The sequence below is a fragment of the Parus major genome, chromosome 3 (assembly GCF_001522545.3).
Source record: "Parus major isolate Abel chromosome 3, Parus_major1.1, whole genome shotgun sequence".
Taxonomy (NCBI): domain Eukaryota; kingdom Metazoa; phylum Chordata; class Aves; order Passeriformes; family Paridae; genus Parus; species Parus major.
Genome location: NC_031770.1, coordinates 22,659,283 through 22,803,461, shown reverse-complemented (window position 1 = coordinate 22,803,461; position 144,179 = coordinate 22,659,283). Strand labels below are relative to the sequence as shown.

At 38.8% G+C, this 144,179-nt stretch overlaps 4 protein-coding genes across 27 annotated transcripts in view; 2 read left to right on the top strand and 2 right to left on the bottom strand.

The window, feature by feature from the left end:
* The window catches only part of BICRAL (BRD4 interacting chromatin remodeling complex associated protein like), a 113,815-nt gene extending 64,278 nt beyond the window's left edge, over window positions 1-49,537 (bottom strand). For 3 of the 18 annotated variants that reach the window (XR_001520232.3, XR_004496774.1, XR_004496775.1), the window contains exons 1-12: window positions 39,850-40,057; window positions 25,683-25,731; window positions 23,252-23,300; window positions 23,101-23,169; window positions 17,235-18,938; window positions 15,356-15,455; window positions 13,997-14,091; window positions 12,155-12,216; window positions 11,898-12,043; window positions 11,653-11,747; window positions 10,349-10,451; window positions 9,094-9,551 (exon numbers count right to left, since the gene is read on the bottom strand). Coding sequence is in view for 7 of the 18 variants with exons in the window: in XM_015620783.3 (XP_015476269.1) it covers window positions 8,749-9,551; window positions 10,349-10,451; window positions 11,653-11,747; window positions 11,898-12,043; window positions 12,155-12,216; window positions 13,997-14,091; window positions 15,356-15,455; window positions 17,235-18,938; window positions 23,101-23,169; window positions 23,252-23,300; window positions 25,683-25,726 (3,270 nt within the window). In the remaining 11 variants the exon portion in view is untranslated. The other 15 variants (XR_004496771.1, XR_004496772.1, XR_004496773.1 and 12 more) reach the window with 15 other exon arrangements.
* Window positions 49,538-49,632: 95 nt separating this feature from the next.
* On the top strand, window positions 49,633-51,942 carry TBCC (tubulin folding cofactor C). The gene has a single exon (XM_015620332.3). It carries the CDS (start codon window positions 49,663-49,665, stop codon window positions 50,695-50,697), a length of 1,035 nt encoding a protein of 344 aa, XP_015475818.1. The 5' UTR covers window positions 49,633-49,662; the 3' UTR covers window positions 50,698-51,942.
* Window positions 51,943-56,452: 4,510 nt separating this feature from the next.
* PRPH2 (peripherin 2) lies at window positions 56,453-70,417 on the top strand. The gene is made up of 3 exons (XM_033513313.1): window positions 56,453-59,339; window positions 62,051-62,297; window positions 67,523-70,417. Exons 1-3 carry the CDS (start codon window positions 58,759-58,761, stop codon window positions 67,757-67,759), a joined length of 1,065 nt encoding a protein of 354 aa, XP_033369204.1. The 5' UTR covers window positions 56,453-58,758; the 3' UTR covers window positions 67,760-70,417.
* Window positions 70,418-78,488: 8,071 nt separating this feature from the next.
* UBR2 (ubiquitin protein ligase E3 component n-recognin 2) lies at window positions 78,489-134,785 on the bottom strand. 7 transcript variants are annotated; one of them, XM_015622042.3, is made up of 47 exons: window positions 134,621-134,778; window positions 129,192-129,451; window positions 126,720-126,798; window positions 125,188-125,301; window positions 122,140-122,267; window positions 121,780-121,918; window positions 120,040-120,102; window positions 118,676-118,796; window positions 115,991-116,098; window positions 114,407-114,495; window positions 113,641-113,739; window positions 111,029-111,192; window positions 110,840-110,939; window positions 110,197-110,325; window positions 109,253-109,436; window positions 108,154-108,215; window positions 107,270-107,380; window positions 104,939-105,004; window positions 103,366-103,488; window positions 102,969-103,032; window positions 102,551-102,675; window positions 101,222-101,274; window positions 100,858-100,960; window positions 100,265-100,313; window positions 99,683-99,837; window positions 97,692-97,794; window positions 96,885-96,994; window positions 96,578-96,658; window positions 95,621-95,802; window positions 94,766-94,965; window positions 93,804-93,897; window positions 92,134-92,295; window positions 91,702-91,799; window positions 91,393-91,465; window positions 90,452-90,600; window positions 90,310-90,365; window positions 89,786-89,882; window positions 87,671-87,738; window positions 86,983-87,118; window positions 86,290-86,380; window positions 85,390-85,520; window positions 84,646-84,754; window positions 84,346-84,402; window positions 82,775-82,852; window positions 82,328-82,498; window positions 81,541-81,642; window positions 78,489-80,756 (listed from the first exon to the last, which is right to left on the bottom strand). In XM_015622042.3, exons 1-47 carry the CDS (start codon window positions 134,696-134,698, stop codon window positions 80,615-80,617), a joined length of 5,256 nt encoding a protein of 1,751 aa, XP_015477528.1. In that variant the 5' UTR covers window positions 134,699-134,778; the 3' UTR covers window positions 78,489-80,614. The 7 variants fall into 7 exon arrangements, 5 of the variants coding, with proteins under 5 accessions (XP_015477528.1, XP_015477527.1, XP_015477529.1 ...); XM_015622041.3 differs by lacking the exon at window positions 113,641-113,739 and adding an exon at window positions 113,468-113,566 and having other exon boundaries at window positions 134,621-134,777; XM_015622043.3 differs by lacking the exons at window positions 113,641-113,739; window positions 120,040-120,102 and adding an exon at window positions 113,468-113,566 and having other exon boundaries at window positions 134,621-134,777.
* Window positions 134,786-144,179: the final 9,394 nt, after the last annotated feature.

Here is a 144,179-nt window from a genome sequence, read left to right as displayed (position 1 = left end):
AGTGCACAATCCTGAATACAACTTTTCGCAAGAACACGTACCCAAACTCCCTGGCCCTGTAAATGGCTGTTACCAATTACCAGGGCTAGCAACACTTTCACTACCACCTTTACAGGCAGCAATTCCCAGCTGGATTTACCCTTCTCCCTGCTGTGGCTGTTCCATGCCTAACCAGCTGCATGGCAGATTGCCCCCTGGCTGCATCCATTACACCACAGAGGCACTAAATAAGTAACTAGGCTTTTATCACAAAGACTGATTTCAAGGGAAAGAAAAAGCAGAGGCTCAAGTGTCTGAACAAGGACTAAGTTTGCCATCTGTGCTCAGAGAGCAGCTGCCAGCATTGCTTTCACTATGAGCTGAAAGAAGAGATCAAGACCGGAGGGGGGAGCTGGCAGCTACTGCAGCAGTGGGTAACAAACCAAGTAAAAGAGATTGTGGATGAGGATGGACACGATATTTTTAATAGTGAAAAGAGACAAGACATGTTAAAATTAAGAGCATTCACTGCATCCAGTGAACATTTTATGAATGACTGCATGGAGCTAGAGCTACTGAGTAGATTACCAAGCAGAGCATCAAGTAGCTGCTGCATTTGGTGAATATTCATTCATGAGACAGCTCTGCTAAAGATGATGCCTACTTTACTGACAGTTGTTTTTTCTCTGTAAAATACCAACTATTTGACTAGTAAAAATCTTTTAACACCTTTCTCACAGTATGTTTTCTTCCTAGGTCATAAAAAGCAAAAAATTAATGTATTTTTCAATACACACTATGACCTGTGAGATCCCATAATGTTCAATTGAAAACTGCAGCTAGTACTGCACACTTAAATAACCTTTCTCCACAACATTAACTGAATATTATTAGCACAGAGTTGTTAAGGATGGATGGGATGACTGGAGGTCACCTTGTTAAGGCCCCTGCTCAAGCAGGGTCACCAAGAGCCCATTTCCCACTACAATGTCCACACGATGAGACAGTAGTGTGGGATTTCCAGGGCACTGCTCGGTGTCTTAGTCAATCACTCCATCAGAAATACCTTAAATTGCCTCATTTCTTCCCTAGGCCTATAGTTCTTAGTAGGTGCTTTTGGTGAAGGCATGAGACCATTGTTTCAATGCCCTCAGAAACTGTTGTCTTTACCACTACAGACAGAGGAATAAATACAGTCTGCCTATAAAGATTAAAAGGACAATTACTGCAGCACAAAAAAAGTCCGTGTGAAAGAGCAACTGGCCCAATGCTGTGTAACGGAAATAATATTTGGGGGGAAAAAGTCTTCACATTGAGATTTGGTTACATCTGTATAATGTTAAAACTTCCTCTCATTACTCAGAGCCCATCAGAACCACCCCATTTGGCACAATCACTTAAGACCTTCTACAACTCACCAAGCCCTTTACAAAACTGCCAAACAGGCAAAGCCAATTCACAGATCGACACAAATTCACCTCCCCACTGAGGCTGTGAACCACCACATACATTAAACTAAAATTAAACTGATATGACTGTGGATAAATACATTCCTTGCATTTTTTTCCAGTAGGAAATTGACCCACATTTGGTTTGAATTAAACTCACTTATTGCACTGAAACAAATAACTAAACAGAAAGATATGAGTCCCTTTGAAGAGCGTGCAAATCAAATTTGGGTGATAATTAGCAGCAGATAATTGAAACCTACTGTTTATTTGCACAGAACATGATGTTACTGAGCTACCTCTGGAATGGACAAATAGAGCTGTATATTCTGCTTTACACCCTGCTTCTCGTTTTTAAACCCTTTACAGAACATTGTCAACTCACCAGTGTCAAAGCTCCTGCAACCTTGTTAAGTAAATGAGGGGAAGGAAGAAGCAAGTGAAAATTCTCTTTTTTCTGTTCTAAAACACAACAGACCTTTAACAATTTACATCTGCTCCTTCTCCTCTTCCTCTCCATACACACAACAAAACTGGATTTCAAGATAAATCTTGCTTTTGGATTGCAGCACAAAGAGGTCTGAATTTGAGTATAAAGTTTTAAGGCTCGTGGTCACACCACTTGTGGCATGGTTTACTCCAATCTTCAGTCTCAAATTCTTTCAATGCCTGGACCTTGGCACCAGAGCAATAAAACTACTACTAACACCTTCAAGTCTTAAAGAGCATGGCAGATAAAAATAACAAGTAAATAAATCCAGTTTTCCCTGCCATCAATAATCTCATCCTGGTATTTATTTCTACCAAACCAGCCAGGAAGAAAGTAAGTATTTTCTTCCAGTAAGGAAGAAAATAGCTTCACTCTGATTGGGGTAGATGCTAAACACATCTGCATGCAACAGCAGAGGAGGTGGGGGGGGGTCTCTTAGCTAGAGAGTTTACAAATTTAAGACATAAACATTATTTTCCTCCAAAGGTTATGCAAAATTTACAGAAAATAAGAGCACAGGTAAAATATGACCATCTTTTTTAGGAACCTGCTTCATAAAAATGTCTCTAAAACAAACCATGCAGCCTCTGACAGAATACTGCTGAAGAAACAGGTCTAAGTGACTTAAGGCTAAAAGTATCCAAGAACACTTTATTACTTAGTTAGGAAATTAAAATTTGATTGCCAAAGGATAAAACAAGACAAAATCAGAGTAGGCTGGTATCTCTCTTTTAGCTTTAACAAAATCAGGTGTGTTAATATTTCATTTTAAAAAAGCAGTCCTAAACTTCCTGGGAAGTGAGATTTAACTCTCGGACTGGTTGCCACAGGACTAAAACTGCCCTTCTGAAGAGATGAGAGTAACAATGTATTTTCATAAAGGGAATTCTAATTACTACAGATATGTTAATGTTTTATACTGTTTTCACTAAAAACTCAAAATTAATTAAATCACTGGGGGAAATTTAACCTCAAAGAAACCAGTATAGTAGAAAATAGATTCTATACCTGCCTGACCTCTTAGTAAAGACTTATGTTGTCAATGACACTCATTCAGTAGCATGAAACTACCTCACCCACTCCACAATACTTTGAAACTGACTCACAGTTTTTCCCAATGTTCTTGCTCAAATTAACATCAAACCTTGCATATTAGATACGTTCTTTCACAAAGAGCTTTCCAACTGTGTGCAAGCCCATCCTTGCAACTGTTAAAGACACACAAATCCTCATCTGAGTAAAATATTCACTAAATCCATTCTTCACCCAGGTGCAAAGGAAAAAAGAGCGGTATGTTTAGTATTACATTAATTATGTTATCTAATATATGAACAGGTACAATACTGTATAACTTCCTGCATCTACAATACATCCTATGTTGTTAAAATCAAGTTTAGGTCATTTAAATCTCAGATCCCAAAAAAAAATCCATCACACACACACTTACTTACCTTCCTGCTCATCTCTTCCAAACCCTGGAGCCTTGTCTCCTTCAGCCTCATGTGAATTTTCTTCTCTGGACACAAAATTTCCAAGTCCCTATTCCTGAGCACTCAGTATCAAGCCTTCCACAAACACAGCAGATAATCTATTTGCCCTTGAAAACAAGAGGCCTCCAAAATCCCTGATTAATTTTGCCATGAAAGCAATGTGGAATTGTTCAACCTCAATAATATTAACTCCATGCATTTTATGCTGTTGGCCATTTGTTAGCCCCAGATACACCCAAGCAATGCCATGCTGTGAGATGAGCTGTACTAGGTTCCCAGTGATGGTGACTCCAACTCCCTGGGCAGTCCATTCCAGTGATGAACAACCCCTTCAGTGAAGAAATTCCTATTATATCCAGCCTGAACCTCCCCTGGCACAGATCAAGTCTGTCTTTGTTCTGTCAGTAGCTGCCTGGGAGAAGAGGTCAACCCCCACCCTGCATATGTGTCTGTGTGTGTACATACATACATTTACACATATATATAATATATATCTAATATATATTAGATATAATATATATCTTTTATATAAATATATATATAAAATATAGAAAAGCCTTAAATTCTGATGCAGATAGTTTCTTCATCTATAGAATACTTCTTCCCCAAAAGGTTAAGACAAACTAGAAAAAAAATTAAATGAGGTTTATCCTCAGCACACAGCAGGGCAGTTTTAAAGGTTTTTCCTTTAACACCAAACACATTGGTTCAGCTGGACACTCTGTGTCCTTTGTGCATTTTCCTCCCTAGTACAGGAAGCTTACTTGGTGTTTGCCTATTGTAACTCATTATTACACACACTTTTTCCACGTCCAATATGATGACCAGTTGCAAGATTAGCAGCACTTACAAATGCTAACCCATAAATCACAAAAAAACTCAGTACACCCACCACTACTCATCTGAAATCTGTACATGCATTGCATTTGTGCACCAGAGCTGCTATGAGCAGATCTTCACCAGACCTTGCTTCTTTTCTGCAGTGACTTTCTTTAACCGAAGTGAGAGCTGACCGCCAGTCACAAAGACAATTTCTCCCATTTCTGGAAGCTGTCTGAAAAAAATTTTTGTGAAAACTCCAAGGAAAAGTGTCTATGATTTGAAAGGAAAAATTCAAAGGCTTATAAAAAAAAGCTTACTGAAGAAAAGTTCCTCTAGGTTTTAAAAATTGTTTACTTACCTTTCCTTGTGCCAATCTGATTCTGGCTTTTTTTTTCCTTCGTTCAGATCCTCAAAATCATGGTGTATTGAATTTCTTAAATCAGCAATGCATTAACACATATGCCCAAATCTTCATAAATTCTGCCCCATAAGTTGAAAAAACAAGCCTCAGTATAAAAATGTTATTGAAAAGCAATAAAAAAAATATGCCATATTCCTAGAACATAAAGATATTCTCAGGTGAAGATACCTGCACAGTAGACTTCACATAAACTGTTTAGCATTGCAAAAAGTTTGCCTGGTGCTTCTACAGGGATATGGCAAAAAGAAAAAAAAAAATTAACCCCAAGATGCTTAGCCATCCTAACCCAGAAAGAGATTAAAATAATACATAACTAATTTTATTCATTTTGTTACTGTCTGAATCCATGTGGGAAGCATCCAAAGACATGTTTATTTTGTCTCATTGACAAAATAACAAATACTAACCATGAAGATTTCTACCTTTCAACAGTGCAGGCCCTACTCCAAGATGAGAGGCAGTTCCCTTCACCAATGCTCCACTTCCACAGCCTCCAAAAATAAAGTAAGGAAGTTCCAGGTATAAGAGCTTTACTAGATCAGTCTCAGCATACTCTCCGAAAAATTCAATCACAGTAAGAAAAGGCTCATCACCCCTCTAATAAAAGTAGGAAAATTCACTGCACCACCTGCAATTGCAGCATCTTCACACAAAACACCCAAACACAGGTATCTATAACCAAATGCAGCTGACATGAGTCAAACCTGCAGAGTGGATGCAGTGGCAACTTGATTGACCTCTCATCTTCCATCTCCATGCGGCACCAGGAAGATGACTCCTTTACCTTGTAAAAATACACCAGAGAAGGAGAGCATGTCTCAAGAACCTCGCTGTGGCAAGACTCCTAATACCAACTATACCATTGTCTCTCTCATAATTTGGATATTAACGTTAGTGAATGCAGTCATAATGCCACACGAACCAAAGCCTAATAGTGCATGCTCAGAAAGATGCATAAGGAATACGGAAAATTGGCCTACTAAATATATTACAACAGACCTGCATGATGAGAGGAGTAAGAATATTTTGTAGTCATATTACTTAAAACTGATACCAATCATCTTTTGGAAATGTAAATATTCAACTTGGTTAAATCAAGACAATCACAGATAGACATTTTTTCCCAAATCTTTGGCTGTATTGCAATGGTTGTTTCAATTTGTAATCTCCAACTAAACATTTCCTATCCATGGATTAACAATATATTTACTGACTTGTGTCTTTTAACAGTATTTATCCAACATAACAAAATAAACTGCAATTTGTTATACTTTTTTTTTTACAAAACATTTTATAAATATTTTTACAAAATGTATACAAAGCAATTTCAAGTGAGACATACTTTACAAATGAAGGTATTTAAGCAAATAAAGTCCATACCACGCTGACAATAAGTGACACATCCTCTTTAAGTGAAGTCAGTCTGTAAGGCCTCCCTACTCTAACAGATAAATTATACCAAAATCTTAAAAATGAACATAGTTTTCTTAATTGCCAGTTTAAAATTTCTTTTAATATTAGGCAGTATTAAATAACATTGAAATCACAATGCTGATCCAGCAAAATAATGAAAACATGTTTAAAGTCATGCACATTCACAATACTTTGCTGGACTTGAGCCCATATGATTAATAAACTTTTTTTAAGCACCACAAAAATACAATTCTTTCCTTTACTGCTTCACCACGTACCAGAATTCCTTTAGAACTGAATTCAAAGGAGTGAACAACAGAACATTAACAATCTAAGATCAGTCTTATTAGGATTGTTCAAGGGCTTCCTCCCATCAGCAGTTCAGAGAAATGTGTCTGACCAAATCAACCACGATTACTTTTTGTAATTTGTCATTTTTACATGCCATTGTCCCCCCTTCCCAATGAGACCCAATAGAAGACACATAACCTGATACTTCAGTTATGTATTTGCTGTAGAGAGGCTGGAAAGCCCACACCCATTTAGAGATGGTAAAATAAGCAAGGGGACTGATAAATGTGCAACTTCACTTTTTTTTTTTCCTCAATGAAATAAAATTTAACGAGTTAACATACAGCTGTGTAACATATGTTCTCCTTCCTAAATAGTTCAGAATGGCTAAATTTCCAAAATGATAAAATAAAATATGCATCAGCATACACAGCCATAAGAATATTATTAAATCTAAAAAGGCAATAGGTGAAGACTATCTTGTCAGTTTTGCCAATAAGAAAACAACTAACTGCCTGAGAGCCTATTCTGTGGACACCCAACTAAAAATTTAAAACTGGCAATACTTATTAATATTTCTTACAACACTTGGGAATGTTGGGTTTTTACAAACATATACTTTAAAATTGGCACATTTTTTTTTAAATGGCAATTAGTAACATACAAAACCAGTACTTCCATTCACGTTGAAGGGGAAATGAATTTTAAGGAAGTTCATCATTCTCTCATTGCTTTCTAGATCTGGTTTCCTTTAGTGGTCAGACAGTGAACTGTAGCTCAATACTGAGTTGCGCTGTAATGTTCTACTATCTCAAGGATCTAATTCTGCTTCTGTCTGTGCTGTTCAGATGGACTGAACTACACACCAGCAAAACCTTTTGGTTTCTCTCCTGGCAATCTGACTGACAACCACAGCTTGTCACAATGAGCCTCTTATATCATGAAAATCATAATCAGAAAGTCTGGAAAATGGCTGGTAATGTTTCTGAGAAATGGTGGAGAAGTTCTGGGGGAGAACATGAGCATACCTTAGAAACCACAAAAGCTGTATCCTCCTGAGCAGACATATGTACTACACACACGTGACGAATGTCAGCGTGCTTATGTGCACAAAAGCACTCATGACCAAAGTAAACTAGAACAAAGCAGCATGGGCAGCAAAAAAAAAAAAAAGTCATAGATTAAAATAAATAAATAAAATAATAAGATTCTATCTTAACAACATGACAGCAAGCCAAAGACAAACCATGCAATGGTTTCACTTGGCTTTACAATATGAATTAATAATTACACATTTTTTGATATGTTTAAACAATGGGATTGCTGATCAACTTTGGTCTGTACATATCTCGCTAACTATGACTGCTATGGTGGATGATTTAACATTCTCTGACAGCAAAAAGCAAAAAAAAAAAAATCAAAAATAAACACTGGCCTTTAAATTTAATCAGAGTAAGGCTAACATCCTCTTAAAATATAAGCTACAAATACAGTTTTCAAATAAAAGTGCTTTTGACACTTGGTCTAAAAAAAAAAACAAACAACAAATAAAAAAACATTTATACCACTTCAGAAAGACTCAAGGCTGACTACATCCAATTATAAAATGCAAAATCTTTTCCTCAAGAGATAACATATATATGTATTATATATATAAATTAATGGCTCTATCATGGCCTCATCCTGTACACTTTGCTATTTACTGGCTTCCATTCTACCTTCCTTAGTCAAGCATTTATTACTTCATATCATGCCACTGTGACTAAGATCATATAATATCATCCCACAGACTAAAGTTACCCACTACAAATATATCAAGTACTAGCTTCTGCTCAGAAAGCAATAGAAAAGCACTTAAATTATGAAGCCTTGTAAACACACTGATGATTTCCTTCCAACTTAAGAATCCTAGAATACAGAGTCATTAACAAAGCAAATAATCATTTCTGAATAGAGGTACAGTGGGTTTTCCAGAAAAACTAAAAATTTGATGATTTGTGGAAGAAAAGGGTAGGGGAGAATTGTTGCTTCCATCACTCTTTAAAAACACTTTCTTAATAAATATATCCTTTCAAATGACTGTGATTGTCAGTATATTACCATATTATATAGGGCCTAAACAACCTGCAACCCTGTTATGTTGCAGTACTGCGCAATTATCAAAAGCACTATCATAATAATACTTGAAACAGTAAGGCCCTAACAGACTGCATTCTAACAAGGATTAACTTTACTTGGATATCTCACTGTAACCACAATGAGTATTGCTCTCAAACACAGAACAGAATCTAGTTTAGAAAGGTTAACCTTAAATGCATGTCAGGCTGTACTTGTGGTGTCATTCACATTTGCTTCTGCTAAGAGAAACATAACTTGTCCATGGTACTGTAACTATTAACACTCTAAGATACTATTTACAGCTGCTTCTAAAATAGAGTCAGTTTCTACAACACTTTCACTGTGGTCTGGAATAAATTTTTCCAGGCAGTTCTCTTGTGAAGCGATAGGTGAAAAATTAGGGAACTCTAATTCAACTGAGCCACTACTTGCCGCTTCATTCTGTGGCTGTCTCCCAGCTTTTTTAAGTTCCAAGATGTTTTTAAATGTAGTTTCTAAACTCTTACTGAGCAGTAAGTCTTGCTGGGGTTCACCAGAGCCTTTCCTGTTATCAGGATGCAAAACCTCATTCTTTGGAGAGCTCCTCAGAGTTTTGTCTTGAAGTGAATTGTTACACGTTACCTTTGAGAAAGGTTGAACTGTGTTCCTTGATATTTTATTGTGTGTTCCATGACTACCTCTAGACACAATTTTTGACAAGTCTTCAGAACTCGAAGAATTCTCAGTGGACTTGGCAAGATCTTTTCCACTCATCCTTTCTTCAGAAAGGGCCATGTATTGGCTCTCAGAAGAACAATTAGCTTTTTCAAACTTTAAAGCTTTAGTGAGGCTCTCAGATTTTTTAGTAGAAGCTTTTCCTTCTTGTGGTGTCAGAATGTTGTTAGGCACTAGAGGAAGTTTACTGTGGTTTGTGGACTCTGCTGAGCTGGATTTTGGTCGGTCTCTGGCTTGGGTTTTGGTAGTCTGACTTCGAGAAGGTAATGTTTTGCTAGACTGATGGTCACTTTTGCTGGACTGTGCTTCTTCAGCTGTTTTCTCAAATTGTTTGGCAGAACAACAAAAATCGGCCTGATAACCATCTGAAAATCAAGTAGCAACATTTTACTAAAATTAGCCACACATCCAAATAACTGACACTCCAACAGCGCTTCTCAGTACTGAAATTCAAATAACATCCACAGCTTACAGATCTGGGTCTTTAACTTATGCTTAAGTGTTCTGTTTTGTACAGTGCAGAAGATTAGCACTAAATTAATCAGCACACTGCTCACGTATATGCACTGTAAAACCAGATTAAGGGCACTTCCCAGCATTCTAAATATGTAAATATGGTCTCTGAAGATTAATACATTCTACAACACAACCTGTGACTACCTTTTAAAATATGCAGATCATGCAGGAGCTTTAAACACATCATAGCTGAAATCTTACACAAAAATGATGTGTTTCCAGGTGCTATGTTTAACAACATCCCAGTTAAAAATGCTGCCATTTAAATGGCCACAATACTCTAAGAGCAACACTTCATTAAGATGAACAAGAGTATTCATGCTTCAAATAGTGCTGGCTCTTTCTGACTGCAAGCAAACTCATAGATTCTTCCCTGCTAGAATGGAGACACTGCAGGAGTCATGACTGCTGTCACAAGAAATTCAAACATTTCCCTGCCAAACAGGCAGAACATTTTTTTTCCCCTCAAATAACTGCTTCAACCCTACAGTGTCTCTGGACTGTTGAATTCTGGAGTTATAAAAGTTATCTTGCAAATGCTTATTCAGTATTTCAATAACTAGAATCCACAGCAAACAGTGCCTTACTGTGGCCACAACTATTCTTAAACACTCCACACTTAATTTAAAAGTTAAGCATTACTTACCAGGATCCACAAGTGCAAGACGCTTATCCCGGGTAAGAGATGCTCTTTCCTCCTGGTTAAACATCCTATCAATCATAACCATTTCTGCAGAGGGATTTATCCGCTGGAGGAAAAGGAAAAAAATAACCAATCTCTTTAGTGACCCCATAGGTTGGTACCAAATCAAAACATTGATAGCTTAGCTAATCTTCAGAGAAAAAGAGTTTTATTATGAATTTGTGAAGAACACTCAAAATTCAACAGTCATTACTCTGATCCAACCACTACTGAAACTCCATCATGAAATATTACTCATATTGTACTTCAAATTTTATTTGGGAAAAGCTTTAAAACAGGGAATTGCTATTCCAGTTGCATGAATTGTACTTTTTCAGGACTGAGTATGCTTATTACTGTATACCGCTTTTTTTTTTTTACTTCATACAATATCCTTCTCTTTTAGGGAATCAACCAGCGAAAATCTTGACCTGGGACTACCCTATCATCTTCCCTGCACTTCTCTCCTATCCTTGTAACTAGCTGGTGCAGAGCTGCATTTTGCTGACAATGCCTCCAAGCCAGCTGGATCTGTTCATGACAGGAAACATTCACTGCACTAGGCCACAACACAGGCAACTAGTTTCAAACCTGAATGCTTTGTGAAATAAACCTTTCAAAATTACTAAATGGGATTTGCCACACAACATGCCAGATGCTAAAAGAACAAATCTCAACCTCCACCCTCTCTTTGCAACTGCAAATACTTGCAAATATTTCATGGCTAGGATTTTTTACAATGCAACTGCAAATTTTAAAACTATATTAATTCTAACACTTATATATATTATTGTCTCTAAATATCTATTATATGCAAATTCAAAACTTTTCCAGGCTTGAAAACTAGCATGTCTGAAGTCACAATGGCATTTCCTGATCCTTCTAAAATACATTCTTAAAGTTACTTTGCCAGTTTTATTTTACCTCATACTTGGGATTGTGAAAGCACTTAGATTTCTGATGAAGTTCGACCTAGCTTTTAAGGACAATGATTTCCTAAAACACAATATGATTTTATTATGTTTTCTAATAATATAAATTATATTATAATTATAATATGGCTGGGGGCCTCTGAATGGACAGCACTATTTCAGGTTCCATCAACCACAGAAATACACAGAAATCACCCTCCTGACTATCACAGCCTGTTCAGTGTAAGAGCAAAGCAGAAACTGAGAACAGAAGTTCATGTGCCTGTTCTGTAAGTATGTTTCTAGCAAACTTAATCCCATCCCATAAACAAAGTGTACCTGGGTTCTACACCTTACCATTGCATCCTCTATAAGCAAACATCTGTATTTGTTCAGCATAGCCTGCGTCCTCTTCAGAAGCTGTGTAGCTACGGATTCAAATTCACTGTCCACTAGAAAGAAAAAGTACACTTTCAAATGTTGTTCTTCAACAACCTGCACGAATTTTAAAATGTTCCTTTTCTTATTGCTGTAATTTACACTAAGAATTCTCTCAATACACTGATTACAAACTTACTGCCAAATTTTAAAAAGAAAATTACCTTTCCTTAAATCTTCCTCTGTTGGCAGTGATCCCTGGCACACATGGTATGAAAGGAGTCTCTGAACGGCATCATTTAATGATCTGAACCGACTTTTATCTGGTGTCACAGCATGTACCTGATCCTTCTGTAACTGCTGCAGAATACTACAAAAAAAATTAATGATACATATTTAACATACTGTACAGAGTTCTTACATTGACAAAAAGTATAAATTAAGGTTTCTGCAACAAAATTACAACGAAAAAATTACTTACAAAGCTCCTTTAGTTAACTGTTTAGCAGCAGGCCTTTTTTGTCCAACTAAATGACCATCAACCTAAGTTCAAAATAAATGACAAATTACAATATATCCCCTCATTTGCAAAGGCTAAGTTTCAGGATTTGTTTCTGTCAGTAAGATATATCACTAACTGTAACCACCACATAAGTATCAACACTTTCAACTATCTCCTATTTTCACAGGACACTGTATCCACAAAATAGGGAAGTGACATAAACCAAAGTTCTGAAAAACTGTTCATAGACAAACTCCACTGTTGCGCATTATATACATTTCACTAAGAAAGAGATGATCAAATTTAACAGGTGCAAAGAGGGAAAGGTACAGCTAAAAACTTTTACAAATAAATCTGCTCATACAAACTGTCTGCATTTTTCAGAAGATGTTATCTTGCCTGATATTGATGGATTAGAGTATCTGTGAAGAAATCAGGCTAAGAATGTGCACTTAAATTCTCAAAAGCCACAGTGGCTGGGGAGGGGTGATAAAAGTCATTCTAGGAATTCTATTTCAGGTAGAGATCTAACTTATTTTCTCCTCTGCTTTCACATTTAATGAAATCAAGATTTTTCCTGGCAACACTCTCCTGACACCTGAGGCTCTCTGAGAGGGTAAAGACTCATGGCAGGCACACTGGAATACTATTTGCCTCAAAAAGCCTCCAACTTCAGAACATAAAATACAGTCACCACCAAGCAGAATGAACACCTGACCAACTATTACACAATCAGGCTGACCTCCTAACTCAGCACTACTGTACCTTCTGCTCTACTTGTACATCAGTAAGATATGGGAAACATTCCTGTCCTACTGCATTCACAAATACATTTACAAGCAAAAATTCGAAGTCAGATCCTCTCCAGAAAAACTCATCCTGGACAGTGTTTTCCTATATACTTGCGTTATGTGGGAGAACTTTTGATGGTAAAAAAAAGAAGACTGAAGTAAAGAATAAAACAAAGACCAGATAGAACTTTCCTGCTACTTCTCACAAACCATTCTCTCCCAATCAGCTAGAAAACAGCTGAGTTTGTAAGAAATAATGAGTAGGCCAACTCAGTGAAGAATTGCTGTGTCATACAAAATTATCTTTAGGGAACAGTACAGTCAGGCTCCATTTCCTGAACTGAATCTGAAAGCAGCATTCAGTGTATCAATTCAGTGTATCAATTTGCAAAATAATCAACATTTATTATGTCAAGGTAGAATTTGACAAGTTTGATGGAGTTCATGTAATCTACAAAAAACCTACAATTATTCCTTACTTGTTTGCTCACTACCTCCTCCCACCCTAGCGGAGAGGAGAATTAGGAAAAAAGTAAACCTTGTGGGTTGAAAAGAACAGTTTAAAAAACAAAAGAAAAAACAAAATAAAATAATATAGTAATGATGGCTATAATAAAGTTGTAATGAAAAAGAGAAAAAGGGGGAATTAAACCAAGGAGAAACAAGGGATACAATTGCTCAGCACCCTCTGACCAATGCCCACCCCATTCCCAAGCAGTGATCAGCAGCTCACAGGCAATTCCTACATTTATATAAAGAATGTGATGTTCCATAGTATGGGATATTCCTCTGGCCAGTTTGGGCCAGCTGTCCAGGCTCTGCACAACCCCACTGGCACAGCATGGGGCACTGGAAAGGCCATGACTTGCAGAGCAAGCACTGCTCAATAGCTAAAATACTGGTGCATTATCAATATTATTCACATCCCAAATCCAAAACACAGCACTATACCACCTACTAAGAAGAAAATTAACTCCATCCCAGCCAAAACCAGGACAGACAGGGAAACATAAATAGAAGTATTCTCTACCTGTATACTCTGCTGAACTGATGGTCCTATCACTTTTTCTTGTGGCTGTGCTGTTGCTAGAGACTGTTGTACAATTTTTCCTCCAGAGTCTTGTCCTATAAAATGAAGTTTAAAAGATTTTTGTCATCCTAAACAAGAAAAGAATAATTTTGTGTACCTATCCTGATAATTTTACTTGAGTTTTTAGAAAAGATACATCTTATGCTTAAAAGCATTAGTGCAACTATCCTGTGGAGAAACTAGCTCATCAAATTTAAATAGGATTGATATTTAGTCCTGAAAACCACAAAAATCCTAAGATATAAATCCCACCTCACCACGGTACTGCAACATAAGAAGAAATTCAAGTATTGTAAGTTCAGTGTCCCAACAATTTACCTAAAATCATACAGTAAATTTTATCAAGCTTTTCAATACTAACCCTCCCTCATGTGTACTACCCAAATTTTTCTAGAGCTCCTGAAAGTACTTAAGATAGCAAGCATATTTTTTCCCCTAGATTTTTTTAGATAGGCAGACTTCTTCCAGCTGCCTTGCTTCATAATCCAAACAGCATTTTACCAGTCATGCTACGTTACCACCAAAACAAGAATTTATCAGGTTTTTTACTCCAAAGACACCCAGCATACTGTGCAGATTGTATTGAATTGCCTGGACAGCTTATACATAACAGTACACAAGGAACAAAAAAGCAAGGTAAAATATAGCACCTTATTCAAGAGGCTACTTATGTACAAAGAGAACAGGAAGGTTACTCCATTTTTCTGCTTGTCTTGAATGTACTGGTATTGTTCTTTCAGTAGCACAGTGCTGCTTGAAAAGCTGCTATTTTGCCATGAACAATGCATGAACTATTCTAACTGAAAGTGACATATTCAAGAACAAAGTGAGTGATGACCGCCTGCACATAACCTTGTAATACCTATTTCTCTTCCCTCTGTAACTGAAGCAGCTACCACATTCAAAATTCTAGACGTTTCATGGAATTTTAGCAGATGCCTGTATTTTGAAAATTACATATTTCTATTTTCCTAAGCTGAAAAAACAAAAAACAAAACAACAAAAAAAAATAGAAATGAAATAAGGTACAATGTTGGATTTTACAGGGGGAAGAAATAATTGCTAACTGTTAAGATTTAACTTTTCACTCTAGAAAATAATGTGTCATGGCTGGGAAAAGTCAAAGCATACATTCAATACCGAAAAAAATTAACTTGAATTCTTCTAAAAATAAAATTCCAACAACCTTTAGAACACTATGAGCATGAAGCATCAATGTAAGTCTGACACACTGAAGAAGAACAAATCTCTGTTGCTGGAGAAAATTAAGAAAATTATGTTAAAAAGACCTTAGTTGACCTGATAGTGTGTTGCTCAGAAGACTTGTTAGCTGAGGCTGTCTCAAATTGTCCTGTGTCTTCGATGCAGAAACTGGTGACGTCTGGTTCACAGCCTTTTTCTGTGCCACATACATAAAATAAAGAAACAAATTTTTAAAAAATCACAGTGAAATAATTAGTGGAAGCTTTAAGAAAAAACAAGGAAAAGGCACCTAAAATTTATCTCTATGTATTAATTAATTACTTTTTTAACTTCAAACTCAGTGGTGAAATTTCACATCTCAATCCCTCCAAGTTCAAGAATTTTATGAAGTAAATCAGAGAGGAACAGAAATTACACTAACAGCACAAATATATACCAGTTGCATTCTACAAGACCCCTGATTTCCCACTACAAGTGCCCTCAAAAAACGCAGCTTCTCAGAGTTCCGAAACTGCAAGATGAAGAAGTTGCTTTCCCAATAAAAATACCCACAGTGGAACAAACCCTGCATTGCTTAGCAACTAAATGATACATGGTTTAGTACAAAGTACAATGTTTAAAATGCAAGTACAAACAAACTAAAAAGATTCTGGCAAATAGTCGCATTTGTTCTCTGTAAGTTCCCATTTACAGCTCTGAAATTTCAGCACAAAAACAAAATGATTTTCTACAGCAATAAGAAATACTCTGCTTTTGTAACTGCTGAAACTCACTGACCCAGCACATAACCTGCAAACAGGAAGATGTAGACACATGAAGAGAAAGTCAGACAGGTCTCAAATTACCCATCTGCAAACAAAATGTTACAACCTGCACCAGAAGTCCTGGCAAAGACTACAAATGTGTTTCTACAACATGTTCATACTGATTTTATAAAAACACAGTATTTTCCAAGACATTATTTCACTGCAGATTTTGGGTTCACTTAATAAAAAAATCCATCAGGCTTTCAAAAAAAAGAGAAAAATCTAAGTAAAATAAGAAAAAAGTAAGATCTAATTAGTGAAAATGCATTCAGAGAGAATGACCAGTATTTTAAAATGGAAAAAAAAAAAGTTAAAAAAGGACAGAAATTGAATTGTTTGCTGCTAATTGTGTGAAAAGTCACATAGTTAAAATTGGCAGTTGACTCTGGAACTTTATGAATTTTTTTCTTTTAAACTTTTGACTGTAAGTTCACTTATGAAAACAGAAAAAATTGAGTTGAATATATACTACAAGTATATCTACCAGACAAAACAGACCACATCAAACCTTAAAAATGAATTCACTTTTTTTTTAACTACTAGCTTGACTTCTTAGAGGTTTGTTGGTTTTTTTTAAATGCTATGCTTTTACAAACTGCTTTTGAAAGTACTTATTTTTAAGGATTAAGAAACATTTCTTGTCCCTGCATCAAATTTGAAAGCTTCTAACTGCTGCAGATACACATAATAAAAGCACCAATATGATAAATAATCAAAGGAAGCCCAAGAAACCTTTTAATCTCTAATTTCAGTAAGTCAAACTTTAATGCACAGGTTTTAGTGAGGTCAAAAGACTTAAGTGCTAAGAACAAACCTGAGCCTTTACACCTAGCCTATGGTAAGGTTTGCAGGAGAGCTCGCAATTATATAAACTTACAATGCCCATTCTTTTAAAAAGGAGCAGAAATAGACTGATGCTAAGCACTTCTGAAAGTAATACTATAAATCACCAACAAAATCTTTGAAATTAATCAAAGTGACAGCTTTTCAGTCAGTGACAGATATAGAAAACACCAAGTGAAAGGATGACCCTGGGTTACAGTAATTTTCAGCAGTTCCACAGTATCTGTAATAATACAAACCAGCAAAATTAATATTCTGTGTATTGACCAGATTTTAGCACAGCTTAGAAGCCTTTCTTTGGCTACATTCTCAAGCAGCTTTCATACCTGACCAAAGGCAAACTGTTGTTGTGTTACTCCCACAGACGTGTGATTAAAGGTGCTGACAGACTTGGAGGAGGATGCTGGAAGACGATGCGATGCACTGACGGCAACTTGAGCTCTGTTCTGGACCAGCTGATCTCCTGTAAAGTTCCCTCCCGATGCGACAGACTGAACTGATGCTCCCAAGCTGGGGTGTACTGAACCAGAAGAACTCGCAGCAGCAAATCGATTAGAAGCTGACATATTTGAGACTGTGGACTGCCCAGGTGACATGGTGGTAAAACTTGATCTGCCTTGAGAAACATTAGCTTGGCTGGGTGACAAATGCAACACCGTTGGTGACGCCTGCTGCAGTGGCACCTGCCCACCAACAATTTGGGAAGTTCCATGATTTACTATAACTTGGTTTCCAGGGGCTGTGAATGTCTGGCCTGAAACAAGCTGAACAGCTGTGTTCTGATTATTCAGCATCTGTCCTGAATACGACTGGTTGGCTCTTAGCATGTTTGTAGAGTTCCTGTTGAGCATTACATGCTCAGCAGACACTTGGCCAGGAACCAGCTGGGAAGGCTGAGTCTGAAGAAGTTGTCCATTTATGGTCTGGACATGATGAACTGAATTAGAATTAACAGACAAACTAGTAGGTATGAGAAACTGGTTTTGAGGTGCATGAGGCTGTCCCATAGGGGAATGGATAACAATACTACCTCCAGCATTGCTAACTGTCTGAGGCGTAACTGATTTTCTTGTATTTTGTTGTTGGTTAACAATATTAACAGACATATGAGGACCAACTACTGAACTTTGAGGTGAGTTTGCAGAAGCAAATGGAATCCCTTGCTGTACATGATGTTGCTGTATTCCCAAGTTATTCACATTGTAAGCAGTCTGCTGACCCATCTGAATAGGCTTTGGTTGGATATTAATAGGAACTTTGTTAGAGTTTGGTGCCAAACCCCTTTGAATGATGATATTATGGACAGGCAACGAAGTCTGAAAATTTGTGCTGTTAAATGGAACAGTTACGGGTTGTGCTACTGGACTTGAATTTGAGTTACTGAACAGCGAGTTCCCATTTGGAGTTTGTCTATGAACCAAGAGGCCACTGCTCATGTTTGCAGGTGTTTGCTGACCATTGCCTTTCAGTATTATCTGAGATCCATCGAGGTTATTGATGGTCATCATGGAAGGTTGATTACTAAATGAACCAATCAATTGTATCTGCCCAGAACCACTAATCTGGCTGCTATTAGACAAATGCTGGCCGGGAACACTAATTCCAACGTGTTGCATAAAGCCATGTTGCACACCAACTGTATTGCTTGCAAAAGATGCTCCAACAGGTTGCTGTACCACTTGAGTAACTCCTATAGGTTGCAACGTCTGACCTGAGTAATTAGAAACATTAGAAGCCTGAGTAAAGGATGCTGATGAAGAAGGATGAAGCTGAGCTTGTGCAAACTGTTGGCTAGAACCTACACTGGCATCCAAATATGCCTCTTCCGCCAAAGTCTGTTCAGTAATATTGGCCTCCTGCAAGGACTTCTGAAGAATATCAAAAGGCTGATCCTCAGTAAGATCAGGTAAAGGAGAAGACACAAGTTCATCTTCAAGAAACTGAAGGCTACTGGACAGCTGCAGTCCATCACTAGGCCCCTCTCCAAGCTGACCACTTACACCTTTTACAGACGACTTAGGATCAGTGTTCTGAAATGCAAAACAAAAAATAAATCACTTTCAGAAATTCCAATATCTGCTTTGTTTCCTTGTCAGTTTTTTCATGAAAGCAAACTTCCGACACAGAATTATACTCTTCCCATAGCATGTGTGGGGTGATGCTGACTCCATACAGTAAGCCAGCACAAACATGTCATGGATATCCTGCTCACACCCTCAGACTGCTGGAGACACTTCTCTCCTTTCCCTTCTCCAATCTCTCAATACACAGCACTTAGCTCTGCAGTTGCACTGTTTCAAGAGGACATGAAACGCTCTCTAAGGGCCATTTTCCCTTCCTTGAGCTGAGCTCTCTACTGACAAAAGAATGAAAGTAATGAGGAGGGAAAACACCTCCACTCTAATTCAGTTTGGTGCAAGACTTCAGCAGCAACAGTAGAAGCAAAGAAAAGGCAGAAGGAAAGCTTTCCTTTCACTGACTTCTATCAAACAAGATCTGCCTCCAAAAATCGTACCAGCATTTCTATAATCATTTAGTGTAAACTAGTGACCACTTGATAATGTTAAGGCATTATGCTAATTCCTTGTTTAAAAAAAATACAGAACCAATTCTAAAGAGTTGAGGAGTAAGAAAAAAAAGTGTTATAGACTGTGGTTTATGCTCATAAAAAGATTACTGAGAGCTATAAACACTTGAACTACCAGAAATATTATGTGGCACCTTTAATGAAAAAAATCCTTAAATCTACATCCATAAACACCGTGATAAGGAAAATCAAAACCTATTTACTCTGGCCTACTGTCAAGATTTTCCTAAAACAAAGTTCTGTCCAGAAACAACACAAGCAGTAGGTTTCTGCAGACAGAATGAGAAATTTAAATGCATACTAATAATACTTGCAATAGTTTTAAGTCAGGCAAAGTACACCTTTCTAAATTGCATGCTCACAATTATTCAGAAGCAACAACCAGGTTTTTTTTTTAGGTCAGGATAAATGGAAACTGTGGGTGTGCACTTATCAGTCACATTCATACTCTGAGCCTTCACTCCTTGAAGGTCATAGACGCTTCTTTTCACCTCAAGTAAACAGTGTGAAGATGCTGCAAGCCATAATTATCACATGCACTGATGTCTCCACCCTAACTTCAGTTTCCCAAGCATATTTATTCAGAATTTTACCCCAATCTGTTTCTGAAAAACTCTGTGTACTTTCTGAAACTTCAGTCATATTTTAAAATATTAGAAGATTTTTCTTAAGAGTAGATAAAATATTTTCAAATTACAACTATTAAACTACAGCAAGCTTTTAACATTTATGTTATTAATAGAGGAATCAAACCACCACTTAAATATCTTAGTGTCTGAATCTTAGGGACAACTAAAGCTACAAATCAGGTTCTCAGTTGTACCTAGCAACCATTGGGCAGAGTAAAAAGGAATCACTAATTAGGCCGTAATTAGGACTCTTAACTGTCAGGTTCTGAGGAGAATTCCCTATTGCATCTCTAAGTTGTCTCCAAGGAAATGACCAAACTGAAATCTTCTACAACTGTGTAATTTAAACAGTTCCACTAACGCTATTCTAGTTAATACAAACAATACAACTATTACTACTACCAATAATAACACTAATAAGTAGTATTACATGCAATCAAGACCAATAGCTTAAAACTCTCCCACTGAAATAGAGAATCGCAAGCTTCATTCCCTGCTCCCAGAACTACTCTAACATTAAGAAAACAATTTTATATGCAAAAACTTGAACTTTCCAAGTTAGCATCTGAATCACTAGTATCTAGATTCAGAAGAGCCATGCAGAATACCATTCTAATTTCAAGAAGAAATCAAAGCCTCTGCAGCTTCATGAACCTGCTGACCAACAAGAAGAGTCTTAATCTCACAGGCTCCATATATATTCTACCCTCTTATGCTGCCCTATTATACTGTAACAGGAGAATGAAAGCAGCCACCCACTACAAGCCAGGTGACATGGATAGGGAAGCCTTTCATGACAACTGCCACAAGAAACCAACCTGTAATCAGCTACAGACTCAATCAACTCAAGAAAGGCTGGGATGAGGCAAGGAAGGCAGTGTAAGAGAGTGGGAAGAGTGAAGAGTGCTTTCTTTTCCTTAAGTCAGCAGGAACTTCATCTTGTGTTAGGTATTGGCTGAGCATGCTTACCAACTGAAACACTGAACCCTGAACACTGAATTTGTCAACTCTGCCCCTAAAAGGCATGAAACAGGCAGCAAGACAGTTAATCCTAATTCATGGTAGCAATTCTGAAAATATATAAGGACAGAACTTTCAGTATCTGCAAAAACTTGAATGACAAAAGCTTCAGAAGCATGTAACTTTTCAGGTATCTCATTTTTTATAAGCAGGGACTGTGAAACCATCTGTTCATGGTAACACTTTGTTCCTTCCCAATGAACTGTAACAATCTGTATTTGTAATCATATCATTCTTCACTTATGTCAGCACAGGGGTCTCACAGGAGGGAGGAGGGAAGGGAAGATGACATTGGTTTTCTTTATGAAGATATAAAGGATAAGGACACGGCATGCTGAGAATTAAATTGTAGTATGTCATCCTAGGAACATATACTAGGAATCCATGCTCCTCTGATCACCTGCCTTCTAGATTACCTACCTCCAATCTCATACACCAGAAAGCTCTTGGCTTTCATCAAATATTTTTATTTCTTCCAACTGCTACTCCCTAGGCAACAAATCCACCTTGTCCAGAATCTCCCACTGCCCCTCAAAATTACTCAAAAAAAGTCACTTTCTGAAAATACATCAGAAACACCTGACTCCTACCTACCAAGGCATACTCGTCAGAAGGATGTCTACAAAGAACAACTAGAAAGCCTAGGCTATGACATATGTATGTCATATGTCATCCTTTTTCCCCCAAACCTGGTTTTTCTTAGGAGAAGTCCTCAAACCCCACCCCTGCCAGTGCTGCATACAGGAAGCTGCTGTCTACTAACAGCTAGCCTGGTACCAAGTTGAAATCACTGTTCCCCACCAGCTGAAAACTGGGTATCCCATTACTCTTGGCAACCTACTCCTTCACCATTATCTCAACCAGATTGTCTGTTTCTTCTACAATATTTAATAATAATCCTGAAAGGGGAAGGACAGGACAAACACTTCCTATTACACTACTGTGCCTACAGTAAAGTCACTTGTTCTCCACACACAGATTAATACTTTTCAGAATTTGTTCACGTCAATTATTTAAGGTCCCTACACAACTATAAGTGTATCCATGTACCTCTTATGAATATGGGACAAACAGACAAGAGTCAAGGTAACAGTACAATAGAAAGAGGAATTACCAAGAAAATCCTATCTTATGTATTCAAATAACTTAATTGTGGGATTAAAAATTCAGTTGTTTTACAAAACACACCAATGAAACCAAAGAAACGTGGGTCCGAAGGGGTATCTTAAGCCATCCAGTCCAATATTCTACTCAAAGCATGACTACCACCCACACTAGAGCAGATCAGCCTTGAGTTTATCACCAAGGACTGGTGATAAATCAATCTACAACCTCATTGTGTAAAACAGTCCAGGGCTGCAATACACTCCTGGCAAGAAGGAACACTGAAGACTTCTTGCAACACCCAATGAATTTAAAGCGACTTCCCTAATACTGAAGTTACACGAAGGACACATCCCAAATGATCTCCTGAGTGCAAAGAAAAAAATACAAAAAGAGAAAAAAATCCCACTCAATTTTAAAAATCTCCCAGCTCAGAGCCTACATAAAGTAAGAAACAAAAAGGCATTCTAACATACACAAGAAACTATATGAAAATATATGAATTACTAACTTTCAAGGTCTATCTTTGAACACAACTACTCCTACAATCACTAAAGCCGTGAGTGCAGTTTACTGGTGACAGCTTTTACACCAGAGAGCATTTTCACTGCTCAGCAAGCTGCTTTACATATTTACAAAACACTTCCCAATAGTGCAGTATTTTTCAATTAATTCCCCACTGAAATACTCAAAATACTAGCAGCACAAGATAGGTTCTATGTTACTATTCAGAGTTTTCACATGAAAAAGCTGAAGTCCACATCTATTTCATTTGATTTTATAAAAGCCAAGTAAAGCCATACAGAAACATGCAATCTCAATACTAATGAAATTTATCTCCTGACAACTTACGTTGGAGTTGGCGAAAATTGAATTTGAGTTGGCTACAGAATATTCTGCATTAGTCAAGTCTTCATTGCTCTGGTAAAAGACAAAAATCATGTTCAGAACTAATACACTCAATTAAGCTTATCTATGTCTAAAATACAACAATGCCACTTACAGATTTACTACTAGGTCCATGTAGAAAATAATTCAGCGCTTGTGGGTCCCTGAAAGGTGGAAAAAAAATAAAGAAGTTAACACTTTTTGGAAGTCCTTTTTACCAATGAGGCTAATTTAACTAAGCCACATACTGTATTCATATAAATCAGGTTTCTAGTAAAACTACATCTTTCACTGAATCCAATGCAAAGCTGAAAGTTTGTACCATCTGGGGATCTGTGTTTCTGTATCAGCACAATTTCCAGATGCTGATCATATCTGCTGCCATTGTAACAAGGCACTTCAAGCAAATAAACTACCTTGATCACAAAATTTTAGTTGCACTCTACTGTGTTTCCCTTTATGAGGGTGATACTCATACTCTCTTCAAAAACATGTTATTTTATGACAGCACACAATACAAAACGTAAGGAATACACTACCACCAGATAATGTGAGAACTGAAACAGGTATCACCTCTTCTACAGCTAAACTGCAATGCCCAGTTTAGCTAGCATCTAATAATAGGGTATTTACAAACCTGATTCTTTGACAGGTTTTCTGTCACCTTTAACATAAGCTAATAAAAATTTATGACTGCCAGAGTAACAGTCCCCTCATGAACAAAAAGTGGAACCTTTTCCAAGTGAAACCAACCATAGAAATAACTGACTAAATATTATGAATTTCAGTGTATTTAATTAACTTAGCATTAGCACTAAATAAAACTCATATTAAAAATGCAGCAGTCTGACAGAGTGTCAGAAATTCAAACAAATACATTAACTTAGATGTACATATAGACGAAGAAAAAAGAATAAAAGGCTGTGTTACAGGGGATTATTCTAATGCAAAAATTATACAGCATTTTCCTTAGCATAAAGAGTAAACTGACATGGATTTCTTTGATTTTTAAAACATGTTTATTAACAACTAATAATAAAACATTTTTTAGAAACAGGAGACTATAATGTAAAAAAGCAGTAATTAAAAATGTCTCCTTCTTCCTTGATGGTCTTAGAAAATAAAGAGGCATAAAGTCATAGATCTTTCAGGGTCACAACTACTCTTCTAAAAAGATAAGCACACCTCCTCTTTTCTTTTAAAAAAACAAACTGTGTTCATGAGCTTACAAAAGACATGTTAGAAAGTACTTCATTTTCTGGACCACCTGTGGTCTTGTAGCAGGATCCTCATGCTTCATGCTCATAACAGAACACTTAATTATCCCACAATCATCTTTATGTTCCAAGAAGGAACTGTTTTCATATGGCCACAATCAGTAACCTTGCACAACATATACTTCATAGAATATAACTGAACCTTTACTGGCACTTCTTTTGCTACAGCATCCAGAGCAACCCTCAAACTACAGCAGTCAGTGGGGGTGCTGTTTTGGTCTTTCTGAAGTTAAAGCTCTTACTGATTTCACTAGAAGTTTTCAGGTGTGTGAGAAAGGTAAAAAGCCTATTTATTTCATATACTTAAGACACTAAAAAACTCTTGTATGAAATAGGAATGATCTTTTAGCAGCTGCTATGAGACTGATATTAGTCTATTTTTTAGAAGAGTTTGAACAAAGTACCGGGCATGAAAGCTCAGTTCTCTTCTTGTGTTTTACATGCATTTATAGCATATTATCTGTTCTTGAATACTAACACAAATGGTAGCCAAAGGAAGGCAACTTGTCATATACACAATCCACACAGAACTTCCTCGTGCTTCAGCTATCCTAATTATTTTTGCCATATAGAATTATAAAACTCCATATAAATCTGTTATGAAAATAAGGAGGGGGGGTGCAAAAAAAAAAAAAAAAAAAAAAAAAGCCCCAACAACCCACATGATCATTCCAAATACCCAATTTTATTAAAATCAAGTATTTTTGACCAAAATGCTGGTAAATTCTCATTTACTGTGACTATACAACAGTACAGAGAGCTATTCTTTTTTCCTAAGACTTAGATTCAAATGTGTATTATTAGCAGAAATTAAATCTTTAAGTATTTATGATGAAGAAAAAAGTTTTACTTGTCACTTAAAATACAAGTACAGTATTAATAAATTATCCAGTTCCAGTACTCAAAAAAATTGAGAATTTTGGGGTTTTGATTTTAAAAAAGCTACTTGCAGTGAAGTCTGTGGTAACATCCCTAGTAACATGCATCAACACTGATCTGGTATTATCACTACCTAAGAAGAGAATCCATTCTCCATGAACACACATTCCTTAGCCTCTCCTGAGGAAAATGTCAGTGGACTGTCAACTAGCACCCATCAGGACTGAAGGCTTTGCAATCCACACATCTCCACGTGGAAGACATGAAGCATGTCTGCTCATTTCACTGCAAGTCACCTCATCTTTAGAGATAAGACAATCACCTTCTAGATGATGATTTGCAAAATTATTATTCCCAACTTTTCTGAAATAATTCTTATGGAAAACTTACCCAATAAGATCAAGGAGACAGGATTCATCATCATCATCATCCATGACAACTAGAATAAAGAAGAAAAGGATGCATATTTGATATGTATCTCCAAATCAAATTCAGTCACATGTAAAGATTTACAAATTGCAAGATGCAATGGTTTACCATCCAGAAGGTTTTTAGAATTTTAAATCAGAGAAAGACAAATGACTAACCAAATTGATTTAAAAGAACTTTTATGACAAAGTAGTAAAAATATCAACGCTTAATGCAATCTAAGACTCAGGTTAAAATGCTTCTATAGGAATTTATTCCCAGCTAATTCCAGTGGGGGAATAACCAAACACTACAGAGCCAACAAAGACTGTTACAAACAGTGGCAGTAACATCGAGCAGCCAAAATGGTAAATAAACTTAGGTCAGTATCATGAGGATGCTGCTACAGTCTAGAATCAAAACTGTAGTCAAGACATGACTAAGCATTAAAATAAACACTGTTTTCAAATAAGCCTTTTTTTAGCAATAACTAAATTACAACGCGGCCACTTCCAGTTTCTCCTCAGCAATATTCAGGAGTGTACTTAAACGTGTGTTTAACAGTACAGAGTTCTGACAGTCCTTTTAACAATGGGTAAGGAGGAAATTTATGTGCACTGCCCAACCGGAGGGCAAGTATCCAATACAGCATTTTTAGCCCCACAGTGTCACAAGTAACTCCTCACACACTACCTACTCCATCAAGGACTGCTACACTAAAAACTCTCACACTCACTTTTCCCCTCCAACTGCTGTTCCTTCAAAGCTTTTGTTTGCACATTCTGGGGTCTCCTATTCACCTCAGAATATCATCCCTGCTTGTCCTTGTCAGTAACTGTCAGGACCATCCCATCTAATCAACCAGTTCAATTATCAACTGATGTTGATAATTGATTCCTAGCTTCCTTTAAATTACCTAATTTCATCTTTACAATATTTTCTACTCACACCAAGTTGATCATTGCATTCCATGCTTGTTTTTTCTCAACTTCCCTTAAAAATTGTGCCATCATACTTATTCAAATGTTTTAACACAGTTATGGCTGCTCTCTCTCTTATTGCTTGCCAAATAGAAATTTACTCTCCCTGACCAGAGATCCACATGAATCATTCCTCATCCTGATCCCCATAATGATTAAAACAGTGAAGGGTCTGAAGCACCTACTATACAAGAGACTGAGAGCATCAGGACTGTTCTGCCTGAGGAACAGAAAACCATCTATCTTTTGTATAAATACCTGGTGGGAGAGTGTTAAGAATATTAAGCCAAACATTTCCTGGTACCCAGAGAATGAACAAGAGGCAAGGGGCACAATCAAAACACAATAAACCAAAAATTCTGTGTAGACAAAAGAAAACACTTTCCTTTTTTAAAACTCTGAGGGTAGCCAAATACTGGCACAAGTGTTTCAGCAAAGTTATGTAGTCTCCATTCTTGGAGATACACAGGACACAGCTGGACCACAGCCTTGACCTGCCTGCTCTGACTCTGAGCAACCTGCTCTGATTGAGTCTGCTCTGAGCAGGATAGGGGATAACATGATTTCCAGATATTCATTCCCACCTTGGCTGTCCTGTGATTCTGTAACCTCTTTCCTGAATTTTTTCTATACTCCATTGGTTCTGAAAATAACTTTTACTGTAGACTAGCAGAGGGTACCGTGTCCTCTATACTGCAGAGCCTCATTCGGATTTTTTCTGTCTCTGTGCTTTAGTTTACAGTGAGGGTGAAGCAGAAATGGAGCACATGTCAGTGTGAGGACCATTCAGTATCACCTCACAGGAAAGACAGAAAAACAAAGCACAGCTACAGAGAATTACCTCTAGCTGATACTGAAAAAAATCAGCATTCATGAGGTGATTATGCCTCTTAAGAAAAGCAATTTCTCCCACGCTTCAGTGTTCCAGCTGCCTACTCTTGCATAGAGCCACTAGCTTGAGCACTGATACTGCAATTCAACGCTAAGCAAATGGCATGACGTAGTATGATGTCATGAAATTTAAATGTAAATGCATATTACTAAGAACAAATTAATAAGCAATTAACATTCTGCTTTAACTGTACTGATAGTACTACTTACAGAAAGCTATTATTTCCTCTAACTGCTGAAAGCATACCCATGTCTCAAGAACAAGGTCCCAAAGGTTCCTAGCTAACCAAATGCAAAAATTTATACAAAGTCGAAACCGTCTTTGCTTTCACACTGTAAACCTGCTTTTGAATATCCCAACCCAGGTGTCTATGACAATACTGACAGCATTACTTAAACACCATAAAATGTCTTTGCTCTACATAAACAAATATTCTCCATGATTTTATGATAGCAAGGGCTCACTATTAGCTAAAGTGACACCACAATTTTCTTCAATTAAAACTCCTGGAGGTATTAAAACAACTGGCACAAATTAAGATAAATTTGTTTAGTTCACTGAATTCTTCAAAACTTGTATAGAATGATCAGAGGGAAAATAAAATCCATGAGAATACTGGTGTGAGAAAATCCTAATGGTAATACATAGTCTTCACTATCATATCCATTACTGAACATACAGTTGGCTTTACTAGCTAAATGTGATACAAGAAAAATCTACCCAACATACGGTAAACGCCTACAGGTTTACCACAGATAATGAAGTTCTATTGTTCCACATGATGCCATATGGTATGGGACATCCCTTTGGTCAGTTGGGGTCTGATCTGCTGGCTGCTTCCCCTCCCAGCTTCTTTCACACCTCCAGCCTCCTCACCAGTGGTGCCCCGAGAAGCTGAAAAGTCCTTGACTTGGTGCAAACACTGCTCAGCAACAACTAAAACATCAGCCTGTTAACATTATTCTCATTCTAAATCCAAAACACAGCTATTAGAAAGAAAATTAACTCTACCCAAGTCAAAACCAGGACAATATTCACCCTTCAGTCTATACCAACCTCATCATGCCCAGGTCCCACACTTTCCAACACATCCCACATAATCACAACCACCTTTCCTGTCTTTTGACATATACGCAGACATAAAGGCCCATAATCTATAGACCATCCCTCTAAGATGTCCACTAAGTTCTACTTCTAAAACATCAGTGTTTTGAGTTGTAGGAGTTAACTCTCATCCTACTGACAAAACACAGCACTGCTCCAGCCACTAGGAAGAAAATCAACTCTATCCCAGCCAAAACCAGAACACTTCAGGTTTAAATCTTTTTAACTAATGCCTATTTTCAACAAGGATTACCAAAAGATTAGTGACCTGTTAATTTCAGGAGAGCAACAGAGGCAGCAGCAAACAATCAGAGTACTTGCACACCCAAAAGCAAATTGACCCAAAAGCAGTCAGTCTACTTTGAAAAGAGGAATTTGAGCAACATGTGACCTTGACACAGATGATCACCTTAAAGTGTGTTAACAAAAGCAAGCCTGTCCTGAGGAATTTTCCTAAAGCCTTTTCTACAGCAGAAGTGATAGAAAAGTTTGTCACTTTTCTTGCCAACTATCCTCTCTTGTTTTCTATCTCCTGTTTTCTAACATACAGTGGGTCAAAGCAATGAGTGATGAATGAAATGGCTATAAACCATATTAAGCCATGAGAGTTTGAAAATAAAACCTGCCACAATGAGTGGAGTTAAAGAGTTATGAAGTCAAGACCAGTGGCCTTCAAAACAGGGTGTGTGTAAGAAAATCCAGTGGGGCATGCAAGAAGAAAACATTAAAACTTCACTAGTATATGAAATTTTAATATACACACATATACCTGTGTATGCAAATTAATATACATATATTGGGGGCACACACTCAAAAATCTTACCAATAGGGGTGTGCAATCAAAAATATTTGGAGACCATTGGCCACGACCTTTAAACATTGACTCACTTCTATATTTTGGATCTTTGGAGACTTCAGTCAGTGGAAGCTCTAAGTGAGGCCTGGCTGGGCCATTGTGACCCATCAATGCATCCAGGGCCCTGCCAAGAGCCCACACTAGAGACAGCTGGGAAAATACACTTTGGGAATAGTCACATAACTTGCTGGAGTACTGTAACAATATAACCTAGCAAATATCTAATTATCAATACTAGTCTACAGTGTCTTAAAAAAAAAAAAAAACTCAAAAAATCTGCTTGTAAGTAGGCCAAATTCAGCCCAAATACATCCAAATAATTTACAAAGGGCAATCCTCACTAATTAGTCACAACCCAGCACAGATATTCCCTGTAGTTTATTAGCAAAGCCCCTACCATTCTGTTTCATATCTCTGCTACCACACTGGTAAATACAGCACATACTTCAACTTGTATCACATGTACTTACGCAAGAAGCCCTGCCTATCCCTTCTGGGAAATAATCAGAGTGCCCTTTATCACATGCTCCCAAACAGATTATAAGAGAAGTTGAAAGTAATAAAACTGACAAGGAAATCCCAGCCATGCAAGCCAATCCTCTGGGAGACTCTTATTACTTGGCCTTTAAGCCTCTGCCTTCATTTCAACACTCTGACCTACTACAGAGCAAAGAGCAATAGAAGATGAATAGAGCAGCCCTGCCCTCCCCTCTTGTCCACTTTCCCCGCATCAGCTCAAGGCTTTGAAGAGACATCTGGAACAAAAAACTTATCGGATAAAACACATTGATCTGTTTCAACTTAGAATGAGCTTCTTCATTGGCTCTGGTATGCCAAAGGGCCACAGCAGTGCTAGAGCCGGCACAAGAGAGGGAATGAGGTAGATGGGTAGCTAAACACAGGGGATGGCAGCAGTGCTTCAGTCAGCTTAAACCACGTGTGGGGCTGCAGCACACATGTGAACCCAACCACCACCCTCACATTAGCACAGCGCAGGCAGCAGTCCCATGGAGTGATTATTCCCTTCCTCATGAGCTCCCAGCTGAAATCTGTTGGGCTTTTACACATAGACACAGCTCTTAAAAGAAACACAAAGGGACACGAAGGAGTCCAACACAGTACAAGTAAAATCCTGTGGTCACGTGAAGGTGCTGCCTTTCTTCAGCCTGGGCAACAGAAGGCAAACCCAGGTGCTACCTGCAGCCTGCTAAAAAGAGTACTAAAATGAGCCAGGCAGGTCTCTTCTTATCAGCATACAGCAAGACACAAAGCAAGAGCCAAAACATGTAACACATATAACCCTCAGCTGGATGCAAGAAAAAAAAATCACAAACAGGACTGCTCAAGCAAGAAGGTGGAATCATCCACTTTGGAAATTTTCAGAACTCAAAGGGCCCTGACCAACCTGTTCATACTGTCAAGCTTGTTCTGCTTACAGCAGGGAGCCAGACCAGGTAACCCAGTGGTCCTTACTAGCCTAAATTTTTAACCAACATGCTACACATTCCACAGTATCATGCAACACATGTAGGGCCTACAACCTGTAGTGTCATTAAAACCAGATTTGCCCAGAAGCAATCCAACTATTCACACATGCTTCATATACTATCCATATTCTAAAAGATGTAAACACAGGGTTTTAAATTTACTCAAGTTACATTCAAAAGAATATAGCAAAAGAATTATTTTCCTTTCTCAAAGTCACTTATTTCATACATCTTTAATAGATAGTTTCAGATACAAAGCAATAAAACACTATTTTCACTTTCTCTAGAAAGCACAAGCTAATGGATACCTTAGAAGAGCAACGTTTAGAACAGTGATTTCCAAAGAGTGTGATATAATCAACATCAAAACTTGGTAAGTCACACATAAATAAATTTATCTGCAAAACTGTTGGAAGAATCTAGACTTAAAAGTTTTGTGCAAATATATGGGATCAATCCCTGACTGGCAGAATAAATCCTGAGAGTGAACACTGACCTTTGGAAATCAATGCTTTAGAGGAAGGTAACGACTGCTGTAGCTTAACCTTTATAATGGGAGATAATCAAACTTGCACACAGTAACATACACAGCACCTGAAGCAATTACTGTTGGAGTTATGACATACACCCACTAATTCTCACTTCAGTACGACTTTGTACACATCCTGTCAGCAGGAATTCTGACAAGATCTCTCTCATGCTTTATAATGAACCTGTCCTATCAAATCTTCTAAATTGTTCTGTTGCTCTATCATTCTCCATTCAGAATTTTAATCTATGATCCCAACGGTAAGAGTAACTTCACTATGGAATATCTGAAGAAACACATTGCTACTGGAACAACAATCACTACAACAACAAAACCAGAATGAATCAGTTACTGTAACAGTCACTGCAAAGAATGGTAGTGCTGTGAAGTGAGTTTGCTACGCCAAATTGGTGGCATTTTCATATCTCACAACCTTTCTGAGCACAGATGTAAGATAACTCTATTAACCCAATCCATCCCTTGCTAAATTATATAAAAGGATTGCAGCTGCATTAAGTGACTCCATACTGACTGCAGAGGTCAAATGCCCAGAACTGAAGCCCTTCCCTCACACAAATTTGCACGAATTTCTCTCGTTAATTTCCACAGAACTAATATTTTGCTCAGTGTGCTTCTGAGCTGGGGGAAGAAAGCCAAGCTGTTTCAACATCCATTGGGTAATGTATAATCTCAGCAGTGTGCATTTCAGGTTGCCTGCCTTACCCTGTCAGCTCTTTCTCAGGTTCCTATCCAACAGGCAGCCTTGGATTCAGTGAAGGAAACTCCTACACAGGAACAACCAGACCTCACTTGCATTCTCTGCAACACAGAATTTTAAGAAAGGAGTATAAACTCAAATACCATACAGTTTATTCTTAAATTTCAAGTCAATACTACTTTTGAGCAATCTAGTGCCTTGCAAAGTGAATTTCAGATTCTTGTAAGTAACCAAGACTGTATCATATAATTAACTTAAGAGCTGCTCACCATGTCAAGCCTCCTGTTTTCAAGAAATTAATTTTTACATGGATGGAATACAAAAATTGGTATTATGAGGTATTTCTATTTCCCCCTCTCATTACTGAAAAAAAAATTATATTCTGCATCATAACGGCACAGTACACACGGGAAAAGAGGTAAATATTGAAAAATTCATTGCAAACTAAAACCTCACTCCAAAGTCACAATTATCCAAAAATTGTCATTCCAGGACAACAGAGTAAGGAAACAAAATTAATTTTAAAATGCACTTTGTAAAACACAAGGACTTAAGTACTCACTTATAAACTAACTATGCTGTACTTGTTGTCTACAATATGAAATTACTTCTTATGAATATTTTCTTTTCCAGAGCAATAAAAAAAGCAACTACTACGCTGTTGCAAAATCTACCAGGAACTGTGCTCTAAAAAAGAGTTATAGTAAGAATTCTGGGATTCTAATCTTGTAATGCAGTGCATTATACAAGCATTAACTTTCTAAACATACAAAAATAAGTTTTCATTCCAAGAATCTAAATCTGTAGAACTGAATTTAATCAATATTTCAAAGACATCTGTATGCGACAGAGAATGAGAAAAAAAATGGTTATTTTCAAAAGAATTATAAAAAAACCTTTCTAGGAAAAACTACTCTAAAAAATAGAAACTATTCAGGAATCAAAAAACCAGCAACAAGAAAAAAGTGCATCCTCTCAGGAACTGCTAGGCACAACATTATGCCTCTTCATAGTTTTTAAGATCTGGCAGATGAACACCAACAAGGACAGGCAGGATCCTTACACAATTGTGAAATATCAGCTCCACACACAGAAGGGCAAATAAAAACCACACACTAAAACAGACAACCTACAATAGGCTGCTTATCCAACTCCTACATTTCCCTTTAATATGCCATTAAAAAAATACCGATTTGAGTTTGCCAAATGTGGTAACTTATCAAGTTTCCAAAAACTACAGTGTTTAATATGTTAAGAAAAAAAAGGGAAAAGTGCAGTTCAACTAGCAGTACGTATGGTAGTGAAGACTAATCCAGCTACAGTCAAGTATACGTGTAAACCCCCAGTGAGGCTTTCTACAATCTGATTTCCCTCAAACACACACATTCAGCACAGAATTTCTAATTTATTCAGTACCATCTTTTTCCTACTGCATCCAGAGCTGCTCTTGGCAATCTTGGCAAACCAAAAACTTGACAAAATTTTTATCGGGAAACAGACTTTTATACCACACAAAGAAAACACAGAGTAACCTCAGCCTGAAGGTCAGGATGCTTTCCCTATCCCATGGGATTTCCCAAGCTAAAGGCTGGGCTCAGACCTTTTCCCCCAGCAGTGACTATCCTCATCACTATGCTTCGGCCTATTTTGGGTTCTGCCTTCCAAGTTTCTCCACCACATAAAGAATTCCTCAGGAATTTCAATATTCATAGAGCTTCTGAAAGGTCTCATGTTCAACCCAAGAGAGGCAAAGGAGGCATGATCTCAACAGCTGTGTAGGAAGGAAACATTCACCTGCCCAAAAGATAATAGATGCTGTTAAGCATTTCTACAAACTACTGTACATTATAGTGCAGACTGTTAGCATGCATTATTTGTGCAAAACAATAATTCAAGGGGTGTTGAGTCAGTCCCTCAGATGTTTTGACCTCATTTCTACTCAAGAATATTCAAGTGTCATACTTCTCATTCCATGCATACAGTTTTCAAAGATTCTGAAAAAATATCCTGTGGTCCCAGAATGTAACTTCTTTATGAACGGATCATTTCTCAGTTGATTTATAAAAAAAAAAATGCCCAATTAATACCAACAAACCAGTGCCCTTTTCATTGTTACTCTAGTCCATACTAGTTGAATACCAAACCTTGCCACAAGCATGGTTCATATGAGTTAGCATCTGCTAACAACAGCCAATAATTAGCTGAACAGCTACTTACACTCCTTTCAGTTATTATGTTTGGGAAATCTACAGAAAATTGAATAGGATGAATTGACAGATGTGTAATTACTTCAGCAGTGCAGCCCATATCAACACCCCAAATCCAAGCTGAAAATCCTTCATGCTGTCCTTCTTGAAGCCAATGCCTTGCTGAATGCCAATGGAGATTCTGCCACTTATTTCAGTGGGGCCAAGATAATTTCTGATAATTTCACCTCAATAAATTCAAGCTCCAACACTAAATCTTGAAATTCCATGCTTGGATCAAGTCCACAGTAAAACTACTGCAAATTCCACCTGAGACGAGGCATAAGATCAGACTTTACAAAAATAATTAAACAATGTCTTGCAATTAAGTCAAATCCTTCTCTCCAGACCTTCCCCTCTCTTCACTTCACCACCCACTCTCAATAACTTCAATGAGAGAAAGGTTGTTAGGGGTGTTAAGAATGTTATGTTCTTGCAATGATTTTGCCCGCTTTCTATTTCCTTTGGTAAGGAAAGTTAAGTCCCTTAACTCTAGAACATTTTGAAACTAGCGCAAGAAAAGGAATAAAAAATACTTGATAATCTCTCTGTGGTAGTTAATGATGGCAATTTTTATTACGTCTAAAACCTCTACAATTCTCAAATAAAGCAAAAGCAGCACCAACTGAGTAATTGGGTTTTTTTCCAACAACGAAAGCAGGAGCAAATTAACATTTGAAAATAAAGATACACATTCATTTAAGTATGTGATGACTGGAAAAAAAGCTCAGTTCAGGTTGGTTCTTATACGTTTATGTTGGTGTAACAAAGGCCTTCCCAAAATTGCTCACTCTGACTGTCAAACTGAAACAGTGGGCAGGTTACAATGAATGTTAGAACAGTTTATTATTGTCACTGCTCTTCCTCTGCAATAAAAAAGAAAAACACACCCATTTTTGTAGGTAATCCCCATGTCTATGCTGGACTGGGTATATGACAATAAAAAACCTTTCAAGTACAGATGCAGCTTATTCCAGCAGAACCACTGTAAGGAATTCTGCCAGCTCTCTGAACAGTGACTACATTATCAAAGAGGCTCTTATGACTGCTCTGTAGCTAGTACTTAGACAGGAATGACACACTTTCACGCTTGCTGCTACATCCTACCCTAAAAAGCACCAGTCATTAGATTTACCACAAGCCTAATGCAGCATGAAGAGGCACGATCATTGACCATTAGAGCCTCACTGTAAAACCAACTGCAGTTACGCAGATACAACTTCTCTGGAAACCATGTGCAAATACTCCAGCAAAACTGGAGAGACAGCAGGCAGCACACCCAGGCATAATACATGACTGCAAAGCTCTTCAGCTCTAGACTATGGGCTCACCTCTGCTGGCAAACTTCATGGGTACTGAAAGGGACCTTGGGGGAAATTGGAAATGCATCTTATAGTAGCACAACTTTGGGGGTTTCCTCTCAGTATAATTAAACTAAATATATAAACTGTATTGGAAAAAGACATGTAAAGGAGCTGGAGCAGGAAGTCTACACATCCATAAAGTGATGTAAATACCTAGCTACAGTACAACCATCTCTGTAGCACTGACCTCAACTGAGTACACACATTTAGCTAGAGCATTTCATCTCAAGGACACAGCTATCACATACAAAGCAAGCCCTCAAAATATGAACAAAACAAACACACACCTAAACACCCCAGTACCACACCAGTCAGTAAACCAAGGTGGAAGTAAAACCAGGCTACTGTATCAACATGGTGAGCTTTGCATTCCTCCAGCAATGTAAACAAGCGATACCCAATGCAAAGTGCTACTCACAACAACAGCAACAAACTTTTGAGCTCAGACAGACAAAAGCACATTTAAAAACCACAGGTCTGGAATATTTAAGTAGTAGCCAACAAAGATCTCAACCCAAGATGATAATATATTGTGCTTTAATGCAAGCAGGCCGGTAGCATTAAAGGTGCAGATTATATGTAGTCATTTGGCAAGTACTAGGCCCTGAGAGAACATAAAGCGGTCATTTTTATCCCATTTCTTCATTATCTTCACAAATTAATGGAAAAAAAACACACACAGCCTTCCAGACATTACAGCATAATAAAAAAATTTTATTGTATTAAAATACACTACTATTAAAAGAAAAGTATTCACTACCTTGATCCCAAGATTCTTGTCAACAAAAATAATCACTTCAAGAAGCAGTGGCTTTAATGAAGTAAGATTTCTGAAATATGTGAACAAATACTATATTCCACGTTCAAAATATTTGTAAACAATTAAAGTTTCATAAGTAGTGTTTTCTTCAAAGCTAAAATGTTAACAAGTCCACAGGAAAGTCTTAAAGACAGCTTATATCCAGACAACTTTTTGTATATTCTAAGCAATTAGCATATTTCACAGAAATGTTGTTTAAAACCCTTCAATAGGCAAAAAATTTAAACAGCCTTAAGATTATTCCTGAATTTTAAAAAAATCTCCCACTTCCATCAGGAGTGAGCAATGGGAATAGGGAAGCCCTCCTCTGATGTGTCAAAAAACAAACCCAAGCATTCCACACTCTTTAGCGGGCACAGCACAAGTTGGACTGGCAGCACATTTTGCTCTTCCCAGGTACAGGTGATGTTGGTATTAAAATCAAGCCTCATGAGCTTCAAGCAGATCATACGGAAATGTAAAAAAAAAAAAAAATAAAATTTGCAGTGCTCGTCCTAAAAACAGCACCAAAACAAAACTTTAAAAATATATTAAGGTGGAGCTGCCAAATTAAGTAATTTGGAAAAGCCAGCTTGCTCTAAAGACATAAAGGAGCAATAAAAACTTGAAAATATGCTAGTCCCTCCCCCCACCAAAAAATTATGAAGACAGGAACAGAAACAAAATGAGCAATCTACCCACGAAAAATTACCTATGCTTTTATTTTGGCAAGCACTTTTAAAGGTACTGAAGCTTCTTCAATGAAGGATACTTTGCCCTATGCACTACGCCGGATCATTTTTTAAAGGCGTATTTCTTTTTTAATGTCATGCTTTATTTTTTGGTCATCGTTCAGACGTTCTTTCAAATCCCTTTTTAATTCCTATACTCTGAATGACAAGAAACACGTATTTCAGAGGTAGGAAAACAAGCCTATAAAGGACGTTGACGGAATTGAAGCTGCGCGCACGGGCCCGTGTGAGCCAAGCTTGTTTAACCGCTCCTCAAGTCGGTGACCCAGGACTAGGAAAGAAGTGTGGGGTACGGGAGGGAAGCAAGGCTTTTAAGATTTCGGGGAGAGGCTCCCAAAGCCCAAGGCAGGAACACTTCCCAGACAAGAAGATATTGAAATAAGGCCCGGGCTGGGCGCGACGGCACCGCCCCACACGGCGCGGCGACAGCAGAAAGGACCTTAAAATGGCGCCCGTGGGGGAGGAGAGCGGGTGAAACTGCGCAACAAACGCTGGCAGGGAGCCAGGCAGCGCCATCTTCTCGCTCCCCCGCGCAGCCGGGGCTGCCTGCCCACCGAGCCCGGGCACGGCCGGGGCCGCCGCCGGAGCCGCTCTCCTCTCTCCCCTGCAGTCCTTCGGCCACCCCGCGCTGCCGAGTCCGGGCAAGGAGAGGAGCGGCGAGCAGGGAATGGCGAAAGGCACAGGCCCCCACATCTCATGCCTCCCCCCACAGTGATTAGGAACAGCTCTAAGTAAATATAAACGTGCCCTCTATACGTCGTTCGATTTTGCCCAGGTTTTAACATCTCTATACCTGTTTTCTGCCATCATCTGTAACTGAATTTTGCAATTAATACCAAAAAGCAAATTATAATTTACATACTGAATACTGCCCATAACTCAATAAATGTGACCATTTCAAAAAAAACCCTTCACAACCGACTACTGTTTTAAGCCGCAAGTAAAAAATCTATTTACAAAATACTGCTTCTTTTACGCAAAATAATCCCAGCAGCACAAAGGATCGGATTCACATCCACTCTACAGCGAAGCCAAAGGGGTCACTCCAGAAAGAGACGCTTTTATTGTGTTTTAAAAGGCGTTACAATTAAGTATTTTCTCTCCCCAAATGAAAAAGAAAAAAACCAAATAAATAAAATAGAAGGCACATCGAAAAACTTGATCCCGAAAAAGCGAAAAAAAAGCGCATTAGCCCAAACCTACCGCCCGAGCACTTCGCGCACCCACAAAAAGCGGCACCGTTTCCATTCCTCGGTTAAAAGCAGGAGGCACGGAGCGATTCGGAGGAAATTGCAAATAAAAAACCAAACAAATCAAATCAAATCTAGTGGCGACACCGAAAACGAGGAAATGAGTGAAAAATAAATCCCCAGAAGGTACAAATCTGAGATACAAGCTCAAAGAAAAGACAAGATTAGGGTGGTGGCGAGTGGACTGGGGAAAGGAAAAAATCAAGCCATGAGCGAAAAAGGAAAAAAGAAAAGAAAAATCCTTCCCAGCTGCACAGCCAGGAGAGAGACGAAGTGTCTCCATTTTCCCGACGAGGAGGAAGAAAAGACTGTTTCACAGACCACAGAGCTTTAGAGAAAAGCAAAGAAACGAGGGGGGAAAAAAAAGAGGGAGGAGATTTGAAAAGATTATTTTTCTTTCTCCCTCACACACTCTCTCTATCCCCCTCTCTCCCTCTCACTCTCTCACACACACATACACACACACACACACTCTCTCTCCCTCCTCTCCTCTTTCCATCCCTCTCTTGATGGCCATCAAGGGGGCGGAATAAAAAAAAAAAAAAAAAAAAGACAACAACAACAACTAATTTTAAACCGGCTCAATCAATGAGTCATTAAAAGAGATTTTTCTTCCCTCCTCTCCTGAATTTGCATGGCATCAGCAAGAAAAAAAAAAAAAAAAAAAACCCACCCCAAACCTCTCCCCTCTCTGCAGCTATCAGCCTGGACCTGAAACCTTATCTCTCCCTTCAACCCCCCCCCGCGCCTTTATTTTAAGAAACAACTTTTTTTTTAAGTGCCCTCAGCAGCCACCACCACCACCCTCGCGGAAAAAAAAAATAAATTAATATATATAGTTCATTTCCATGTGAATCCACATCTGCCCAAACAACAGCCACCCACAAAATATCCCTCTTCTTCCTCCTCGTCTCCCCTCTCGCTCGCTCTCTCTCTAGATATATATTTATATACATAGCCCCAGAGCCAATAGCTCTCTGGGCTGAAACCTAATATCCTGGTTTTGGCAACTCCTGGTTGTTAATTTGCTCCTCTTTCTTTTCTGTCTGTCTGGAGATAGATTTCCCCCCTCTCTTTTCCCTCCCCGAAGGAAGGGAGGAAGGAGGTTGTGTGTTTTTTTTTTCCTTGAAATTTTTATCACAAAATTATAATACACTCAAAGGGAAACTCACCGTCATGAAAAAGCAGTGCCTTGTCAACGGGGTTTCTTCGCCATCACATCAGGGGCTGGCAGTGTAGGAGAGAGAGAGGGAGAGCGAGAGAGCGAGGGAGGGAGGGGGGAGAGCGAGCGGGAGAGGGAGCGAGCGAGAGAGGGGGAAAGAGAAAGCGAGCGGGAGGAGAGCGCGGCTCCGCTCGGCTCCGCTCCGCGCCCGCACCGCCACCGGCACCGCACCGCCGGGCCCGGCACGGCGCGGCCGCGCAGCTCCGCCGGGACACAACGCCGCAGACCGGCGCCCGGGCACACGCACCGCCGCCCTGGCATGATGAGTCCTCAACCCCAGCGCGATCCTCGCTCCGCGTTTAAAGCCAGGCCCTTTAAAAACTTTGGCTCCTTTTTTCGGGGGGTTGTGTTTTTCAGAAAGTCGTAGGTCTGGAGACCTAGACTGAGCTGCTGGCTTTAGGTTAAAAGTTGGGATTTGTTTGGGGTTACAGGAAAGTAAAAAAAAAGTTTTTATCCTATTAAAATTAATGTGATGTCAACAATTTGGTTGATTTCCTTCATATTAAAACTGTAAACCACTATAAGCTTTGTGGGTGGGAGGGGGTCCCCAGAAAAATAAATGCAAGGTCACCTTGAAAAATATAAGATTTGATCCCCTGACAAGCTACAATATTTTAAGTATTTTTAGCTATGTTCTTACAGCCTTGCTAGAAACAAATTACATGAATTTCAACTACTTAAAGTTTCAGGTAATCTAAAAATGTTAATTTGAAGTCAAAGGTTATAGCACTAAGAGTTCATTGATGCTATTCTACAGTTTACTTCAGCTAAAAGCACTAATAACTTTATTCAAAGCTTTTTTGTTATAGAAAACTAATCCAACTTACTCCATTCATTGAAAACAATTTAATTCTAAAAAATTAATTATTTTTGCAGATAATTCAGAGAAGCCTGGTTTGTAAAAAAAACACACATTTTGATTGAAAACAGATTTTTCTGTTACATGTCTCTGCATGCAGAGATATGTATCGTAATGCTTTTAAAACAATAAAAAAACTCTAAGATCCTTTTTCTGCTAGTAATGGTAATTCCCAAGAACTTTGCTATTTTATTCCTAAGTAACTTTGTTAAAACTCCTTAGAGACAAGGATTTGAAGACTTTATTTAGCAGCACATCCTTCTTTATTCGCTTCACACAGCTTAATAAAACTCTTAAAATGTTATAGGTTTTTTGAGCAATTATATCAAAATGGTTATGGGCAGTGTACTAAGTGGACCTTCTCAAAGAAGTTGGCCAGACTGCTAATCTTAAAAAAATCTCAGCATAGCAGTATTGTTTTTCAGTTAGAATCTTGTTTTATATATATACATATATACATATATATATATGTCATCAACCAATTCCAAACTTTTGCAAAGGCCAAGACTCACCTACAAACTTTGTTTACATGCATACCCACATTAGAAAACTGAGCTGAAGTTTCAAATCACACTGTAACTGGAAAGGTTAGGCCCAAACAAACAAACCTTAGCCCAGGTCCAACATATCCTTTGTGCAGCCCAGACTGAACCTGCACTTGGCCATACCTTGGCCATCAGCCAGAATATTAACTGCAGTTTTCATGAATACAGCAAGGACCCCAAGAGCCACAGTATGGACAGAAACACCACATGCCAAAGAGCTCTCAAAGAGCTGTAAACCCAATATTCCTGACACCAGCATGAGAAAAGATGAAAGGCCACAACTTCAAGGTTCCTAACTTCAGTAAATGCTTCAAGGCCAAATTCTGCCCTGAATTCAAACCTATTCAGCTTCACTGGCTTTAGAGAATATTGCCCAAGTGAGAATTTGTATGGAGGAACACCACCAGCATTCTGATTTTGTTAACAGGAAGGAACTTTGCTTCAGAGGTTACAAGGCCGAACATCTCATCAGTATGTTATTATTACTCTCCCAGTCCTACAAAAACCACAAATAGGAAGTAGGCAATATGATACAGAAAAGGAACTGGAGAAAGGAAGACAAATTATTTTTTAATGGATTCTGTTATCATAAGAAACACAAGGAATCCCACATAAATTTTCCATGATGGTATCACAGCTTTCCCTGAAGGATGTTTCGAGGCAGCATTGACGATAGCGTTACTAAGCAGGTACAGTACAGAGAAGGCGAGCTAACACCATCTATACAATGAAGCACCTTGCAGTTACTAGGTTTCTCCATATCTACACACTTTTGCTACATTTGTTCACAGGTAGAAAAGGTTACCAAAAAAAAGTTAAGGATTGGATGTAACTTTACAGGTCCTATTGAAGTATGCACTTAATGGTACCTTCAATACTAAGAGGTCTGAATGAAGTCATCAGCTGTAATGTTATCACTTTCAGGTATACTACAGAATTTCCCAGACCATGTTTGTAAAGAACTCCTGCTTTTTCCTGGCAGGTACTCAAGCTGTTTTAAGAGCATCATGTGGTGTTTCAGAACTGGGTGTCACTGCCCCAAGAGGTTGCCCCTCTTCTCACTACCTTGCTGCATTAATACAAAAGACCCTTGTATGTCAATATTCTTCTACATCAAGGTCACCTGCTTAGAGCTGTCATCTTCAACCAGAGTCCTATTTTCCAAATTATGTACAATGCACAATCACTTGCAGTCTTTCTTCAGGTTTCACAATCACATTAATACATTTTCCTGTACTAGCTTTATAAGGAGCAAGAGGAAATAAGCACAAGAAGGAGGGCAAGACCAAAGGAATGAGAGAAATCTTTAGAAGACAGACGTTGGTGTAAAAACAGCTACTGGGAACGTCATGTGCACCCATCACACAACAAACTACTTGGCTGTATTTTGACACCAGCTGTCAAACTGTGACCAAGCTGTTTAACAAATACCACTCTCATAGGTGTGCAAAGACACCAAGTGACATTTGGAGTGATCTGATACAGCACCCTGAAATGACAGACAGTAAAGAATTGAAAAAAACTATGCTTCGATATTGAGAGGGAGAAAATAAGGGGATACAAAACACCCTTATTCATTCTGATTCCAGGTTTCTCCCACATCAAATCACTGTTGATATTCAGCCCATTTTTCCAGGTCTGCATCACATATATTCCAATTCTTGTGCAATCATAAATTAGTACCCCAAAAGAAGATAAAGAAGCAGTAGATTTGTAATGAAGAATTCAAGGACTAAGCTAATGCATTAAAGGAATTCCACAGCCATCCCAATATTGTTGCATGAATAGATGGTTTGTAATAGCAATTTTCTGCATCCTTTCAAAAGATATATTGGATAGAAAAGAATGCCATTTACTCCACTGCAGCCTTGCTTCCTCAGACTGAATCCATCAGCTCTATTGATGGCACTTCTTCCTTCCATGCTGTATTCTCTCTCCACTCATTAATGTATTTATTATGTCAACTCATCGCCAGTCACACCTTTTATACATCTACATACTGTTTTATTATTTAAATAAGAATAAATAACTAAGCTTGAAGGCACAGAAACAAATAGGTCATCATTAAAGGGCACAAGCAATAGAGGTAGAGGTCACTCAAAGTAGGGCACCCAAGAACAGTGGCATGAAGGCAGACAAGGACTTTAACTTGGAATATAAATGTAACATACCACATGAAAAATTCAGTTAAATATCCATATTAACCACCAAATTCTGAATAATTACCACCACTGTTTTGATGACTCACCAGTAAAAACTACCTAAACATTACAATGTTCAGCTTGATACCGTGCCTTCCTTACACAAAACAGTACTTACAAAACCTGGGTCATAATTGCATGATGTAATTTGTTGAGCTGCATGACTCCAGTATCAATCATCATACCAAAGACAGGACTACCTAACCAAAGGCATCTTAAGGGGTGACTGGTAAGGATGTAGGTAGTAAGGGGAGGTAATGAAGAGTGAACCTCAGAACAAGAGATTTACACCAATACCAGAAAACAGGTTTCTATGACTGGCAATTGTGTGAAGGCCAACAGGGCTGGTCTGTGATGAATCTAAAGAGTGGATTTTGGAGAACTGTGCTTCCCTGAGATGGGGATCTGACATACAGCAGACAATTAAGTAAAGCCAAAGAAAACATGGTGACTGGAGGTCCCATTGAAACAAATGGCAATTCAAAATTATTACTGGAACAGATCAAGAAGAACTTTATCATTCTCTAGGTTATTTAAATATATTCTCATATTCTTCGGCTTAGAGTACCTTAAAAAGGAGAATTAAGTTTGGAAGATTAATAGCTCTCACTTCCAAGTTAGAATAACCTTAAGATATTCAGACACTGAAATGTATCAGAAAAAAAAAAACTCACCTCTGGTGGCAGAACTTTACTAGAGAAGTAATGCAGAAGTCATCTCGCACATCTAACACTGCAAAAATTTATAGAAGATTTTGGACTAAAAATGATGGCAGAAATTGGGACAACCTTCTATCATATTCATAGTTAATTTGGCTAGCACAGATGAATGGGAAAATAATCAGGTAGGGATACAGAAATTCAGACAAGTATATTAATAAAAGGGTTTGGGTTGTTTTTTTTAATATAGTAATAATTCAACACAGCAGCCAGGCAATGAAACTAACAAAATAGCCATTCCTAATACAACTGAGGTGTTAAAAGGTGAGGATGATGTTAAAAAAAAAAATAAAAAATTAAATAATAAAAATTAAAATAATAGGAGCAATTTCAGCAAAAAAAGGAGGCCTAAAACATGAAATTAGGTGATAGAAGGATACAGAAACACAGTTGAATAGTAAATTATACCAAAAACATTTCTGTTCTTGAAAGAAACACAGACATGCTAAGCTGTACTTGTATTAAGGACAAGACAAAATGGAGGAACAGAAGGGACATTATGAATGAAGCACCACCTAAGTCAGAACTTTTGAGACAGAACAGTTTTACTTGGACATTTCTGAGTCCCTATTACAAAACCAACTGGGTAGGACTTGGATATGAATGAAGATTGCTGTAAAAGGAGTCTTCATACTATCACTATCACTAAAGTGTAACAATATGAATTGAATTTATTCTCAGATTTAGACTGAAGAACAAATTCTAATAATAGGAGGAGGAAACACTCATTCAAAATGATAGCTGACAGATTTTTTCATAAGATGAATAAATGGTAAAAGAGTAACAAGTATAGTTTTATCCACTAGGGAATATACTACAGCAGAGCTAATAGGAAAACTTGGATGTGACTTGGACTTAATTCTATTTAAATAACTCAGAAAGATAAATGGAATATGTTTGCAAGTAAGATTCACAATTCTAAAATAGAAAACTTTGATATGCTATTGAACCTAGGCGGTCAGTTCGTTGAACTGGCTAGTCACAATAACGGTCAACTAATAAGCATAGTTTTCTGAAATGCATTAAAAAAATTGTAGAAGTATCTGAAGTGTAAAACAAGGCAATGAAAAAAATCTCTCAGAAACTCCATAACTAATAGAATAATTGCCTCAAAGGAAGAGTCCATAAAGCAGTATCATAGCAGCTAGACCTGGACCAAACCTAAGTGATTTGCTGCTCTTGGTAGTCTTACATTTAGCATATTTGGGCCCTGCTCTGTTAACCTGGAAGTACCTCTTGTCATAAAATTCTATGCTTTGAAGTCTGACCCTGGTTTTGAAGGATAACTAATTTCCGTAGAAATTAATCTGTTTCTCTACCTTTGGCATTGGAAATAGCAGGTTCTCAGAAGGGATCAGCTCAGACTAGTTTCAAAACAAGTGCACCTTGACTGGTTAGAATATAATTAGTATCTTAAGCATTCCCAAGGATTACATTCAAAGCTTTTGCATTACTCACAGCAATTAAGTTACACCAAGTAAGTTTCATAGTTTCAGCTTTGACACTTTAATTAGCGATTTAAAGGCACATGTATTTTACACTGACCTGGCTTTCCATGTGGCCAGATATATATAAAGCACAACATTTTAGTGCAAACAAAAGCTTTTCAAAAAAAGATCAGTATACCAAACAATGTTCAAAGAATTTCTTTTTTCCAAATGAACCAAGATACAGTAATTCAACATTCACTTTTAATGAAGCTCCACTGCACCATGAAAAATGTGCAGCCTACAGTATCTTAAATGAATCATAATATGGCTTACATCTTTAATGCCTGATCACAGTACCAGAGGAGTTCAAAGAGCCCTTACTAAAACCATCAGTAGACTACGCTGGTTGCACAAGCCACTGAAGTACCTACTTTGTAGCCAGAAGTAATTACGTAGCTCTGCTGATCTCTGGTGCAGAAACTCAGTCTAACAGACAGAGATCCCATCTATCAGATAAGAGCTCCATGCATGACACCGAGGCTGCTGCTTTTCTTGAAAACATACACAGCATTTTGTGTGTATGCCAGTGTAATATTCATGCATTACACCCTTTGGAATAAAAATTGTCAGTGTTGGGAATACATACTGATGATAAGGAATAACTCTACTTCCTTCTTTCATTTGAGAGGCTGAGCATCTACATCTTGAGATCCCACCACATCTATGAGGTTCCTGACTTTTACAAGCACAGGAACCTCAGGTGTAAGAATCCATTATTATGAGGCTGAACAGTTGCCTCTGTGGATTCCCCTTTCATTCCCCACTCCTCTTAAAATAATGATGTAACGAGACAGGATCTTGAACCTTCAGCTGAACTACACAATATATCTCACTTAAAAGCCTATGAGGTAATGCTCTTGAGCTATAGCAAATCAGTATGAAATATTTCAGGTAGATAGCATTCATGACTGATAACCACAGGACACAGATTTAAATCTGGAAGCATGCACAGAGCTTATGTTTTGAAGTTTCACAGCACTAGATCAAAGTAAACAAGTGCAACCTGCAACTTCACATCAAACAAACGACACTGTACAGTCCAAACAATGGCAGAAGGTCTTACTGAAATTACTGCTATCTACTTTCAAACCAGAGGGGAAGGAAAGCACATCCAAGAGGGAAAAAAATACGGAAAAACATGTAACACGGAGGATTATGTATCTTGGTTTTTCTCATACCCTCAAAAAGCCAACCTACTTGTCACAGCTTAGCCAAATGACTCCAAGCTTGAGCTAGAAGGCTTACACTTTATTCAGGTGGTTACTGTTTGGCACATTAAACAGCCTCAAAACATAGAAGTTGCTGCCAGCAAAGTCAGGAAGAAAATTGTCAGTCTTTGTATGACCACAAAAAAAAAAGTGCATATGCACATGCCAATATCAATTATACAAAAACCTCAAATTGTACATGTGGAAAGTAATTTTGGAACATCAGGATGAAACAGTTGGAAGAATTTTACAGCTCCCTTTTTAATTTTTCATTATTGTCATACATTTCACCTTCTTGTGTCTGGGTATTTTTTTGCTTTTAACAAAAAAAAAAAAATGTGCACATTAGTGAGGTAAAAAGATTCCAGTCTTTCCTCAAAGCTCCTATTCACAAGGGTATTTGGTCCTCATTAATTTAAACCTTCAATCATGTATAGAAAAAGCAACTCAGAATACCTAGCATTCTAAGTGCTGAGATATAATAAGTAGCAATTATACTACAGCATAAAATACTTAACATTTATTCTGTGCTGTACACACTAATGTTTGCTTGCAATCCTTCCACATATGAAGTTCTTTTACCCAGTGCAGTTCATCTACTGTCTCACATCTGTGTAACAATACCAAAGCCATACTCCAGGAATATTTGTGCATAAGAAAAACAGTAAAGCCCTTTTTCTGTCAATATCCTCACGTATGGGACAAGCAATTCCATCACAGTTACCACCTCTATTAGCTAGACTCATGGGAGCATAAGGCAAAAAGAGCTTGCTAGCTAAAATGAAACTTCCACATCTTTCAACAACATGGAAATAAGGATTTTTTTTCTTATGAAGAATTAATTGCACCATATTGTTGCCTAACAGAACATTGGTGCACTAGCTACAAGAATGGATTTGACTATTTATTACAAAAAAATACCTAATACTTATTACTAAATGTATCATTTAAACACATTACTAGGAAAAAATATTAAGTGAGAATATTTCAATATCCTTCCTTTTTCATGACTGAACACACTCTCCTTCTACAGAGGAAGAGGTTTTTATTTTTAAGACTCCATCTAATTCTTCAGAAACAAAATTCTGAACACTGCAGTATTGCAACAGATGCAATGCCACATTAAGAGCTGTAATGGATCAAACACTTCACCCATCCCACTGCCCATTCAACCTGCTCCAAAGTACCATAACAATGCCTTGCAATCTCCTTAGTTTATACATTAACACTGTTAAGGAAAGAATATTCTCTATTTGAGTGCAAGTCCTCTGTACATTGCAAGGATTAAAAGCATTTCACTGCCTTTCCTCTGTCACCTGAGCTGGACTGACATTATCACATATAAGGTTCAAGTAGTCCACACACTCTAACATACATATCTAACATTTTATCGTTTCTAACACAGAAATTAAACCACATTTCTCAGGAAACAGAAAATACCAGCTGCTTTCAAATGCTAACCTTAAGGGACAGAACAACCTAAACTGCCAGATAGGAACATTAGGCAAAAAAACTCATGGTACTACCAAACAGAAGACAGACAAATCAGATTATCTACTTTGGGTTTGCAATCTTTATGTTTCAATGGATAGCCTAAGGTCCTGTGTTAATTTGTTACAAGTAACTTCAAAATGACAAGGGAAAGGAGCTGGAACTTGTAGAAATGGACAGGAGTTAAATTTGTTTTCATATTTCTAAAAGAGTGCTTAGAGTTAACTTTCTTTGCAGAAATTACAATATAAATAATAGAACAACAGTTCTTAAGTGAATATAGCAAAACAATAGTCACTTTTTTACTTTGCAGACAGTGTACTTAATTTCTGGTTCCTGCTGCAAATTTACTTAAAACACGTCTCCTAATTATAAGAGCCTTGCTTCCCATGTTTCCATATAGGCCTCTGTGGATTGCTCATACAGTCCTCCCTCTGGGGTACAGTAATGCACTGGCACTGCTCCCACTTTTCCCTCAAGAACCGAACTCTCTTCGGAAACAAAACACTGCAGAAACCAAATAAGCAGCGAGGAAAAAAATCGATCCAGAGGCAGCACCTTTGCAGTTACCTGCAAGGCTCAGCAGCCTTTTCCTAAGCCACTTCACTGCGGGAGAGGGAGACAGCAGGGAAGGTTTATTAGAAGACGGCGCGTACGGAACCGCCGGCCGTGCGAGGCTGTCAGGGGACCCCACCCGGGCAGGGGGCCGGGACCGCCCGGCACCTCCGGAGCACGGGGGCGGCCGGCGCGACCCCGAATCAGCTCAGGAGGGCAAGTGGAGCTCCGGGCTGCGGTCCCTCCGCCTCCCGCCCAAACACCGCACCGAGCCGCCCCTTCCCTCGCCCGCCCGGGCCCCGCCGCCCGCGGAGCCCCCGCGCCCAGGGCCAGCGGCGACGGGCGCGGCCCGAGAGCGGCGCGGGCTGGGGTGTGGGTGCAAGCACAGCAGCAGGAAGAAGCAGACAGCTCCGCGCGGACACAGCAGGGGAGCGGGGCGGGGGCTTATTTATATCCCGGGCGCTAATTTGGGAAGCGGGATAACCCGCCCCGCACGGCACCTGCCGCCAGCACTCACCCCATCCCGCGGAGAGGCGGCGGCCCCTTTAAGACCGCGGGAGACCCCTCCCTCCAGCCCTCCCGCCCTCCCCCGCCGCGCGCCTCCTGGACCGCCAATCGGCGGCGGCGACGCAGCCAGGGCTGCGGGCAGCCAATCCGCGCGCCGCTTAGTGACCGCAGGGGAGGCGAGCGGCAAGATGGCCGCACCGGGAGAGGCGGCGGCAGCGGCCGTGGCGGCTCCCTCACAGCCCGAGGTGGCCGCGGGCTCGGCCGCCTCCGCCGTGGTGCTGCCGGAGCGGCTGCAGCGGCGGGAAGCGGAGCGGCAGCAGGGTGTGGAGCGGCAGCGGCAGAAGAAGGAGGCGCAGGTAGTGAAGGAGGAGCAGAGCGAGTTCTTCCTGGCCGCCTTCGCCAGGGAGCGGGAGGCCGTGGAGGCTTTGCTGGCGGCGGGGACGCTGGAGGAGGCGGCCGCCCGCCTGCAGGCGCTGCAGAAGCTGCTGACGGGCAGCGTGCGGTTCCTGGCGCCCTACGAGGTGCGGCAGGGGCAGGAGACCGTGGCGCGGCTGCAGGGGGACCTGGCGGCGCGGTGGCAGCAGCTGCAGCCCAAGAAGAAATTCGCCTTCCGCGCCCTCAAGAAAGAAGCGGCTCCGGGCAGCGCCCCGCGCCCCGCCGAGCCCGCCCCGCCGGCCCCCGCCGCTCCCGGCCCCGGTCTCGCCGAGGGCGAATCGGGCGGGCCGCCGCTGTGTGGGTTCAGCGGCGCCCAGGACGAGGAGCTGGAGCTCGGCCCCGCGGAGCTGCTGCAGCGGGACGTGCTGCTGTCGGAGCTGCGCGGCTGCCGGGTGCGGCTCCGCGGCAACCCCAACACGCTGCGGGTGCGCGACTGCCGCGGCTGCACCGTGCTCTGCGGGCCCGTGTCCACCTCCGTGCTGGTGGACGGCTGCAGCGACTGCCTGCTGGCGCTGGCCTGCCAGCAGCTCCGCACCCACCGCACCCGCGACTGCCGGGTCTACGTGCAAGTCACCAGCCGAGCCGTCATCGAGGCCTGCTCTGAGGTCTCCTTCGCCCCCTACTCCTGGAGCTACCCTGGTATCGAGCGAGATTTCGAGTCGTCTGGTCTGGACAAAAACAGTAACAACTGGAACCTGGTGGATGACTTTGACTGGTTGGCGACTGACAGACCTTCACCCAACTGGAGCCTGATCCCGGAGCAGGAAAGAATCACTTGCTGGGACTGATTGCGGAGACAGCTCTGCTGTGCGAGAGATGCTCATGTAAACACACTGATAAACTGTAAACTGTGGGACTTAATCCCGATATGCCATTAAATTATTCCATTCGGTATTCAGATTTTGAATTATATATGGCTGGATTTCTTAAGTGGAGAATACTAGTCAAATAGAGTTTACTGTTCTTGCACAGGTTGCTGCTATAATCTGTATGTCTCACTGTGGGATTTGCCAATTTCTGAAGTACCTCATTGTGAGTTTTAACTTACAAAGGTGGGGCAAAGGCCACTGATACACAGACAATAGTGTAACAGCCTCTGTTAGAGCTGTTTTCACTCACCCAGGCAGACACTGAATTGGCTGCAAGTAGTGCAAACTGCATTGGAATGAAAAGATCAAATACCAAATTTTCCATGTATTTGTGGCTCTTACGTTGCTGACGGCAGCACAGTGCATCTTAGGGGGAGTGTAGAGCAGTACTGCTGTGAGGAAATAGGGCAGAAAAAGGTTCATTTAAAGGAAGCGTTTGTAACTTCACAGTGCAGCAGACTGAGATGCATCCTAGGTTATGATACAATGATGAGCCAGTTTCTGTTGATTCTGGTTAAATGTGTAAGTTGGCTTTAGGCTTTTATTTCAAGTGAGATAAGGCTGAAGGAAAAAGGTGTTCTAATAAACATCTCATGCTCTCCTAATATACTGATTACTTGAAATTAAGAGACCTCTGGAGTCTGTATAAATACTAAAGCCTCACAATCTGTAAGTGCTATGTGAAAGGATGCTGCTTCTGTAAGAATCTTGGGGGCATCCAGCAAGTGCTGATGAACACTGGTTAATGAAACTGGGTTATCTGTTCTTCTGCAAGCTGAAGCTTCAGGGGAGAGGTGTTCAGGGATGTCCCACTAGTTTTCCAGACAACGGGCTTTGTGTGCTGTGATCCTAATTTGCAGCACTCTGCTGCTGCTTAAGTGCAGTGTTGATGGAGAGAGTCAGTAAAACTGAAAGATGAGATACTATATTCCAGTTCCAGATTTGCATGTTATATTGCATAAAGTGCAGAATAATTTAAGTCTCTTCACTCCTGCTAAATAATAATAAAAAAGTAGCAGCACTGTGGAATGAAGTATCTTTACAGTGCCCTACAGTGGTGCTGAAGTGACCACTGTCCATATATAAGGTATACATAGCAGTTTTATGTTTCTAAAACCCCTCCTTAACTTGTGACATTTTTCAATAAATAATTATCTTGCCTTAGCATAAAGCTTTATTTTAAAACTTCAAATTGTTTATGCCGTGCAGCCATCATCTATGTGCCTCTAACAGACACCAAATCCTAGTTGAACCATCAAAAACTGCACCACTGCCAGAAGTACCTGAAACTTCACTTAGGGGCTTGACAGGTTTTGAGCAGAAAATGTTTTTCTGTAAGTTGTTTTCAGCGTATTTAATTTAAAGGTGGGGGGCAAAAGGGAAATTTTTTTTATATTCTTGACAGCTTTCAGTTTTGTTTACTTCTTTTAATGTATATTTTTTGACTGAATTGGATTTTGCATTTCAAATACATTTGTTTTGAATTATTTCAGTTGTTCCTTTACTTATTACTACTGTCGTCTTTGCGCTGACAGTGTCATAAAATGATTTAAAGAATACACCCTCAGTCTTACTTTAATGCATATAATTTACATTCTTTGTTAGAGGGATGCGATCAGTTGAGGTTCTCAAGTATTTTAACATACCCTTCTTTGTACAGAACCTGATTTCATAGTTCTCACTGTAGCTTCATTGTTCTCCACAGATCCCGGTACTGACAGATCAATCCTGTTAGCATCCTCTAGCTTTGAGATTATAAAATGTCCAGTCTGTAAGAACTACAGTAATGCCTTTGTTCTACTTGCCCAAAGCTCTGTAAGCACCTATATTTACACCCCCTTCCTGTGGCATTGGATCCCAGCAGATCCAGACAGGGAGAGAGACCCCAGACTGTGGCAGGTACCAGGGGTGCACTGAGGCTTCCCAGCACACTTCACATGGAAGTGCCATGTCCTGTTCCAGCTCTTGGCCCATGCCATGCAGTACTGCCTGAATAAACAGAACAGGAGTCAAAACATGGAAGTTTGAACTTCAACTTCTCCCTGAAATTGCTTCCTTGGGGATGTTTTTCACAAATCAGTTTTTGATATCCCAGCTCCTAATGTTTTCTTTCCTCCAAATACTTAACTTTGGTCAAACCACAGTTAGCAGGTAATACTCTTCAGGAACATGGTGCCAGACAATTGCCCTAAAGCGTTACCTTTGTATTACCTTTGTACTACAAAACACAGAACTGGCGCTTGGTCTCAGGCATGGCATGAAACAAATTCAACTTGAGAACAGCAAGTCTAGAAAAATTTGTCCAGGCAAATACCTAAATGTGATCTATGGTTCTAAATGTACAGTTTTATATACATATATACACACACAGTTGCACATGTTTCCATACACCTTTTTAAAATTATACTTTCCTGATGTAGAATCATAACAGAAATTCAAGACTATTTTGAAACAAAAGTCTGTTAGTGTTGTATGAGAACTTAAACACTAGTAAAGGTTTGCTAGCATGTTCATGGACTATTCAGTATAGAAATTGCAACATTTTTTGGTTTCTAAGGAAGAGAAGCCAAACCTCTAAGTATTTCTAATCAGCTAGCAATCACCCTGCAAAATGTACAACTGAAGTGAATGAAGTCTCTTCAAGAGCTCCAGCTCTGGTTTGCATTTACAGTGCCACCAGTTCCACCAGGAACTTCTTTAAAAATCATGTACTTTAAAGAAATTAAGGGGCTGAAAAACAAATGTCTGCTGGAGGCATGGGAGAACAGAATATCAGCACCACAAGCCTTGTGCAGATTTGCCCTGAAGAGAAGCTAACAGGCAAAAAGTTTATAAAAATAGTGGGGGGCACTGAGCTGCGGAACCATTTTCCACAGGGAATCAGGAAAGAAGTCCTGCTGCAAACATTTTTGAAAGCCTCATTGGACAGCCCTCCTCCAGCCAGTGGCCTCACTAAAATCTGTAAAGCCAATGAAGCTTCCTGGGATGTTACTGTGTTTTAATGCTCCTGTGTGTGTCTGTGGAGCAGATAAAACACTTATATGCAAAGATAGACAACACTAAGTCCATGGGAGAAAACTGAAGCCATTTTCCAGGCCACACAGAGCTTTGAGCTCTGCATCTTTGAGCTTTGAGCATTGCCATTTGTTGAGGCACTGAGGGATGGCACAGACCAAAACTTGCCTCCAGAGAAGCAGCCAGGAGCTTTGCTGCTGCTTCCCATGGGGCCATCCCCTCACCCAGAGGTCTACCCTAAGAGGGATAAACCCCCTCGGTTCCCTTTGGCATCCAGGCATTTCCCTCTGTCTGCCCCTGCTTCTCTGAGTAACAACAACAGAAAATGGAGTTACTTGCATTCGCTCTTTATCCAGCCCTCTTTCCTTTAAATAGATTCTGATGTGAGCTGTAGTAGAATTGTTTTGTGAAGAAAAACAGGTACAAAATACATGTGTAAGACAATTTCCTACACGCTTTTATGCATTATATTTTTGAAAGCTTGGAATTTTTTTTTCTAAGTCTCTTATTTAAACAATAGCTGCATGTAGACAAGGTTCAAATCTCAGTGGTTTTACCTGGAATTTCTTCAGGTTTTACTAAACAGCCAATTTCACCACATACAAGGAAAGACAGGAATAGCAAGAAAAAGAATCTATGCAACTTGGGGAAATTTCAGTATTTCCATTCACATCCTGATCTGATTTATCTGACTGACTGGGGGATCCAACTGTTGTGCTGAGATGGTTTCCAGCATTAATGACAAGCATGAGCTTTTTGTAAGCTTCTTTTCATTTCCAACGTATTTCTTTCCTGTTTGAACAAATATAAATTTTTATTTCTAACTTTTTTTTTTTTTCAGCAGTGAATGCTGTGCCCCAGGCATCACAATAACACAAACAAATATTCATAATGACCATCTTGGAGGTAAAAAAACCAAAATTGTGTTTTCTGAACATGTTACACACCACCACATGAATGATGGCTGAAATTTTGGGAATTACCCAGAGCAAAACCACACCAAAACCCCCACAGTGTGCCCCAGCAAAGTGCAGGAACCACAGAGTCCAGCAGGTCAAATCACCCTTCCCAGGACTTACAACAATCCCAGCAGTGAATTTAGAACTCATCTCTGTTTCCAGCCTCAGAACCTGCAATCACCTCACATGCCACAAAAACAGGAGCCTACCAAGGGTAAGGAGGTAAAAAAAAAAAGTAATAAATCAGACTTTTCTCCACCTGATAATCGTACAGTAGTGAGGTACAGCATCTTTATCACATTGTTCCTCAGGAGTGTCCCTGTTCACACCACAGAGTTACAATTGAAAGCAAAACTGTAAGTGAGGCTACATGAGCAAACCTCTCTGCACAATAGCTTCCCATCAAAGGTAGAACCAGACATCGTTATTCTTCCAGTGAAATATAACCGCTCCTAGGGAAATGAAAGAAAAAAAAAGCCTCGGAAAGACACACATTTCATATCACAGAGCAGTGTGAAAGAAAGATTGGGCCAGGAAATTATTCTTTTTACCAACTGAGGGCACTTCCATAGTTTAGGCATATACGTATTTCATGTCTTGTATCCCTGAAGATGGAAAGATCAAGACTGGTTCAGGGCTGAGCACCAGACTGTTTAACAAATACCAGATTAAATTGTTTACATTCCTCTCTCTTAACTGGTAAACTTGTAGCTTACATGTAGGTTAGCAAGCATAGCTTTTTGGAAAGGTATCAATATTGTATATACTACACATTATAATTTTTAACTAGATTTTGAATTTAAGCAGATTCATGATGAGATCAATAATAATTTGAATATTTTATTCTACCATTTTTTCTGCAATATTGGCATATGAATTATACATTTGAATTTAATAGACAACCTCTGAAGAGACCATTAACTCAAACATTCTTGCAGCAATTAGCTTTTATCTGCTATGGGTCGATTTCAGCATTTTCTATTTGAAGTAGAAAGCGGTAGTAAGTGCCAAACTAAAGACGAATCCCAGCCAAGAAAAAGTTTTTTAAGAAAAGCAGATGCCAGGCAAAAAGAGTTTTCTTTTTTAAAATGTCCACACCCCAAAACACTTCTCGATGATCCCGATGATCTTCCTTTAGGCTGCTCTTTCAGGGACAGCCCTTGGCTGGCCGGTTTGTGCCGATGCTTTCCCAGGGTTTGTCACCTCCATGTCTGGGCTAATGAGGAAACACCCATTCCCACTTTTCCCTTTTAAAACTCCCAAGCATGGCGAATCAAGTTGATGGGTGGAGAAGTTTTTTCTACTTTATGTCCCCCGCTGTATTGAGCTATTGAGAACTACTTAAATAAACAGCACTTTTCCTAATCCAGGTTGTTTTGGTAGTGCTGATTGCTCTCACTGATGATTTTAGAGGTCCTACTCTGAGTCTCAAAGGAATAATTAGTAGGTGAGTGTCCCTTTCTGAATTTCAGGATTTTTACTGATCATCTCCCAGCTAACACTAGCAATTTAGCAGTGATTTATGTGCACCTCTCCCATTTCCTTTGTTTATATAAGGCAGAAGAGTAAATCTGGAGGGATCAGAGAGCCCTGAACCACATCCTGCATGTTCTACTTCAATTCTTTGACTCCTGAATTAGAGAAAATGCCGTAGTGTATACACTTACATGGTTTTGCTTCATCAGAATTATCATGGGTATCTAAATGTTAAATTATTAAGCTGACAAGTATTCAGATTCATCTATTCATCTGTGCTCTTGAATACGAAATTACCCTTGTCCAGAGTAGTACCAGGCTTACATCAGCTGTGGGCAGGAAGTATTTCACTGTATATCCTCATGACCTGCAGACCTGATACAGAATTCTTTTCCGCTTTAATTACAGTTTCACTGTCATCGCTGACAAGAAAGGAAATGATTTCAAGTTCCTTTATCTAGACTTAACTCCAGGCTGTCAGATAAATACGCTGAACCTTGAAAGAGACAGTGAAACACAACATGTGCTGCATTGGTTGTGGGATATTTTGCCAGGAGAGATGCTATTTCAGCACCAGGACTTATTGCACAAAAACATGAATAGGATCTCTTAAGAAGCAGCACTTCTCATCCACTTTAATGGCAAGAGGGAAGAATAGCCCCTGATGGGTAATCACCTTCCCTCTCTCGTCTTATACACTCTCTGTTCACCGGCAAGGGCAGCAGCAGTGCAACAACCAGGCTTGCTTTAGAAAAATCCCAGTTACTGGCTGCTCTCCAGCTCACTGCAATAGCACCAGGATGGGCTGGGAAAGGTCCACCACAAAAACCTGCTATTAGGACAGGAAGAAGTAGTTAGTTGCCTTTGTTCATACTGAAGGAACCTTCAGCGTTCCAGGATCATAAATGGTAACTGAGAAGCATCCAAGGTTCCACAGAGCTGCAGACAAACAAAATGCTATTTTTCAGTGCTTGGGCTTTTAAATTATCATCGTTATTATTTTTCACACTTGCCCTCTTCCTAGCAGATCCCTTTCGCTCTCTGTCCGGGAGGGCTGGTGGCCATGCTGTTGGCAGCCACTAGAGGATGCCCCCAGGGACTTGGGTGGTGGCAGCAGCAGGTCTGGTTGACAGGCAAGAGAGAATCCTCCCAGTTCCTCTTCTAGAGCTGCTCCTCTCTCCCCTGCAGCGCTAGTGCCCATACCCTCACACTCCTGCAGGAATATTTTCCATTGCTGGACGTTGCCTGAGGTTAATTTCACGTTGTGGTGACAGGCGGTGAGGCAGCGCAGGAATTTCCCAGTATCTCCAAACCCCTGTGAGGTGACTGGGAGATGATATTTCAAAGCAAGCAAAACTCCTCGAGCGGAGGAGCAAGTGAAAGCCCAGCACCTCTGCTTGTCTGACACAGCTGGCTGCTGCAAGGAGGAGGCTGCAGCCGCAGGAGGGGGTCGTGCCCTCCTTTCTGCCCACTCCAGCGTGAAAGCAGAGCCGACTGCAGGTCCTTCACCAGAGCCTGAGGACCCCCGGGATGCCTCCCTTGCACTCAAATACAACATCCCCAGGGTCCCTCTCCAGCTGCTGAGTTGAATATTCCTCCCTGGTGTAAACTCCGGGGTGAGTCTCCTTGGGCAGCCCTGCTCGCCTCTCTGGTCTGGTGATTATCCAGTAAGCTGCTCATGCCAGCTCAGTTTTTATTAAAGCATCTATAGATTTCAGCCCAGGGTTTATTTATTGAGTTTCTCTGCACTCTTCCTTTCTCCTGCTCTCCTGCCAAGACTCAGAGATATGGTGCAAGCCCTGGAAGTAAATAGAAAATGCCAAGCTTAGCTTTTTTTAGGTCACTGTAAACTACACGCTTATCTGCTTTCAGAATACATAAGCCACAGGATGTCATCTCCAGTCAGCACAGAAGGATAAGGACTAGAACGTGGGTTTGGCTGTAGATATGAATATATCGGGATCACGGTGGGGAAGTGTATGTTTGTATACAAGCAGACTTTTTTAATCCAGAGCCCTCTTCCTTTTCCTCAAAGTTTCTGAATTCTTCTGGCAACAAAGATCTTTTTATATCTCTGGGGTTTCATATTCCACCCATCAGCCTATCATAGGAGAGCACAAATCTACTAAATAGTAAAATGAGGGATTACTTCCACTCATCTGTTGACAGACATTTCTCCAAATTGGATCAAATGATTAAAGGTATTAGAATGACGTCTTGAAGATCCAGATCAAATCATTTGAAACCTTGAGAGTGTTTCTCCTTTGCTTGGAAGAAACCACCAGAAATAGTTGTAGGTGCTAATTGGCCATTATTCTCACTAATGTGAAATTGTTAGCTGGGACCTTTGAATATTTTACTTATTTGAATCCTAACCAGGGAACTTCAAGATGGAAGGACCGTGCAGCGGCTCACTTCCCGATGTGCCGTTCGGGATCTCTTCCAACGCCTGAATGGTTCTTCCTCAAGTTGCTTACGCTGAGAAGAGGGGTCCAGGCTGTGAAATCTTCCAACATCTCCCACCACAAAGATGGCACTGCTGAAAGTCAAATTCAATCAGAAGAAACGGGTAAAACTAGCGCAGGGACTATGGCTCATGAACTGGTTTTCGGTGTTTGCTGGAATCCTTGTTTTTAGCATGGGATTGTTCCTCAAAATTGAGCTCCGGAAGCGAAGCGAAGTGATGGACAATTCTGAAAGCCACTTTGTGCCCAATTCTTTGATATTGATGGGTATATTATCCTGCGCCTTCAATGGTTTTGCTGGAAAAATTTGTTACGATTCTCTGGATCCCGCTAAATTTGCCAAGTGGAAGCCTTTGCTAAAACCTTACCTGGCACTGTGCTGCGTCTTTAACATGCTCATTTTCTTCGTTGCTCTGATTTGCTTTCTCATGCGGGGCTCCCTGGACAGCACCCTGGCCCAGGGGCTGAAGAACGGCATGAAGTTCTACCGGGACACGGACACCCCCGGAAGATGCTTCATGAAGAAGACCATCGACATGCTCCAGATTGAGTTCAAGTGCTGTGGCAACAACGGCTACAAAGATTGGTTTGAAATCCAGTGGATCAGCAACAGATATCTGGACTTCAGCTCCAAAGAAGTGAAAGAGTAAGTGACTTGGTGGGGTTTGTATCACGTAGTATCGATCTTTGATCGATATTTTCCTCAAGTGCCAACAGGCACTGACTGGAAAGGGGTTTGTGTAAAATGGGTTCCTGTGTAATAAAGCATCCCAAATGACCAGCTAGAGTGCTTCCTCCCCTGACAAATTCTTCCAAAGTCATCCAGAACATAAAATAATAAGCACCAAAATACAATTCCCACTCTTACTTGATGTGATGTAAACAGACTTAATAGTTTTTACTGTCTTTTACTGCTTTATTAAACCCATTACCTTGAGCCACACTCCCAAAATCAACAGGAAAGTATCAGAACTTTACTAATCCTTAAGCAGATGTCAATGTGATTTATTAATTTCCTAAAAAAAGAATTCTCTGGAGGAGATATACTGTTGATACTGCTTTTAAAACTCCACTTAGATATTGGCAGCTAACCAGCCGCATGGAAATAAATAGAGGCAGTAACTCTTTGCCAATAACTCATGTGTTTTAGATCCTTGAGATTTAGAGTTTTATTTTTATATTCACTCAATGGATTGCTTCTGTGCTGTGATAATACTGAGCATCAGTTGATGTCCCTAGCTTTATACAGTGGCCCCTATAGCCATATGTATTTAAGTTCTGTCCTGTGCCTAATTTTTTTAAATCTCACATGAAAGCAGCACTAGTGTACTGTTTCTATACAAGCCAGACCAGGTTGTTGACCAGAAACACCTTAATGGCTTTGATGTCAGTGCCCAAAGAGGCAGTAATCCCAAAATCAGGTTAGGTTCAGTAAGCTCAAGCAGAAAATAAACATGAGAACAAAATGAACCTTTGAAATTAAAAAAATACCATTAGGCATAAATACCCAAAACCTTTTTAAAAATTAAGCACCAAGGAAAGAGATGGTTTTTCTGGGTTCTTTGGGAACATCATTCATTATCGTTTTTGCTCTGTGGTTGCATAATGGGTCCTGTAAACTGGAAGCAATCTGCCTTTTAAATATACTGCCTGTATTAAAAATGTCTGAATAATTTGGAAAATAAGCTTTGTGTATCTCTTGGAATCTCGTGGGATCCCTGCCTGATGGTGTAAATGGTATTTCACTTGTGTGTGTCTCTCTGCATGTTCTTTTTACACGTTGGGTGGTCTGGTTGTTTTTGCAGTTCTGAATGAGGACTTTTTAGTGAAAACTGTTACAGTTTTAATCGGTTGCACTGTGGGGTGTTCTAACAAATACATTCACTATTGAGTAAGGAGGTGTTCCCATTGCAAAGGTATGCCCGTGGGTATAAATAACTACTTGAAAAAACCTTGCCAGCATTATATGGAGATTTGAGAGCTGTAACTTAATCCAGCAGCAGTAGAAGGGCAATGCACAGAGGGAAAACAAGGTTATACTGTCCTTAATAACTGATGCCTTGTTTGGGACTGAGACTCAAGGTAATTTCTTTGTACTACTGAGGCAGGAAATAGGGCATTAAAAATCTACAAGTGGGTTTTAGTGAATTCAAGGTTTGTACCATATGGTGGTGCACAATCTCTGCCCCTGTCCTGGTGGGATAGTCTGGCCCTTTGAAACCAATAGTAAAGTTCTCCTTAGTTCCAAGGCAGGTGGGAGTCTGTTCCCCACAATGGGATTTTTATATTATTTGTAGACCAAAGGCTTGATCCAATATCCAATCTCTCTGAAACTGGTGGAGCACTTACACATGAATGGGAATTAGACCAAATCCAGAGCACACTTTACATTTAGAGAGAAAACCTCAACTGCGTTTGCTGTTTAGATATATTTAGGTCATGACTGTAAAGCAGAATTTCCCTTCACTAGGCTGTTGGAATCACCTCTCTCTCTATGACAATTTTAAAATATCCATATAGAAAGTTACAAGTGACACTCAGATTTTTTTTTCACCTCTCTACACCACTCGGACCCTCCATTCTATGATTTTCTAAGCAAAATGGCCTGTTTTAAAATGGCAGTCCTTTTATTATAGTCTTTTTGCAGAGTCAGTGGAACTATTTGCCTTCTACGTTATCTTGCATCTAAATATCTCCTAAGACAGCAGACTAAATGACTGTTTACAGAGAACAACCACAGTGTCAGATGAACAATAGCTGGGGAGCTTCTCTGCAAGGACTTTGGAAATTTTGCAACATCCTGTTGCTGAAGCACATTTCATGTTTTCAATACTGGCTACCTTCCCAAGCCAAGAATAAATGCACATCCCCTCCCTGGAGCTATTATCATCAACAAGAAGCTATTTGGTTTGCTGGATCAATGCTCTAGCTGGATGTAGTGGGTTCTAAGGCTGTTCTGAGTTCTTTTCCAAGTTCAAGTCAGCTCCAACACCCTTCCCTCCTAACTATGCTGTGATCACCCTTTTATTACTGCCCCTCCTGAATTCTCTCAGCCATTTGCTTTTGTTAAAAATTAATTTCTTTGAAGAAGTGACCCGAGAGCATGGATTTCCACCAGGAATTAATTACAGACTCAGTGTAGCCTTGACATAGAAACAGATTTTGGAGAGAAAGGACACCCTGGATAAACACCACTGTGTGAACAAGGGGACGCGGAGAAAAGGCCGGTGAAAAAATCCTCCTTGCCTTTGCTTTCCTTCCTCGTGCAGATTTGCTCGTGGATATTTCTGTGTGTGTCTGTGTGTCTGTCTGTGTGTGTGTGTGTATATTCACGCTCCCTTCTGCCCTTGCCTGTAGCCGGATCAAAAGCAACGTGGACGGGAGGTACCTGGTGGATGGCGTCCCCTTCAGCTGCTGCAACCCCAGCTCCCCCAGGCCCTGCATCCAGTACCAGGTCACCAACAACTCTGCCCACTACAGCTATGACTACCAAACCGAGGAGCTCAACCTGTGGCGCCGCGGCTGCCGGGAAGCGCTCCTGAACTACTACAGCGGCATGATGAGCTCCATGGGCGCCGTCATCCTCCTCGTCTGGCTCTTTGAGGTAACCCTCTCCCCTCAGACACACTTCAGTGAAGTGCCAGCTCTGCAGGAGCGGGGCACTTTTCAACGTGGGCTTCTGAGTGAAAATCAAATCAATTTAAAATAAATTTCCCCATTGTTTGGCTGAGAAAATATCTAATAGCTGAGTAGGGTCTGAAAGGTCCCAGGCTGGAAACAGAGGTGGAGAGGCCAGAGCCTCCAGTATTCCAGAACAAGAGGGGAAAAAGGGTGTGATTTTCTGTCAAAGGCAAGGTGCTGAGCAGGGAAGAGAGCACAAGGGCTCTGCTGTCCAGATGCATTAATTTTACATGTGTCACCATTTGTGGGGAATGAGAAATACAAAAAAGCAGCACATCAAAAAGATACGACAGTAATTATTGAGACAGAAAGCACAGTTAAAAGGTTTACACGCTGAACAAAATAAGGCTTTAAGCCGCACACAGTGGAACAATTTTAAGGCAGTGTGTGAACCTTCATCAGTTCCACCAAGTTATTTGTCAGAAAAAGTGGTTTAGGTGGAGCAGATGGATTAAATTTATTTTATCGTGCTTCCCAAAACCATGACGCTAACGCAAACAGATGCCAACAATGCCCAGGGCAGGTGTCTGTGGGCACCATAACCCAAAGTGCAGCTTGTCTGATAAAATAGTGTCCATGCAATGTGATGAATCTCCTGACTCTGGGAGATGGCCAGTTTTCTGGCCAGGGTGTTTAATCAACACTAATGCTCGGGGAGTGTGGGCTGGCAGTGTCACAAGGGCTGGAACGTGAGGTGCTGGATGTGGAGATCAGGCAGCACCTGCTGGTAAAACGGAGGGTGCAGCTCCCTGGGGTGCAGCAGATCCTTTCCTATCCTTGGAATGGTTGCTGCATATGGCATTGCCTATTTTAAATGATTTAGCTGCCTTTTAAAAAATTTAGATGCATGCAAAGTAAAAAAAAACATGAGTTACATTTTGATACAAGCACTGGCCTACAGCCTTCCAAGAATGAAGATGCTTTTTAGAAAATAAACACCTACCTAAATCTGTGAACTGAAAAAAGAAGTATCATTAAGTTACTCCATGTTGCATTGTTTTAAAAATAACTGCTCTGAACTGCAGAGAAATGTATTAACTCTTTGCACTGTTATTCTGGTAAGAAAAGTAAGAGAAGGTCTTTATTTTAGCCCAGATTCAAGTGCAGAGCTCTTAAAGAGAGGGGAAATTTAATTGTATTTGAAAGTCAAAGAAATTCAAAAACTCAGGGGAAAAATGCACAAAAATACCAATGGCTGCTGCAAAAAATCATGACTAGGAGCCAGTAAGATACCTCCACTAACTTGCAAGAGATTAATGACTGTGATATGTTAACATTAATAGCAGTGATAAAAATGCAGTATTTTATGTCTAACTCTTCAAAGTACAACTGGGTATTTTTTTCAACCTGTGGCATAATGAGAAATAAGAGCTTCTCTTCTTTCCTTTGCCTTTTTCAAAATAGTAGGTGAGACTTTTTTTCAGGCAATCAGAGGACTTTCAGGGCAAAACTTGAAAGAAACAACACTATTCTGGGTTACAATAACTTGCCCTCCTGAATATTTATTACAATATTCTACCATAAAGGGCCCAGATTTGGGTCTGAAATTCCCTTTGCTTTTACGGCAAACTTTGAAGAGAGCATGCAAAGCAGGAAACAGACATTAATTTTGTCTCCCTTGAAATATAACCACTTCCTTTATATTCCAGTCAAGATAGGAAACAATTTTATTCTGAGCAGGAGGGCAGCAGAGGTTCCAACTCTTGGCCAAGGTAAGTATGGGTCTGAGCAGGGTGAGCCCAGGGGCAGTGGTTGTGCTGGCTCTGTGCTTGGCATTTTCCACTCTGACTGGGAAGTCACAGAAAGGTGCCAAAGCAAAATCCTGGGTTGCTTTACACCTGCAGCCACTGTGGACTCAAACCAGGTACTTCTCCAGCAAAGCCCTTCAGGGGACTGTGGATGACTCTTCCAGCTGGGTTGCTGGAATTGCAGTGTGGGAAGGGGGAGAGAACATGGAGGGAAATACTAATCACAGCTGTTATTCTGAGCTTCGAAAGAAAAAGGTAACATGCCAAACAGGTGCAGGGACCTCAGGGAAGGCCATTCCTTTTTATATTAGGCACAAGGAAGAACAAACCAATTTTGAAACATCAAAACTTCTATTTGAAAAGAGTGCTAATATCTAGAAGCTGCTTTTCCTAACAAAAGCTGTGGGCTTCCCATGTGTGACAACCAGTCATGAGGATGACAAAAAAAGATCACACTCTGCTCTGGCTAAGCCGCCTCAGGCTAAACCCTGGCCAACAGATGGGCTTCGCTGCAGAAGGTCAAGAAGAGCAAGCCTGGATGTCTTCTTGACCTGCCTCAGGCAGCAAAGAGGAAAAGAGAGGTTCGAGGGTGCCCTGAATAAAGCATTTCAAAAGGAAAAGAGGGCTGAGGCTGGTTCCTGAGATGCTCCAGGTCCTCCACTTGTGCAGACATGTGGATCTCAATAGCTCACAGTTGCCACAACAGCCAAGACCCTGGGATTCACCTCACATGTGCCACAGACTGGACGGGGGCTGAGCTCCAGGAGAGCACTGAGACATTAACAGGAGGCATGTTGCATGTCCTGTGTTGGACTAAACTCCCTGATGCTTTCACAGTAGGAGTGAATTTCTGGTGATCTCCAAAACGAACCCACAGGAAGCAGGGACCCTCCAGATGGACACAGTTTGCTGTGTTGGCCCAGCTGGAGAGGCTGAGCATGTTGTGGTGCAGAGCATCCACCAGCCCAGCCTGCACAGCCCTAGCCCTGGAGAAACACTGTGGCTGTGTTCTTCCCCGCACTTTAAAGCTGCTGTTAAATGACAAGAGTTACCATGACAGCCATGACAGGGAAATCATCCCTCAGCAAGACTGGCCTCACTCCGGGGCTCTGACACCCCAGCCTTCTATTCTGGATTGTGGTTAAGCTCAAATCTACAACTCACAGACTGGTTAAGGCTGGAGGTTTAGCTGTGGCCTCACCAGGGCTCAGCAGAGGGGAAGAAGGCTCACATTCCTCAGCCTGGTGGCAATTATTCATCTAATGCAGGCAAGGATACCATTTTCCCACTTTGCCACAAGGGCACATTGTTGACTGACGGACAGCTTGGTGTCATCCAGAGCACCAAGGCCCTTTGCTGCCAAGCTGCTGCCAGCCAGCCACCCCCAGCACATAGCGGTGCATGGGGTTATGCCTTCCCTGGTGCAAGACTTCAGCTAAACTGGTGGTCCTAGACTCTCTGTGATCATATAGGAGATAGATTAATTTACCAGATACTTGTCTCAAACTTCCTGGGCTCTCTTCTCATCTGGCAGAGAAGGCAGGCTCAGGTCAGTGGAGGTGATGAGAGCCCAGACATTTTGCATTGCTTTTAAGGAATCTCAGCTTCAGGGATTCAAAATCTTGCTTAGAAAGGTTTTTAAGAAAACAAAGTCTTAAACTGAAAGAAAAGGTCACAAAATCTCATCCAAGGACAGGTCAGATGCTCAATGCTGCACAAGCACCTTCCTTTTTAAAAGCATGATAATATTTAGTGACTTAGAGCCATCCAGGAAGCCAGTCCCCCTACTTTGGCTGTCAAAGAATGGCACTTGGAAAGTCAATCACAAAACAAAGCTCCTCCTTGCTGACATGCAGCAAGGTAGCACAAGTAGAGAGCAACGTGGAGGCCATTTCCTGCACCCAGACCTGTTCATCTGCATCCCAACAGCCGTTGATTTCAAGGATATCAGCCCCATGAGTGAGAGCAGCAGAGGAACTCAGAGGGAAGATGTCAAAGGCTTTAAATCCCAAGACTAACGTGATGGGATTTGTCACTTGTGACTTTTACAGAGTAGTGCTTTAACTGATTTAAGTCATCATATTATTGGCTAGATGAGACTATTTCCAGACCCAGAGCCACTAGAAACTTCCTTAGTGACCGAAGTGTGGTGAGTCATACATTCCCGTGTTAAGCAGTATGAACATTTGCCTTTGGATATGGAAGTATTTGATGAAACTTGTTTGTTTTACCAATGTTTTTCCCTTTCTGATCTTGAGTGAAGGCAGAGAAATATGAACATCTGCAAATTTTGAGAGCAGCCAAGTGTAGCTTTAGTCTTCCAAGAGTTTGGAGACATTGATCAAACACAAGTAGGGTGACACAGTGGACAGGCTGATGAAGCACATGCTTGGGAAGTCCCTCAAGTCCAAAAGCCAGAGGTGAATTCTGTCATTGGCCTTGCCATGTGGCTGAATCCCAACCTCAAATCTGCCAGCCTCTTTGCCATCAGGGTTGAGGAAGACCAAAGATAGTTCCTTGGGCAATTGGATAAGGTGATGGAGGCATCATACTTCCCTTAGGGAACAAATCCTATGAGGTCCCTGACAGCAGTAGGTGTTCTCCAGCTGAGCTTTATCCAGCATGTGAAGGAGCAAACCAATCTTACTGCTGCCCCATCCCAACCACCAGCGTCACCAGGCTGGCTCTTCTGGGAGCTGCTCTTCTGTCTTCTACTTCACTCATCAATCACTTTTCTTCATAAGCACCACAAGGGTGAGGTCAGATTCTTGTGAATGGTCTTAGAAGGCAGGAGACTGGCTAAAAACCCACTTTCTCTCTGGGGGCAGGTGCAGGGTGTTGCCAGTGTCAGTGGTGTTAGTACAGTAGAAAAAGTCTCAGGGCTGCTAGGACTAGGTAATATTTAATCAGAAATATGGATTTGCTTTAGATGGAACCAGGGAGAGATCACCTGCTGCCTTGGTTTCCTTATTTTCACATACCAATGTTAAAGCAAAATCAGAAATCTGAAGCAGACAAACTAATGGCTCAAATCCTAACACTGCTCTGTTCTGCAGAGATGCTGATTCATTAATATCTCATTGATCAGCTTAATATACTCACCAAATATATTAAAGTCAATGCAGAGTCAAAATATTTAGTTAAAACTAAGTGGGTGGTGGCCAAGGATGGTGTTGCACATCCAGCCTTGTAGACACCCAGTGCACAGCAGCCGGGGATGCATTAAAACCTCCCGGAAGGCACCGACACTGACAGGGCACATGGAGAGGCCCCTTGGCCCCTCAGAGCTGCTGCTGACTCCAGCAGCCCAGGCTGCCCACAGCAGGGGACAGTGAGGGTGACAGGACGGGAGTGTCCAGGCCTGGCTGACGCACTCTGCCTTTCCCGTTGCCTGGCACAGATGTCGGTGATGGTTGGCTTGCGCCTCCTGCACACCTCCCTGGAAAGCATTGCCAATCCCGAAGACCCCGAATGTGAAAGCGAAGGGTGGGTCCTGGAGAACAGCCTGAAGGACACTTTCAAATCCGCGCTGGAGAATTTGAAAAAGCTGGGTAAGTTCAACCAGGTGGAAGCAGGAGCCGAAGGGGCCGAAGGAGAGGAAGGTGGGAAGACGCCAGCCATCACAACAGTCAGTTGAGCTGCTCATTGAGGTGGACTTTTTCTCAGAGAAAAATAACACAAACTGAGAATTGTGAATATATCTACATTTTAAAAAGCTATGTATCAACCACCAGAATACACATTTCTACGCATGTTCACTTTTGTACATGGGAGCATACAACATAGTGCACCTTGGGATAAAACACTTATCCACAATGTGACTACACCACATCCATATCCTTTTGGGAATACGACCCCAACTAGGACTTGCAATATTCACGTGTTCCCTTATCAGAGACAGTTAGTTTAAGAAAAAAAAAAAAATTGAAAAAAAAAGATTGCTGGCATCACATGGTGATCCAGTCCATCTTATTTTGAAATTAAAAGTGGAATTTGAAAAGTTAATATTTCTTTGTTTAAGCTGTTTCATCAGCATACTTTCTGTACTTCAGCTTTTAAGGACAAACAGATTGAATTTCTGGAGAGTAACATGATAGAATTCAAAGAAAGAAGGATTTCCAGAATTGTATATAACTTAGTATACAGGTATTTTGACAAACCTCTCATATGTGATTTTTGTTAATGTGCTAAGCAATGGTATTTTCTGCTGTATTCTTAAGATGTACATAGAACAAAATGCAAACCTATGCTGAGAATTTATGTACTAAGCAAAAATTGTAATTTAATGAAGCAGCCAAGCATCGTAAAAACAACATTCAGGTAAGATTCAGGGGGTTTGTTTCTCAGGATTTTTTTGCAGACTGTATATCTTGAATGTATGTGTTGTAGACTTATGCTTCACCTTGTATTTAAATTCTTCACAGAAGCTTAGAAGATTCATCTTTTAGTGGGTGGAATCCAGGCTATGAGCACGTGCCAGTTATGGTTACTCTGGACATTTTACAGAGTATGTAATCTCATAACTTGCTCCAGAATATTCAAGCCCAACTATTTTTAAGACAAGAAAAAGACAAACCCAAATCCAGACAGGCCACCTAGAATTCACACTTTAAACGTTTTCCAGGGGCCTAGAAAATGGATACTATTTGTTCATAAGTACGTCAAGCCTCACCCTTTCAGGCCAGGGAAAACTAAGTTTAAATCAATCCCCAATGTACAAATTTTACTTTGTCAGTGAGGCAGTATTCCTCATCATATCTTTTAAATCAAAAGGAAGGCACATTTTGCATATGCTGCATCTCTCCAAAGCTAGTGTCATAGCTGGAGGATCCTGTTTTCAAGTTGGAATAAAATACGGAGTTTGCTGTGGTGTGCAGCCTCTAATAGGGGAACGGAGCATCATCTTGAGTTTATTTTCAGCTGCCAGATAATTTCAGCTAAAGGGAAAGAAACCCAAGAGAGCAAGCCCCAGCCCCCTGTGCTGAGATTGCAGACACCTCAGTCCCTCTCTGCAAGCCAGGCACCACACTTATTCTTACCCTCTGCATCTCGGGGCTGTACCTGGGAGAGGTTTCTCAGTGGGTCCCTTCCCCCTTGCTGGTGGCCAGCCCTCAGAGGGAGCAGCGTTTGCAGCTGCATCACCATTGCACAGCCCACTGGTTTTCATTCTTCAGCACTTGTGCACTTGCCCCAGCAGCACTCAGCTCCTCCAGCTTCTGTCCAAATTCTTTCTAGGATGGACAGATCAGTTCAAGGCAGGACAAGCAGGATGTGTCTGAACATCAAGCCGCAGTTTCCATCTCAGTGCCCAGGCTGTTTCAGGCCACCTACACATAAGGTTTGATTTTGACAGGTGTCTGTGGTGTCCTTTCACTTTCTCAAAGCTGGTCAAAACTTTCAACTTTAGTTATGATCATGAATTTAGTTACAATAATGAATTAAAAAGTCACTCTCATGTGCGTAAGACTAGGACAAGGGCACTGACAAAAGGCCAACTTGCTACTCACCACAGCCTATCGTCTCTTGCTCTGCTGAGGGACAAAACTGTACGAGCCAGAGCAGCTCCTCCCTGCTCAGTAGGAAGTCACTGGGGCCAGCTGCCCCCCTCAGAGAAGAACAGGATTGTGGATGGCACACGATGTGGCCACATGTACCAGAGAAGAGCTTTTCAGAGGAGTCACATGTGGATAGGAGCTGCGTTACAAGGATTAATTACAGTCTTTCCTTGGGAGGTTTCAGCAAGCTGTGATCTCTACCAGTTATTTGACTAGACTGACTTTTCAAAGATATCTAGATTTATTGCTGCACTAGAAATCTGGCTTAGGCCATTAATTTAGACAGGACTCTCCAATTATTCGTGGTCTCTATTTTTTTTATCAGATTATTATTGCTAAAGCAACATAACAAATTTTAAATACTGGAGAAGCCAGTTCCCAGAACAATGGTATCAGGCAGGTAAAGAGACCATCTGAGACAGGTTTATGAAGCACAGTACTGGAACCAGGGAACAAAGAATATGGGCTAATGCTGTCTAAAAGCCTCCTGGTTGATGAAGATCTTTGTGACATCTTATGATTACCACAAGATTGTAATACGACTGCTTTGTACAATATTACATGTAATATATCACGTGTCCAATCTTACACATACTTACTTGTGAAACCGCAAATGCTGTTCTAGATAAAGATATTTCTGCTGACTGTAAATGTAAATTTAGCTATTAAAATGTTATTGCAAGTAAAGATCTCTTTAAAAAAATGTTTAAATATATACAATTTAATACAGATTTCTTTAATTTGCATTACTGCTTTTTCCTTCTGAATTCATTTTTTGGATCTGTTTTATGTGTTCCTATACGTGGGAAGGTTTTCCCACTTCTATATAATGCTCTGAGAGAAATCAAATCTTTCTCTTTCCATTTGCCCAGCTAAACTCAGGATGTGCAAGCAGACCCCTAAATCACCTGCCTCTTACTAGAAACAGAATTTGCTGTTCTATTTTAATAGCAGCCTCTTGTAGTACATAGGAATTAAAACATCTTCACAGCCATGAACATGATGTTCTGATCATGCTGAACCATGTGAAACCACTGGCATCCTCAGGGTCTTTGACAATCAGCTGGGTTTATAACCTATTTTTCTCCCTCTGTTTAAATCAAACTTGTAATGGACATTCAAAAGAACACATTGTTCTTATTTTAAATTTAAGTCTAAAGCTCACAAAGTCAAATCTCCCTGCAGCAATCCGACGACTTCCAGAGCTGTGCCCTCATTTTCAAACTAATAAACTTCAGAAGGATGTGAACTTAATTCATGCAAACCAGGCCACTTCTTTTTAGGTACCTCCACATGGATTAGCAGCTTAAATCCAAGTATCCAGATCTCAAGAGTCAGCCCAAGGCCTCAAAGTGTCAACTCTTAAGAAATATCACTTTTAAAAGAATGACAAAAAGTGTGTTATTTTACTGATGACATTTATTTGAAGGGACGCAGAACATTGACTAAAGTGCTTTAAAGGAGGAAATATAAACAGCTTCCTTAAAGCTATTAGTTCCTAAGTAGCCTTAATACAATTTATAAGATTAGCCTCCATGCATTACATGAGCTTGGGCATTTGGTAATACCACACAAATACAAGTGTGCAGCTTAGCAAAGAGCATGGGAATGCTATATTGGGCTCACAGGCACCACAGACCTCCTAGCTGATGGGCTGGGAAGATTTTCAAGGCTGATATAAAGAAAAAAAGATCCCAGCAAAACAGTTACTGATTTACACCCAACTTGCTTGTTTCATGCAAGAAGCCAACGCTGTTCTTAGCATAATCAATGGAAAATGAGGACGGATCACAAATGCTTATTAAAAAAAAAAAAAAAAAAAAGAGCATTATTAGAGATTAGTTAATTAAGAGATAAGGCCAGAAAAATAGAATGGAACCATGTGATAACAGCCCCCTGTGGGGAAGACACAGGCTTAGGCAAATTTATTTCTGGCAACAGCAATGCAGCTATCTCAAATCTGAAGTCATGCCAACATGGAACATTTTCTGATTTTTATCAGACCTATAGTGCTCAGTGACTGACTGAAACTGGACTAGTAAAACATCTCTCTCAAAGCACCTGCATTTGCTGTTCCCATGTCATTCCATAGGTATTTCTGAATCTGGATCCAATGCATGTTTGTGAGGTGGGAAAGCTGGAGGAAACCCTGGCCTGGAGCTCAGCTTTGTAGACTTTCCATCACAGTCTCTGCAGCACGCTGCCCTGGGGGACACCCCTTTTTGCAGTTCCTCCCTAACATTTGGGAGGGCTCCACAGAGGGAGGGCTGAGCAGGACTCTCACCTCCTATCCCACCAGCTCCCCACAAAGCACACGCAAACAACTACTCTTGCCTGATGGTTTCTAAGAGGGTAGTCCATAAATCACGAGGAAGTACATTTCCACAGTTTGTTCTCAAAGTTCTCCAGAGCAAAGGGTGGTGCAGGAATCAGAGTGAAACAAGAACCAAAGGGCAGGTCTGCAGCCTGCCACCAGACTGATGCACACCCCCTGCACCAGGGAACCAAGCACCACATCCCCGGGAAAACAGGGTCAAGCAAAAGCAGAAATGAGGAGACTTGGGCATGTGGACCTTGGAAAGGCACAACTGCAGCTGGAGGGTGATGAAAGGAGGAGAACAAAGCACTAAATCTCAGGCACACAATTCCCCAGACTGACTCCCTTGATAATTAATTGAGTGAAAATGTTTAGTTCTTGGAAAAAAACCTCACAGAAGTCACTTTGAAGTCTGTGATGATACAGAATTTAACAGCAGCACCAAAGAAATGCTGTCCCTCCCAGCTGGAGATGCACATAGCCCTCGCTCCAGCCAGGCAGCCATGTCAGGATACCCAAGCTGGAAGGTGACTCTGGCTGTGTTCATCAGTTTGAGGACACACACAGTCCCCAAACGCAAAGTTTTCCTCTTACAAATCACCTCCTGCCTTCCCAGCCGCCCAAATAACCTGTCCAGAGGGTGGCACAGCTCTGCCTTAGACAAATACTTTTAAAGATGGGTGTGAGTTTTCCCATTTACACACGTGTTTTCTCCAGCACAAATAAAAAGCTAAGGTTTAAAATGACAAAAACACAGGGGGCATACCAGCAAGGACAAGGTGAATTCACAACTTTGTATGAATGAATCTTTCATTAATTACATAAATTAATCAAGAGTGTAAGTAACATTGATTCTATAATGTCACTGGTATATTTTAAGTAAATTCTGACAGCATTTCTTGTTTTCATTCCAGAACATTAAATGTAATTAGAACTTAAAATTCAAATTTATTCTTCATTTCTCTAAGTTCTTTTATTATTGTTATTTTAGAGTATTTTAGATTATTTTTGAGATTAGACAATATTAAAAATGGATAAAATGCATTTCAAGAAGCATTTTATTCAGGGAAAATCTTGCAGTGGTATATGTCTAGATTTCAAATAATTACTACCACACCACATCCCTGACTCCAGTGGGAGAAAACAACTTTCTGTTTCGCTCCCTCTTTGCAAGGTGGCACTCAACCAGGAGTGCTGCCCTCCTCAAATACTTCACAGCCAGCTCTCTGTCACTGGTGAAGGCTTACAGGTGGATCCCAAATCTCAGAGAAGAGGATTCAACTCCATCCTCGCCTCATCACAACCACTGCTGCTGCAGCCCTGGAAACTACGTGCACCTCAGTAGCCGTGTCTGGAGCAGGGCATCCCACCCTGAGCACCCACTGTGCTCCAGGGCAATGAAGCAACCATGTTTGCTCTGGGGTTTGCTGTCCTAAATGGATGTGACACCTTTCAATGCCTGGATAGCTGCTCTTCCACATCTGCCCAACAATTTGAAACGCTGCCCACACAGAAATGTTTGTCTCACACATGTTTTTTGCATTAGAAGCAGTTACCCCCACCCTCCCACCTGAACACTCTGTGCTTCTGCATGCTCCAAGTGACACAAGTTGCTAGTGCAGAGCATTTACCACTCCATTAGAAAAAAAACAACTCAAAATTCCTTGTTTTCAGCTCCATCCTGTTCAAGCTGACAGAGTGGAGCTTAAAGCATGCATTACAAAGTAGTATACAGAAAAAAACCCCACAAAGTTCTTTGTTTCAGAGTTCATGCCATGCTCCAAGCTTTCAGCTATTAGAGCACTTTGAATTACCAAAACCTGACCTGGAAGGAATTATTATACACAGATGAGATGCCTGACTAGTTCAACAGCATTAAGTAGATGCTTAGCAATTACTGCAGATTTTTCTTCTTCTAGTGTATTTAGTGCTAAATTGCACCTTCATTCCAAGACTCTGATACAATCACTGACAAGAAATCACAGGCTTCTTGGAGCTGTCTTTACGGGGAGCAAACAAGACCTTTCTAATGCAGGCATATGTAGTTAGAGGACACCAGTGAATTACATCAGTGAACACACTGCTGATCTCCTCACCCTCGTTATTTTTATGTAATCTTCTCTCCTATTCATTAACACACTTTACCATCCTCCACACTTAAGAGTACTGCAAGTACAGAAATACGTTTCACACGTTGTTCCTCAAATACGTGGTTGATTTCAAATCAACACTTTGGTTTTATAAGTCCTGAAATATTCTGCAGTGGTCTGCACAGACACCATCCCTAACCTGAGCTCAGCTGTCCCACCCTGCCCAGGGCTCTCTACCCAGTCTGGCTTTCCTTCCAGGATCCCACGCAAAGGACAAGCTAGAAAACTTACCACCTCCGAGCTCACGCTGTCTGAAAAGAGACTGTGAAAATATATATTCACAAACTGATGAAAAAGTAACATTTAATCATTGCTGTCATGGAGACGAAGATCAGTACTTGCCATTTCGTAGCTCCTACACCTGGCGCACTGCGAAACTCCTCATACTCTCCCTTTTCTTTTTTCCTCCAAGAGAGGAGTGTTTGACAAATCTCTCCATCAAAGATGTAAGATTTGGGCATTTAATGTTTGTATGCCAGGAAAGGGGAAAGGTGGCAGAAGAACGGGGGGTGGGAGGGGAATAGATTAATATGCAAAAGACTCAAGATAAAAATATGCAAAGTAGTTTTTATCTGTGGAACAAAGATTTGTAGAAGAAATGTTAAATCTGCCATGAATGAAGTATGGATAGAAACACACATGTATGTACATGTATGAAACAGCAGAAGTAACTGAGCAAGCCTTTAAAGAGTAGCATGTATGGATAACAAGGGATGTGACTGACAGCAATAAAGCGGGAAGATGCTGAGGAATGTGCTGTTTCCACCCAGCCCAGGAAGCCTGATCTCCAAATGGCCCTGGTACAGTCGCCTTCTCAGCAGCAGACCTGTGCTTTGGCAACAAGAGGGAGAGTGTGTGGTGTGTGCCATTCCTCTTCATGTACCAGCCAAGGCACCCAAAACAGGAAAAGACAATAGGCAGCCTTACTTAAGATTCAGGATGGGTGAAGCAGGATACTGAAGCAAAACACAGCCCCACAGGTCCTACTGAATCCCAAAGAATAAAAAAGAGATTTCCAAAAGCCTGTCCTCTGTAGCACCTAGTCCTGGCCAGACTGCTTGGACATATGCACACACACACAGACACACAGACACACACACACACACACACCCTGGCAGTGTCTACAGTGAACTTCAGTAAGATGAAATCACCATGCCCTTCTATAGGGTCTCAAGCTGAAGTGAGAGGATGTTTTAGTACTGAGCTTTCATAAATAAATACATCATAAATACTCAGCTACTTCTCCGGGCCAGCTGGTGATAAGGGGGACTGGATAAGGGGCAGCATGCTCCTGACATGAGCAGAAGGGTAAAAGGTATGCCCAACATATGGTAATACAGCACTCTGTAAAAATCTGAACCATTTTACTGCGGCTTATATTCCTCTATCAGCCTGTAACACATTTAACCAATACACATTGACTACTATAAGGTGACAAATAGTATTATCAACAAAACTGGCTCAATTCTGTTGCATAGAAGTCACATCTGAAATAGCTATTAGAGAGCTTATTCTCCCAGAACAGAACCAGGAATCACTATTTCTCCTGACCCTTAGCCTTGGAATAAAATGGATAATGAAATCCCTTCTTCCCACTATTGAAAAAAGCTTCTTAACTGTCTGAAAAACACAGTTCTGTGGGACTTTTAGTCAGGCCTCTGAGAGTTTTCTGGTGGATGAGTTTCAAGAACCAAATCTGAGGGAAAGCACTGACAGATTGAGAGCCTCAGCCAAGGCTGGGATCCCCAAGTTCTTCCCTGTTCCTGATCCAACAGTTCAAACTTCCACAACAGCAGAATCCCGACTCCATGGGCACTTCTGACTGGCAGCAAGTAAAGGTAGGGAGGTTCCAGCTCCTCCTGGCCATGCCTCCAAGCTCCAGAGCTGCCTGTGGCGTGTGCTCTCCCTGCAGCCCCAGCAGCCAAGCAGCCAACCTTATGTACTTATCCCAGGCTTACAGTGATGCCCTTCCATCAGTCACTGTCAGTTCTCCAAACCAACAAATGATACTCTCACAGGGTAAAGCTCACTCATAACTTGGAATTATCTGCAACTGGAGATAAAGTGTGCTATCCTTGCATCCACATGGCTTCTATCAGTCACTAGGAGATGGACCACAGCTCTTGTTTAAGCAATACTTATTTACAAAGTTCTTCCCAAGAGATTATTTCCACATTTGCATGAACACAGCCCAAAAGACACATCAACTCTACTCTAAATCCCCAACATTCAAAACCCAAGAGGAAAAAAATCCAAACCAAAAAGGATTCATGAGAAGAGAGACATTTCCCTAAAGACAACTTGCCTGTAAGACTTCCCACTGCTGCTAAGCAACCTTTCTGTGTGCCTGTCCCTGAGGAGATGTAGAAGCCATTCCATACAGCTTGAACCAGCTACCCAGAGAAAGCAGAGTCAAACTGCAACGTGTTAGCTGTGCATGCAGAGGGGTGGCTGGCAGGCTCCCTGGCTTGCACCTCTCCAGCACCTGAAAGCAGTCCTGCAGAAGGCAGGCCTGAATAACTGAATCCACTGCTGTTACCATGAAGTCTGCAACCTTCTTCACACAGCATCAAGAACTCTGGGACAATCGCCATGCGGAGCTGAGGAACTGAACAGCTAATGGTAGAGAAGGAGATGCCTCCCTAAGAAAGTTCCTTTAATGACAGTTAAGATATGAGAAGCACCAATCCATTCCCACTGTGATGCAGGACTGGTTCAATAAAAGCTATGCTGATTCCAGTACAAAAATACTCAGATCCCTAGACCCATAGAACCGCATAAAGATGACCCCAGTAATTCTCACTTTTACCAGAAGTGTCTATTTTTTATATATTTTGCTGCTGTAAAACACTTTCTCTGTACTGCAGATGTCTCACTTTAGAAAAACTTTCAATATGATTTCTGACATCCTCATAACCAATTTGGGGAGTTGTAAACTGGGCAGACTGCAAGGTGAACAGAATCTTGGCTGTATTTTCAGGCTCAGAGGGTGGCAATGAACAGTTTGAAGCAAACCAGTTACAGGAGGAGTTCCCCAGGGGCTGATATTCAAGCCCAAACTGTCTAATACTGTCATATTTGACTTCTATAATCAATAATCTCAACAGCAGAATGGAAATAGAGGGTCACCACTTCCTGCTGGAGGCAATTCCTAGAAAGGAGCAGAGGAAAGTCCAAGGCAGAAGGGAGGCTGATTGAAAACTCAGTTCATCTCATGACACAACACTACTGTGAAGAGATGTGAGATGCAACTCCCCTTGTACAATTTAATCCTCCAGAAAGGAAAGCAGCTGGGATTTAATGCTGAAGGTCAGTTGAGCATCCAGCTTCTCCTCTACACGTTCAGGCCACAGAGGAAATTTTCATTATGACAGAGCTTCTAAACACAACAGTGTCATTTAACATAAAATAAAATGCACTTAAAATGAGATGCCTGGGCTCGAGCACAAGCATGAGGCAAGGGTTCACATCTAATGAGAAAGGACAGAAAAGGGTCTGTGCAGCTGCTTCACTCCATGTCCCCTATCCCATGAAAAGGAGTGAACTGTATACTGCAGGAACACAACCCTTCAAGTCCAGGTTGTTCCCAGGGCTAATAAAGTGGGAAGGCATGAAATTCACTTGCTTAATGATCAGTTATGAAGACTAGCTTAAGGGATATAGGCAGAAGCTGTAGAGAACCAGAGGAGACCTGAAAATGAAAATAGTCTTGAGAATCCACGAGCACTTCCTCTCAGCCAAACTCCCTGTAACATCAGATGAAGTGGTTAGAGAGCTGTGGCAGCACTGGCTCTTGGCACAGAGGCAGTCAGAAGGCATCAGGAGTTTATTATTTGGTTATATTGGAATAAAAATGAGCCTCCTGTGGCAGACTGGGGGGAGTAAAAGTGTTACCTTCTAGTATGAACAGAGTAAATAACGTTACTGATGTACTCAACCCTTATCCCTTTACAAAATTTAACTTACAATCCTTTAAAAAGATGATTAGACTTTTTTGTAGAGGTCAAGAAAGGTTTAGCTGACTGAAGCAAGTGACACTAATAATATAATCATCTTACATTTATAGCCAGGGAATTGCAGATGTTGCACATCCAGGTATTTCTGTCAGCTTGTGATTAACAAGGGGCACACTTGAAGAAACAAGTTCAGCAAAATTCTAAAAACAACATTTAAAAAGTACTTATTGGTTGTTGACACGAAAAGCTCATCCTCGATGCTTTCAGTTTAGTTTTCTATTTTGTTATGATGGCTTAGTATTTAGGAATATTTGTCAGGTTTCTTGTTATTTTTTTTCTCCCCTCAAACACATAATACATTCTAGACTGTACACATAATCCATAAATATTAAAGTTATAGCAAATTTATTACAGATATTTTTTCCCTGATACTGAAACAATATTATATATAAATATTTCTACATTAATATAAACACATGCAAACCAAATCAGAAAATAAAAGTCTTGAGTAGAGAATGACCAAATTGCAAAAAAAAAAAGATAAATTGTGTACTTTGCAACTATTTGTGGTTGCAGTCTCCGACTTTGATCCCAAAGGCAAAACAAAAAATCCTTCTTGCTGTCAATATTTTGGTTTGCACAGAGAAATGTGTCAGAATCATTGATTATTTTTTTAATATTATGATTACAGGAAAAGAGTTTTTCAATGCAGTTACACATTACTTGAAACTGTGGCACATAGTTTAAAAAGCAAAGAAATAGTAACATCACCATAGAAGTGGGATTTCTAAGTACCATGCACAGAAAATCGTTGGTATGTCAACCACTCTAACTAGGGAAGGGAAGAGGTAAAGCATTAATGTCATTTTCCCCTGCAATTTCTCCATGTCTCTTCATAAAAAGTGACAGAAATATATAAATGATCCAATCTGTGACAGGTAATAGAGACAAAAGTAGTTTGTCCTGATGTTAAGAAAAGGAAATCCACATTGCCAAGTTTCTTTATTTGATACTTCACATCTTCACTCAATACTATTACTCAATGTTTGAAAAATTGCCCTGTACACCATGAATATACAAAATTTATCTGAAGCATCAAATCTGTAAAAATAGGAACAATTCAGTTAGACCAAGTGTAACTGAAGACCTGGCAGACAGTGAAAGGAATTGTTTATCCGGGCTGAGACGCAGTCAGAAATTAAGACTTAACTAAAAGAACCAGACTATTAAGGAAATAGAACTATGTAAATTAAGATTTTACTAATTTGTCAGAAGATAGGAGAGGGAAAGGTAATGGATTTTATTTTCAATCAGTAAGCATAATGTGATTTTTAGAGACACCTTGGAGGTCTAATTACATACAACTAGAAAACTCACTGCCTTCAGGCACCCTCATATCAAGTGCAAATCTGCGCAGTTATAGAATATATTTATAAAATATACTATATGCAAACATCTTTACAGAGCTTTAAATCAAGCCAGAAAGTAAATATACTTGATGGGACAACAGGAAAAAAAACAAATCAAAAATCAAAAATGTGGGCAGTGTGGTTGTGGCCCTTCAAAGCCAGAGGAAACCACTCAGTTTATCTGTAACGAAAAGATAGGATTTGCACCTTCAAAGTTGTCTGTTAACAAAAATGAAGTAAATATCTTCTGTGCTTCTGAAAATTAACGTAAAATTAGCTTTCGTGACTTTTACATATTATTGTTATCTTAAAATAACTTCTAAAGCACAATGTCAATCCTTGAATACCAATAACTGACCACATAATTGAAAGTGAAAGGGTTTCCCAGCTAAATTCAAATTAAAAACTACATAATTCTAAGGAGTGCAATGCTCTGGAAAAAGCTTTAAATTAAATTATTTTACTTGTAAAGCTAGTGTTAGTTTTTTTAGTTAAAAAACAACTGGAAGCAAGAAAGCTGCAAGAGTACAAATGACAAAATCCATTTTAGATACACCAAGTGAAAGAGTGAATTATCCACTGATGCAGACAGAAACATCCATTTGCTACATTATTTGCTTCCTTACTTCATTCCATTGCATGTACACACAGCATAAGTATTAAAATGCAGAGTAATAAATAAACCGGCTCAGATTACTAGCAAGGGGCAAAACACAATCTGGAATTGTGCTCTATCTAGTTTCTGTTTCAGCAGTCTTTTGTCTCTTCAGTTCATATGAAAAATCATAGTCAGACTTCCAAAAAGAGTCATTCTTTTTTTATCAGAAACTTAAGTTCATTTGCCCAGGTTTATAAACCCAAGACATTTCTGTGAAGGAAGCACAGTGCAAATTATAGGACTAATAAAACTTGCTTACATAGAAAGAAGTTTACTTGATTAATGTTAACTGGTATCTTTATGAAATACATTGTAAAACAAAGATTAAATAACAGGACTGAGTTTGCTGGGGTTTTTTTCCTTAGGCTTTTTTCCTCATCCCTCCTTTGAAAAGCTTACTGAATTACAAAAATCTTTAATAAAGTTCCAGTCTTCAGCAGATAATCATTATAAATGCTGCCAATCAATGCCAACTAGAGTTTGATTTGCTTCTTGTGCATGTCCAATTTCCTCTGTAATACTGTGCTGCTGCCAGAGTTTTTGAATCTTTTTAAATCGTTCTTTGCACAGATGTAAGGGATTCCCACGTCTGAAAAGGAGATAACACTTATCAGGAATGATAAAACACTGCAACTAAGCACAAACACTCAGGTGTGACATACTAAGTTTTAGATAACCCCAAAGAATACTACAATATTTAGATAACCCTTTAACATTATTCTGTTATCAGAACAAATCAACAGGTATTTGGATGAGTAACCTGCAGTGCTACCTTGTCTGATTCCCGTTCCTTACAGCTCAACAGTTCCCTCCAGCCTCTGGAAACCTCAAATCCAGCCCACAGAACTCCAAATGCAGGTTTTTAGCAACCTTTCCAGGCTGAACCAGTTCATATTCTCTGGTTTTGCCATTCAGAAATGGCAAGCATTAACAATATGAAGTCCCTAAACTACCCTTGCATGGGAAGCAGAGATAGGAGCTAAGACAAAGAACTACTACATTAAATAAAATAATACCGTATTATTTCCACTTGGTATTAAGTTAACACAAGTTATAAAAACAAATGCACTAGATACAAATGAAATTTTCAGGCTTAGTTTCTAGCCAACTTCACAGACACTAGAAAGATTTAACTTTTAACAGTTTCCAAGACCACTGTTTTTAACCTAGGGAAGATCAACCCTGAAATATTTTTGACCTAAACCCACATATTAACATTAAAACATCTGAAGATACTATATGCAGCAGCAATATCAAAACATAATGTTACCTATATAATTAAAATAAAAAGATAACATAAAAAGTTATTTTTCCTAATTATAGATAGTTTTATAATTCCTGTCTTTAAAAGACGTAGCTTTTAAAATATTTACCTGAGTCCCTGGTCTGTCTCTCCATAATCATCAAGGTAAGGAGGAGGATAAAAGCAGCCCTTTGTTTTCCCAGCTAAAAATAGCACCTGACATTCTCGTACTCTGGAGAGAGATAGAAAGAAGATTTTTAGGTATTGATTTTTAGGTGAATAGTTTCTCATACTTTCATAGGCACTGCTTTTCCAGTTCTTACCTACTTTCATTCTGTATAATCTGCATGTACAGATTCTTAAAGGCACATTTTTATTTAAACTACATCTCTCATTCTCTTCCTGTCATAACTCCTCAGTAGCAGTTAAAAACAATGTCATTTCATGTCTTATTATTTTCAGTCTGAGTAAAATACCCAACAGAACTACAAGTAAACAATTTTGCTTCTCACTAATCTTTGTCAAAGTGAAAATATGCATTATCTAACCCTTCTCTATAAGAAGGAACACAACTATAATGAGTTTTTATTTTTTCACCAACAACAGCAGCAACAAAATAAAAGTATCTATCTTCATCATTTAGTAATACTTGAGTAGAAACAAATGCACAGGCAAAACAAATTAACTTGAAAATGAAATTTGAATTTTCTTTGAAGTTTTATCTTCAAAGAAGCAACCTCTGAACCTTACACCAAAGCATACAAAGATGAATACACTTTAGTTTTTAGGAAACACTGTTGTTAACAAAATACTGCCTTTACAAACCACCCCTGCAATCCCATATATAGAACTATTAATTTAATAACTATACACACCATCTAACCCAGGAATGAAAGGAGAAATGTTCAGCTCCTTACCTAAGGAATATACCCACTCCAGAACCACAGGTGTATGTATGTGCAGTACAGGCTCCAACATCTTCCCCTTCAAGTTCAGTCTGGCAGCAGTAACTCTGAGAACACAGCATGGTCCCACACACAAGGCACAATGTTGGGGCTCTGCTTTTGTCACCACCTGATTTCGGACACCTTTTGTTAGGAAAAAAAAAAGAAAAAGAAACCCACTGTATGTGTAAACTCTATATAGCAAAAAAGATTTAGAAGTACTTTTGAACACTTATACAGTTAACAGCTGAAATTTCTATTTCACTGTTTCACGAAAATACAGGATAGTTTGGCTGATAAATGCTGTGTGCCCTTTATGATTCCATACACAGCTTTGTGAGACTTCCAGGTTAAAGGTTTCCCAGCTGATGAAAAGGAGCAGCAGACTTTGGGGTGCTCATGTAATTGCATACAACTTACGAGAAATTGGATGCTTGGTTAATGAGGCAGCTGTAGTCGTCCGGAAGGTCTATTAATTTGTTGGATTCTCTTGCATAGCTAGAATAAAGCAATCAAATCAGCACTCATATTTCAATGAATAATACACAAGTGACTTCAAACTCATTCATGTTTTCCTGACTCATCTAAACAGCATCTGTGAGTAATTAATTTTTTAGAGTTTCCCTCTTTTCTGCCATTTTTTGAGTAAAATGGTAGCACATAAAAAGATGAACACACCTCTAAATAAACCACCTCCTTTTTTCTTAATCTTTTATGAATTTGAGAAAAGGCAGAGGTGGAAAATACATGTCATTTGTATGCTTTTAGCAAACCTAATTATGAGGTCACTACAGACTTAGAGAAATATTTCCTGTATAAGTTTGTTTGTATTTTCTTTTTGTCACTAATATTGAATGGAAAATAGCCTGACTTTCAAGTTTAGGGAACTTGTACCCTGAAAACGATGAAATATGCATGCCATGAAAAAGAACCTATTTGATATCAAATACTTATATATTTGCAATATATTTAAAAGTAACAGATACTATACACAAAATTCTAATCATCTTCAATTCTAGGAATAATACAAATTAGACTGTGAAATGCAAACAGACATTTCTAATGGAAGAAATGTACAGGAAAATGCTGAGAGGAAAAATAAATCATCACTGTCAAGTTAGACATAAGCTTTGGAAGAACAGATAAGAATCAACAAAAGGAACACATGCAAAAGATCCCAAAAATCACATGTGGCAAGAAATCAATTACACAACCAGAGTACTCTTACTGTGTAAGAAATTCTGTTAATGGTCTGGTGTTTCACAGATGAAACGATTAATTTTTATTTTTGTCACAGCCTTAATGTATACACAATGTTAAAAGATTGACTTTATGTATTTAGCACAGGAAATTAAAAAGCAGGGATATGTTTTTAATGACAGTACTGTGAACTTCACACTCATTTTTAATTATTAGTATAATTGTTAACCACTATTTTTATCCAGCCTTCAGAAAGAACAACACCCTAAATGCCTTTCTACACCCACTAAGTATTACATGCATTCTAAATTCAAAGTAATTGTGCAGCAAGAACAAATGTATGAAAAGCTGATTTTCTTTTCAGCAACTGACTCGGTGTTGGCTTTACTGAAGGAATTGAATTCTTTAAAAAGACAATTTAAAAAGCTCTTCAATGCCTGGCATTTTTAAAGAAAGGTTATACGTATCTTTTAGCAACAGCATATTTTTTGCATCAGAAGGTACAAAGTAATAGGAAATATGAGATGAAATTTAATGACTTCTAATTCCTGAACATCAGTTCTAAATAAAACCCCAATATTAAACTTTGCCTTTAAAATCTACTCACTTAAGCAATACATTTTTTTCCTTACAAAGTTAAGAAAAAAAATCACTTCTTCCCTAATATCTTTATTATTTGATAAAGCAGAACAGATAAATTATTATAAACACCCATTAGAAGAAATATTTGGAGAAAGCTGCTACATGAAAGTTTTGCCCCCTGCCTCTGCTTAAAATCTCTTTATGTTTACCTGATAGCATGTCTCTTGCCTTCCAGGTATCTTTTTACTTCATTGTTACTGCACCAACTACAAGAAAAAAAATTGGCTTTTAACTTCAATAGATGATAGAAAAACAAATAAGCAAAAAATCCACTGTACATCTATTAAAAAACCACTACAACCAAAATGGTTTCTTTCAAAACATGTCTTTCACAAACACTTTTCAAAATCTATGATTCACTTCCATAGGTATTCCTGGAGAATACTTACACTACTGTCTTGTGGAAGATTCTCTATTATATTAAAACTAAGCACAAAAACACAACTTACCTTTCTATTAATGTGTTCAGAATCTCACTGTTTTCTTGAAAAAGGCAAGTGAGGTTGTTTGGCAAGGAAAGATAGCTACATAAATGTTCAAATTGGTTCGCTCCATTTACTGAAAAATAAAAATGGTATAATTCTCATAATTCTATATTTAAAATGTGTATTATGACCACCTTCAGATTTACATTCTACCCCTACATATGCCATATGTGGAGGACAGTAAAGAATGTAACCAACATCAATTATCTGGGGCATAACATAACATAGTGAATTTACAGAGATATCATAGAATGGTTTGGATTGGAGGGCACCATAAAGACAATCTCATTCCAAACACCCTGTCATGGGCAGGGACACCTTCCACTAGATCAGGCTGCTCAAAGCCCCATCCTACCTGGCCTTAATATTAATTATTAACAGATACTGATTGAATGATATCAGTGCAAGCAAAAGCAGGTCTCATTTGAAAATAGCAATCCATAGGGGCTTTGAAACAGAACCTTATTAACAGAAGGGAATCCATTCCTCTTTTAAGTAATCTAGAATGGAATTTACCTCTATATTAAAAATACATTTTAAAAACAAACAAATTCATTTTTTTGCCTTTTTCATTATGCTGATATGATGCTGCACTGGTAACAAGCCCACATCCACCCAATCAGCTTCTTCAGACAAGAGAGTTTAAATGTAATTTATTTTCATCATTAATGTTTACATCTTAAAAACTGATTCAACACAAAGCAATACCTTGAATTTCTGAGGGTGCTGGGACTCCATTTAAGTAATGAAAAAACAAAGCAGAACATCTCAGGAAAGGCATGATTCCAGCTTTTAGATTCCTGCACAGGTGCCAGCCTGAGGAAATTTCTTTCAAGGCACTTAAGAGAATAAAAAAAAAAAAAAAGTTTGCTTTTATTTAATCATTTCCATTTGAGAGCTATATTTAGTCAGTCTTCCGTCACACTGCATACTAAATTATTGACTTCAGCTGAAACAATCACTATGGAAAGTGCTTACTTCAAAGCAAACTCCAAGAAAAACAACAAACCAGAGATTCATTAAAATGTAACCAACTGGAATAGTAATTTAAGGAGAATTCTGGATTCTGGAGATTCACAGAATGCTTTGGGTTGGAAGGGACCTTAAAGACCACTCATTCCAATCCCCCTGCCATGGGCAGGACACCTTCCACTAGACCAGGTTGCTCTGAGCCCCATCCAGTCTGGCCTTGAACACTGCCAGGCATGGAGAGTCCACAGCTTCTCTGGGCAGCCTGTGCCAGTGCCTCACCACCCTCACAGAAAACAACTTCTTCCTAATTTCACCTAAAAACTGCTTTCTTTCCATTCAAAGCCATTCCCATCCTAACAAGTTTTCTGTACTCAGACACTGCCAATTCCAGATTCTGCAAACTGACTAGCACAATCTGAGCACAATCCTCATGAGCAGGTATCTTCCTGATCACAGATGAATTTACAGGAATAATTTCTTAATTGAATCTACAAGTGCTTGATAAGAAGCAAGATGTAAGAGTTCCTAAGTTAAAAGTGTCATCTTTGACAGCATTAGTATATAGAATTCAGTCAGTAGTTGAGTTCAGGAGGGAGAAAAATAACATAAAATTTTACCAAAAGATCATGGTTTTACCTTCCTGTACACTGGCAAAGAAATTTATACAGTGTAAGCACAGCTACTTCCTCTTCACTGTTAGTGTTTTCTTGGTCCATGCCATTCTCTTCTGCAGAAGAAATAAATAATTAACAAATTGTTTCATATATACATGTTTACACAATAAGATTGTATTTTTTCAAGTTCTGATAAAAATGTCCCAACAAAGTGAAGTATTCCACTGAGCATATGATGTACTGGACAGCAGTTTTCTGCTGCACATCTTGTATGGTAAGTTTGTGCTATTGTCAGCTCCAGTGAGGTGCTGGTTTAGTTCTTCAATTGGTTTGGTTTCTTGATGTACTTGCTTTTGGAAAACTAGGCCTTATCCAGCTCCTCTTGCCAGGAGATACATGATTCCTTACTTTGCTGACTGCAACTCATTCATCATGCAAAGGAATGATGCCAGGCCCGTAATAAACACTCCCAGGCAGTGCAACAGTAGCTGGAAAGCCAGAATTCGTTACTAGCTATGCTCCAAGAAACTCCCAGAGTAGAGCAATAAAAACAACACGAGTACAATATATCAATACTCTTTGTGGCTCAAAGACAGCACCAACAATTCCATTTTGTAACTGTAAAGTGCACACATTTACCAGCAGCACCACAGCTTTTTCCTAAGTAAAGACTGGAGGAATCTTTTCAATAAAAGTTGAGACAAAGTGACATTACCTGTTGATGAGGTAAGTAAAATTTGTATTATGTGTGCCATAGTGACAAGATGAAACAGGTGAAGATCTCCAGTGCCAAGACTAACCCCTGAAAAATCCTGACAATGTATGGCAGGGAAAGAGAGCACCAAGCTTACCTGTGAAAGAAAACAAGAAAATTGGTACATTCCTTCTACTTTTGAATCTTCCCCTTCTCTCTGCTCATGCTCCAACTATACCCTTTGAAGACAGCATACTACACATGGCTAATTTTGAACCTAATCATACAGACATTATGTAAGAGAACAACAATTATCTATCAGGAGAGTTTTGAGTCTGTCTGGTTTTTTGGGTTTGTTGTTTTCTTTCAGGGGTAGATTTTCCTGTATTTTGGATTTTTTTAACAGAGTATGCATTCTGTCTCATCTTACCCCTTTTTAATTTATAAGAAAGAATACTTTTATTAAATACTTTTTCATTTTACTTTTTATTAAATTACTTTTTATTTATTAAATGCTTTTATTTAATACTTTGATTAATAATACTTTTATTAAATTTATAAAGTCTTCAAAATGTATTAAGTAGTGAAAAAATACTAAAAGCCTGAACATTTTGAAAGGCTCTTAACCCAGAGTAAAGAGAAAGTTTTCTATAGTTTTTACATAATGCCTACTAGATCCAAACATTAATATATATTAAGAAATACTTACCAATAAATGAAACATGTCAATATCAAGTATGCAAGGAAGATTCCCATTTTTTTCATTAGGCACCAGTGCTAAGTATTTTGGAGAAAAAAAAAATAAAATTAATTGAACATTTATACATGAAAATATTTTAGCGTACTTTCATTAAAAAATGAGAGCCATCTTCCTCATATACATGCCTAAAGAACTTAAAATACAAACATGCCTGTTCTGGCCAGAATCAATTCAAGAACTGTCCAACATTACTGGAAAAGAGACTTCCCTACCTCATTGTATTAAAACATAACAAACCCAGGTAGCCACTTCTACTCCCATGGTGACTTTCTTTCATTGCCTGGGTTTACAGGGGGAGACAGAATGAGACAGTATCTCAAACTATGACAAAAGCTTAAACAATAGTGACTAAATAGAAACAGAGATCCTTGTCTCTTGGACAGCTGCTCAAATAAAACGTCTGCAATTTGCTTAATTTCAAGACTGCCTGAACATGCCTTACATAAATAATTTGCCTTACTGCCTCAAAAATGCATAGCTACAGTCTCTTGAGTTCATCACTTTATCACTTTATCTCTAATTAAGGTAGAGCTAGGTGTTTGTCTCTCCCTCTCTGTAGTATTTACAGAAACCACAAGTATTAACCAAAGCACTTCAGATGACAACAGAAATTCACACACTTAATAAATTCCAAGCACCTTCATCTAAAAGCAAACACAAATTCAGTGTTTTGAAAAATAGTACAAGGTATTTTAAGTAACAATCAAGGAAGAGCTGCTTACTTCTTTACTCCAAGCAGTAAAATCTGATTTGTAATAAAGCTCTGGGTATATTTTACAATGTAGCTATAAGTATTAAGCTGCCAAGTTTCAAAACTCTACTACATTAAAAAATAGTCTCATCATGACAACTTAAAAATATTTCAGTTGAAGACTGCTGCCTTGCTGGCCAAAAAAATTGAGAGCTGAAGCCGTGTGACATTTGGAAGCTATTTCTATTAGCAAACATTTCATCGCGACTCAGGTTTCAAATGCTTTTCCTTTTGTCAGCATACAGCCACAGAATTCAACCCAAAAGTGTGAAAAATGTCTGTATCAAGAACATGACCAGAGCAAGGGACTTCCAAAACCAAACTTACTTTCAATAAGTCATCTTTATGTATTGTTTACAGAATACAGACAGATCAAAGGCTCATAATTTTAATTATTCCTAGCCTGAAAAAATAAAATAGCAGAAACTTTTCCTTCATAGAAGTAAAAGCAGTATAGTTGCTTCTGCCACTGGGAAGGAAGGAGAGCTTTGAAGAAATATTGACTCAAGTTTTCAAGAAAACCCAAAACACTCAGAACACCATATATTGCAAAGTTCCACTCAAACAGCCAGCAGCATTTTCTCTTCTGCTTCACATAAAAAACAGCTCAACCATTACTGCTACAAACTGATGTCAATTAAGTTTTTCCCCATAAAGCTGCCAACTGTTTGTTGAAGTAGCTGATATCCATCTACTAGTAATATCAGTATATCAATGCATTTTAAAAGTTGCTCTGCTCTGCTGACTGGAGATATTAAAATTATCCCGTTTTATAATACCCTTTCAGAACAGTCCTTTCATGGGCAATTACTTCATTAGGCTGAACTTCAGACTTTTCATCTGTATCTACTAATGCTTCAAGCTTGGAACATTTTGGCTGTTCTCATTAAAATACTCAATTAACATATGACATTACCTAGTAAGTCCTGCCTTATCAGAGATCCTACTTTTCAAAGAGAAAAATTTGCAGACTTCCGCAAATATCCTTTCCACACTACATTAATCTTAATTTCTTCATCTTTAAAGCTCCAGTGGATTATTTCTGTGAAGGACCACATTTCCCTCTCTGCTCTAGGTATCTTTCTCTAATGGAGAACTCCTTCACAGCAAAATATCTCTGTTTCTCTTGGAGCTGCAGTCCAAAAGAAATGTCTTTTTTCTTGACATAGCACATAGAGGTGGAAATAGCAGCTCTTGGTTTACTACTTAAAACCACTACATTAAATATTCTTTTCAAATCAATGACTAACAGTCATTCTGAAAACATTCATGTTTCTTCACAAAAAAAAACCAGCATAAGCTGGCAAACTTACATGCTAATAGAGTACAAAAGTGACCCTGTACTGCTGAAAGAGATGAAACTGTCCAGTGAGCTGCTGCAAATCTCGTTAGTGACGTAAGGCAGTCATCCTGCAAAAACAAAGAGACACTGCCACAGTCAGTGAAGTTCCTCAGCATGGAAAGGTCTTTTGACTTAACAGCATTTTTTTTTTCAGGCCTTTCAACTGCAGTTTCTGGGGGCAGTTTGACTGTGTAAGTATATGACAATTACTTACGTTTATGCATATATGCAAGTTCCTTTTGACATTCTTATTTTGACTGTTACCATGAGAAACTGCAGCCTTAATAAATTATGTGTTATAGGAAAAAAAGTAACAGTTTTGCTAGATGTGATTTTTAAATAGTTTAATACCCAGATATAGATCAACTAAACAATAGGGTCCAAGAAATAAAACTATCAAACAAGCATAACTTAAAATGTAGATATTCCTCACTAAGAAGCACAAGTCCCTCTTTTTTCCACCAGTTCAGAAAGGAATTGCTAGTTGGTCCTTACCTGTCGACAAGGTAAATGACCAAATAATGGCTTATCTTCATCAGCTAAAAGTCGTTCTGGAAAAGAAAACAAAATTCATTGTTGTGAGTTTAACCAAATCCTGAAAATCTCCTAAAGAGAAGCCAAATGAACAGATCAGTACCTATAGTCTGTATCGTGTAAGCACAGCTGCCCCAGCACATTATAGGTACACGTGGGTCTTCTTCATTTGGATGAACCTTCAAGCCTACTTTGTAAGTTGCCGTACCAAAAGTTGTCAGCATCTCTTTTATGCTCTCAGAATAAGGATTCCTGAAACAAAGAAAATATTAGTAATTAATTCTGTCCTCCATTGGCAGCATAGTACCTCTAATGATAAGCACTAACCCCACAGATGAACAAGTGGAATTTTAAGTGACAACTCCAATATCCTTCTTTGAATCTGGTATTCTGTAACCTCATTTTTTTTGTGACAGATCCCCAATTATTTTTTGACTATCTGTTTGGAACCAACCTCATTTTTAGTGTTAAGAGTATCTAGTCTTCAAAAAAAAGTCAAGGCTACATTACAAGAAATGTGTGTGAACTGAAAGGTAAATCTGTCATCAGCTGGGATAAGAGTCTTGCATTTTGTGAGCAGCTGGCAGACCGAAGTTTGTACCACATAACAAGTTTTGTTACTTTCTCCTGAAGTGAAGAGAGTGTAGAACCAAATACAAATACACCTTTACAGCTGAAATTCCATATTAACATTCTCTCCATTTCATAGTCCTCTCTCATGTTTTACATGTTGTGCTGGCTATAATGGTGAATCCTTCATCCAGCTATAAGTAGTATAAAACTTAATCTTCATGCCATACTTTATGTAATTGCAGCATGCTTCTGCACAACTTAGCAAATTCATTTCTGAAAGTCTACTGAATGACTCAGGACTTCTGGGCTGGACTTCAATGTCATCATCATCATAATAACATTATTTTTTCTACTTAAAGCAAAATTCATATATTTGCCCTAATTATTGAGACCTTCTAGCACAGAAGTTCTGTTTTCATGTTATGATTTAATGATGAATTTTTAGTGATTTGTTAATATGCAAATACATACTTCAGTTTGAAATCTGGTCTAAATCCTTCAGGTAATTGCAGCTGATCCATTTTTTCTGAATGACCAGAATGGCCTGCACAAACAAAAAGTAATAAATCACTGATTATTCACCTATACATAATTTCTACATTATAGAAAGATGCAGAAGCAGAATCTGAAATTCCATCACCAGAAACTGAAATCTCAAGCTGGTCTTGCCACTTATGCCATCATCTCTCAACTCCATTGCAGCAGAACCAAAGTGTTTGGCTTCTTCCACAATTATTATAACATTTTCACATACAAATATACAAATTTCTTCACACTTACTTGCACAGTCTTCATTTTGAAGTAAATGCAGGGCTTTTACTTGCTGGGATACTGTTTTGATCCACTGAGTTAGGTTTGGTTGCCCGGAAAAGTCTAACCTGTCAAAAAAATCCCCAAAACAATCAGTTAAAAACAATCTGTAGACAAAATTAGTATTTCATAGGCATTCCAACATCATTAATCTGTTTCTCAATGGGCTCTTTCTCTTCTTCCTACACATTTTTTACATTCAGTTTTTTTTTCTGCAGGTCGTATGCTTTCCTAATATACAATAATGAAGTAAAATCCATAAAACAAAATAAACAGACAGGCAATCCACATGAGTGTATCAAAACAGAAGACAACAAACATTCAGGAAGGTCTTCTGATTTATAGCTGATTTGGCATCTTGTTTTTTTACATTTATTGAGGATATTTATAAACCAAACTGACCTGTTAAACAAAACTCTTGGTGGAGGAAGCAGAGGAATAACAGTGTTGCTCAAGCATTCACAAAGTGGGCAAAGGAATTCACCATTTTCTACATCATAACTTGTGTGTACTCGTAATCTTTGTTGTCTTCGTTGCTCTTTTGCTTGGACTGCATCAAAATACCTTTAGAATAGAGCAAGACATTAGTGGCAAATTATTATTACTTGAACATAGAAATTAAAAAATTCTCAGGAAGACACAGTTTTGTTTTCCCCCAAATATAGATAAGAGTATTATCCAAAGAAAATATCTCTACCCTCTGACTGATAAAGCATTAGTGCTTTAGGCTGTAAAAATCTACCCTAAAGTGCTGAAGTTCACTGGGATGTTAAAATCATGGTTAAGTCTGAACATTACATTTACGAAAAAAGGGGAAGAGGCAGAGAGCAAGTTGAAGCATTAAAAAGCCAAAACCAAACCAACAAACAAAAAACCCCAAACAAAACAAAACACCACAAGCAAACAAAGCCCCCGCAACAACAACAAAAACCCTAAACAAAAAATGACCAAACACTAACAAACAAACAAACAAAACCAACAACAACAAAAAACCCAATTCAGTTTTACATAAACTTTTTAAGAAGATGCCATGAGCATTATCCTTGGGTGTCTACTATTACAGGCCACAACCAAACAGCAGCAGCCAAGAAAACTGTTGGCTGAACTCTCTATGAAAAAGGAATTGAATTCACTGCTTTGCTAAATGTAACTGCTATTCCAGAAGCCTCTGATGTGGTTTAAAGCGTGCCCAGTGGTGACCCTAAAATGATCTGAATACAGGCACCTAAGGGCATCTCCAGGAGATTATGGCAACCACAAAGGACTGTACACGAGCTACAGAAGAAGATTAAAAGCCTATCTTCAGTGAGCAGTGACATCAAAGACCGCAAATTAAACCTGTGCGTGGTAATAGCCAGAGAATCTCTGGGAGCTCCTACCACTCCTCATACACAAGGCAGAATTTGAAATTAGGCACTTCAGAAGCCATACCAAGGAGCAAAGCAAGGGTCTAATTGAAGTCAGAGGCATGAATGGTTTGAATTTGTCACGTGGCATTGGCACCACATAGGACTAAGCATGTTTATAGGCCTCTGAAAATTAATGAATATCTGCAAAAGGCTTTATTAAAATGCTAAGAAACAAACGATAAAATTGAGTTTATGTTGAAGGTCATCACATACAGATGTGTATACTTCAAATTAAACCTGCTGGAGGAATTAAGAGTGGAAGGGATGCACTGTCACTTAAAACCTCAGTAGAGAGCAGAAGCAGCAAAAGCATGTCTAGAAGTGAGCTGCAAAAAAACCAAAATAAAATCTGAGCTCCAGATACATGTGCACCACAGGGAATCATGCATCGGGATAAACAAGGAAAGGGAATGAAAGCTGCTGTGTATGGCTTTGGACTCTTCTTTACCAAGATGACAGTCAATGAAAATTATTTTGAATATGCTTACAGCATTTGATTTCTACTCCTTTTTTTCCAACAGAAAAAAACTGCTTTAATCACTTCCTGAAATTCCTCTTCAAGTTTACTACATGGTAGCAACATTGCCATTAAAATTAGTGCCATTAGGCAAACTGCTAACATAAAATATTATTTGAACTAAAAACTTAAATATAACCTTTTACCTTTGCCAACAATGCGCATGCATAATATGTCCACAGCTACCCGTGTGTGTTCCACATGACAGATCTGGGTGCATGAATAAGGGGTCATACTTTTCTGTATTTGAAAGAAAAAAGAAACCCAACTTTGAAATAAACATTTATCGAAGTACTTGATGGCAGATTAATGTTGCCACATTTGCATTATTATTTAATTTATCACAGAAGTGTAGTTCATTTGGTGAAGCATAAAACACATTACAAATCCATACCAACTTAAACTGTTTAAATTATTTATAAGTATCATTTTACTTTTCTTTGAGTGCATGTACTGTACTTAAAGGCTTCAAAACAAGCTTTTAGAGATGTTGGGCCCTGCTACAAGTCCTCAAGATCAACCTGCAGTTTTGGTGGTTCAGCAGCATCAAACAATGAGTTTCAGGGTTCAAGGACATTAATTTTCAGAGTGAGAGTGCAAAACAATTCAGTGCAAATATTTCTATGTGTTTACACATACAGAATCCAGAGAAACCTTTGTAACAATGCCCTTTGCTCACTGATCTGTTTCACAAGGTACCAAAAGCCAAGATTACTTATTATCACTTAGAGGCATTTCAGATAATGTAACTGAGAGGAAGAAAATGTACATCTTGTGCTTTTAAAGCACTACATTAACATCTCCTCTCTCTGATGTCACAGGCATGATTTAAGAACAAACACTTCTGATTTTAAGGGTTTTTACAACAGATTAAAATAATTTGTAACAAATGAATAGCAAAAGCTCAATGTTCTCAGTAGTTTACATTATTCAGCACACACATTTCTACCTCACCAAAAACATGGAAGTTTTGCCACTGATTACAATGAAGCTATTCACAAGCAGTTAACATAAGAACGCTATGTCACTGTCTCAGATGAAAAAATGCTGTTGTCACAGCAACCCAAACATTATTTAATACTTAAGACAACTATGAACAGTTACTTACCAGGATCTGGAGTAATTTTGTTTCTATTTTTAGACAACACAGTTGACCGCTGGATAAATGCTGCCAAGACCATAGCCCTGCTGTCCACTTTAACTTCTTGCTCCTCCTGGCACAATATACACATAACAACCTGTCTGGGTTCAGCCACTCTAGTTTGCTCTGGACCCAAGGCTGTGAGTTTTGCGTCCGAAATTACAGGGCTAGAATATTCAAAGAATATTAGTGAGAAAATTATTTGAAAAACATTGTATTATCACGACTTAAGTGTGCTTAGTGAGTTTCTTAAATTTATGATAAATGCTCTCTGGGCATTTACATAACAATTCCTATATGCCCAGAAGTAGCATGTATTTTCCAGGAAAAATTCATAATCCTCCCAATAGTATAACCCACTCCAGTTTAACACAGAAACTGAATCTGCAGCCCTCCATCATCAGCATCCCTTAAGTGTCTGATATGAATTTTGAAAACACTTTCCATTTCCCCACAAAATCATTAGTGTTCTCTAATTCGTATTTCCAACTACCAAGCAGATTTTCAGATTTTCTTCCAGATCTTCAACACACATATAATCAGCCATTTCCAATTTACTACGTTTAATGGCATAGTCTCTTCAGCGTTATTAATAATTTACTAGGTGATTTTGTACAAAAAAGTTTTTGCCTGTTGATATTTATCCCACAATTCTGACAGAGAGGGAGAGGGAAGCATTCAATTTACTGCTGCTTTTTTGTCTCTGAACCTAATTAACAGTTTTCCATCAAGACCAAAAAAAAAAGAGCTTTTGAAAGCAGTAACAATAGGACAATCTGATGTAAACATTAATGGGAAAAAATCTAAACAAGATGCTTTTACCTATTTTCATGGACTCCGGAGGTTGAAGTATCCAGTTCCTCCAGAGTTTGCTGAAAGAGTTCTTTGTTTTCATTAATGAAGTGCCTTTGCATCTCAGACATCTGGGCCATGATCTTTTCCCTGCGCAGTCTGGCAATCTCAGCTTTTCGCTTCCTTTCAGCTTTGTCCTTATCTCGTGAACTCTGAAATAATATTGTTCACTCAGTCATTTTTAAAGTCTTGCTACAACAGATTATTTATTTTAGCTACTGCATGCGTACCTTGTACTAACCTCCAAACAATGAGAATCTCATAGAAGACAAAAGAATAGTCTACCAAAGAGTTATTTTGTGCCCTCTTTTCTTTAGCTTGTGTTCAATGCCAGGCAGAACTGCAGACCTAGAAGGGGAACCTCTCCCCCTCAACCTTTAACTGTATTTTGTATTTCTCTTCCCTCTAAGTGTTCATAGGATAGAAGAGTAAGAGAGTGACATGTCTCATCTCTGGTTCTGTTCTCCCTCCACAGCAGCTACATTCCTACATACACTACAGTGCTCTAAGGTCTGTGTGCAGTACCTAGAATTTCATGTCAAGTTACACACATCAACAGAACTTATCTGGAATGACCTGCATGGTAAAAATATATACATAACCATTTATTTTAGCAACTTTCCATGAAGTCTGAAATTACAGGAACAGCAGAAACATTTAATGCTGTGACTGTACTACAGACAATTCTAGGGAGTAAAATTGCAAAAGATTTGGAGACTACAATAATGAAACAAAGAAAAACAGCTTAGGGACTTTGCCAATAGGTTCTTCAAACAAATGAGTTTGGTCTATAAACTGTGAAACAGATTTTCAGATTTTCAGAAGTCACTGATGTTTCCCATGTTTGATTTAGAGCTACAATTAGAAATACAGTCCTTAGTCACCACCCAGACCTGCTCCAGATCAGCTGTTACACATCGTTTTTACCTCCTCCATAATATTTCCTTCTGTCTCGGCCACGGGACTTGAAGAAGAGCTTTCTCTTAGCTTTTTAATAGTATTAAAAGTCTGTAAGGAAAAAAAAAAAAAAAAAGCCTTGAATTTGTTTGGGACATGAAAATATAACTGTATATACTATAATCCTGACTATACAATGTGTAGTACTGGAATCCAGAAGAGTAAAACTAGGTACAACAAATCGACATGGGAAATAAGGAAATCATCCCAATTTAATTAGGAAAGTTTCATAAATCTTATTTCCATGATTTTCAGTGGCAATATAAAGTACATTTACCTTCAATATCCATCTGATCATGTCCTTGTGCACTTCCAAATGAGGTGCATTTTGCAGTGTTTCTAGCATAGCTAGTATGCTGGGGGAGTTACTGGGTGCTTCTCCTGGTTCTGAGAGAAAATTTACAATTATTATACTGTTGACTATACTGTTACTGGAAAATTAATCACTCACTAACATTAAAAACAAGAAACCCCGATGCCTGTTCAGCAACGGAAGAATTCCTTCAACAAATAGGCACAATATGTAATTATTAACTCTACCTCACTCCAAAACTTGAACTCCAAACTAGAAGTTTCATGAATAACTTCTAAATCCTGAGATGTTTTGCTCACTGACCATATTTTTTTACAAAAGAAATGCACTGTATGTGCTCCCTGGCTGTTTTCATCTTGGGAGCCTCCAATATTTTATTTCCCACTACTTTAAATGGAACTTACATGTGTTAACAAAACTAGAGGCATTAGTCAAACCATACAAAGGACAATCAAGAGCAAAAGGCTATTTAGGAATGCAACTATGATTATTGCAATTGCACCTGATCACACGCAGCAATCTTTATTGAGGTGTTACTTATAGAAGGAATTATTCAGCTTCTGGCTTTCTCCTCTAGAAAATGCCTTTAGTATTTGTACCATCATAGAATCTACACATGTAAAAAGCATTTATCTATAGTCGACTTAATAACATTTTGATGGATAAACAAACAGACTCTTCTGGTAAATACAGTTACAGAAGAATAAAATATGAGATCCTGGCATTTTCAGTTATTTCAAATTTTCTATATAATTGAATAAAAAGGCATACTTGATATTTTCTGAGTGAAGGTAAATGTTACAACATTCTCCTCACTGAGATTCTCCAAATGTTGTTTTTCTTCTTGTAGTGCCATTCCAATCAAATGCAAAACCTAGATAAAAGATACAAATTTTAGCTTGTTATACAGTTTGAGTAATTTATTAAGAAATAGGAAAGTCATATAATACAATTACATATTACAAATATATTTGAAGTTATTTCTATATACATAATTCCAAAGCTACATTGCACAGGAGCAAGTCTTTATTTGAAACTTTAGAATCCACATTAAATACTTTCCTCTTTCTGTTTGCTGTCCTGATTAGTGAGTGAGAAGTCAGTACTTCTTATCTTTCTCCCTCCCCCTGCATGTTACTATTGCAAATCTCTGGACAGAAGAAGCACGAAGCAGACTTTATATATACTTTTTTTATACACAAAGTTTAGCAACAAAAAAATTCAAATTTTTAAGTTAAATTTATTCTCTCTAGACACACATTTTAAAATAATGTTAATTTTTAGGTCAGTGAAGAGCTGTAATCTCCTTGAACTTAAAAAATTTAATTACCCTATTTAGCATTATGATAGTCTGAATGGCATTTTGAAGCTGAGATAATTCATTCTTGGTGGCGAACTCTGTCATCAGCCATTTTGCACCCCTATAAAAACTGGAAGGATGCTCCAGACACAAAGGTTTACTGGTGCCTGGAATCAACATTGACACCCATGTAAGGAATGGATAATCACCTGAAAATTTGTAACAGAACTGGAATGCAACAGACCAAATATCTATAGAAAAAGTGGCAAAACCTGATGAGAGTCTTGAAGTTTTTAAAATTTGTTTTAATAAACAGCTAATTTCTCCTCAGTCTATCACATCTATTTAACAAGATCTCACTATATATGGGCCGGCCACCTCTTGCAGATGCCTCATATCCACCTTTTCAAGTGTTTCCAAGACAAAAGTGGTTGACTTGCGTAGTACAACTGCATGGCACCATCACAGAGAAATGCCACAAGTTTCTGAGCAAGTGATAGGTCCCTAATGAATTTCACAGTTTGAGACTGGCTGAAGACATTTTAGTTCAGTCTAAAAAAACGCCAACCAACTTATTTTATTCAAAGTTACTCTAAAACCTAGCATTCTTACATTACCTAACTATAACTACATTGTTGTGATTTATAATACCAATATATCGTTCCATTTTTAACTTTTTTTTTTTGTGTTATAAAGAACTGCTTATATTAAATTCAGCTGTAAAATGTAATATACACTCAATAAGACTGGACGTCAAAAAATTAATAATCAGTTTCAAAACTGGGTTTTTTTTGCAAAATATTATTTAAAAATCCATCAATATTTTTAAAAGGTTTGGAGTTGGACCCTAAACAAACAACCCTGGCCAATATAAACAGCCCCTGGATGGTAGTTCACTACTCTTCTCTGCACACTCCAGAAAATGATAATCATGACACCAAAATGTACAATAACCCTCCAGGTTTCTAAAGATCATTATAAATTGCAAGGAACAAACAGCTCAGTTAAGTTTTCCAAAGTGGACACATTTTCAAGTTGGAATATTCTTTTGTGCATTTTCATGGTTTTTTTTCCTAAAATGATTTAGCCTAAACTGAAAATAAGCAAAGGAACATCAAGAAAAAAAAATCAATATCTGCTTGATATGCAACAACTCAGATTAATGACCTCTCCACCACAATAAACATTACTGCCATTGATTCAAGCAGAATTCTTCCCTCTCATGTGTATCCCATTAGAAATTTACCTGGTTCTTCCATTTACTTTTAAAAATAAAATTGCATCAGAGGCAGAAGGGTTTCCATACTTTTGCATATCAGGAAGCACCACTTCTTTCTCATTCAAAGTATTCTGGATATTTCAGACACCAAGTAAACAATTCAAATTTATAAAATCATGTTAAAATGCCATAATGAGCATTCCTCCATTAGCATAAGGATTAGTTTAAATAAAAAACCCATACCCTTTGCAGCATGGACTCTGACCAGGCATAGCCATTGTGTTCCACTGCCCACTGCAGTATAGTTCCCATAATGCACAGCATGACATCAGACTGCAGGATATTCACCAGGCTGGCAAAAAGTGGGCAGAAAGGAGGAAGAGCTGGCGGTGGAAGTGCTGAAAGAGAAATTTGGTGTGCTTGATATTTCTCCAAAATTTGCAACACTCATTTAAAATGTCTCATTTAATGTCTCAACCCAAGGCAAGGGGTTGGAACCAGACAACCTTTACGCTTTCTTCTAACCCAAACCCTTCTATGATCCTAAGGCAGAGCACAGCTGCTCAATAAAGTGTTACCAATACAGGCTGCACCATTCAACATGACTTGTGTGTACCAGAAAAGCCAAAAGAATAAGCTCTTCAGAAGGCTGGTTCCATGACAAATCAGATCCCTGACTATAGCCAGGGAGACATAAGGGAAATTGCTTAATTTCTAACCAACTTCTACTCTAGTACTGGAACAGGCTGGTAGTCTAAATGTCAGGGCAATACACAGCTGGATATCTGATTCCCTCTTCTCCCATCTCCTCTCAAAAATAAATACCTGTATCTTCTCTGTTCTGTCTTCTCAGCTTTCTCTGTGCTTCCTCTGCCTGAAATAGAAGAACAATGCCAGCATTACTCAAATCTGTACCAATAAAAAACTAATAAAAAAGCATTCATGCTTTACTACATTGTTACTGTTTTTTTCCAGCCTTAAATAAACATGAAAGCTTTCATTTCTCTTCAGTTTGTCTTATGTTCTACTTGTAAAGTAGGGCATGCAACTTCAAAATTAATCTTTTCTCTTGAGCCAGCCTGGATTCTTTTCCTAGCATACAACTGTAAGGCAAGTTTAAGCTAAAATGGCCATTTCCATAAAGGTAAGGGAAAATACAGATTGCTTTAAATATTTCCATAAAATAAGACCCAAGGGAACTGACAGACAAGCTCCTGAATACCACTGATTTCAACAGCTCTATATAGGGCACAGGATCCAGTGGCACAGAAATCACTGAAAAAACTTGGGCAAATTTTGTTAACATTCTCAAATATCCAGCTGGTAATTCTTCTGTACAGAAGCAAGCTTTGGAAAAAGGCAAACAAACAAAAAAAAAAGGCACAAAATAAACCCCAGGAAGTTAAATTCCTAGTTACCTTTGATTGCTCTGCCCTTGAAAAGTGATAGAAATACAGGTTGAAGTTCTTGGCACATTCTGGTTTTAATTCATACAGCCCTCTGCCTGTTAATCCAGGTTTTCTATGGAAAAAACAAACAAAAAAAGCAAACAAAACTCTTTATGTCAACTGGTTCTTAATATCTGAGAATAAATAGTTATCTAGGACAGATAACAAACACCGCCTAACAGGCATTCTAGAAATTTAGTAGCAGTATTAAGAATTTTGCACTTGATTAAAGCCATGTGAAATCACCATGACTCAGCCCTCTTTCTTTCATTCTCTCATTTTCACTAATTTAGTGAATTCTAAAGTTGAATCATTAGAATAAAGGGAAACATACTTGAAACATGCCACTTCTTCAATCACACTTTCCATCCCTGTCTCTCTGTTCTCCTACATGGAATGAAAAGGCAAGACAGTGTGTTACTGGAGTTTTTGGAGTAAACACATTCAAATATCATACAATACTAGAATAAGCATGCAAAATGAATGCAGTACAAAGTAATTTTACTGACATTCAAGAGAACACTAAACCATATAACATGAAAATACATTCAGGAATACCATCTCTGCAAAAGGTACTTTGAAAAAGTCATGCCATTCTAAGTGCTCCATTTGTACTGCTTTTCCTTGTCATAATGAACTTGGATGTAACAGGAGCACAAGAAAACTCTAAGTGAGCTTACTCATCACATTTTTACAATACACAGCCAGTATTTCTGGTTTATAGGCCTTTAAATCGAAATAAATACTGGAAAAGTATTTTAAAAGACCAGTTAATGAAAAATGCTGAAACAAGCACAAAAGGCAGCATATCTGATCAAATATGTAACACTACTTCATACACAAATTATCTTTTAATATCCCCACCCCCTTCCTCCAATACATATTCATAGCCGTTACCAGGCCAGGGAAAAGGTATTTAGAACTGACGATACAATTTAGAACTCCAGCTTAAATAAAATTTGCTCTTTCATGCAACCCTACATTGTTCTTAAATAATTTTAAAATCAGACTTTTCAAATAGTTTCAGTTTAAAATTTTTAGAAAAAAGAAAAATATTTCATAATTAAAATTATTACCAGTACAGTAAAACATTAACTTTGGAATTTTGACTGTCTTCAGAAACAATTTTAAAAATATTTTCAAAAATATTAAAAGGAGAAAGGAAAGCAAGCTTCGCTGTCCTACAGAAGTACTTATAATAGAATTCAGACAAATGAATGCTTTATGTAAATGAAGAATTTATGTTACACAAGTCATAACACAGCGTCTGATTCCATGTCTTTTCACTTATTATTAGGCTTTAAAATATAACAGCTTATATTTCTGGATAGTTCTAACAACCCACTTCCATACATCTAATTCAGGGTGTACAAGCAGCCTTCAGAGACTGCTGGCCAGATGGCCTGATTAGAAACAGTATTAAAAAGAGAAAGTAGCTGAAGACACTCTCAGATTCCTGCCTCTTTCATATCTTGTTCCTTCTTTGCCTCTTTCCTACCCTTACCACGAGAACTATTAACTTGCACTCATGCTAACCTTGCACTTAGCATAATCATGCTGCTCTCATTCCACATTAAGTGACATGAACTTGAAAAAGACAATTTTTCAGCAATCAGCCTTATGAAGTGGAAGTTGGTTCCCCCCTCCACATCCAATTACTTACATCTTCAGGGAGAGCCTTTACCAATTCACTGTGAGCCATTGGCCTGATGCTCAGCTGATGGATAATCTCTCGCTTAATTTCATCTGTTGCATTTACCTGTCCTATTCCAGGGCTGAACCTTTCACCTGTATAAATAAAATACACTTTTACTTTTTTTTTTTAATTATTTTAAACTTTTTTTTTTATCTTTTTATCTAGAGTCTGGAAAATAAGGTGCCTTCTGAAATCTTGTGTTCACCCACCAGTGTTCAAAAATTCACTACATTGACCTAAGCTATTTTCAAGGCTTTTCTCCTATGAAAGAAATCAGAGGTACAGGAAGTTCTTAACAGGACAGAAGCTGAGAGCAATAAAAAATTGCGCAGACCATTAAAGAGCCTGAATTAAAAAACATTAATTAAATATATTCTGAACTTACCAACAATCATTATAATGAGGTACAGCATCTCTTCTATAAGAGTGTTATTTTGTTGAACAACATCCTGAAGTAAAACAATAAAAAAAACTTACATTTTTCAATAATTATTCCATATGCTGAAAATACTTTTTCAGTGATTCAAAACATTGCCTGTTTTCACCCTTAGTACTCCCAAACTAAGCTGGGCTGAAACACAGTCATAAGTGCAAAAACACTTTGTGACATTTGCCAGTTTGACATATAAAAACATTTATGCATACTTCAAACTGGCCAAATGAAATTAGAACTGGATAGGTTTTCCTTTTTTATTAAGAAATAGCTCTGTCTCAGTACAACAGCATCTGATACGCTGAAAAACAAAACTGAAGATTTTCTATTGCAGCAGTGCATAAAATACCTTGTTAGTATTTTCTGTGCTAAATCTTTTGCCATAGTCTGGAGTACTAAATATCTGATAAAGTTCAAAGCGACTCAGCATTATCATCAGGAAGTGATTTGGATCCATCATAGACACACCTGTCTATTAAAGAAAAAAAAGATTATAAAGAGAAAACAGATCGGGTGTTATCATACGATGTTTGCATATTTATATATGATGTTCACTGTATATTCTCTATAAAATTAATTCCTCTCTCAATCCTACACATGAAGACTTAAATATTTAAGTTAACTCTCTTAGGACACTAAAACCAGAAGTGTAAGCCCATTTGACAAGCAGAATCCTATGCTTTATCAAGAATTTCTGATGCCCTTTTAAGGGCATCATGCAAAGTATTCAGGGTAACTCCTTCTATCTTAAGCAGTCTAAACAAACTCCAGGGAAAGACTTTTGTTTGTTTTTATCTCTAAAATTTTGTTCCTGCTGGCTTATCTTCTAGCAGGCATAATGTTACTTAGTACATACCACTGAAGATTTTAACAACAAATTCCAGTCCTCTAAAGAAAGGCTGAAGATTGCAGCGCAAAGCTTCCAAAACCTTCTTGGTAAGAAAAATACTAAAGTTTCAGTACAGAACAAACATTAATGTTCAGATTTGTCCATTTCTGAATATTACTGGCTAAAGTTTTTTCTGTTTATTAAACAAGGTATCTAAGTTTGCCAATTACAAATCTTTATTGTTAATTTACTATTGCTAATGGGCCCATCTCTAAAAGAGAATAAATATCCAAGAAAGCTACAGCATATCTAACCAAATGGATAGCTGAAAATGATCATTAAAAATCAGTGGTATATCAAGCCTCAGGGAACTATGTCTGAGAACAGAAGTAACTTGGGGCATGTTTATCCTATTGGGTACTGCTACCAAGATTTGGGGGACATCATGAGAAAATATTTTGCTGTCCAGGTGAACTATGCACCCAGAGCTGCAAATTTTACATTATATTGCTCTCAATGCAGAAGTATTGCATCTGTGATAGAGCAAAATATACTGCCACATGTGCAAAATCTCTTCTGAAGGGGAAAAACAAAAAAATTAACACATACACTGAATGCATTTCTGACAACGTGCAGACTCATGCAACTGCCAGTAGACACCCATTAGTTAAAATATTACATTCTTGAAAATCTGGCATATATACACTAAACAGAAAATTCTGCACTTTTCAAAGTGTAGTTAAAAACAAGTATTGAATTCTTAAATTTATTTATGTATTAAATTTAAATAAATATATTTAAATAAAATTAACTTTAAATAATAATACATTTTTCCTATAAAAATTATTCCATAATTTTTATTACATTTTTATTACATAATTTTTCATAATTTTGTAATATTACAAAATTATTACAAAATTTTTCTACATAAGAAATTATTACATAATTTCTTATGTAGAAAAAGTAAGAAAACTGAAGTCCTTCCACAAAAAAATGACTTTTTTTTCCTTAAAATGGTTCTAATGAAGATAAAAATAAACACAAAGACATCCTGAAAATACTTGAAAAAATGCAAACTGGTATACATGATTACCTGAAGCATTACTATGTCCTTGTCAAACATCTCCCTCCTGCACTTCACATTATGATAGTAATAAATCTGAAAAAAATACCAAAACACCACACCACAATCATTAACAAAGATAATATTTAACCTAAAACTATTTTAGCTTTGTAAAAAATAAACTGCTATACTGTGTTCATAAACAAAAAATGAATCTGTAATTTGAAAAAATTACAGATCTGGAAAATTTGAAGCAAATTTTAAAAAAATTATACAATTCTATGTGTATGCAAAAAGCTTTTTAATAAAGCACAGGACAATCATAGTTGCTGGCTGGGTTGTAGTTTTGCATAATCCATAATCTGGATTGCATAAATTTACAAACAAAAATATTTTTGACCTCTTTAGCTTATGTTTTAATATATTTGCTTAGCAATTAACTGTTTGAAATTCACAGGAGAGAAAGCCCTTGCAGTTGGAGAAATGTTTTTTTCTTCACTCCATGAATTGCTCTTTAATCATTTGAGATACCATCTTTCAGGAATTGGCAGTGTCAGCAAAATGTTAATATTGTGACAGAGCTATACTTAACCCAAACCATCCCAGGAAGGAACTCAACAAGACTGAGACAGGCAGCAGCAACACTGCATGACACTGAAAGGTCGGAAAATTTTATTCTACCACAATCGAGACAAAATAAATAGGGCTGACAAGTTTCTGCCTGGAAAAAAAACTTCAGTGTGCTAAAGTCTTCTCTAGACACATACCATTTCCACCAGAACTACATGAAGGGCAGCTAGGCATGCCTTCCCTTTCTTCTCTATCCTAATAATCTACACATTTGTAATAATCCACACAGCACAGGATGCCTATTCCTATTATCTGTGAAGATCCAAAAGAAGCTCTCTGAACATGAGCTCTCCTCATAGCCAAAGTAAAGAGAAAGGACTTGCAGACTGTGGGAGTTAACTAAACCAAGTTCTTAACTTCAGGATCCCAGCAAGCAGGGGAAACTAACACAGAGACTTACTTCACTACCAAAAGCAATGCTGAAATTCCAGATTTGATATGTGTCTACTGCACTGTGGGCACCACTATAATTGTACATAACTAGAGCTCTTTTTGCTGTAATGGCAACAAGGACACCAACTTATGAAGATCCTTCAAGATGCATCAGAATATAATATATTTGAACAACTTAATTCAGTCTCCTAGTAAATATACATTGCAATTATCTAATGGAGATGAGGGTTGACAGGACTGAAGGAATTTTCTTGCAAATAAATCAAGTTAACACCTCACAGAATTAAACCCTATTCCTGTTGTAATTTAAGTCTTGCTGAGAAAATCACTTGAGAAAATCACCCTGGTGGGTGGTATTGACACCACAGTACCCATTTTATAGGTGTTATGCTTGAAACACCTAATTTATACAAACACTGAGAATGTAAGTTTAGAAATGGAAGTCTCCAGAAGTAGTAGAGCTAAAAGCCAAGAAACACTTAGTCCTACATTGCTTCTAATGCTTTGTGGGGTCTTGAGATTTCAAGTACTTTATAAATATAAATAGTCATGATATCATAATGCTGCACATTTTTATATCTGAGACACTTTTATGTGGAGGTGATAAATGCATTACCATGGATGCACAGATCTAATTCTGCACTTCCAACTGCTGCTGGACAGTACACATTAAAAAAAGCCATTTTAACTTCATAAACTGAGCACTAAGTTCAGTGGCTACTGCAGCAGTCCTGAAACGAAAAAGCAACTTCTGACTAAATAAAAAAAAAAAAGTCAAAGATCAGTTTAAAAGCAAAAATACTCAGATGATGTCAGTGCTGATAAAAATGCCTACCTCACATTGCCTTCCATAAGACTGACATATGTACATTTTCAAATCAATACAGGAAAAGACGATTTTGAGGTCGTAAAGACCAAGAGCTCCCTCCATACTCAGCACTGGTGAGATCTCACCTCGAGTGCTGTGTCCAGATGGGGGCCCTTCATTTCCAGAAATACATTGAGGTTCTTCCAGGAAACCAGCAACAGAACAAGAGAACACAGCCTCAGGTTGTGCCAGGGGAGGTTTAGGTTGGATATTGGGAAGAATTTCTTCATGGAAAGGGGTGTTAAAAATTGAAACGGACTGCCCAGGGAGGTAGTGGAGTCACCAGCCCTGGAGGTCTACAAGATGTGACTGGACACGGCCCTTAGTGCTGTGGTCTAGTTCACAAGGCGGTGTTTGGCCAAGGGTTGGACCCAATGATATCAGAGGTCTTGTTCAACCTTATTGATTCTGTGAAATTAGCCTGAAAGAGCTATCAGGAAAGAGTGATTCTACAGCTACTGTGGACTTACCTGATTGACCAGAGAGAAGCCATTCCTTCTCCACATCCCTGCATGCACTTGGGCACATAGGACTAGGCATCGTAGAGGATGTTCTATTAACATAGGTGGGCTAAGTTCACTCTGCATTAAGAAAATGCAATATTTTGATGTACATAGAGAAAACAAAGGAAAATGGGACTGAAATGAAGGAAGATTATATTTGTGATCACTAAAATATTTGGGCACTACAAAAAACAAGCAAATCCAACAAAAGAAAAGTTAGATGAGCCTATTCACAATCTTTCAAATTGTTGTTAATCACCCTTATATTCTGTCTTTGCTCCACAAAATTACTGCGTGAGGGCTTTAGTTTATTCCTAAAGACAGCAGCCTTCATATTTTAAAACATCAACACCAGCAATTTAATAACACTGTAATTTCATTTCTTGCATTCAAAGGCTAAGTACTACTTCTTTCCAAAGACACTGAGATTTCTTCTCCCAGTTAGATTTTATCCTCTTTTATTTTACACTTTTTGACTACCCCTTAAAGAGACAGCATATCAATAAAGCAGTCAGAAAGCAAGAAACAGCTGGGGAAGAAAATTAGAACCCAGCACAAGGAGAAGGAATCAGATCCTGACTGGGGTTCCTAAAAGCAGTTTCTTCTACAAAAAGGAGGTCATGCAACCTGAGTCTTAGTCACTTTAGCAAGCAATAATGATCACCTACGCTCATGAATATCTGGATATTAATCTTTTAAGAGGCAATTTTATGTATTAAATGTATTCTCTCTTAGTAGAATTCACGGTAAAAAGGTCCTTTGTTTTGTTTAATACCATCCTACACTTACAAGACCAATTTCACATTCAGCATTAATTATATTTAATGAATATACTACATTTAATGACATACCAAGGGCAGCAGCTCTGGAAACTTGTATGCCACTTCAGTTTTACTCAGCAAAACATGCAAGCCTAGGTAAAGACAGAAAAAAACATACAGAAAATTACATACAATAGTTTATGTAATTCAATGAGGACAAAAAAGGTAATCTAATTTACTCTCGGACCATTGTCTGGACACAGATACAGCTCTGCAAATTTATCACCTCGGAGCTACACAGCTATTACCTGAAGAAACATGCTACAAAGAATACATTTTAAGAGAATTGAAGTTTTCCCATTGTAACTGTATAAACCTTGCAGTACAAGTGAGATTTCTGCCTTTTTTTTGACTCTGTCATGTCCCTGCAGTGAGAGCCAAGAGTCTTTGGTCTGTCTGGACAATCATTACAGCAGATACCTCACCCCTTTTATCAGTCCTTGAGGGGTTTATAAAATACCTCAGGAACCAGAACAAGGCCCCTACAAAACACATTATGGCTTTCTGGTTTGCTCTCTTTTGAAGTTACAAGGAATTTGCTCAAAGATTCAAATATTCATATATTTGACACAGAGCTGTATGGCACTTTACCTAAGAATTATATTTTTTCACTTCATTATTTGTGAATTTATTTCTACCACGTTCCTTCTGATTCTGTAAACTAAAATTCACAAAGCTTTTTTCAACACAACTGCTGAACAAGATAGGCACAATATGAAGAGAAAGGCATAGCTCGGTTTTCTGGTGACACATCTGTTTGATAAATCTGTTCTCTAACAGAATGTTGATTAGTCTATTCAATCTGGCAGCTAAACATATTCCAAAACAGTCAACCACAGTCCATATTTTGTCGTAGTTCTTTTGCATCACTCAAGTGGCAAAAACAGCAGTAGCTGCCTATAATACAAATCCAGAGGCATGAGACAATCTCCCCCAGCCTGAATGACAACAAGTTCTCTGGTGCTTGAGAACATCTGGCCCAGAAGCTACCAAACAGCTAGAAAATGGCAAAAATTCATCTTATTCAGACATTAAACAATGCTTGTGTGTGTCTTTAGGTACACAAAAACACAAATCACATCTACAGAACAATTTTTCATTTTCTGAAATATTTTCCAACTGTTCATACCTGCAAGTAAACGAGACACTGGGAGGTGAATGCTGACTTTTTCCTGAGAAACGCAGTATCTGATGGTCTCAACTGAATGTCCACACATACTGAGGACAATAGGCTGTTCTCCATCAGTAAATCCACTATGACACTGCATCAACACAGTCAGGCATTTCTTGTAGGCTTCAATCAGTACTTTTTCCTAAAAGAAAGATTGCAGTTTACAAAGATTATGAAAAAACTACAGCTCTGAAAAATAATACAGACAACGTAAAAAAGACCACAAAGGGCTTGCAATTTTTACCTTTAACAACAGTCCTGCAAAATTAAGATAAGAAATCCAACAAAAGAGCCAAATTAAGGAGGGCACAAACTGCAAAATTCGTACTGGCATGTCTGATTAGAAAAATACCCGCTAGGATGTTGTTTGGGTTTGGGGTTTTTTTGTAACTGGCATGATGGTAACTTGCTGAGCAATGATCATGCTAGGCTAGTAAAACCTGCACATTAACTACCAGTAACAAATGAAAGCCAGCCTGAATGTTCAGGTATTCCAGGATCACTTATTCCACAGTCATATTTTACCACGCTCAAGTTCTGAAATCCTGAAACTTGAAACACTTATGGAGTAGAAACATGATTTATTATCAATAAGTATTTGGTAGATCCAGGGCTTACTCCTCCATTCCCTCCTCTTTGAAAATTATAACCTGATAGTGTTGTGATAATCTCAGTCTTCAGATATGTGACAAAACTCTGCAGTATTTGTAAAAGGCTTATCTACAGTTTTATGAATTGGTCAGTACAAACCACACTTGTGCTTAAACACAGAAAAGATTTGCATTTACTCATAGAAGATGTCCTTGGCTTATGGTAAAGTTGCATTTAGGTCAATTTTTACATGTACTAATATTTGGGTTTTATCTCTCTTCACACAGAAAAACAATTGAGAAGGAACGTACATCTAATGCACACCAGTCCTGCATCATTGAAATAACAAGTGTTAATTTCATCTGCAGTGTAAATGCTGCTTCCCACTCTGGTTCCATTTCAATGTGCTGTCCTACTTGACGAGTTATTGGATCCATACCCTACAACAAAAAGAATTATACATTTCAACAATGTATCACTGAAATACACTGACAGCATTAGCAGAGATGTGAGACGGTGGTTAGCTGTCCTTATAAACATATTGTTGCTGCAGGTAAAAAGAACTCTGGGGGAATGAAAGGGAATGAAACCACAAGTGAAGAGGTCTATTTGTGTGTCAGGAACAATTTATTCCTCAACACAAGGAGAAACTGCTGACACTTAAGATTAACAAGATTTTGCTCACTGTATTGTCTTGTCTGCCTCTACAAGTCCAAAATATGCCCCAAATTAAACTACTCATTTTGAACTGCTCTTCCTTTTTATTGTCCTCTACAACAAAAGTTTAAAAAGTGAGATAAGATGTTATGTTTTAGGAAAACACAATGGCTCCAAAAGTGATACTGCACTGAAGTTATAAAATGAAGAGTAGATCATATTTTTTCTCTTTTGACATTATTATTGCTAACTTCCTGGTTAAATTTTGCAAAATTTTTAATTCACAGATTTACATACCTGCATACATTTCAGTAATTCTAAGAAGGCATCAAAACCCTCCAGGAACTTGCGTCTCAAGTCATCTGACCACTCTGTTGGCTTACTTATCAACACGTACCTGGGGAGATTAGAAAGATACAATCATTTTTGATTTGGTTTTTTTTTTTTAACTCCTCAACTTCTCAAACCAGCACATAGTATACTTACTTGAGATCCAAAATAAGGCTCTGGACACGTCTGAATTTGAAAGCCTGCAGAGCAGTGTAACGTTCAAACTGAAACCTGCCTTGGATGTCACGGTGCCTTAAGTGGTCCATGAAAGTTTTGATGATAGTGGTCATGAGATTCTCTTCTGTTATTAGCATTCGAGCCTAGGCCAAAGTACATTGAAATTTGCTGTAATTAACAGACACAGCTAACAAGATTTTCACACTGCACCATGAAGTTTATAAAATACATTATTTTTTTAATCCAAAAGAATTACATCAATAATTAGAACAGAACATTGAAAAGTACTCTTTTCACAGAATCACAGAAGACAAAAAAAAGGAATCTAGTAAAAATTATCATAAGCCAGATTTCTTTTTTCAGATCCTTTCTGTACATTAGACTGTCTGTGGTAAGGCTCCTGTTAACCTATATAATTATGGCACAAGACATGTTATTATGTGTCTTATAATTAACTTGTACCTCCCTTTAAGTATGTGTTGCCTCCTCTCAGATAGTTTGAGCCCTTGAGGGGAGTCACAGCTCTTCTGTTTTCTGTTTATAAACTGTAAAGAGCTGTGGTGAGCAGAGCCTCTTCTAAACCAGTAAGGAGCTTCACATGCAACTTCTATGTGGAAATTTCATGAAATAACTTCTTATTTCCCTCAAGGTCAACTGCATATATCCATGTGTTGTATGAAACAAATCAGCAAAGTTTGACAAAGATTGTCTTCATCACCCAGCCTAACCTAACCCAACTTCACAACAGAGGAGAAGGCACTAAGTTACTGCCAGCTCCTACTCATGAACACTTCCACAATTCCCCCACTTTGTTGCTTCTCCAGGTTAAATGGGATGAGCATTGCAGTCCTTGGCTCTGGCTACTAGACTCAACAAGATTGGCCACTCTGATCTACCACAGTGACATTGTGGCTCTTGACTAAAGCTTCCAGGTTCTACAGCTGCTAATGATAATCCAAAATAGTTTCTAAAATACTACTGCAGTGGGGGAAAAGAATCTAATGATTAACATTTTCCCCCCAAGAAATCATCACCAACAGAACTGCCCTTCCATCCTTAAACCAAAGAACCATAATTCCTTGAGAGCTCAAACTCTTAAATCATTAAGATCAGTTTGAAAATGTTACTAGAAGATGGTGTGGTGGTTTAAATCATTTAACTTTCTCATTTAGTTATGAATGAGTGGCTATAAATATATTAAAAATAATACTTAGTTCACATGATAGAAGCTTATCATAATCACTTTCATGTTGTCAATTTATTCCATCATTCTGCACTACAGTCAAAATGCATTCGCTTTGCTTTTTCGTACGCTTTTATAATAGAACACATATAAAAGGGGCACTGCAATTACTCTGCCCTGGGAAATGTTTGAAATTACTTTTTCAAAAAGTATGTATTGATACACATATTGTACCACCCCATTGGCCAAAGGGAAAAATACCATAACCATCTGAATAACATTAGTTGATTAAGTCTCACTGTAAGTCTGAATATTGCCAACATTCTTACTGAAAGCATCAAAATTGGAAGAGGCAATACAATATTGTCCTGAACCATGGGAACAAAATTGTGAGCTCCTGTTGAATTCCCATGAATAACATCCATCTCTAGGAAACTGAACAAGTTTGCTAAGTATTGTGATTATTGAATTTAAGAGCTCAATGAAGCTTATTAAATTTGGGAGGATTCAGAAGCATTCATTTTTTAAACAATTCTGGGTAAGAAAATCAGACTTTTATTCCAGTACAGCTCCAAATTTTAATTTCTCTAGTTCATAATGCAAGCAAAGACAAACTTAAATGGAGACTGGAACACAAAAAAAAGTTTCCCAAACAAACTGGTGAAAGACCAGCAGATTTAGTGAGCTGGGAGATGTCACAGTGCTTGTAGCACCGAAACAAAAGTTAACTGGAAATCTAAAAGAAGACACTGTCTTGAGCCTCAAAGTACCAAAGGAAGTAAGGAGTACCATGAGAAAATTCTTGCTTGCACTTGTGTTGATTGGAAAATGAACATAAAGTGGATCACTTACAAACTGCACCAGAATGGTGCTCTGAAACCATGATATTCAAACCATAATATAGATTTCTACAAACAAGAAATGTGGCTCAGTATGATGAGGAGTTTAAATGTTATGTGTATGTATCTCTATGAAGTATGAAAGTACCTTTCTAAAAAAAAGTAAAAAAAAAGTGTAAAAAGAAAAAACAGGAACACCCAGACCACTGTGGGAAGCCAGACTGAAACTTCCCACTGTTGAATGTTTTAATTTCTAAACCCATAACAATGTATGCAAACAGTCTGACTGTTCTGCATTTCCACAGTAATGTTAAAGAAATCTGCAGCCTTGATTTATGAACTTTGAGAGGCTTTTTAACAAACAAAGATTTCCTTTTTTGGTCTTTTAGTACTTACAAGAGAAGGCACTGTGAATATCTGTATCGAGAGGTCAGCAATTGAGAACTCTCTGTCGTGGTCATCTTTCATAAAATCACTCTGCAATCGCTCATAGTTCTATTAAGAAGGAGGCAAAAAAAGGCAAGGAGTGCCAACTATCAGTTTTTAAAAGAAAGACAGGCACTACTCACCAGAGTAGGTACAGTGAAGAGTTGGACAGACAGAGCAGCCACCGATACTGCCCGTTCGTGATCATCCTCCATATAATCTCTCTGCAACTGCCGGTAATTCTAAACAACAAGGGGAAATTCACCTCTAATCCACACTGACCTGATTTTTTAACTTAAATGTCTGCTCTGGGAAACTTTAATGCCATGAAAAAGGGCAGACTAGCTCTAATGGATTATTATATGGGTATTTTGTACAAAGAATATGACAACTTAATCTGCTCACATGTGAGATCTACTCACTCTCATTCTCACGATAAAGGCTAGTATTTTATTTTCTACTCAAGAGTCTGCAGCAGAGTGAGCAGAATTTCGCAGTGCTGATTTAAAGCATTTCAAATACCAGTTACTGCAGAAATAGTAATCAGCATAACCAAATTTCAGCACTATTTCTGAGCAGTGCTATAACAGCTTACACCTCAACAATGAGCAGCGATTAGCTCTTAAAAAGTGACAGCCTGCATAGCTGATGGTGAAGACAAAAACATCTGAACTGCTTTAGTTCTGGGGCATCTGAAAGGCCATTTCCTTCCCAGGAGATGAGATGCCATTATAACTAATATACTGAAGAGTAAAGTAAGATTTCCAGCATTTCATTTCAAGTTTTCACTTCCATAAAAAGGAAAAAAAAAAATCGAGTAACAGTTCATTTAAATCACTGTATGCTAACTAGACTCTCTTCACTAGACAGTTTTAGCATTTAATGGCTCTTTGTAAGAAAGATACTTACTCTTGCAAAGCGGATAGCAAAAAGTTTCTTGTATTTCAAATCCATAAGAAGACTGCTCATGAATAACTGGTGATACACATTTCTGGCCCCTGTCAAGAAAAATGAATGAGATGCTGCATGTCACTGTTTTCTATCAACATATTATGGAAACATTTAGAAAAGTAAACTTCCACAGAATGAGGTAAATCTGCATTTCAGAGTAGAAGCTGCTTTGATTAAGTCTGTCGGGTGGTAGCAATGGATGAAGAAGAATAATAAACCAAAATTCTTCAAGAGGCATTATTTATTACTCCTGTATAAGATAACACTGTTGAATGGGAATGTATATCATTAAATATAAGGGAAATCAGCAAAACAAGAACAAACTGTTCCTCCTCAGGATAAACAGAGGATTTAGATAGAAAAAGAAGAGAACACTATTATGAGAAGTCTTGGGAACTGCAAATAATTTTCCTAATTGTGAATATCTCCATAAAATACGTGTTAAGCTATCTCTGAGTTTCTAGTCTGTCTGGACAGCCTCCTGGACAGTATTATCAATACAAACTATATTAATCTCTATGTAGCTAGGAAACAAATACACACATGCATAATTTCTTCTGTAGGTGGTCACTTTTAAGTCAAAAGCTATGACACTATTTCCTTAATGGAGAGGAACTATGGAATACAAGAAAAAGTAGATAAATATTCATGTTGAAATAGAAATGCAAAAGTTACTCCTTGCTTACATGAAAGACATTATCCTAACAAAACCTGTATTAAAAATGTTGTAATGTTCCACAAAAGCAGTACTTTTCAGATTACAAAATTTGCAGTGCCAGGACTTCATTCTCAAGATAAACCAAACCTAAAATAATCATTTTCTCCATGCTACATCCACTTTCCACCTTATTTCTTACTTATTTTACTGGTACTCCAAAGAAGGTCCCCAGGCAGACATACTGCATCATTCCCTACCTGACCTTTGTACCTCTCTTTCTTGTATCTGGCCTTACACACCCTTTCAGGATATCAAATCAGACATGGAATCAATGATTGAATAGAAATTAACTCCCTCCCCTTCCTCAAAGTTACAACTTTTCTAGCTAATTCCATTATATCAAGCAGCCTTTCAAAGTTTTAAGAGCTCTAAAACAACAGAAGAGTAGTTTTCACTGAATGTTCTCAGAATGCTTAAGAATACCTCATGTACACAAGCACAAGTCAAAGCAGAAAGACTCTGCCTTATCCCTTAAAAATAGGCATTTTGGTAGATATGAAATGGATGCTAAGATCCTATACAAACACACAATTTCTCTACTGTTTAATCAATTTCCCTTAACTATCACTGTCATTTGCATATCAAAGTCAGTCTGAATTTCAGACCACTTTGAAAAATTAGACCTAAAACCAACCCCATCTCCCAACGGTCTCTATATTTTCTTGTCTTAAATATATTTGGGAGTGTATCATGAAGGGAGAGATTGTAACAAATTAGGAAAACTATCCACAATACACCACAGTAAAAATGATCAAACATTAGCAGATACAGTAAAACTTAGGCATAGCATTCTTTAGCAGTTTCCAGAACTTGAGAAAACTCACCTTTCCACAGTTTAGAATCATACAGCATCAACTTATCTACAAGAGAAGAATTTTCACCATCTGGCCCTTCTTGCAAACCAACCTGACACAATATTCGGCGAAGGCCATCTTAATGAAGAGAAATGGCACAAGTTAGCTACAGCTCAGACTCAAACATGTTATTTTGACATCCTGAAATTTTCATACAACACAAAAGCCCTCACACTGTCCTCTTTTCCATGACAACTGAGTAACAGCACTCATATTTTGCTGATACAAACACAAATCTTTCATACCTTGCAAGTTTCATGGCCTGCCTTATGGAACATAGAAACATAGTGAAAATTGCCAAATGCAATGATTTGATATAAAGTTATCAAATATTTATTTGATGGCTTACTAAAATAACAGTTATACAGCAGACTAATTTTCTAGGTTTTAGTTTTCCTGATAAGGCTCCTATGAAAAGGAAAATATAATTCATATATGAAATTACTCATATATTCATGTAGGGGCTTTTTGTTTTCACTTAGGAGTTGCTATCATTTCAAGGCTTCTCTGCATATTTTTTCTAATGGAAAGAAGCAATAATTGCAATTATATGAACACATAAGTTGTTATATGCTTGCATCTGACACAGAGCACAGCCCAGACATGGTCCTATTAAGAATGTTCAACCTGGCTTTGCACTGCAAGTAATGCATATTTCCTGAGAACTATGGGACTTACAGAGCCCTTACTTTCACACCCTGCCTGGCATCTCAGCTCCTCAGGCAGAGTGGGCAGCGGCTTAGTGCCTTGTGCCGCGTGCTACATGGTGCAGTAATATACACTCTGAGAACTCATACAGCATTTTGGGGTTATTCCTTTTTGTCTTGCAGAGATCAATTCCAACTACTGTTATGAAGGACAACAAGTTAATGGAAACTATTGCATTGGTCAGCAATTGTCAAACAGACACTTATTCCTGAAGTAACATTTGCTGAAGTAACACAGGAAGGACGTAGTGGTCAAACTTCTGATGAAGTTCCAAAACAAGGTTTTTTCTTTTTTAGTGACAAGAATTCGTCATTTCTTTGAGAGCAATCATCCAACCTAACTCTGCCACCGCAGAAGACTCCTCCACCTATCACTCAGCCTTTGTTCAGAGACATTTCAGTACAACCACCCAAGCAGTGCATCTCTATCACCCCATGTTACAGATGACTGGTAACAGACAAACACATTTAAAACACTGAGCAGAATTTCATTTTTTGTGTGCATGTTAAAAAGCTAAAGGAAACCAAGTCTTTCAGAAGTGCGTTTCACAGAACCAGACTCAGAGTACAAGACTGCATCCCAAGACATGGAAGGCAGTTCAAGCAAATGAGCACACTGGTCAAAGACAAAATGTACGCGTGCTGTTTACAGTCAAACATGCCTTTTGGCCTTCTGAATCATAAACAACTCGGCATTAAACAAGCTGAAGTCTTCAGAAACACTACACACACAACCCAAACAAAATTCAGTGCTTTCTTCTGTAACTTGAGACGCTATTGACATATTTAAGTTACTTTTTAGCAACTGTCATTTAGTGATGAAAATTAATGACTGTGGCACGAGGCACAAATGACATGGCACAAGCCTGGGCTTATAATGAGAAAGACAGCGCCTGCTTACATGTTTCACTGAAAGGGAAATTTATCACAGAAATAAACTATCTTCATAACTCCTTTCTATTATAACTCCTTTCTATTAATACCTACTGTTTATCAGCAACACTGGAAAATAGTTGAACTTCTACCCTAAGTTTTGTTCAAAAGTTTGATTTACTTATCTTTAAAACTTAAACCACTTATATTTCAAAAACAAGAACATGTTATAAAGACTCTGTGCATGGAATCTTGGCTAGTTGTCCAGCTATCAGTCTAATAAAACAGTCTCTGAAGAAATGTTGCATCTATGCAAAACATACACGCAATATGACAGCCAAGCATGCTTTGCTAATACTTCTTGCTAACACTTCCAGATGAAAAAAAATACAAATTGCAAGGGGGTCTGTATCTACATTTCTCCATATCAGCAGTTTTTCACTTTTCCTTTTATTCCCCCTCATACCCTACATCTTCACAATCGTATGATTTACCAGGACAAAGGGGGAACCAAGTCAAAACAAAAACTGAGCACACCCATAAAATCTGACACTGTGCATCTTGATTCCTTTGAAGAAGCCTCTTTAAAAAAATCTGATTAAGACTTTGTAAGCTCTTATACTTACCAAAACCTTCCACAATTCCTTGCATTTTCTCTGTTCTACTTAGCAAAAAATCTGAAGCAATCACTTTCGTCATCATTCATCAAATTACTTCTGAATAATTTTGTTTTATCTAATCAGACAGGTTATTTTCAGCTTACTGCATTCACTTAAAAAGAAGTAGGGACTAAAAAATAGCTTTTTAACATACTGCATTTGACAGCAAGTCTCAGCTTCTGTTCAACTAAACAACCAAAAAGAGAAGACTACATAAGACTGGTAGCACTTTCACATGGAAGTTAGAATTCAGAACAGCACTCCAGTAAGAGAAAACAGAATGAAGTCTGACAAGTTATTAATAGCTTTGCCTTATACATTACATATCTGAAGTAAGTAGACAAAATTGCTTCAGCAAAATCAGCTCCTCTCACAAATATTCTCTAAATTATCTCAAAAAGGCTAATTTTGCCCACCTGAATATCCAATAACACTGCCAAGCCAAGTTAGAAGCTTCAGACCAAAGCTCTGATGGGCAACAATAGATGAATGCATAACTTGCACTTTCAATGGCTTTGTCTGACGACTGGTATTTCTCTTAAAAAGAAAAGGAAAAAGGAGGAAATGCATATTTATGTGAGGACTGGCATATACTTCTATACAGAAATACAACATTCCTACAATTAATTTTTATAATTTATAATATTAATATATATTCTAATTACTAACACCTACATAGCAAACCCAAAATCTCTGAACTTTGTTCATCCTATTAATATTTGAAGGACCTTATTATGCAATATCAGCATATTTAGGTCAATCCATTTTCCACTCTTGGCCTGTTATCAATGCTCACACCGATCTGCTGCATTTTACTGATAAGCAATCACACGTTCAACCCAAGACAGCCGTGCATGTTTGTCCCTCCCAACATGACAGGCAAGTCACACAGCAGTCCATCATGGAAACTGACTGTCCACAGATTATTTTCAAAAATACAAATTAAATATACAGAGTTAAAACAATAAAGAATTTACCCTCATCTATGTGTTAGAAAGCATAATAGTTAGATGCTACACATAAAAGGCATTTGTTCTTTGCCTGCATGGGCAGCAAGTTGAAAATATTGCACAACACTATCTTTAAAAATATGCTAATGCTTTCAAAATACCTTAAATAGTTAAAGAACAGTAAGTCTAGTTGCAGCATTTGTTTTTCAATGGTTGCAGTATCATACATAAATTATTTCATATGATTAAGTACTTCATTGCAGCACTTAATAAAATATTAAAAGAGAACACTGTTCTCATGTTTTTACATGGAAGAATGTTGCAATATATAGATATTAATATATATACATACATAAATGCATAGATGCAAAATTAAAGTATTTGCAGTTTCACACTTGGATTCAATCAGTAATAATTTCCATAACTGTTGCTGTGAAAGACATAAGCAACTTCACACTATAGGAGAAAAACTACAATAATTTAACTTCACAGATCTGGACTAGCATGTAATTCTAAAAGATACGTTCAAAATTCCTGGCCACATCTGTTTTATGAAGGAAAAAATTGCCTACAAACATCTTTTTAGAAAATTATTTTCGGTGTCAGGTAGGCCATAGTAGGAAAAAAAACCCCAACAAAAGATTACCAACAATAAAAACCCCATAAACCAGTATTTTGATATCTCTTCCATATTGTAAATAGTATCTCCAACACTTTGTATTTGTATAATGAGTCATTATGATAACAGTATCACAAACTGGGCAGCAAAGCCTCCTTTTGCTTAAGATGAGGCAGTTAAGTAAGTAACATCCCTTACTGCCATCACTTACCACTATTACTGATTTTGCCTGATCACAGTATTGGAAATCTCCATATCGAACAGACCTACGGCCCTGCAAATTCAGAAAGATGTAACATTACCAGCAGCTCCTAAACATGAGGTCCCAATTCTGTGTTTTACATTAGTATAAAAAACATAGCAAGAGCTTCAGATGCATGCTAACTACTCTGCCTTTCATGCTATTCTCACTTTTTAAATTACTATATATAGTTAGATACTTGGATTTTCCAAATGCACCCTGTACCTTTTAAAAGAAGATAAAATTGTATCATATATTCAGTTACCTGTTACATTAAATTTTCTATGTTTAACATTGTTCTTAAGATGAACAATGAAAAGAACTACACTTATTAAAACACTGAAAACACTAGTACAAAGACATTATTCATTAGTTCTGATATAACTTGAAGATATTTTAGATATTTCAGTGCCTTATAAAAAGCAGATATTAAAGTAAATTGGTCTTTTAAACATACAATTGAAGCACTTGTTTTATTCCAAAAGGAAGGTTTTCAGTCTTTCTCCACTGTCAATCCATACATGAAAATAGATAGTTGATTGAATTTATAGTGTACTGTAGACAGGAAAACTCACTGGCAGTTTAGATCTGATGCCAAATCACTGCTTCAGGCATAACATTCTCATTTCTTTCACACACTTGCTCATGTATAGATTCATGTATGTATTTAGAAGTAGAAGGGATCAACAGTAGGGAAAAGGAGTGTATCCCACAGTACACAGCACATGCTCAGGTCAGCTCATATTCAGGGATCAGATGTGAATCTTCACAAAAGATAGAGCAGTGATAACACAAAACCAAAATCTAGTTCAGTATTTAGTAATACGAAGCGGTTATATTTCCTGCTCCAGTGACCTCTTTGAAGTACTTTAACCACCCAAAATGACATTCTCATCACCATTTTGGAAAAGATTCCTCCCCACACCACCCCCCAGAAAAAGGCACAAGCCATTAAGCCAAGTAAAAAAGACACCCATTTTTCATGTCAACTGTTTACAGGTTCATTGCAAAAATAACAAGGTGCAGTTACCCAATGAAGTATCACTTTCCTTAAAAAAATGCACATGAGCCACACAACACAGCTGACAGAGTACTTCTGAAACTGAAATACTAGTTACAATTATATTCAGTATATAGTAATTCTAAACTCACTGTTCCTCCTTAAAACTGTGTTAAATACTTTTACCTCTTCCTGCCACTATAATCTGACAATTATGAAAAAAAGAAAAATAAATCGAATTAGAAAAAGAAACCCCAAACCATGAATAGTTCCAGAAGCACCAGAATAAAAGCAGTTAGTTATGGATTTTATCCCTCACACTTAACTGGTGTTACTCTGAGAAGCATTTCCTATGTTTGGAACATATTTAGGGGCTCTTTCCATATCAGCTCCGTGGTTCAGTAAGGGAAGGGCCAAAGCTCCTACCCGTCCTTGACAGAGGAGTTAGAAACACCTTGGTAATTGCACTTAAAAGACCTACTAGAATACATTTACATTGAAACATATTCAGTATCAGGTCTGGTTTGGACTGGCCAAATAGTATTTAGGCACTGAGACATTTAGTATTAAGGCATTTTATGTGGTATGACACACAGGACTCACAGACACACATTAACCACATGCTTTGGGAAAACAGACTAAAGTAAGTATACTCATAAAACAAACATTAGGTCAAGATAATTAAAAGTTCTAACAATTCATTCACTTACATCTCTATCTACTGTTGTTGCAAAACCAATGGCTTCCTTCTGTGTGCAGTTGACAGCCTTCTGAAGAGTATAAATAACTTGTTCATAGGTATGGACTTCATCATTAAACAGCATGCAGTAGTAAGTGTCACTCTTCTCACTTCAAAGCAAGGATTGAATTTATGTCATTTAAAGCCACGTCAAAATAAAAGCCAGAGCAAAGGAAAAAATATGAAAAATACAAATCTACTACAGTTATTGTATACAAAGTATTTCTGACAATTTTAGGAGAGGCAGAAAAGATTCTTAAATCAGAACTTGCATTTTAAACTGCAAATATCTGTAAGCCTTTAAAAGGCAGAAGACAAAGATTATACTTACATCATTTCTAGTCCAGGCAATTCATTTTCCTTTTCCCATGTTAATATATCTACTGCATATTTAAATGTAATGGCAAAAATATTGTAAGCTCTTGCTACCATATCTTCTGGTAAGTGCACAAGAGGATCCTGGAAAGAAAATATAAATAGCAAACAAGGAGTTAAATGACATTCAAAACTGTCCAATTTGCACCTCTCCTTATCAAAGATGATGTAAGAATCTTTAATGATGTCTTTCTTTAAATGACTTTTCAGTTGAAAAGAACAGTCAATAATCATCCTGTTCTCTTCTTCCAGTTCTACACTGACAGTCACCAAAGCTCTAATCTAACATTCAGCACCTGAACGTAAACTTGCCTCTGATCACCTATTTACATTTTGACACATTCTTCCATTCTCACTCTCCTTGAGAGTCTCACTCCTGCACATCTTTTAAGATAGTTCTTTGGAAGAACTTTAACCTCAGCTGTATTAAAATCTCCTTCTGCTATGCCTACAAAACCATAATTTCAAATCCCTGTATCTTTTGTTCCATTTATCAATATTAATAAACTGCAGAATACAAATGACCATGCATCATCTCATGTCCTGTTTTATATGCAGCATGCATTAAAAGGTATAAGTCTTATCTATCCAGGCTTATACAACATGCAGCACACTGGCATCATGATTTATGATGCACATCTCTTATATGCTGTGGTATATAAATAATTAACTGCTGAAATGTAAATAGGTTTCATAATGCTCTGTCCATGTCTCAGTCTTGCTCACAGAGAGCTGCTCCTTTTTTGTCCGCAGACCGTGCAACCATTTGTGCCCATTTTCTGTTCTCCATCTGCAGCAGCCCTTACAAACTTCTCCAGCTCTCTGTACCAGAGCAGAATGGTGGCTGCTGCAGGTGAGGGAATGGAAATGTGGAGAGGAAGAGGAAGGAAGAGGAGAGCTGCCCCAGTCTGCTGAGTCAAATGGACTACTTTTTGGAGCAGCAAAGGAAAACCACTGGCAACTCTGAATAAGATAGTGCAGGTACCACTACCATTTCTCTCCAGTCCATTTTAAGGATGGTGAATAGAAAACATTATAAACCTCTTCTCTTAAGAAAGTTGTCTTTTACTGTATCAAAAGTTTGAGAACAACTAATTGCTCTTCTACAAACCTGGAAAGGCAAGGTTGCATAACCTGCAGGTCACCTGGGCATACACTATACACTGGGTCATTGACCCAATTCATCATTTGATATTTTGACGTATGTGTAATTGTTAGACAATTAAAATAACAGTGGCCCAATTTCTGGTTTAGGATTACCTAATACTAAATTCTATGCTTCACTACAGCTTAGGTTGTATAAAAATGGCCACAATAATCTTTTCTCAACTTAAGTCTCCATCATCTAAAGCAGATGAATTGCTTGACAAGTCTTTGACAAGAATTGCTTGACAGTCAGCAATTCACCTGTACTAATAAAAGTTTATCCCCTACATCCCAAGATTCTTTGGGAATATTTGGAAGCTTTACAAGAGTGGTAACAACTGCCATTTATCTTTTTTTTTTTTTTTGTTCATTTAAAAATTATCCAGGTTATGAAGAAATATCAGCCACCAAAAGCAAAGGCAAACCGTAAGGAGCAGCTCTCCCTCCATTCCCAGCACTTTGAACAAAGGCACATACCTGGGGGCAAGGCAGAAAATAAGCTCCAATAATGCTTAAGAAAACATCCTTAATCTACCTCAAATAACACTGCATAAGAGATTTCAGTCTCCATGGTTTATGGGGAAGAAACACAAAGCTGCCCAGAACCTTGATTTTTCTGTCAGGCACACTCACTGTATGAGTATCTTTGGGCACAGAAGTAGCAGTCCACCCAAGATTTCATAACAGGAGTTTCCTAAGGCTGCTAATTAACGTGACTTGGCACGTAGACCAAGTGGCGAGTCCAGCAGCCATGCTAGAGTCTTAGGGCTAGAGAGTGAGAACAGATTTTAGAAAGACCACTGTCACTGAAAATACAATTACAGTTGCTTCACTTAAACCATCAGATCAGCAAAATTACTACCAATACTTGCCTTAGATTTTCCCTTTTAAAAAATCTCACAGTATTATATACTATATATATCTATATATATCTATATCTATCTATATATATCTCTATCTATCTATCTATTTATCTATATCTATATATACACACTATATACTATGTAAGAACAGATATGAGTGGCTAGGCCAGAAGCCAAATTAGCCACATTCACTCCTGAGATGTAATAACAGATAAGACTATAAGCAGAAGACAGAATGCTTCTCTGCATTCTGTCCAGTAACTTAAGACACTAACATTTCCCATACCAAAGATGGTACCTACAATTTTAAATGGCCATTGGTAATTTTTCCCTCCAATCCATGTTAAATTTCCTTTCAAACATGCATAAACTTTTAACAACCATGTTTTGCAGTGGTTAGTCCAACAGCTTGAGTTCCTCCTGTAAGATGTGGGATGCATTTTTGCATTTAATATATCCAAGTTGATATGCTATCAATCTGTTGTGAAGATGTTTCTTTATTTACCTTCTCCATACCAAACAAGCTCTTTTAGAGGCCTCTGCCATACATCTCCATTATGACTTTGCTGTGAGAGCAAGGAGAGCAAGGTATTTTGAATTTTAAAAATCTACACACTTCCCTTTGGTAAGAATCAAAATATTTGTTGCACAGACAGCTGAATTTGGCTTCTTATGTGCAAATTTTTATTTTTTGCATGTGGCAGAATCCCTTGACCTCTCAGAATATACAGAAAAACAAAGAAACAGAACTAAAGCTGCAGAGGTGACAAAGAACATATAAAGAGAAGCCTTTAAGTAGAAAACATTTTCAGGTACTTCTTACAACATTAATTTTTGTCTAACACTGTGGTTCAAATTTTACTATTAAAGTCCCTACAACATCTCATACAGAGTATACAAGATGAAAAATAGCCTCATGGGAACAATTTATACATATACATACACATATACACAGTTAACAATGTTTTGAAACATGATGCCTCCATTGTAATTACCTCTTCTTCCGCAGTTTCTGAAGTGTTAAGTTCATGCTTTTGACAGTAAGGACCTTCCTTCCAAGCTTCTGTATCACCACAGTCACAGAAACCTCCTCCACCTGATGTTGTCATCTGAAATTATTTAAAATCAAAACAGTTCATGTGAGTATGCATATATATCATATATGCACATTAAGAAATGAGCAGTCACAGCTGTACTACAAAAGCATGATAACAACACCTCATAGCTTTAGACAGTACCCTGCTAAAATAGCAGTGGAATCATGTCTATTTTTATGACAACTGAGAGCTTGTCTACCACATCAGTGTGCATCAAAAGAAAAAACCCTGAACAGCAAAACACCTTCAAACACTTCCATTCTGGCCCACCTGAAGTTTTCAGATTTTCTGAATCTATTACTTGCCATGGCATCAGGACTATGCCAAATTCTCACAGTTTTAACCTGAACAAAACTAAATCATTTCACATGGCACTATTATAAGTGAGTAAAAGATGTGCTTTACAACAAAAGGAATTGAGAGACTTAAACTTTTCACCTATGTAAGCACAGAAAAAAAGCATTGGAAAATGTAAGGCAATATTTACACTGTTTTAAGACAATTTATTTTAAAGACCACCTCAAGTTAATAAGCATAATACCACTTCTTTCTTGAATCACACCTATTAGCTGATGCATAGAAGAATTTTTCTTTCACCTAGTTTTGGTATACTTGATATAGTCTATACATACAGGCACATCTTACAGTATCAATAAAATTAGACAGACATTTGAAAGAACATTTGCTTACACTTTCGGATGTTACTTAGACTTATTAATTCAATAGGCTCAAAATGTACAAGAAGTAAGCTGTAATCAGCAGATTTGGCTGGCTTTCTTGATAAAACTTATTGTGCCTGGAGGTTTTTTCCTGAATCCTACTGCTCAGTTTAACTATGCAGTGAACAGATTTACATTAGCAGAAGTGTGGTGTTGTAAAGAACAGATTTACAGAAAGGCTGCACTGGTAGTTTTCATGTAACTTTTTAGTTTAAAGACACACCAAGGTCTTCTTGGCTTTGTTTGCAGGATTTTTTAAACTAATCTGTACTACTAATAACATTATATTACTAAAATAAATACCATTTACAGTTTTCATTTTCTATTTTAACTTTATGTTTAAGCATTACATAGAAGAGGCTTCTTAATAAAGGTTTTTCAATAGCTTTTTAAAACAGTCAAACACAGAAGTCAAAACAATTCAAAACCCAGTGTAAAATTCACTAAAGGGAATGTGTTCAAAATAACATACATTTGTAAGCTTAACTTACATAAAATTTAATTGCTCAATATTTTAAAGTGTTAACTTCCAGAAGTTACACTCAGATCAAAACACTCAAGTTCACATAAGATTATTGCAGACATTGTGAACTTTGTGTTTATTCAGCATTTGGAAATACTGTATACATTCTTAAACTCAAAACTGTTTCACACACACACACACACACAAAATCAATAATAACTATGTCATTATCCTGCAGGATCACTAACCCTGTATCGGTGCTCTCTGTGAATGCTTCCAAGAAAGCATTCCATGCACAACACACAAGTTGGGTCAACTGCGCAGTCTCTGAGAATAGCAACAACAGAAAGAAAGAAAAAAAAAGCATTAAACATTTGCTTTTGCCTTTAATTACACATTTTACAACAGGTAACTTTCAAATATCATCCGTATAAACCTTCTAACTAATGTATATATTACACTGAAAGAGGAAAGGGATGGCTTTAAAGAGGAGAAACAAATGAAATAGAAAAAAAAACTGTTCTAACACATAAGAGCCTTTAAAATATTGTGTGGGTAGTATGTCTAGTTGCATAATACAGATATTGCCTTCAAGAGGTGAAACAAGTATACAGGCAAATAAACAGATGAATTACATAACCCAAGTAAGTTCTCTCAAGTACAGAGTACCAGCATTAATGATCTCCAGCAATCAGAGAGGAAATTTTTCACTGAAAACTGGGAAGAAAGATAGCATGCAACAGATTAAATCAAACCTCTGCTTCCAAGTTCAGCCCTACAAGCTCACCGATGAGCTGCAAGAACACAATTTTCTCAAGCAGGAGATCAGAGACCATAATGTCTTGTCCCCTATATTAGACAGAAGGAATATTTCTGGTAAAAAGGGCTAAAACAAATGAGATAACTATGCATTATATTTAACTGTCTCCCTGCAAAACACTGAAAATGCATGAGCTCACTTAACGCAACTGACTTCAAGGCACCGCAAAACTAAGGCAGCTGGGTTTTGCAATGTAAAAATAAACAGCAAGAGAATGTCTGTCTTATGATTATTATTAAAACTATAATTTAGAGAAACAACTTATTTTGTTTAAAAGAAAACACTAGAGATCACATGAAGTCTCATTATCAAAAATTCTCAAAATAAATGATGGAAAGATTATCAGGCAACCATAACTTACTATGCATGACATACTATGCACGTTTTCTCCAGAAGAGCCACAAATGGTAAAAATGTCAAAACAAAATTATACAAAGCCTTTTTGTTTTAGAACAGTTTATGTCCATGGCATTATTTTTTTTTAGATCAAAAAAAAAAAACAAATAAACCACCACTTCATACAACAATGTGCCTGCAGGACTTGGTAGATCAGTTCTACAATATTGAATGTTCATTCTTCATTCTCAAGTGCACTAGTGGCAGTGTACTTACAAACTCAGTACCATTTGTCAAGTAATTTCTCAGACAAGTAACTGTGCCCATACCTAAAGCAGAAACAGACCTGTAAGCTGCACAACTACACAGAAAATCCACTGCTTTTAATGCGGACTTGGAAAATAATTAAAGCTTAAATTAAACTCTGATTATTCTTTATTACCAGCCATAAATTAAAGAAAATTAACACACAACAGGAATCAAATGTTTCCCAATCAACAAAAAAAAGAGAGGGACTCCATCCTCAGTACACTAGTAATCAAATACTGTTCATATAGAGCAATGAAAATGCCGGAAGTTCTGCAATGTTCTTCTAAACACACTTGCTTTTTCAAGACTGACAACTCAATATGTATCTGAAGTACCCATCAGTTTAGTCTTATCCCTCTCATTGTAAAGAGGTCTCAAAGCATTTTCAAACCCAAAGGCCAGTAAGGTATGCTTCTGTAAGAGGAGAGCACTAGAAAGAAAAATTCTTCCACTACCATTCTTCCCTTGCAAATGAAGGGGATGGAAACCCAGACAAGTAAACCCTTGAAATTAGAGAGACATTCTGTTCCCATGTCACCTCACCAAGTGTTCAAGTGTCCCAGTAAGTGGTGGAAACCACACAAAATGAGAGGAATTTGTGACACAAACAAAACTTTTAAACTACAAACAGTTCAGAAAATAGAAGATGAAAATGAACCTACAGGTAGTAATACAATGGCTTAAAACTGAAGATTCTTCTAAATACTTGTAATTGGCTAGGAAATTCCTGTTCTCCTTCAAGTTAAAGTATTTGTACTTTAGAGACAGAGATAGAGATAGAGGTAGAGATAGAGATAGAGATAGAGATAGAGATAGAGGTAGGGAAGGAGCTAGAAGCTGATACACTTGTTTTAAGCATCTGTTAGATTAGTTTAGCAGGTCATGGAAAGAGATCTAAAATACAGGATGAACACTAACAGCCAATATTAAACACCCAAAATACACACACATACACTTTCCCACTTACTTCTGACTAATACCCCCAAATCACCCTAAAAGGTCACCCCAAATACTTTCTTAGTCTTTCATTTCTTTTGTAAAGAAAACATTCTACACTACACTAATTAATATTTCCCCATTTATACATCTATAGTGTGTTAATTTTCCCCTGATCCCACCTGTCATAGAAGACTACAAGGTTACCTTAAAAACACATTTTGGGTATTAACTTTTCATTAGGACAGTATATTCTTATTGCAAAATGTTCCATTACTTCATAAATCATAAAATATTTCACAATGTTAAGTTGAACTACCTGCAAGAATATGTAGGCTCTCCCACTTTAAAGACACGGCCACAGAGATGAGAAGGTCTGTTTGCTTGCTCAAGCTTTGGAAAACCAAATGCAGGATCTTCGCCACAAAGATACCATTCCATTGGTCCCAGCAAAACGTGTTGTGCCAGCATGTCTTCTCTCTGAGGGGCAGGGTTGGGGCCCCTGCAGTAAATTTTTGGTACATAATAGGCCAGATGCTGGTACACTTCTTTCTGAAGGTCATTTGCTTGCAGCCATTTCTTTTATATAAGAAGAAATGAGAACACAAATTCTTCATTAATAAACACACCAAACACAGTTCTAGCCATTTAGGTTATTTTATTTCTATATGAAGGATGTAAAATAGCATTGCAAAACTAGAAAGCCATGCTTCCTTCTAAGTGTTAAATCTAAATGATCACAAAAGACAGATGTTAGGAAAAGAGTAATTTGTTTCCCTGCTCACACAGTTTATCCTTTTGACATACAGAGAATTAAGAGAAAAATTCACTAGAATTTTCCTCCAGGATGAATAACCAGTAAAATATTGGCAGTGATTTTTAGGATATGGCCTAGACTACATTGGTCACATTTCTCTGGAGTGCAGACAGATGCCGCCAGCTTGGGACACAGAGGATCAGCATGAGCCTGGAGTTGGCAAGGAACAGAGACAAAAAGTACATGGAGAAAAGCAAACACAGCATTAGGTAACAGTCCCTTTCTCATTTAATGTCAACAAATCACCTGTGAAAATGAGGGAGTTTTGGTTTCTCCTGCAACAAAAATAACTCATCTGAATTACTATTCCCAGTGTGATGTTAGATCTATGAATTCTTGCACTGGGTTTGTGAGGCAAGGTTTTGGTAGCAAGGGGACTACAGGCTAGCTTCTATTAAAGCTGTCAGAAGCTTCTCCATGTCTGAGATCCAACACCAGATGGCTCCAAGATGGACCCACAGCTGGCCAAGGCTGAGCCAGTCAGAGACAGCAGTAGCCCTTCCGGGATAACAGATTTAACAGGGAATAGCATATTTAAGGGCACAAAAAGAGAGGAATTGCAGCTGCGAGATGTATGAATACGGGAGAATAACAGCTCTGCAGACCCCAAAATCAGTGCAGAAGGAGGGCCAGGAAGTGCTCCAGACACCAGAGCAGATATCCCCCTGCAGCCCACAGAGGTCCTGTGGGGAACAGAGATCCAACAGCGATGGCATGCTAGAGCAGCTGGATGCCCCAAAGAGGCTGTGACTCCACAGTAGGACGCCAATGTTGGAGCTGGCTCCTGGCAGGACTTGTGAAGCCATGAAAGAGGAGCCCATCCTGGAGCAGGCTTGCTATCAGGACTGGTGACAGCATGGGACACCCACACTGGAGCAGCCTGCTTCTGAAGGACCACACTCCCTGTGAGAGACCCAGGATGGAGCAGTTCACAAAGAACTGTAGCCCAAGGAAGGACTGACATAAGTTCATGAAGGACTGTCTCCCGTGGGGGGGACCCCTCGCTGGAACAGAGGAAGGATGTGAGGAATCCTCCTCCTGAGAAGGAAGGAATGCAGGAACTGACCACATCCCCCATTCTGCATCCACCTATGCTGCTCAAGGGAGGAGGCAGGGAAAACACAAGTGAACTTGAGACAGGGAAGAAGAGAAGGATGGAGGGAAGGTAATTTTAACATTTGGTTTTGCCTCTCATTACCCTGCTCTGATTTGATTGGTGATAAACGAAATAAATTTTTCCCCTAGTCAAGTCTGTTTTGCCCATGACAGTAATTGCTGAGTGATCTCTCCCACTCTTTATCAACACTACAAGCCTTTTGTTGTATGTATTTTCTCCCCTCTCCAGCTGAGGAGGGTAGTGAGAGAGCAACTTTGGCGGGTACCTGGCACCCAGCCAAGGTCAGCTCACAATTCTCTTAATCAATTGCAAAAAAACAACGTTGGCAATTTTTAAAAGGCATCGGACTACTGAACTGCCCTAAGACACTTAAAAACTCACAGCGTCTCCTAGTTTTTTCCCTCCCTTGGTATACACACACAGAATAAAAAAATACTCTAGGACAACATTTGTTTTATCTCTGCCTTGTGGGTAACAAATTTAGAAAGGTTTAAACCTTTCTAAAGTTAAGACTGCAAGTTTTTTATAATGAACAAATGGGAGCAACCAGATACTGCAAGTGTCCACTGATTAAATCCTGTGTTACATAAACAGCCTCAGCATGACATTTCTCATTGTAAATGTGACAACCAGATACCCCCTGGCAACTTTGGAAAAAAGAGTTCAGAATCAACCTAAAACTGCACATGAAAACACAGAATTAATTATGCCAAAATAAATGGGTTTGGCGATCAAATGTTAGAGCTTGATTTATTCTGAATTATTTATGACTTAATCTAAAGAACTTATGTTTGAGATAACACAGTTGTAGTAAGTTCCTCAGGATATAGACATTCAGAGTCAGCTGAGCATCTGTGCAGACTGGCTGCATTTTTGCTTTTTTTTAAAATATATTGAAGTAGTTTCATTTACTAGATACGTTTCTCTAAAGTAGAACTTGGTACTTTAAATAAACCTAATTCGTCAGGGTGTTTTCTTCACTTCTCTTTTCCTAAGTTTGATTTCTTAGAGTCATGATTGATCTGCTAAATCTTTCTATAGTCATCTAGCTTTGATGGTCAAAGCCCAGTTTTTTCCCAAGGAAGTCCATGGGGAAAGGCTGCCAAAAAGCCATAGCCAAGAATGTAAAAGTTTACAGATAAATTCACCATTCCCACCAGGATTCAGAGAATGTCACCGAAAAAAAAGATTAAAAAGTAAGGTTTTCAACAAGAATTTTATTTTTTACTTTTATATTTTATTCATTTTTTCTCTCCTTTCATCAGCTTTGTCAAATAGCTACTACCACCAGGAACTGACCGAATCACAGTGGTAATGACTTAATATTTTCCATTATTTACATATAATAAGCTTGTTTTTACATTATTTTCTATAGCATATACTAGTTATTAAACTGCAGGATTTTTTCAGCAAAATATCTTTAACTTCAGTCTTTTAATTCAGCAGTACATTACTAATTTCTAGCTAGAAAACACACAGTGCATACTAGCTACACTACAAGCTCAGGCAAATACCTAGGCAGAGAAAATTCTTGTTCCTCGAGTAAATGGCTTTCCCATCCCAAAAATTCTGGGAGTAGTTGTCTGAAAGTTAGGTGTGGCAATGATGAACATCATCAAACCTAAATCTGTTTGTGGAGACAGTTTTATACACATAACTGTGCATACAGTTTTGAAAATCAGGTCCTGGATGAAACAATATCAGAAGAAAATCCAGGCTACTAGGACAAGGAAACAGATGTGACTCCCAAGAGCTGCCAGGAAGGCAACTCACAGGTCTGTTGTGCAAGTAATACTGTTAATAGAAATATATACACAGGTATACATATGTTGCACTGCCTTTCTCAATTGCTGCCTGGGGAGCACTGAACTCCAGAAAAACTACTCAAAACCCTGGAATTTTTTCTTTCATAAAAGCATTCTGCATTTAGGCAAGGTTTAAATTAGTATTTGTCTATCTTCTAACCTGAAATCACACGCACAAAAAGCTAATATTCTGCTCTCCCAAGAGAGGTTTTTATTAAAAAGGGAAGTGTACTCCACTTCCTCCCTCCTCACACTCTCCTGCTACTTTAACTGCCCTGGGAAAAAAAAAACGTGCAAAGCATTGATCAAACCACATCTTACATAAGTAAATACCTAATGGTTCATCAGGGTTTCTATTAAATTCCCAGCTAAGTAAGAGATACCAGGAAAACAAAATGCAGAATATTAATAAGCCATAAAACAACTCACTTCTCTGTTTCAAAACCCAAAAGGTACAATTTATGGGGGTTTTAGCTACCAAAAAAAAAAAAAAAAAACAACAAAAAAAAACTTGCAATGTAGATTTATGTTATGTTACAGAGAACTTTTTTTTTATTTTTGTTCTTTGGAAGTTATTAAGTTATTGCTATGAGAAACTGAAGCCTTAAGTGCTGAAACTATTGCTTTGGGATGGTATTTGTTTTGTTAATATTGGGCTATCAGCAAAGTAATGCTATCAGCAGAGGAGCAAGAAAAACCATACTAGATTTGAATTAGAGATTTCAGAATTGGAGCTTGTGCAGGTGATGACAGATAATAAAAATGAGAAGGAATTGACTACATTTAAGTTGGCACTTCTACCTACAGCAAATTTCTAAATGTATTCCCCTGGGTGAATGATTGCCTTGAGCTTACCTACAGTGTGACCCAAAAAAACCATCTGCTATTCACACACACGAGGTAATTTGGGCTCAATTTGGACTACTTTATAAATGTCCATATAATGTTTGATAGAATTATTTGGTTAGCTGTAGAGAAGAAGGAAGACTAATCCTGGAAGTAAACTAGCTAGGATACAGCTAACTGTGCACATTTGCCCATCTAATCATATCTTTGTCTGCATTGAAGATACACAAACATAATCTGAGGATAATCTGAATTTTAACAGTCTTTTATTTTCATTTGGAAAGCAGGCAATGTAATTCCCACTGAGACACAGTCAGTTTTAAAACTTCAAGGTTTTATCCTACAGATATGCACATGAGCAGCCTAAATACTTTAACATACACATCCAATTCCTCAAATACCCAAGTGTCTAAATGGACAAACATTTATGCCAGAAATTAAAACTTCCTCCGAAGATTTTACACTAGAGTCTACATTCCTCTTTCAAATATTCTTTGTAAGAGCAGGAGAAGTATATAACCAGAAGTAGATTTATTCAAATATTACACTGATTTTACTAATACTTCCTCTACAAACACCCCATTCTAATAATCCTAAAATCAACTACTCCAAGCTTTTCCAGAACCGCATCTTTAATAGCGGGGAGAAAGGAAGAATCCTGTAATGGCATTTCAACATTGTAAGGCGTTTTGGGGTCAGACATCCACCAAAACTAATGCGGGGGGAATCTCCTCAGGTCTAGGCGTGATTGCCGGCAGAGAGAGGCGAAAGGGCAGCAGAAGCGGAGGAACGTAACTCCAGGAAGCAGTGAAGGAAGGGGCGAGATGCCCGGCCGCCCCCGGCAGGGGATGGCCACGTCCAGGCAGCTTCCAGGGAGCCACCTGCGCCAGCCGGCACAACAGGAAAAGCTGGCTGATCGCTGCCATGGATTTCGGCTGCTGCAACAGCGACGCTGGCGACAACAGCGCGCTGAGGCCACAGCGGGACATCGCTGCCGGCTAGGGGTGCCCTCAGAGCCAGCCCCGGCAGGGTCAGCCCCTCCCGGAGAGCTCGCTCACCCCGTGGAGGGGCCTCGCCCCGGCCCCGCGAACGGCTCCCCAGGCCGGTGCCTCCCGCGGCCTCCGAGTCCCCGCTCCCTCCCAGAGCCCGGCCCGCCGCCTCACCACGGCGATCTCCTCGGCGGAGCACTCCAGCAGGCTCTTGTCAATGGCCTGCACCTCTGACTCCAGGTCCGCCGCCATCTTCTCCCTCCTCCTGCCCCCTGCCCCGCGCCGCCGAGGCCGAAGCCGGGACAGCCGGAACGGGGCCCGGGCGGCCGCCCAGCCCGGGGAACACACACTTCCGCCCCGCCTCCCTCACGTCACCGGCCGCCGCGCCGCGTTCTGGGGGCTGCAGTCCTTCCCCGGCGCTCCGTGCCCGGGGCCGCGCTGCGGGACCTGCGGGGCCAGGCCCGTGGCCGGTATCCGCCCCCCGGCCGCCTCCGCGGACCGCCTGCCCTTCTTGCCTCACGGAATCCCAGGATCACGGGATGGGTCAGGCTGGAAAGGACACATCTGGTCTAACCTTTCTCCTCGGGCAGGGTCATCCCAGAGCTTTTCCTCCCGACGGTTCTTGGTTGTCTCGAGTGAGGGAGACTCCACAACCTCTCTGAACAATCTGTTCCAGTGCTCAGTCACTGCACTGTAAAGAAGTTCTTTCTCATGTTCAGGTGGAAGTTCCATCATCAGTGTCTACCCCTTGCCTCTTGTCCTGTTGTTCAGCACCACTGAGCAGAGCCCAGCTCCATCCTCTTGACACCCTCGCTTCACATCCTTATAGACATTAATGAGGTCCCCTCTCAGTCATCTCTTCTTGAGGCTGAGCAGGCCCAGCTCCCTCAGCCCTTCCTCATAAGAGAGATTCCCCAGTCCCTCAGTCATCCTCATTGTCCTCCGCTGGACCTGCTGCAGAAGCTGCACATCTCTTTTGTAGTGAAGAGCCCAGAACTGGACACAGCATTTCAGATGTGCTTCACCAGAGCTGAGTAGAGGAGCAGGATCATCTCCCCTGACCTGCTGGCAATGGTCTTCCTAATGCACCCCAGGATTTTGTTGGCCACCTTGGCCACAAGGACACTGCTGGCTCATGGACAGCTTGTTGAACACCAGCACCACCAGCTTGTTGTTCACCAGTTTCCCCCAGTGCAAAGCAGTATCTGGGACTGGGGACATCTCCAGGTGACTGGCAAAGCTGGGTGCCCCCTTCAGCTGAAATGCCCTTGTCAGCACTGCCATCGGGCAGTGAGGGCTTCCTGGAGAGCTCTGACATTCCATGCGGGTGGAAAGAAAATAAATTGGTAAATATACAAAGGTGGAAACTATGGCTTTAAGACAAATGTTACTAAATAGCAGAAGCTATAAATTCTGTTGCTCAGCTGCCAGCGGGCCACCCAAATTGAGGCGTGCCTTGGTCACTCAAGTGTGGATGCTGCTCTGCGTCTCAAAAAACAAGTCACCACCACTAAACCCAGCAAAAAATCATCCTCCATAACTCCTTTTCAGCACATACAGGCTCAGCATCTTATGAGGCCTTTCTGAAAACCTGTTGTACCACTGCTGTACCCATGGGTTTGCCTTGCTCCTCTGTAATTACACCTGGGCCCAAACCAAGCAGACGTGTCTGACCATGCGTGCTGCCACAGGGCACCTAAGCTTGCTGAGGTTTAAAAACACACCTTCCTTCACTTGCTGGCAGCTTCTGCATGGACCTAAGCGTTGTGCATAAACTGAGTACTATTTCTACCTTGAACCTCCTATCAGCCTTCATGGCTGAGATAAGGACCCACACAGCAAGAGCCTAACCTAGCAAACCCTGCTGAGGAAATTTCAGCTCTGGAGAATTTATGCTTCCAAATCTAAACAACACATGGGAGGGAAATAAACAGTCAGGAAAGGCAGACCAAGTCATAACTGCCTGCAGTACTAGCTGAAGGCACCTATAAATGTTTCCTTTGCCAAACATACTAAGTTACATCAAAATTCTGCATTGAGAGAGAGTGCCACTTTACATCTTATATTCTTTAAAACTTTGTAAGCATTCTCATAGTGAGTATCCATAGTTGCTTCTTCCCTTTTTTTATCTCCTTTCCTCTCCCTTCTCCTCATTCTCTCCTCAATAATTTACATATCAAGTTTCCCAATAATATGTGTAATTTTCCTTTGTATGTTCCCTTCCTATATGCAGGGTATGTATTTTACTGTGCTTATTTTATCACCATTGCCACTTCTTAAGTAATTGTTCTTAAAACACAGAAAATAATTATATATTCCTGAGAAGATCAGTAAAGCCCATACTATTTCTCATTCATGCACTGTGCATGCCTAAGGAATACAGAACATGAATCTTCTTTGGAAAATAGCACAGGGTGAAAGAAAGCTGTATGACTTAATTGTTTCCCGTTCTGGGATGCATGAAGAAAATGTTAGAAAAATCCTGGAGTTTAGTAATGTGAGAGGCATCTTATTTTACCTAGCAAAGTGGGTAACCCAAACAGAAATTAGCCTGCAAAGTCATTATTTCAATATGAACAAAACAACTTACTGAGTATCATTTTTTACAACTTCAGGAAGAATTTTCCATAACATTTAACCTGTGCCATTTACTTCAGAAGCAAAGATACTATTCAAATTCAGGAGTAATAATTAAGGTTGAGAAGACTGCCTTTATCTTCTGCCAAAAAGCCTAACTCTTACGGAATCTATTATCAGATAGAAACTGCAAAAGAGAAATCTGGACAATTTTAATTTTTCAGCAGGTTTAGTAGCAAACCTCCATGTCATTTCTCTGCTCTAGCTGAGATGTTTCTGGGTCTCACCATGCTTTCAACACACAAGATAGCACATAGAATGTTACAGACTATGGTTATGAAAGATGCAGATGTCATCTATACCTCTTTCATCTCCTGACCTGTCTGTTCAAGCACTGCTTGCATCTGTCATGAAAAAAAGGAAAAAAAAAAAAAACAAAAAACCCAAAACCTAAATGGTAGTTTAACTGGAGATCAATTAACTTAATTGAGGTCCAGTATTTTTAATAAATGCTGTGTCTGTTAAGAACACAATGTAAAAAGGTGCCCTGGTTTTACCCCAGACAGCAAACCAAGTGCCACTCAGCCACTTGCTATTTCTAACACTTGCTTACCCCTCAAACAGTAGGACTGGGGAAATAATTGGCAGGGTAAAAGGTATAAAACTTGTGGGTTGAGATAAAGACAAGTTAATGGGTAAAGCAAAAGCTGCACTCACAAACAAATAAAGACAAGGAATCAATTCACTGCTTGCCAAGGGCAGGCAGCTGTTCAGCCATCTCCAGGAAAGCAGGTCTCAATCACGTGTAGCATTTATTTGGAAAGACAAACACCATCACTCAAAAAGTGAGTTTGTCACACCCTCGTCCTTCTGCCCCCTACTTTATATACTGAGCATGGCATCCTATAGTCTGGAAATATCCCTTTGGTCAGATGGGGTCACCTGTCCCAGCTCTGTCTCCTCCCAACATGCCATGCATCCCCTTCTTTAACTTCCTTACCAGCATGGCAGCACAAAAAATAGGAAAGGCCTTAAGTCTGTGTAAGCCCCCCACAGCAATAACAAAAAACATCTCCATATTATCAACACTGTGTTCAACACAAATTCAAAGTACAGCCCCATATCAACCCCTGGGAAGAAAATTAACTCTAATCCATCCTAAACCAGCACAATAGGCATAAATGAGGAAATAGTGTCACAGTGGAGACTGATGGTCCCTTTCTGAAATCTCTTTTAGAAGGTACTAATGAAACACCCACTAGAAGACTGCTTCTTGATGCACCAGAACTCACCCATGGCAGCCAAGCTGAAGCCCAGCTGATTTGAAAGAGAAGGGACCTCCAGTAGAGCACACTCCAGAGGGCTTAGCATACAGTAATTATTGTTAGCCTGGCTGAATGCTGCTTGAACGTGATCAACTTCAGGGCCTGTGGATTTGCAACTAGAAATGGATGAAATCAACAGGTAAAGGGATGTTGGAGGGAATTTTTAAGCAGCTGGTTTGCTGGTATGTTAACTGTACCCTAGATGCAGTCAATTTGACAACATTGTATTAATTTGAATGTAAATAGAAAAATACTGCATATCTAGACTGCAGGGATAAATGTCTATAGAGAAGACTCAGTAAAACAACATGCTATTTAATGGAGTTTTCTGGAAATCGTTATGAAAGGTGAGTCTTGTGAGAAGGATTCAGAAATGTTCCTATTTTCTGTGAAATGTTCCCTGGTACAGTTAAAAAAATTTTTTTAAAAGCACTTCCATGTCTGTTCACTAAAACAATGATGCACTTGCAACTTAATTTGAGGTCTAACTATTAAAGCAAATGATCAGCATTTTGCTGCCTGAAGTCTATATTACATACCTATATCTAAAAACATCACTTTGAAAAGACATTTATACCTGTTAAATCTTGCCTAAGTCAGCAACCCTTTCCACCAAATAAAGCACGTGTCTAAATGTAGGATTAAGGTTTGTATTTTCAGTAACAGTAATTTTGATTAAATTGTTTGCTTAGCAGATACTGAATGACCAAAGTAGTGATTTTTACATTGCAAATACAATTTTGAAAGCCATTATCATTTACATGGTTTTCCTCCCTTCCTCTTCAGTGCCAGATGAGGTAGGTTTGTAGTCACCATCTCCTTCATAGTCTTCAGATAAATTCAGATGGTAATTCTTTTATTTCTGTACTGCCAATTCCAATGACAAATTATGCTGACCAAAATAGAATTTTTCCTGTGATAATGTTAATTAAAAGATGAATTGTGAATGAGGTGAACAATGACACCCAGTACTTGGTGGATTGATAAGACATAGTTCACTAAGCAAGACATTATTCAGAACAAAAGAGCACACAGTAATCTGAAAACACAGGTTATTTTAGGAATTTGGTTCAGAATTAGAGTATTACAAATACTATCTGACAAACTGTAGGCGATTCTTTGTTCCTTGGAGGCACTAGTGCTATAATATCAGCCCTTCTAGCAATAAATCTGAATAAGCTTATTTCTTTTCCTCGCTCTGTCTTTGCATGAGCTTATATTACAAGTGTATAATATTCTAAACATGATGCCAAGGAAAATTATTTTAAAAAAGATACTGAAAGCATAGCATATTGCATAATAACAGCGAACATAGGAGGCATAATGAAAGCATAAAGATACTGTGGCCGTGTTCCTGTCTAGTGAATGCTCTCTGCAACTCTAGCAAAGGCAGTTACATAACTGATTTTTATTGCATTAGGCAACAGCAATATTGCTAAGCAAACTGATGTGCAGAATTAGAAAGCTTCTTCCACAATGGAAATGAAGAAAAAAGATGGAGGAAGGGCTCTCACTTAACATCCAGGGCAAGAGGATGTGCATCTTCATTAGTGGATCATGTCAGAGGGACAACATGATTTATTTTCATCACGCGGTGCCTTAGAAAAAATACAGTGCCAACCCAGTCCATGATAATTTCACTGCTTTCTGCAGTGTAACATGTCAACAGTCTAGAGCTCAAGCTGGTAAGTTAAAACACCAACCTCTAAAAGAGATTTAACAGGAGTTAAGATAATAGTCTCTAATGAGTTGCACAGGGGGAAAAACTAACATGGGAGCAAAGGAGAAAAAAACTACATATGCAAAAACGCGCCTGATCTCATCTGTTTTCACTGTAAATTCAGAACACTGCTAGTGTGTATTTAGACATAGCAGCTAATACAGGCTGGGAGATGAATAGATCAAGAACAGCCCTGCCAAGGACTTGGGGGTGCTGGTGGATGAAAAGCTGGACATGACCCAGCAATGTGCACTGGCAGCTCAGAAAGCCAAATGTGTCCTGGGCTACATCAAAAGGAGCCTGGGCAGGAGGCCAAGGAAGGGGATTCTGCCTCTCTGCTCCCCACTGGTGAGACCCTTCCTGCAGTGCTGTCCAGCTCTGGGGTTCTCAGCAAAGCAAGGACATGGACCTGTTGATGGAATCCAGAGGAGGCAACCAAGATGGTCAAAGGGATGGAGCACCTGTCCTGTGAGAAAATGCTGAGAGAATTAGGATTGTTCAGCCTGGAGAAGAGAAGGCTTCAGAGTGTCCTACCTATGGCCTTCTAGTACCTGAAAAGATCCTACAGGAATGATGGAGAGGGACTTTTTACAAGAGCCTATGGTGACAGGACAAGGGAGAATGAATTCAAACTAAAGAGAGTAGGTTTAGATTAGATATTAGGAAGAATTTCTCTGTTGTGAGGGTGGTGAGGCCCTGGAACAGATTGCCCAGAGAAGTTGTGGATGTCCCATCTCTGGAAGTGTTTAAGGCCAGGTTGGATGGAGCTTTGGGAAACCTTGTCTAGAGGAAGGTGTCCCTGCTAATGGCAGGAGGTTTCAAAGTACGTGATCTTTTAGGTGCCTTTCAACCCAAACCATTCTATGATTTTAGGATGCAAAAAGGTCTGTGAGCTGGTACCAAGAAAGTTTGTTTGTTGCTCAGAGGTGGTCAGCTTTAGCACCTAGGAATGTGCAAGAAGCACTTAAAATTTTTCTGTAGCTAATGCTCTTCACCTGCACTTATTGATGCACATACAGGCTTATGTTGCAGCCTTCCCCTTTGCAGGACTTTCCTTCACATGGTTGACTATTTTTCAAGTTTGAACAAACTTAAATATTCTTGAGACTTCTGCTGCTTGTGTTTGAGCCGCAAACAAAGTGGCAGGAAGGGGGGTATACAGAGGGGCAGTCAGCCGTGTGAAGTGTATGAAGTGCCACTGTTGATGTTGCGTTGCCGTAGGACCAGACCTTTAGAACCCTTGCACTAAGAAAGAGGAGTCACGGTATTTAGCATCCACTACAGCGCAAGCAAGTGCACTGTCAAAGTTCGGAGCCTCAAAGCTGCTCCAGCGGGTGTAGGATACGGTGAGACAGGCAGGTTCAGCAGTCCTCCTGAGCCATGCCGGCTGCGCTGGCTCCCTGCAGGAGGCTCCAGCGGGAGGCGAGGGAAGAGCCCCGTTCTCCTTGCTCTTCCCGCTGCCGGCGCCAGGTGTCGGCAGGCGGCGCGGGCACGGCGGTGCAGGAGCGCCCCGCTCCCGCCGCTCCCAGCTCCCGCTCGCTCCAGCCTGCGACCGGAAGGGTGTGGGTGGGTGCTGGGGCTGGAGCAGCCATGCGACTTCACTTTTAAACACCCCCCCCACACACACCCCATCTCAAATCAAGCTTTAACTGCTTAGTGGCTGATACTTCGGGAAATTCAAGGCATTTTTGGAATGAGTCAGATGTTAGAAGAAGAGAAATGTGCTGTGCAGTGCTTGGGGACCATGGATAGGGCTTTGGGTGGCAGGAGAGGCAGGACAGGGAGAAAGCAGAAGTGGCCAAGGAGTTGCCTGCAGAGATGGATGGCAGGATGAGCACTGCAGTAATCCTTTGGGAGAAGAAACTGGAGCAACCTCCTGTAGGTCCCTGCCTCAGCACTGCAGAGGAGCTTCTGAGTGTCGGGAGCAGCTGGGCATCCGATGGTGACACTTGGTGACAGTGCTTGTTCTTGGCTGATGGAGACCAGAACTGTTACTGAACCGCTGGAGAAAGAGTTCTTGACTCCATCTGAAGCCACATTTATGTGCGGTTATGGAGAGGATGCACAAAGGAAATGGGAACATACAGGGTGGATGAAAGATTCATCTGGGAATATGAAAATGCTTTGAACAAGTGAACTAACTCTTCTTTCCCCCTTCATTCACACAACAGAGCAATTTCAAATTAGAACAGGTTGTAACAGATTTAATTTAGATCACCATGGTGCCTCGTATAATGCTACAGCATATTCTAGTTTATCTTTTTCCTTGATTTTAAAGGGCTAAACAGTTTTTAAATTGTGGATTTGTTATAGAATGTATGGCTGCTAGGCAGTCCTAACCAATTAGAAATTTTTTACTGCACCATGATTAATTTTGTTAGATAAAACTACTGAAATACAACCGAAGGTAGAAATAAAAAGCATTTAAGTGCTCTACAGCCATGATTTACTCTTCAGAGATGCATTTAACGTTGTCTCCGGCAGAAGAGCTTCATCCATTTTCCAAACATTCATTTGTTTATTTCAAGATTAGTCTCAGTTATAAACAGACATTAAATCACCTCCAGGCCCTAATACATTGTAATGAAGTATTGTAAACCATGTAGTATGTTGGTTTAAACAATGTAATCAGAAAGCAACAAAACCATTTTCTCCTGGTTTTTTCTGGCTCCCTGACTTCTGTCTGTTCAAAGAAAAGTTCTTTTTAGTCTGTAAATGTCAAGGTCACTCAGAGGTCAAGTTTGTGCTTTTGAGCCATGGTTCCTTTCAGGTTATTGGCTTTGTTTTATTACTGAAAGGAGCCATCCATTTTGGCATATAGAGCAAAGAAGTCATGTAATCCTATTAAATACAAAACCAACATGTACAAATAATGGTGAAGGTTTGACAATCACACAAAAGCCCCCTTTTTCTGCCCATAGTTAAGCCTGCAGTGAGTAATTAATGGTCCTTCCATGAGCCTGTCTACAGTGGGAAAACTGCCTAACTAGTTTTCAAAACACTTGCTCAAAAACTGGCCAAGAGCCCCTTTTGGGCAAGCTGGCATCCTTCTACTGCGATGCGCAGGAATGGGAGGGGGACAGAAGCGCCTACCTGTCGCTTTCCATCTCAGAGCAGATCATGGCACTGAAGGAGACAGTCACAATCCTAGGCAGAGGATCCTTGGAAACAGAGAGAATTAATTAACAAAGAAGGAGGAAAGCATCTTTAGAGAGTTAAGGATAAAAGGAGATAAAAGGAGGTACTTTAAGTTATTAGGAAATAAACTTGCTTTGTTGGCAGGAGAGAGAAGTCGAAAGTGGAGGTTACAGCATGCAAGTTGAGATGTAAGTGGATCATTATGTACTGGGAACAAAAACTAAGACATAAAAAATTAACAACAAATAGATCACTAATTTCCCTATGAAGAATGTTTATGCATAGTGCAAGGTCAGTAGGAGAAAAAATTAGGAGGATGAAATAAGGTATAATCAGAGTTTAACATGGAGCAAAGAAAGTGTGATTTAAATAAAACTGTCCTCAAAGTGGTATCTACATAGAGGTAACTGAGGGAAAATGCTTAGGATTTTCCTGGTCAGTTAGTTAGGACTAGATGTCAACAGTGGGCTTGCCACATTGTCTCCTCTGCTTGTCCCTTCTTTGAGGACAGTCAGCTACAGTATGTGAAAACAGCTGAAGGTTGCAAACACCAGTTTTCATAAACAACATTCATAACACTATTTTCACATCCCTCAGACAAGCAGAGAGGTTATCACAACTTTAAAATCTCTGTTTGCTGGCAAGACAAAACATTACCGTCCTAGAGTATATGCAAACATAAGGACTGACTGGATCTATTACTAATAAAAAGAGATAAGATGATTGAGAGTATAGATAGCAATTGCAGATAAGACGAAAAACTGCATGAAATGTAGGCAGGACTGCAGAAATGAACCCCAAGACATACAAATGAATATAACAAACCTTACAAAAGTGGAAATGGGAAACTGAGAAATCTGTATTACCCAGATTGTGAAACAAGATTTACAAAAGGCTGAACAGTAAAAGTTTCTGGCCTATCATATTGCAAGGACAGATAGACAATAAAGATGCTTGGAGTTTAAGAATGGAA

Coding starts and splice junctions, on each gene's coding strand:
- TBCC (XM_015620332.3), top strand. CDS start 49,663: ATGGCCGCACCGGGAGAGGCGGCGGCAGCGGCCGTGGCGGCTCCCTCA.
- PRPH2 (XM_033513313.1), top strand. CDS start 58,759: ATGGCACTGCTGAAAGTCAAATTCAATCAGAAGAAACGGGTAAAACTA. Junction 59,340..62,050: donor AGCTCCAAAGAAGTGAAAGA/GTAAGTGACTTG, acceptor CCTTGCCTGTAG/CCGGATCAAAAGCAACGTGG. Junction 62,298..67,522: donor TCCTCGTCTGGCTCTTTGAG/GTAACCCTCTCC, acceptor TGCCTGGCACAG/ATGTCGGTGATGGTTGGCTT.
- UBR2 (XM_015622042.3), bottom strand. CDS start 134,698: ATGGCGGCGGACCTGGAGTCAGAGGTGCAGGCCATTGACAAGAGCCTG. Junction 110,326..110,839: donor AATTACTGAAATGTATGCAG/GTATGTAAATCT, acceptor TTTTTGTTGTAG/GGTATGGATCCAATAACTCG. Junction 86,381..86,982: donor TTTACTTACCTCATCAACAG/GTAATGTCACTT, acceptor TTTCTTCTGCAG/AAGAGAATGGCATGGACCAA.